Source organism: Tenrec ecaudatus, chromosome 16 (genome assembly GCF_050624435.1).
Source record: "Tenrec ecaudatus isolate mTenEca1 chromosome 16, mTenEca1.hap1, whole genome shotgun sequence".
NCBI classification, from domain to species: Eukaryota; Metazoa; Chordata; class Mammalia; order Afrosoricida; family Tenrecidae; genus Tenrec; species Tenrec ecaudatus.
Window position 1 is genome coordinate 100,751,501 of NC_134545.1, and position 144,179 is coordinate 100,895,679.

Genomic DNA, 144,179 nt, shown 5'->3' on the forward strand with positions numbered 1-144,179 from the left:
TCCAGGATCACTGGGCTACTGACCCATTTACTCATCCAATCATCTTCCCCCCACAAGCAAGGCAGCTGTGGACAGCTCCGGGTGCCACTAGAGGAAGTGGGAAGGGGGTGGTGAGAGTGGGGCCACCCTCACCAGCAGTAATAGAAGCAGCTCAGACTGCTCCGCTGTGGAGGCGCGATGACAAAATAGCCTTTATTCTTAGCAGTTGTGTTAGTCTGAATACTTTAGAGAAACAAATCCACAGAAATTCATGCATAAGAGAGAGTTTTATATAAAGGTTAAGTGCACATCAAGAATGCATCCCAACCCAGTGCTGTCTAAGTCCACAAGTCTAACATTAACCCATATGTCCAACACCAATCCACGAAGTCCTCCTCCATCTCTCAAAACAGATGCAATGATGTCGACTGCAGGAGGAAAGCCGAGTCAGTGAATGTGCAAGCATCTCAGCACTGGCAGGGGTCTCCACACGGCTGCTCTAGCACCCAGGACTGCATTGGGGTAGGTCCATGTGCCTTTTCCTAGGGTTGTCTTGCAGGAAGTGAGCCTTGTCAGCTGAAGCAGAGAACTGGCTAAGGCAGCTGCACCCTGGTCCAGCCATCAGAGAGCAACAGACCGGAGAACTAGAAAGGCGAGGCTCACTGAGCCATTTATTCCTCTGCTCTTCAATTAACCCCGCATGTGTTTATCGGCCAGGTTGGCACAATAAATGACCTCAGCAGTTTCCCAAGAAATCAGCTTCTGTTCCTTGTCCCCTCCAAACTGTCAAGGGCATTGATTTGTTTCTCTCGTGTTTGTAAACGTGGGATTCGTCCACTCTTGACCCCATGTGTGCCAGTGTCCAAGAAGAACTGGGCTCCGTGAGGTTTCAATGGTTGGTTTTCCCAAGTAGTTCCTCTGCCTCTTCCAGGGCACCCCTAGGGATATTTGAACCGCCAACTCTTGGCTGGTGCAATAGTTATAAAATGAAAACCAGAATTGAACTCACTGTCACTGAGGTGGTTCTGACTCATTGCGATCTGACAGGACAAGGTAGAACTGTCCCTGTGAGTTTCACAGGCTGCAATTGTTTACAGAGCAGTTGGTGGTTTTGAACTTTTGGCCTAGCAGTTAGCAAGCAGTCTGACTTAATCCATACTATACCAAATCAAAGGTGGGTGGACACTTGCCCTGGGTAATGAGGTTAACGAATCTGATCAACCACAGCACTGCGTTTTTTTAACCCCATCTCTTAAAAACCTTGGTTTAGCAGGGGGTGGCAGAGTAGGTTACAAAGCAAAGTCAGCACTTTCAAACAAGGAGCCACTGTTTGGGAGTAAAACAAGGCTTTCTGCTCCTGTAAAGAGTTACAGTCTCAGAAACCTACAGGGACAGTTCTATCATGTCCTATAGGGTCATAATGAGCCTGGCACTGAGTGAGGGAGTGAACGGGTGGCATACAGAAGATGGGGTGGGGGTGGAATGCGCCCTGAGCTCTTTCCCTCAGCCACCCTTAGTTTCCTGTGTCCCCAAGCCCGCTCCAGGTGCTCCTGGTGGCTCTAGAGTTCCAAGCCCATAGCTTCTGCTTTCTGAGCTGTGGATTCAGGGTACTCCTATCATGGGGTGATGCTGAGAAGTATCTACTTTTCCCATTTCCACACCAGTGTGCCCAAATATCACCTGTTTGAGACAGCAGAGGGGAGAGAGGCAGCTGGGTGTGTGAAGGGCCATCTCCCCAGGAAAGGGAGTGCTTCCCTAGGTCCTAACCTCCTCTCCCGGTGCCCTGGCCACAACTCATCCAGGGGTCTCATGTCCTGTCAGTCTCTCTCTCTCTCTCTCTCTCTCTCTCTCTCTCTCTCTCTCTCTCTCTCTCTCTCTCTCTCTCTCTCTCTCTCTCTCTCTCACACACACACACACACACACACACACACACACACAAACACGACTGGCTCCCAAACTCCTAGACCCTGAATCCTCACCCCAGGGACCATGACCAGTCCCCAGGCATCCTCGCATGGGGCCAGAGAGGGGGAGGAAGCAGGACCTCAGGCTAGGAGAGATCTGGGAACCGGGTGGTGCGTGGCGGCGACAGGGCGAGGACAGTAGGCAGGCGCCCTCGCACCACCACCCCTGCACCCCCTCCCCCGCCCTGCTCCGCGCCGGCCGTGACGTCAGGGACGGACCCCATAAACGGCCGCCAGGCGCTGGGGCGGAGACAGACCCAGAGCCACCCAGACGCGCGCGGAGGCGCGGGCGCCCAGCACTCCAGCAGCGGCGGCGGCAGGCGACCCCGAGGTAACCGCGAGCCCGCTCACCGCCAGCCGGGTGCAGCACGGGAGAAAGTGCGCAGAGCGGACGGAGCCAGGGGCTGGGAGGCCGGGGAGCAGGGAGGGTCCCCAAAGCTCCAGGCAAGGGGCTCCAGGGGTTCTCAAAGAGTTGGGGCGCGCAGCGGATACCTAGAGAGTGCAGCGGAGACGTGGGACCTCACGGGCCCCAGGTGGGTCCCCGACGGCGCTCGAGGGACCGGGCACGGGCAGGGGAGGAGAGGCTCCAGCGCCCGGGCCAGTGCCCCGGACTGCCCCTGGTGTAGCCAGCGAAGGTTGGTCTTGGGAGTCCGGCGCACGGGTGTCCCCTGGCCCGCCGCAGCCCCTCACCGTGCGCCACGTCCTCAGCGTCCCAGGAACCATGGCTCTGAGGGAGCTGGCCCCGATCCGCTGGCTGCTGGAGCGTCGCCACTCGAGAAAGTTCATCCTCTTCATCGTCTACCTGGCGCTGCTCCTGGACAACATGCTGCTCACCGTCGTGGGTATGTGCGGCGGCAGAGCGCCCCTGTCCGGGGCACCGCCCCTGGACACCCCGCCCCCCTACATCCCTGGGTCCAGGCGCCCCTAACCCTGGGAACCCAGCTCCCAGGCATCCCTGGCCACTGTCAGCCTCAGCCCCCAAACACGCCGCCCCCAGGGCATCCTGGTCCCCGGCGCCCCCTTCTTGGTGGGCCGAGTCCCCAAACTTCCAAAAGGGGAGCCCAGGCTCCTGAACCCAAAGACGGGGTGGCGGGGAGCTGGGCTTGTAGACGCTGCGTTCCTCCGCTTCGACTTTGTTTCCTGGTGGCCAGATCAAGCTGTGTCATCCGATAAGAGCCAAACGTATGTTTCCTCTTGATACGTCCCCGCTTCCCCTTGGCCGCCTTAGGGGGATGAGATGATTTCTGTCCAGAAGGAGCCAAGGGCCAAGTTTAAAACAGAGTTATCCTGATGAAGGTTCTGGCCCCAAGGAGCCAAGGGCCACTTCAGCGGCCCCCACCCCGGTACAAAGCAGAACAAAAAACCCGACAAGCATCATTAAATATATGCTGTAGTGAATGACTTCAGAGGGGGTGGGGGGGGACCGTTTAGGACCACAGTTAAAGAATTCCAAGCTTGTTCGCCAAATGGGTTTTTGACAAATGAGCTAATGACCGTCCAGGCTTCAATGAGCAACGGGTACAGAAGAGCATGCCCCGGCCAATCTTTTCCTTTAAAAATCCCTGCTTGTAACGCCCCAAGTAATTTCTCGTCTGGACATCTAGAGAACCCGTGTTCTTAGAAGGGCAGCATTCTTGCATGTGAGAGGGTGGGGACTGCCGAGGACACCGTTCTCACAGCCCATCTTAGGCTTTCAGTGAAAGGTGTGTGTCCAAGGCCAACTGAGTGGCTGACTGGCCCAGCTCAGTGACAAAGGTCTCATCACGCCCTTGTCCTGAATTCTCCCCTGTCACATGTCCATGAAGTACTGTCGCTTTTCCTTTTCCGAAGTCACTGGGATGCTTTAACCAGCCAGGCTGCATGAGAAGTGCAGGCGCCCGCTCAGGGGCCAGAGAGATGAAGGGTCGTGGCCTGCTGCAGAATCTCCGAATGATTAGATACTTCCGGTTGATGTTTTCTAGTAATTGTCTAATAAAATGTCGGGTTCTGCTTCCTTGACTCATCCATTTAGACGGGTTGGAGACTCCCTTTCGGAGACGCGCAGGTTGGCCTCAGTCAGGTCAGAACTAATTTGGCTTTCGAGAAGATTCCCGTGGAAGGAACCACGAGAAATTCCTCAAACGGAGAGGGAAGAAAAGATAATCTGGGGCTGAGGTCCTCAGCGAAGAAGATGAAACAGCCCCTCCCCTATTGGGCTCTCTCCTGTGTAATCCACAGCCCCTTGGGGCTGTGTTCCCTTTGGTGAACTAAGCAATTCAAGTTTATCCCTAGCTCAGGGCTACAGGCGGCCTGGGGTGGGAGGTAGGGTCCCCTTTCGTAGGGCATACCTCCTTACTGGACCTTGTTCAGAATTTGACCCGACTGGTCTTGGCAGCCTTGGTTCCTGGGTGTGGGGAGGGGTCAGGGTGAGGGGGTGCTGCATTTCAGAGTAATCACCTCTTCCTGTTTTGCTTTGTTCTCAGTACCCATCATCCCCAGTTACTTGTACAGCATCAGGCATGAGAAAAATTCGACAGAAATCCCGACTGGCAAGCCAGTGCTCACACCCATGACCACGGGTAGCTTTGAGAACATCTTCTCCTATTACGACAACTCCATCATGGTCACCAGGAACGCCACTGGAGGCTCTCAGCCGGGACAGCTGCATAAGACCACCACAGAGCAAATGGTGACCAACTCGACCACCACCCCTTCCGACTGCCCCAGGGAAGACAAAGACCTCCTGAATGAAAACGTGCAGGTGGGCCTGCTGTTTGCTTCTAAAGCCACGGTCCAGCTCCTCACCAACCCTTTCATAGGAATGCTGACCAACAGGTAAGGTATCTTTCTGCAGCCTGCCTTGTAAGCCCCCTCACCTCCTTCCCACTGCCCCCCACTGGTTTTCCTTGACTTCTCAGAGTCTGAGCTCCTTGGTGGGTGAGTTGAGGAAGACCAGCCTCCTTCCCCTGCTGTCTGTCTGTCCTTCATGGTCATGGTTTCCCACTTGGTACCACCTTTTCACTCCTGACTCGGTTACTGGAAAAGTAAGAAGAGAGAGTCAAGAAGGCCTTCCCAAATGAGAGAACTTGGTTTTATCTGGACGCAGAGTTCCAAAAGACCTTGGTCAAGCCACCCTTGGACAGCAAGAACTCTGCAAATTGCTGGCTATGGGTGGATTGCATGTGCCAGCTGGTTTTTCCTCTTAACTCTGCTGGTCCATGCTCTTTCTTATAGAGAGCCAGGTGGTTTTCTACAGCGCTTGCCTGCTAAAGGCCAGATGGGGCATATGGGGAAAGATGGGTGATATTGGTGCATAGATGAGCCTCAGACCTGATGCCGAGGTCACATGCAAGGTGATGGTCACTGAAGTGCAAGTCACTTCACTCTGTCCACTTGCACAAGAGATGGTGCCTGAGACCATTATCTGCAGCATGGAAACTGCCCAAACTGCCTCTATACAAATGTGGATCATCAGGGTTAAAAAAATAATTATTCACCTGCCTGTGCTCAGTGACTATGTGGCCAGTGTTTGTTCGTCTACAACTGAGCTGGCCCAGCTCTGCCTGGCACCTAGTGATTCAAAACAGAGGGCAGAATGGAAGTTTGTGTTCCTAGGGGCTGGCAGTTGAGGGGAGGAAACAGTCACCCCAAAATGTCAGCTGAAGAAAAGGGAGCTGAGGTAGGTGGTGATAGGCTGCCTTGTGCACAGGCCCACATGAATACATGCAAAGAACCAGACCAGACCCCATAGCAAGCCAGAGAAAGGAAGGCAAGGGTCTGGCCTGTGAGCTGCGTCCAAAAGCATGAACCCAGCCAAAGATGAGGAACAGACAAGAAAAGGGGAGGGAGGAAGGGAGAGGCGGCAGACAGGGAGGGCAGGACTGGCTGGCTGGGTCTGGGCTGGACTACACAAGGTTAATTTAGAGGAATGGGCTTGTGTGGGACTGTTAGGCACTGCCAGAGCTTTTGAAGCCAAGCAGAAGAATCAAATAAGCCATCTATAATTTTGAATGTGTCACTTCAGCATCGTGGGCAGGCTGGAGGCTAGGGGGAAAAAAACCAAACCACTGCCACTGAGTCCATTCTGATTCACGATGCCCCCATAGGATGGAGTGGCACTGCTGCTGTGGGTTTCTGAGGCTGCAAATCTTCCTGGGACCCAAAAACCTCAACTTTCTCCTTTGGAAGGCCGGGTGGGTTCTAACTGCTGACCTTGTGGTGACAGCCCAACTCAAAATCCAGTATGCTACCAGTGCTGGGAGCAGGGTGGGCTTCTTAATAATAACCCAGGCTTTGGTGTGGGGAGTAGGTAGTAGGATTGGCTATATCATTGGAAAATTGCATTATATTTTCCATGAACATTTTGAAGTCCCCTCAGACAGAAATTTGGGGGCCCAAAGCAGTCCCTTATTCAAATATTATTAGGAATTTAAAAATATTATTAAACATGCCAAGGGATCTGAAGTACAAGCTCACCAGCCTCATGAAGGGAGACACATGAGGCTGCCCGTTCCCATAAAGATTCACAGCCTTGGCAGCCAGATAGAGAGGGTCGCTGTGAGTCAAAATCCACTCCATGGCCTGGATCTGTCTTTTGTTTTGATGAAGAATTTCAGGATGGGGCACCGCAGAGCATTAGACCAAATGTGGGCACTGCTGAGTGGGGGCCCTGCGTGAGTGCATAGGTGGTGAACCCACAAAGTCAGTCCTAGGGGTTGGGGGTGGTGGCTGGGATCCGCAAGGTCCACCGGAGGCAGTGTCCTTAGACCGACGAGGCTCGCCGCAGGCCCATTCAATTTCCTTTTCTGAATGAAGCAGGACATGGAAATGGCCTTAACCATCCCAGACCATCCTGGCCCCCTTCCCAGTGTCCAACGCTGTCAGGAAGTCACAGCTGAGCAAATAGGCCCCGAGTTAACTAACTGGGAGCCCCCAAGCAGCCGCATCATCATGGTGACATTTGGAGGTTCTTCCAACCTCCGGAAGGACAACCAACCCAACCTGAGTAGTTGTGGGGTTGTTTTCTATTCCAAGACGAAGAGTCCTCTTTAAAGTGCATCTGGGATAATTACAGAAATCTGGCTCGCGGTTTTGTATTCCCAGAAAGCAAATAGCTCCAATACTACTGGGGAAAATTGAGTACATTATCATAATAACGCCTTGCCAATCACGGGGCGTGAATGTTCCCAGCGTTACAGTGTAATACTTAGAAACTCAACTGAACCGATGGGAGTATTCCAATCTTCCAGATGCAAACGGCAAATAAAACGCTGACCAAAAAATATCTCATTCTTGTTTTCCGTCCTCTGCGCCTCAGGAAAACAGCTAGTTTAAAAGCTTCCCTGCTCGACACTCCACAGGCTCGACAGGGCTCACCTTTGGGGCTCCATAACAGTGTTCTGTGAGGAAGCTCATTTCACTCTGTGACCTCAGGACGAGGGAGTGAAGCTCTTTGGCAATTATCTAGACCCCTGATTGAATCCCCAGCAAATTGCGAGAAGGCGCGCACCTCCTGTTGCTGCTTGGTAATGTGGGGATGCACACACGTTTTGATGCTGAGTCGGGGAAGCAGAGTGGTGAGCTCCACGGTCACTGCCACACTGGCCTGGCCCGCAATTTGACTATCTTCCAGGGCAGATAGAAATGCATTTGAGGCTTTTCAGCTCCATGGCTGCTTCCCTCCTCGGTTTGGGTAGAAAGCGCCGCAGAGAAGGGCCAAATGTGTCCCCTCATCCTCTCAGCGTCTTCGCATCAGCCGTTTGCATACGGCCTGTTGAGGTCATTTGGCAATGGCACCCTCAGCAAGGTGAAGTGGGGAAGAACATCATGCTTGGCTTCCCCGTTCAGTGTTGAAAACAAGCGAGTTGGCTTGCCATCCTGAAGTCGGTTACTAGGTGTTTTCGACAAAACGGATGCTTTGGGGCCAGTCTGAGTATCTATCTCCCAGGCTCAGGAGTGCCCAGCTCTGGGAGGCAGGAGGTTTGCCCACTAGTGACTGGGCCGGGCCAGTGTCCCGACTGTCTTGCTGGGTTTCAAACTTGGTTCTTCCTGTTTGCTGATTCTTATGTAGGGACCCTGGTGGTCCAGAGGGTTAAGTGCAAGACTTCTGACCATCAGGTGGGCAGGCGGTTGGAGCCCACCCTCTGAGTGAGGAAGACGAGGCCGTCTTCTCCCAGAAATAAGTCCAGTCTTGGTGACTCTCAGGGGGCAGTTCTCTGCTGCCCTGTGGGGTTGCTAAGAAACAGAACGTTGGCCGAGGTAGGTAGCGTAGTGGTTACTCGTTTGGCTGCAAAACCAAAGGTTGGAGGTTTGCACCTACCAGTTGCTGTGGGACAGAGATGTGGCAGTCTGCTTCTGCAAAGATTGACAGCGTGGACAATCCTCTGGGGGCAGTCCTGCTATTGGGGCTAGTGGGGATTTTGGACTGTGGCAAGGCCTAGCAACGGCTGTTGATTTCAGTGTGCTTCCGGATCACCCGTGTACTAACACAGTTTCCAAACGGACTTCGAGGCTCCTGTGCCTTTAACACAGTTTCCAAATGGACTTTGAGGCTCCTGTGCCTTTCCTGAAGACTCCAAAGTCACTCTTCATTTCACGGTGGCGTGTGCAGACGCAGGGTGGCAGAGGGGACTCCCGTTGCTGCACCTGTTATCATTGACCTCAGGAAGTGATTGTTGCACATACGTCCACGAAAGGGAGGCGCCTCGGTGGCATAGCTGGTTATGTGTTGGGCTGCTAACCACAAGGTCAGCAGTTCGAACCCACCAAGGACTCTGTGAGAGGAGGACGAGGCTTGCTCCATAAAGGTTTACAGGCTCTGAAGCCCACAAGGGCCAGTACCCTTCTGCCTTCTAGGGGTCGGAACAGACTCAAGGGCAGTGAGTTGGACTTGGTTGTTGGTACTTAGAAGGAATGACCGAGGTATACAACCCGTGGAACACCTTTAAATTCGTCCCCCCTCTCTTCTGTAGGTCAGGTGACCGTGGTGGCAGTGTGTTATTCTAGGGCTTAGCCCTGGGTGATCAGTAGTAGCTGCATCTTTAAAGCCTTAAGGTATATTTCACAGACCAACTGGCTTGGGAAAGAGTTAATTCCCTTCTCGGGAACCAGCCCCCCCTCTTCCTCTTAAGCTTGTCATTGTCTCAATGGTCTGCTTTTTATCTAGCCAGCGTCAGTGGCTTAATTTATTTCCATAGTTACCTTGTATATTTGAAAGCCAATGATTCCCCACCCACCCCCACAAATCTTAGCTGAGTGACAAGGGGAAGCCATGGGACATGCAGGCGCTGGGCAATCCGCCACCGTGGTAGTTTTTCCCTCTCTGCTGAGAGCCCGTTTGGGCTGCAGTGGGCTCTGCAGAAATAAGCAGTGACCTTTTCAGCTCCAGATGCTGTGGAGGGGGATTTTCCGTCCTCGACGTCCAGGATGGCAGGCGGGCCTGACAGCAGCTTTGCGTCTGAACAGACACTGGCTGTGGAAGGAGGGCTTTTCCCTCCCCACGAGCTGCCTGTCTGCCAGCGAGCAGGACTGACTTCCAGAGCCGCAGGAAATCCAAGGCTCTGTCCACTGTCCACGTTTGACGACTGTCAGACTCACGAGATAGGCAGACTCACGGGTTTTCTTTGTCGTATACTGCATGATGGACAGTCGCATTTCAATCGTGTCTTCTCCCATGTAAACCACCATCCAGTCACCTGATGACTGCCATGCCACCGTGCAGTAGCGTGTTAGGAAAGTGGGAAGGGTGAATGTCCCCTCTGGCCACGGTGACGTGTGCTGACTCATATCGACCCTCTAGATGAGCTGAGCAGGACTGTAGGGTACCCTAGGCCGAAACTGCAATGGGAGGCGGGTGCCAGCTCTTCTCCCTGCTGACCTGTGGGCTGGCACCCCAAGTCTGACTCTGCGGCACGCCTCACACCGACTCTTTGCTTCTCACATTTCTCATGGCAGAGGGGCTTGTGGCCTCAGTAAGCCAGAGAATGGCGCTGGGGTTCATCTCTGCGGCAGAGAAACTGGTGATGAGCATTGGAGGAAAAAGCATTGGTCGCCAGCAGAGGATTTAAGGACTGAGAGGCTTAACACCCCCCTTACCCCCCACTGGGTGACAGTGTGGGTGCAGGCTGGACCCTTGGTAGGGCAGGAGACCTGTCAGAGGAGGAAAACTGATTAGCCACCATCAGAGTGAGACTGATGAGCGGCGAAACTCTACCCTGCCAAGCAAGGTCGTCCCGTCGCGTTCTGGCCTTCACCGGTCTCCCTGTGTAATGCACCCAATTTATGTCTTACTCCTTTTGCTCGGGTTTCGATGTATCATGGTGAGTCTTACTAAAGTTGAATCAGCAGCTACCTGATGGTCGATTGATGATGCATGACTGTGGGCCGGGATGACTCATGAAACGATGGGAATATGGGCCATATGATTACAGGTTTGTCTCATGAGCTCGGATTGCCGTACTTCAAGTGCAGTGCCATTGAATCGAGATGAGCAGACCTACTCAGACGTTTATGACTAATGTCCAGTGTCTGTCACTTAGGAGGCATTAGTGGGCAGGAGAAAGGGCTTGGCATTCTGCCCATCCCTCCTCACACGGCCTGGGGCACTGGACATCCCTCCAGAGGTGGGCCAGGAAGGGGCCGGGAGAATCTGAGAGGGAAGACCTGGGAGCTTCTGGTGGTCTTTGCCTTGGGACTGCACTCTGTGGGCTTGGCAGTGGGGCAGATGTTGAGCGTGTAGGGTGCGTGCGTCTTCCAGAAGGAGGAGGAAGCAGTGCAGGCCTGTGGTCTCTGGAGCAAAGGGTCTCTGTCTTGGAACGGCATACTCTCATTTAAGATGTGGGTGTAGCTGTTATTTCCATAGTGGTTTCTGTCTGGCTTTTCCAGCTGATAATCCCATAGGTGCTTTGTTAAGATCCCAAAGGGACTCAGGAATAGCGGCTGCGGTGTCTCTCAATTAAGCACTGAATCTGAAAGCCAAACTTGCTGTCATCGAGTCAGTGCTGGCTCATAGTGACCTGCTGTGGGTTTCCCAAACTGAAGCTGTTCACGGGAGTAGAATGTCTAGTCTTTCTCTGGAGGAGCTGCTGCTGGTGGTCTCGAACTGCCAACCATGTGGATCACTGCACAAGGCATAACCATTGGGCAACCAGGACTCCTACAGAGCCTAGGGAAAAAGCAGCCTTCAGAAGCACACAGCCACGTGGGCATGGAACCATTTGCCTGGGAATAAATGGAATCTTCCGTTCCTCTCACTCACTGGGGGCATTTCCGGGACTTACCATGAGATTGTAGCCCCGCAGACCCTCCGACCTCAGACCCTCCAGATGTACCCGTGGGCCCGAATTTTGAGCAAGTTACACATCTGTCTAAGAATTCCGTGTAACCAGGTATGACAGTTCCTCTTAGGGCCGAGGGGAATTCTGGATTCTCCTGGTAAGAAAGAGCTTTGGCGGTTTCAGTCTGAGCGCTGCCAACCAGGGGCCAGCCTGTGGCTGGGCATAGCATTGCTGGCAGCTTGACCACAGGCAGGGGCTGGCGTAATCCCGTGAGTTTGGTCCAGAGACACCTCGGGGCTCTGACTGCAGCCTGTGAGGGACCATGGGAGAAGGGCTTTGCGGTAGAGCCTTAGTAAACAACCGGAAGGAAGAGTTGATGACAGAAGTGAGTCCTTAATGCCAACCACCTTGACACATATTCACCCTTCGGTGGTTGGGTTTTCCAAGTAGGGGGTTGACTTTGTCCTGCGTTCCAGGCAGAGCCCCAGCTCATTAAGCACTGTCTTCTGGTGAAAGGGGGGGCGGGGGCTTGCACAGCAGATTGTCTTTCTCCACTCGGGTTCATCAGCCGTTCAGTTGCCTCTCGCTGATGGCAGTCCCCTGAATATGACATCGTGGATCCCCCTTCCTCCCGTGTTTCCTGTTTCCATTCCTTATTTGCCCCTGACCCTCTGAGCCTCGTCTTTGCGTCCCCGCTCCCCTTCTGAGCGCAAACGGTTGATTGTTTGAAGGCGTGTGCACATCCTTAGCGTTCTTGTTCCTGTTATAAAACCCAAACCAAATTCACCGCCGTCGATTTGATGCCGACTCGCAGCGACCCCAGAGGACAGGGGAGAGCTACCCCTGTGGGATTCTGAGAAGGCCACTCATTACGGGGGTGAAAAGCCCGTCTTTCTCCCGAGGAGCAGCTAGTGCTTTCATACCGCTAGACATTCAGATCGCAGCTCAACGCATAACCACTACACCACCAGGACCCCAAATACAGGCCTGCCTATCTGGGGGCTGAAAATTAACCTGTCAGGTGAGTTAACCCATCAGGTGAGTTCAGTTCCAGACAGAATGGTGACTAAGAAATCAATCCATCTCTCTAGCTGACCAGAAGCTGGTGCTTTTGTGGTTCTGTGCATGTGGTTTAAAAGAAAAATCTCTATGAGTTCTGTTCCCCATTTTTCTTTCCCTTTTGTCTAGGGTCTTCCAGTGTGACCCTGTTCAGAGCAGCTGGTAGTCAGAGCAGGCTGCCATGTAATTCTCCTGGGCTCAGGGTCACGGAGGCTGAAGTGTGCTAAGTCCCCCAGTCCGCTGAATGCATTGTTTCCACGTGTCATCAAGTTTTGATACTATTCTTTCCTCTGGGTAAAGGGAGACCAGGAGCCGCCCCTCTGGATGTCTGCTCATGAGTCTCTAGGACCTGGTTGTGGCTCACCAATGGAGGATGGGAAGCATTGCCTTCGTGGTCGATGTTATACTAGTTGGGCTCGGTGTGGCCCCCAAAACTATGGTTCTGGGCCCCTCATTTCCTCATGGGGTTTGATTACATCTAAGTTTTCTTAACTTTACCCCCTCTAGGTTCAACCTCATCCATGGATATATTTGCAGCAAATATATGTACAGATATGCTCAGTCTATATATGTTTGTGGGTACGAGTAGATTACATGTCACACAGGCTGAATGGATGTGGGAGGGGGGTGGGATTGTATCTGATCTCTGCTTACACTTATTTCAGATAGACGGGGGTCTCTCTACAGGACTAAGAGGAGACTTGACTCTATGGAGCGGTGGGCTAGGTTCCTGCCAGGTGTGGGAGGGCGGAAGGCCAAGTCTTCCCACCACCCCTCAGAGGTCTGATGGCAACATCCGGCTAAGGTGACCAGATGCCCCACTTTTTCCCACATCCCGTGGCATTTTTAAAAAGTCCCGATTTTTGGGAAAAATGCACGACAAGCTAGGGTATAGGGTTTCCAGCTGCCATGTGGCTATTTTGCCAGAATGAGTTTTATCAGTGGCGTCCTGCTTTACCAATGTTAAAATCTGGTTACCTTACATCCGGCCTGGTTTTGGTCTTCGGAGCAACTTAGGGGTTTGAAGTCTTGGCACAGAAAAGAAGACCTCTCTTTCTAAGCCGGCCTGATGAGGGTCAGCCCAAAGGCGGATTTTAAAATCTCCTCACTTCCTAATCCCTCCAAGAGGCAGTGCGGTTGCCTCTGCTGCCAGTGGGGCCGCTGGACGCCTTCTGGGCCGAGTCGTTTGATGGCCAGGGTCCCTGTGGAAAAGCGCTCACCTCGACTGTGTCAGTCCTTGAGCAAGTGACTGCCGTAGAGACCACGGCCCTGGGGCGCCTTCTGGGTCACCTGGCAATATTGTGTCAACATTTATCCTGGAGAAATGTCTGCTCTGAGCGGCAGTCCAGAAATGTATTCATGCTCCAAGACAGTCAAACAAGGAAAAGGTCAGGCAGGATGGGCTGCGTATATGAAATTTTAGAAAAGTTGACCAAACACTTCTCCGCCTGATCCCAAAGGGTCCACGGGAGAGAATCCAGATCAATCCTTCGGAAAAACAGTAAATGACAAGCACCCAGCAGTGACCAGTCTTTCCGTGTGGTTCTGTTTTGCAGAATCGGCTACCCGATTCCGATGTTTTCGGGATTCTGCATCATGTTCATCTCAACCATTAGTAAGTGTCTGCTGTGTACCCCCCTGTGAGTGTGGGTCCCTAGGGGCTCAGACAGCAGAGACCCAGGGACCCAGAAGAGAGCCTGGGGTGTTTCTGTGTCCGTGAAGCCTGCGGAAAGGAGCTATGGGGGGAGTGGCCTGAACAGAGCTAAAGCCAACCTGGCTAAGAGCCACCGCGGCTGAGGGGCCCCCGTGGGAAGTGGCTCGTGAGCCCCCTCCCGGGATGGCCCCGAGGCAGTCCATCTGGCTCTCTGTGCCCGCAGTGTTCGCCTTCTCCAGCACCTACACCATGCTGCTCCTCGCCAGGTCCCTCCAGGGCATCGGCTCCTCCTGCTCCTCTGTGGCCGGTAGGTGTGGTACCTCCTGAGTAGGCTTGTGATGGGCAGCGGAGCAGGGGGCTTTGGTGTCCCTGAAGGCGCCCCCCCTCCCCCTGCATGACCCTGGAGAGCTGATCCCTGACAAAATTAACTGGAGGGATTCCGGCAGGGTGGGGAGCTTTGGGAGATGGTAGTAAGGCCTGCTTGCCATCTGCTTGGATTTGTATTTTAGTCAACTGGGCGGGTTTAGGAAGGAGTCTGGGTTGCTGCCTTCCATGTTCTCAGGGCTGGTCTGACAGGTTCTCTTCCTGTGTAGGGATGGGCATGCTTGCCAGCGTGTACACCGATGACCAGGAGAGAGGCAACGTCATGGGGCTTGCCCTGGGAGGCCTGGCCATGGGCGTCTTAGGTGAGTAAGATGAACACGTGGGGCCCTAGCTGGATTGGCTACAAACCAAGAGAGAGCCCGGGCTGGGTGACCTCCTGGAAACCTTCCATGGGATGGGCTGCCAAGGTTGTTGTCTCTGGCATCCTGATGGGCGAACTCCCGAGACCTGACACACTAGGGGACAAGTTAGCCACCCTGAGAGGAGATTCCTATCTTTTTACATTCTCAACCTTCCTTGTGGAACCTATCATGCCGATGTGTTCTCGTGTGTAAGGACCCTCATGTAAGGCACCAGAGGAACCCTGGTGGCACCGTCCATGGCTAAGTGTGGAGCTGGTAACCAAAGCATTAATGGTTGGACACCACCCCCCGCCCCCAGCAGTTCGGGCTCACTGGGAGAAAGATGTGGCAGTCTGCTCGCATAGAGAATTAACGCATTGGAAACTCCATGGGGCTGTTCTACCCGGCCCTGTGGGGTCAGTGTGAGTCAGAATGACGCAAAGCAGGGCCTTTTCACAGGCTGGTGAAGCACACAGCTGCTAACCCCAAAGCTGCACTTCCGACCCCCAGCTTCTCCACGGGACAGGAGGGCTGCTGCCTTGCCCCCATCAAGATTTCAGCCCAGGAAACCCCGTGGGGCAGTTCTGTACTGCCCAGTGGGGCCACTCGAAGTGAGAGCCCAGAACAGCACAAGACGTGAAGTTCTCGTTGACAGATAAGGCAGACTTGTCCGTTTCTCAGGGAGAATGTTTTTTGGGGAACTTCCTAGAACCTCAATGGACGTAAGGGGACTGCCTCAAAGTGCCTCTGGAAGGAGGTTGGGGTAGAATGCAAAGAAGGGGAGGCTGGTATTAGCACCAGTGGGAGGTGGACAGTTCTGGAGGCTGGCCCCAGGGTGGAGTATCCAGTCGGCAAGGTAAGCATGAGCTTACCCCTGCTTACTTAATTTACTCTCCTCTGGGGTGAGCAATTTCATGTGGGTTTTCACCGTATCCAAGATGTGAAACTCTTCGCTACAGAAGATTAAGTAAGCACCGGTAAGGCTGTGCTGACCATGCTTGCTAGGTGAGGATTTGTAGACGTGAAAAGAGGCTTGGATGCTGGAGGAAGGAGCCGTGGGGTTGGGAGAGAGAGATGCCAGCCTGACCTTTGCCGGTTGAGTCTTTGATGTCGGGAGACCCATGTGGAATTGTCCGCTGCAGAGTAACATGTAAGCACGGGGCGGGCAGTGTTTCCCTTGTTTTTCGGGTAACCTGCGTGGCTGGCTCAAGCTCTTTTCTCCTCCTCTCAGTGGGCCCCACCTTTGGGAGCGTGCTCTATGAATTCGTGGGGAAGACGGCGCCCTTCCTGGTGCTGGCTGCCTTTATTCTCTTGGATGGAGGTGAGTGGTCGCTGGGGCGCGCGGCCTTGGTGGGGCTCGGGTGGCGGGGGTGCCTGGGCCATGCCTGCTTTCTTTTCCCTCCCAGTTATTCAGATCTTGGTGCTTCAGCCGTCCCGGGTGCAGCCAGAGGTGAGCGATGGTGGTGAGGAAGGGGCATGAGGCCTCGTGGTGGCTGCTGGGCCCCAGTCACCTGTGAACCCTGTTTCTTGCTTTGCAGAGTCAGAAGGGGACCCCGATAACCACCCTCTTGAGGGACCCGTACATTCTCATCGCTGCAGGTATGGCCCTTGGCACTGGTCACGTGCAGGGGGAGGGAGGGAGGGAGGGCCCAGACTTCATTTTCTGCTGAAAATGTGAGGCTTCCAACTGCCTTCAAGTCAGTCCCAACTCAGTGACCCTGCTGCGTGAGGAGAACTGCTCCTTGGGGTTTCCGAAGCTGTCAATCTTTGCAGGGACACACAACCTCGATTTCCACCCCTGGTGGATTTGAACCGTTGACCTTAACTTACTACCCTGCCAGGGCTCCTATGTCAGGTTTAGTCACATCACATTCTAAAAAGGTAGAGCTCTGTCTTCTTCTATCATTATTTTCCGACCTCTGCCAGCCTCATTTCGCTTTTCCATTCGGGGTGAATCCAAAGGGCATGTGTGTGTTGAGCTTGATGTCCGGGGCCAGGGGCATGCCCTGCTGCAGAGGCTTGTTGGGGGCCAGGCTTCCTCACCTGGCTGGGCTTTTCAGAAGGAATCATTGTCCCTGGCAGACCTCTGCGGTGGGCAGTCTAATTCACCTTGGCGTGTTAGCATGGAGACCAACAGCAGAGGCCCACAGTGTCAAGAGGGCACCTCCCTTCCATGGGGACAGTGGGTCTCTTTGGAGCAGCAGAGAGGCCTGCCCACAAAACACCTTATGCTGAAGAAGGCTTTCTGGTTCTTGGCCCCGCCCCCCCAAAAATCACTGCCATCGAGCCAATTCTGACTCACGGGGACCCTGTAAGACAGAGTAGAGCTGTCTTTTGGGTCACTGAGGCAGCAAAACCTTTACAGAAGCAGAAAGCCTCATTTCTCTCTGGAGGAACTGGTGGATTGAACTGCTGATCTTGCTGTTAGCAGCTCAATGGAAGCCCTGAGGTTCAGTGGCCATGCCCATCCCATGGGCTGTCCTACCAACACCATCCCCATGGCATTGGCTACTCCACCTCACCCCCTCGTGTCCCCTGCCAGGCTTGCCGTTGTCCTACCAGGGCCTGTTGTCAGGCCAGGAGAAGGTAACTCTAAGCGTGGCAGCAGATTACCATGTTTCCACCCAGTGAGGTTGGATTGGTCTAAGCTGGCTCACAGCAGGCTGCTGGGGTCAGGCAAATGGGGTGCATGGCCCATGCGGGACATTCAAAGTAGCCCTTTCAGACCCCAGGCTGGTTTTGTTTCGCCCTCTTCTGCCTGGTTTGGTCAGGGCAGCATGTCCACATTCCTGCTTAGACCCTGTCTGTCTTACTGATGGCCCCAGGTTTGCAGACCTGGCATGCTGGTCTCTTCACACAGTGGGAATTTTCCCTGTGCCCCATCAAGCTACAGGGAGCATCCAGAGCCCAGATGCCTCTGGGGCCTGGGAGATTGACTGGCTGTTGAGGAATAAGGCAAGTGGGGTGGGAGAGCCCCCAAGATGTAACCCAGCCTCTGAAGCAGACAGATTGGAGGTGCCTAGCAACCTGAGCCTCATGGTGTCTGGCTTTCTTGGAACTGCAGCATCTGGCCCCTGGGAGTCTCTGGGGGAAGGATTAACTGCTAATCAAAGGTTGGAGGGTCACAACCGCCCAGAGGCTCCGCAGAAGAAAGGCCTGGTGATCCGCCTCTGAAAAATCAGGCCCTGAGACCCCTTTGGAGCATAGTTCCTCTCTGACACGGGGCGGGGTGGGGTGGGGAGCCATGGGCATCAACTCGACAGCAATCAAGTTTTTTCACTCACCCACTCCTGCTCATGGAAGAAATTAGAATCCATTGAGCACTAATGGTCAGCCCCTGCGTGCGTGCGTGCGTGCGTGCGTGTGTGTGTGTGTGTGTGTGTGTGGTGGGGTGGGGTGGTGGTGGTGGAATTGAGGGTCATGCGGGTGGGAGGAGCCCAGTCATCTCAGCATCACTTCTGTGCTCCAACTTGAAATGCCACAAAGCATGAACACGATTTCCTTCGTTCTGTGGGGTGCCATCATCCTGGTTGCACTCTCTTCTTCGAGTCCAGATTCTAGCATTTTAGAGGCTCCAATGGGCACAGCTCAGGAAGAAGCTTCCAGAACGTTCTCTCCCCAGAGGGTCCTGATTCTCAGGGGGGTGGGCATGAATAGCGTTAGCACAGATGCCCTCTAGATATCATTGAGATCTGAAAGAAAGCTCTATCATCTCCCACCCCACACCTGTGTGAAAGGAGAGTTACCGGTTCTTCCTAGAGTCTCTGGCACCTGAGGCATGCATCATTTTGAAAGACCAGTGTCCATTGTACATCACCAGATAGATGTAAGAACCTCGGGCTTTATGCGGTCTAGGTGTTGCCTGCACTCCTGGGTGGCCTCAAGCAAGTGACTGCACTAATCAATTAGCAGTCCTTTTCTTTAAAAAAAATCATTTTATTGGGGCTCATACAACTCTGATCGCAATCCATCCATCCATCCATTGTGTCAAGCACATTTGAACATTTGTTGCCATCATCATTCTCAAAGCATTTTCTTTCTACTTGAGCCCTTGGTATCAGCTCCTCAGTTTTCCCTCCTTCCTCCGCCACCCTCCCTCCCTCATGAACCCTTGATAATTTATAAATTATTATTATTTTTTCATGTCTTACTCTGTCCGATGTTTCCCTTCACCCACTTTTCTATTGTCTGTCCCCCATGGAAGGGATTATATGTAGGTCATTGTTATTGATTCCCTCTTTCTCCCCCACCTTGCCCTTACCCTCCTGGTGTGGCTACTTTCATTATTGGTCCTCAGGGGTTTATCTGTCCTGGATTCCCTGTGTTTCCAGCTCTTATCTGTGCCAGTGTACATACTCTGGCTAGCTGGATTTGTACGGCAGAATTGGGGTCATGATAGTGGGGGGGAGGAGGAAGCCTTAAAGAACTAGAGCAGCTTTCCTAATGTCGCAACCCTTTCATACAGTTCCTCATGTTGGGGTGACCCCAACCATAAAGTTATTTTTGTTGCTACTTCATCACTGTAATTTTGCTACTGTTATGAATTGGGAGACCCCTGTGAAAGGGTCATTTGACCCCCAAAGGGGTCGCGGCCCACAGGTCGACAACTGCTGAACTAGAGGAAAGTTGTATGTTTCATCGGTGCTATAATGGACCCTGACTGACTGTCTCCTCCCTACAACCCTTCTGTAAGGGGATGTCCAGTTGCCTACAGATGGGCTTTGGGTCTCCATGATGCTCACCTTCTTGACACGATCGCCCAAAGAAAAAGCGGGCGCATAAGCAAATGTGGCAAAGAAAGCTGATGGTGCCTGGCTATCAGAAGATATAGTGTCTGGGGTGTTAAAGCTTGAAGATAAATAAGCGGCCATCTATTTGAGAAACAAAAAAGCCCAGATGGAAGATCATATCATTGTGAATGAGGGGGAGTGTGGAATGGGGACCCAAAGCCCATCTGTAGGCAACTGGAAAGCAGTTCTTTTCCGCATGAAGAAATTAAAGCCACGATCTATAAGGCTCCCAACATTCTGACTCTGAGATTCCAGGTGTTTGGCATCCTCCTCCTCCATAACTCTCCTAGACTAGCCCCCTGGACTTGGTACTCGTGGCCTTGGCTTACAGTGGTAGGCACACGGGTATAACTGTGTTTTGAGAGGGAGGGGACCTTCAAGAACCAAAGCCAAGTGCACTCACCTTCTTCTTTCCTTCAAGGGTCCATCTGCTTTGCAAACATGGCAATCGCCATGCTGGAGCCAGCCCTGCCCATCTGGATGATGGAGACCATGTGTTCCCACAAATGGCAGCTGGGTAAGGACTGGATGGTGGGGGGTCCTGCTGATTCTGCAGCGTTTGTCCCCAGGAAGGGTCCCGTCAGGGTAACCTGGTTGAGTGGTGGTGTCAGAATGATAAAGTGATTGCTTCTGTTGCCCACTGTGTGGTCGGTGCTCAAGGCTGCAGAGAGCTTCGGGTCTGCGTGGCTCTGGCTTTGGTGTTATTCTTGATGGACGCAGAAGGACGGTGGAGGCATCAGACCTTGGCAGAAGTGAGGGCAAACACAGGTGGCATCTCCCCACATTGCTGACGTCGAATAGTTCTGCTCACTCTTCTTGGGCAGCAGAGAGGCTGACCACACATTTAGCGGGTGAAACCATTTTTCAGTGAGAAAAAGAACAGATGCTTAGTACCCAAAAAGTACACAAATTGAGGAAGTGAAAATTAAAAATAACTCCCCCCTCTATCTATCCCTTCTACTGCCCTCCCTTTAGTCTCTGTGATGGTCATTGTTAACAATCGTGTGGCTCTTTCTCCGATGGCTCTGCCATTTATCAGCATCTCTCTCTCACCGCCATCGAGTTGATGCCAATTCATAACAGAACCACAGGATAAACCCAACCCACGTTGAATCTTGCCACTTGAATCTTATGTGACCCGTTTTCCTCTCATGAAAAACGATGAACTTTTATCCATTCTCCACAACCAAATTCACTGCCATCGAGTTGATGCCGAGTTTCTGAGACTGTGACTATAGCAGTAGAGAGCCCCATCCTGCTCCCGAGGAACGGCTGGTGATGTGGGACTGCTGACCTTGCAGCTAACAGCCCAGGGTGCGACCACCACGCCACTACAGTTAACATTTTCATGAGAACAACTCTCTCTGCTCCCTGCCCCAAATCTCCTCCTCTGATTTGACCGTCATCAATTCTTTCAACTATTTCTTCCGGGTCTCTCAAGATCATGGGCACAGTCTTTGAACTGGTGCTTTTGCCGTTTCTGTCACTGACATCCTCTGAAAGTGGATGAGAATTTGCTGCGGGCGTTGCCCTCCCTGAGGAAAATCTACCGGCCAACCAATCCACTCCTGTTCTCCCTCTCTGACCCTGCTGACGGAGTTTTTGGTTAGCATGGTATTCAGTACTGACTTATTCTGAGTACGTAAATATTATTCGAAGTTGAGTTAAGTAAGGGCCTCTGATGAATTTCTTTTTTAACAGATTTTTGTTTTTCCTGGAGTTTGTAATCGCTCTGCCTTTTCACTTTCTCAGCTTCCTCTATAGCATGTTTGACGGCCGTGGCTGTTAGGTGTTGCTGAGTTAGTTACAACTCGGAGCAACTCGGCGTGCAGCAGGAGGAAACGCTGCCTGGTCCCGCATCACCTTCACACGCATTGTTGCGTCTCGGTTCCTTGTTGCCACTCGGTCAATTCATCTCATGGAGGGTCTTCCTCTTTAGCACTGACCCTCTGCTTCACCAAGCAGAATGCTCGCCTCCAGTGACCAGTTACTCCTAACGACTTGCCTAAAATATAATGAGAAAACTCCTTGCCTGCCTTTCTGCGTAGAAGCCTTCTGGCTGTACTTTTGGGGGAGGGGACATATTTTTTTCATTCTTCGCGAACATCATCATCCGAAGACATCATTCTTCCTGGGGCTTCCTCGCTCGCTGTGTGTCAGGGAATCATACTGAGGTGGTGTGAGTGCTGCTATGACACTAGCAGCTATGTCACTGGTCATTCAAAGACCAGAGAGTCACCCTGCCTGGGGAAGTTTCAGCAGAGATTCCAGACTAAGACAGATTAGGAAGAAGAAGCCGGACCGCCTTCTTAAGACATTGGCCAGTGGAAACCTAAGGAATGCACCATGTGCGAATGTATCCTCCAACACTGCAGGCAGAGGTGAAAGGTTCTCGACATTGGGTCGAGTACATCCGAAAATGGAACCATCCGCTTTGCTCACTTGGGGGCATGAATCCTAGCTCACTCTTTCTTCGGCTCTAGCCTCTACTCGGCCGCTCTGGGACTTTACTCCCCACAATCCTAGCATCTTCTCAGCCTCCCTTCTGTTCCCTGGAAGCTTCTTTGCTGAATTCCTCTTTCTTTGTTTGCTCCCTCATGGTGATGGGGCACGTCCTTCAGGAGCTTCTTAAAACAGGCTCCTGGAAGATCAGGCCCTCCCAGACCCTGCACATCTGTAAGCATCCTCAGCCCCAGGCAGTCATACACAGCTTGGGTATACAGTCCTTGGTTGGAAACTTTTCTTTTAGAAGTTTGAAAGACTGCTCTACTGTCTCGTAGCATCTGGGGTGGCTAAGGAGGTTGGTGTGGATCTCGCTCTCAACCATCCCTGGGAGCTCACCACACCTTCTCTTGTCTGACTGACGGACATTCAAAATGGATGGACAGTCGCGGTGGGGTGGTTTTCTTCCGCTGGGCTGATTGACCCTTTCACTGGGGAAACCCCTTTTGTTCACAGGTTTACTGGCAATCTGTATGCATTTCCTCTTTTGTGAATTTATTATGAATATACTTTGTCCTCCCCAGCTGCCACGGAGTTGCTTGCCCTTTACTTCTGGGTTTTGTGCTCTTTATTTGTTGCTCCTTGGCACACATTCTCCCACTTTGTTGGGCGCCTTTTGGATTTATTGAGAGGAGTGTCTGCCCACTCAGGACAGTGGCAATGCCAGGAGTACGATTCTTCAGTCTGACTTTAAAGGGACTGGGATCTCAGCCCAGACTCACAAGGGCCGCTCCATGCCGAGATGGCAGATTGTTTTGTACACCACTCATGTTGCCTTCCAATAAGTGTATGCCTTGGGCTTGCATGAAAAATTCGAGTCTGTATGGGGTTCCGTGTTCTTTTTGTCGTCTGTGCCCAACCCGTTGTTCTAAGACCATTCCCCCTGTAGATCTCAGCTCTTTCCCCCACTGCCTTCAGAGGCCACCTCCAGCACCCACTAAACCGCCCCAGGTTCTTGACCATATTTCTGGGGGTTTCTCTTTTGTTCCATGATCTGTTTGTCATTCTTGTGTCCAAATCCTCCTACCAAATGATTACAAATTTGGAATATTGCTTAATATCTGGAGGACTAGCCCCCCCTTGGGGCCCCGCACAGTTATTTATTATGTTTACACACACACACACACACCACACACACACATACACACATACATGCGGGCACTTCAAACAAGAGTCATTCAGTGGAGATGGGGGATTCCTGGGCCTGGACTCGGGAGAGTTTCTTAGGCAGAAAATTGAGCTCTGGCAGTCAAGACACAGGAGTAAACCCAGGGCTTTAAAAGTGCCACCAAGCAGGAGGTCCAGATTGTTTCTAACCCTGATTCCGTACATAGCTGTTTGCAGGCTCCACCAACACCACTGTTCACGCCGGTGGAAGCGGCTCTGTTCCTTCCCTATGTTCCTGGCACTGTGTTGGGTCTCCAGGCGTTGTCAGGAGGCGCCCGGGGACAGGTGGGGTCCGCTGTGCCCAGTTGGACATTTTGAGTGAACATGCTCTTGGGCAGACGTGCTTTTTGTTGTGTCTCACGTCTCCATCGAAACGGCGTCTGGTCCTAATTGGATGTGGCCTGGCCATGTGTGGCCGCTTTAACTCATTTGCCTCTTCCTCTCCAGATAGCGCCCTGGGGCTTACCTTCTGGAGCGTTTCTGCCGTCAGAGCCCTGGGCCCTCCAGGCGAGAGACAGCCGCCTAGATAGTATCTGCAGATGATCTGCAGGGACTTATCACTGGGGCCAGATGCTCGCCTGCCCCTTCCCACCACAGGGGTTTCCTTCCGCCTGTCTCCCAGTCGGCCTTTTCTTTAGTACCGAGAAGTTATGTGGGCGCCTGCTCAGGTCTCAGCTGCTGCGAGAGGGCACCGGCTGGCCTTGCTGGGGTCTTGGCAGCTTGTGGGCTGTTCTCCGGGAGCCCACCAGCTGCTCCGGACCTGGTCAGAAGGGGCATGCGTATAGGTGACCTGGTGTGGAAGAGACAGCCCCCTGGAGGCAGGCCTGCGCTGTGGCCTCTGCCTGAGGGAGCCTCCCACAGCTTGGGGGTGGCCAGCAGGCCAGGGTGACAAGCAGGTTGGGTAGGGTTTGCATGGACTGGCAGGGCAGAGGATTCTATGTGGAAGCGCATTTGCAGCGGGTGGCATCACAGAGCCTCTATTGGAGGGGTGTGTCCCGGGGGTGATTCTGTGTCAGGCTCTAAGAGGTTAAAGTGACTCACTCAAAGCACTGCCCCCCTTCCACCACCCCCCAACTCCAAAAAAGAATCATGCAGTGGAGAGAGGTTCTTAGGCAGAAAATTGAGCTCTGAACATCCTGGCAGCCAGATGACAAAGGAAACACAGAGACTTTCAAAGCTCGCCAAAAAAAAAGAATTAATAATAATAATTTTTTTAAGCCACACTGCTCGTGGCTCTGGAGCCAGAAGGAGCTGCCCCAGGCTCTGACTCTGCTTTCTGCAGAGGCTTGTGGGATTGGGCTGTGCTCCCCGAGAGAATCCCCATGCAGGGAGAATAAGGAGCAGCCAGCCCTGTGGGTCCTCCCCGCCCTACCTTGGGCGCTGGGCACCCTCCTCTCTAGGATGAGGCCATGAGCCGTCTGCCTGGAGTCTGAAGCCTTGGCTTCAGAGCAACCTCCCACCCACGTGCCTTGTCAGGACCAGGCAGGAAGCATGGCATCCAATCCGGTCCGGTGGACCCTTCCTTGAGACCTGAGCTCGTGCAGGCTGCCATGGGTGGGTGCAGCCCTCAGCTCGGCTTTGGTTAGCAGGTGGGTGTTGGCCTGCCTGAGGCTCCGTTGTCACCAGGTCAAATGCCAACAGGATTTCACGCCAGAATCCAGGCTTCCGGTTTTACTAGCAAAATCAGATCTCAGATCTTCCAGTCCGGGGCCCACAATCCCTTGCTCCCTGTTTTCCGTGGCCTCCCTGACCTAGAGGCCCTGCCAGTCCCGCTTCGCGGTAGCACTTGTCCTGCAGGGTTTTTGTACTTCATTGGCTTCATTCATTGATACACCTGCCTGGCTCCTGTGGGCAGTCCTTGACTCAGACCAGTGGTTCTCAACCTGTGGGTCGTGATCCCTTTGCGGGGGTCAAATAACCCTTTCACAGGGGTTGCCTAAGCCATCAGAAAACACATAAATTTTTCACAATATATAATTACATATTGTCTTGTGATTAATCACTATGTTTTAATTATGTTTCATTATGTTCAATCTGTAACAATGAAAATACATCCTGCATATCAGATCTTTACATGATGATTCATAACAGCAGCAAAATGACAGTGATGAAGTAGCAACGAAAATAATTTTATGATTGGGGGTCACCACCACATGAGGAACTGTATTAGAGGGTCGGGACATTAGGAAGGTTGAGGACCATTGGCTTAGACACTCATTCTGCGACAGAGGCCATGAATCAGGCAGATGCCGTTTGTGTGGGGAGTTTTGCTGGGTGCATACCCAGGGTCCCCAGGGCATCCTGTTGAACCTTTGTTAGGTCCTTAACTCTGACCATATCATGGTCCACACCTCACCAGTTGGTTCTGTCCTTTGAAAACAGCTCATGGGGTAACAGGTCATGTGTGGGCATTGTCTTGGCTGTGGCCGCAGCACTGCCTCAGGTGCCAGAGCACCACACATTGCTAACTCACTGCCATCGAGTTCATGCCTACTCAGTGACCTGGTATTGCAGGTCGGAGTTCTACTCTGCTCCTGTGGGTTTTCTATGGCTGCATATCTTCATGGGAGCGGGCAGCGTCTTCATTCTCCCTAGGAGTGGCTGCTGGTTTCCAACTGCTGACTTTGCAGTAACAGCCCAATGCAGAACCCACAATGCCACCAGGCCTCCTCGCACCTTGTGGTGGGAATGAGCTTGCTCTTGGTCAGGTCTAGGACGGGTTGGCTTTGCATTTGGCTTCTGATGCTCCTCTGGGGTGAGAAGTCGCCACCTTTCTCGACGTTGCTGTGGACATTTGAGGTGACAGTCACGCAATGAGAGGCTAGGATGCCCTTCCAGAGCCGATAGTACCTGTTGGCTTGTGTGCTGGGAGGCTGCCTAGACAGGAAAGCACCCAGGCTCTGTGCATTTGGTGTAGCGGCCCTCGCTGACTATTGGAAAGCCATACTTGTGGTACACACTGTCTAGCACAAAGTCGCCGCCCTCACCATTTTTAAGAGTACGCTTTGTTGTTGTTCTTGCTAGGCACTGTCAATGTCAAGTTGGTTCTGAGTGAGAGACACCCTTACGTACAGCAGGAGAAACACTGCTGGTCCGGTGGCATCCTTACAGTTGCTGTTATGGTTCTCGATCCACCTCTTCTAGAACCTTTCTCTTTTTCACTGTCATTCCATTTCACCAAGCACCTCATCCTTCTCCAGGAGCCGGTCTCTCCTGACAACTTATCCAAAAGTGTTGTTGTTGTGAGGTGCCATCAGCTCGGTTCTGACTCACGGCGACCCTACGTCTAACAAAAGGAACCATCTCCTGGCTCCCGCACCGTCCTCATAATTGTTGTCATGTCTGAGTCCATTGGTGCAGCCACAAGAGTATGACTGTGTGGCTGTAATCAACATTCACCATGCAGTGCATCCACGACCCTCATCCATTTCTGAGAGTTTTCAGTCACTCCAGATGGAGACCCGGTACCCGCTAAGCAGTAACACCCAGCCTTCCCTCCCCAAAGTCTCTAGCGTCCGCTAACAAACTTGGGCCTCTGCGCATTCGCCTATTCGAGATTTGTCTAAGTGAGATCATACAATGCATGTCCTTTTGTGTCTGACTTCTGTCCCTCAACATAAAGTTGCCAAGATTCAGCCATGTGGTAGCATGCATGAGAACCTGATTTCTCCTTGTGGCAGGGCACACCCAGTCATCCGTTGATGTATATTGGGTTGGTTCTACTTTGGGGCTCTTGTGAGAAACGCTGCAGTGAACTTGGGTGGATAGGGATCTGTTTGAGTTCCTGCTTTCAGGTTTTGGAGATGTATACTTCACTGCCATCAACTCAATGTCAACTCATAGCAACCCTGTAGGGCAGGCTAGAACTTCCTCTGTGGGTTTCCAAGCTTGTACCTCTCTATGGGAGTAGAAAGGCCTGGTTTTGACCTTGTGCTTAATCACCACGTCACTAGAGCTCCTACAGATGTATCCTTAGGGGTGGCAGTTCTGTCACAGGGTCCTTCTGTAACCGTTTGCTGGTTTTCCACAGCAGGATGTAGTTAATCTCATTGAGATGCATTAAGAACAATCATAGGATTGAAGAGAAAGCAAGTTTTACCATTCACAGGAAAGCTCAGGATCAAATCTGACATATCTAATTTGAAGAAAAACAACAACTGAATGTACTTAAGAGTTTGAGAAGCCGTCTTTTGTAAGCAATTGTCCTAGTGATGTTGTGGACAAGTTCACTTGCGGCCACACCTGGTCAGACTCAGGAAGTCTTTGTTTGATGAAGAAGCACCCATGGGCACTTCTGAGCTAGAAGTCAGCGCGGGCTCGTCAGAGGCCAGGCTATGCCAGTCCCCTCCCCCTGAGAGTGCATGGTCCCTCAGACTGTAAGGGTCACCCAAAGAGGACTTGGCCACCAGCAAGACCCTGCAGACGTGTGTTCATTTAAAACAAGGGAAGAGGTTCACAGGGTTCACTGATAGGAGCAGGCTGTAAACTTCCTTATGAGCCATTTAAATTTGTTCTCATTTTTAATATCATTAGATTGAGATTTTATCTGTTTTACCTTGTTATTCTTATTAGTCTTTTGTTTGTTTGTTTTTACATGTTTTTCTGTATATGAAATCCAGATTGGTGAACCTATGGAGACAGAAACAGGATTAATAGTTCCTTGGGGGTCTGGCAGGGGAGGTTTGGGGAAAATGGAGAACTAATATTGAGTACAAGAATGAAGAAAATACGATGTAAGATATGAAAATAATAATTTATGATACATCAAGGGTTCATGAGGGAGGGGAAAAAATGAGGAGCTGATACCAAGGGCTAAAATAGAAAGAAAATAATTTGAAAATGATGATGGCAACTTATGTACAAGAGTGTTTGACACATGGATGGATGGATGGTGATAAGAGCTGTAAGAGCCCCCAATAAAATGATTTAAAAAATGAAGAAAATATTCTAAAAACTGATTGTGGTGATTGTACAGTTCTTAACGGAATTGAACAATTGAACTGCACGGTATGTGACTGTCATGCCACTAAAACTGTTGGGGGAAAAAAGCAACCAGCAGGATGAAGACCAGCAGGTGTAGCGTACCCCCTCCCTTCACCTAGAAACTTCCCGGCCCAGACGAGATCTGGGCACGGAGCTCATTGTAATTGCTCTTTGTACATAATGCTTCTGTGCACAGCACTGCTACCCGCCAGCAGGAAAGGGAAGGATGGGCCCGGGAACAAAGGCCACCGCTTGTTGCCCCCGGCGCGTGTATCCTCAGTGGGAGCTGTTTGGGACCCTGGATAGAGCCCATGGCCTGGCGGAGGTGGCATCTGGATGAAGCAGCTGATAACAGACTCGGGTTTCATCTCTGGAGCGGCTCGGTGGCTCCTGGGCGGATGCGTCAGCCGAGAGGGGTCGAGGCTGCTCCCCAGCTGCCGGATATTAGCTGCTTTGGTGCAGGCCCCGGGCTGCTCCCGTCGGCATGGTGGTGTCTACAATTATTAGTTTTTCGAACGTTTGGCTGATATCAGCACTGATAAGGCGTCCCTTTCATCAATTCACAGGCGTTGCTTTCTTGCCAGCCAGTGTCTCTTATCTCATCGGGACCAATATTTTTGGGATACTCGCTCACAAAATGGGGAGGTAAGATCAAATGAAAAGCACACTCCTGCCCTCGTATTTGTCATCATGTAGTTGTTACTGATGGGTGCTGTTGAGTCCACGCTGGGCCACAGCTCCCTCCTGTGACGAGGCGGACGGGCCGCCCCTCCAAGGGGTTCTAGGCTTTGACCTTTAGGTCTTTCTCCCGTGGAGCCTCTGGGTTGCCTTTGACCCGCCAGCCTGCCCAGGTGAGCGCAGAGCGATTTAGCACCAAGTCAACAGAGGTCCTAATAATGGTGTACTTACTTAAGCGATGGGGGTGGGGTGGAGGGTAGAGATAAAAAAAACCCACCCTAAGCGTTTTCAGACTCAGCTATTACAAATAATCGTTTTGTTTTCCACTGATATTTTGGATTGGGGGGGGACGGAATCGAACGATGACTCTTGACGGTGTTCTTCTTTTGATAGGTGGCTCTGTGCTCTGCTAGGGATGGTCATTGTCGGAATCAGCATTTTATGCGTGAGTAAAAGATGGCAGCCGGACATGCACCCTTCTTCTCCTCCTTCTCCTTCTCCCCTTCTTCCTCCTCCTCCTCCCCCTCCCCCTGCTCTCCCTCCTCCTCCTCCTTCTTCCCATATCATTCCATAGTTCTATCGTGGCAAGCAGAATGGTACAATTGCTATATCACAATCAGTTTCCAAACTTTCTTTTTCTTCTTGGACTCCTTGACGTGGTCTCCCTTTCACCCCCACCCCCTGGACCATTATGCCCACGCCGAAACCTTATTCTATGTGCTGTCCCTGTAGATGAATCAATCCTGGGTTTCATATACCAAAGCCCCTTAGAAACGTGTAACACCACTTCATCAGGGTGACCTCCAAGGATGCACACCTCTGACACACACCCTAATACGAACAAACAAACCCCAAACACAGAGAACACTGAAAACCAGATCAGATCCAGCATGCAGCAGGGGGGATCAGCTGACCAAGTTTTAACTGTTCAAGTCAGCTTCTGCCACGTCTTTCCCATCCTTTGAATTATTTTCCATCTCAAGAATGCTGGAAATTTCTCTCCAAGGCATCAACGTCCACTGTGTGTCAGATAGAAACTCTTTAGAATGCTGTGGTACACTTTTCACACTTAGCTTCCTTAAGAAGGAATTGTTTCAAACAGCATAATGCCCTAGAGACTGTCAGATACCTAGCCTGTAACAATAACAGGGTGTTGTTCTAGAACAGTGCTTCTCAACCTTCCTAATGCCATGCCTCATGTTGTGGCAATCCCTCAACCATAAAATTATTCTCGTTGCTACTTCATCACTGTCATTTTGCTACTGTTATGACTCAGGCTACCCGGTCATTGGACCTCCAAAGGGGTTGCGACCCACAGGTTGAGAACCTCTGTTCTAGAACAAAGCAATGACCAGTATCTATCCGCAAGCGAGGCCTTCTTGGCCTTCTCTGAAGCAGGGCGTAGGCCAGCCTGATCTCAGATGAATGGGGCCAGCAGCTTTGGCTTGTAAAGATCTGGAAGCTCCAGCCTTCACTCAAGTCCATCTCTCCCCTTCCTCCTCATGTCTCCTTCACAAGGGAACAAGCATGCCAAGTGGAGAGAAGACACATTTTTAAGGCTCTCCATGATATTTCGTGTTTGCTGATCAGGGACTTATCTTGGCCTCACATTGATTTTTTTCCTCTCTCTTACAGATTCCTTTAGCAAAAAATATTTATGGACTCATAGCTCCCAACTTTGGAGTTGGTTTTGCAATTGGTAAGTCACAGGAGCCTTGTGCCCATGCTTGAAAACCCTGCTCCCCTAATGCTCGGGGAGATGGTCTCTTACTCTGGCAGAGCAGAGTCATTAGAAGGTTCTAGAAGCTTGAGAGGAGCCACTTTAGCTCAAGGACACCCTAGAAATAGACCAGCTTCCCTTCGGAGTACCCCCACCCACCCCTCCCAAAGCCCAGGGTTTTCAATTCCCTGATGTTGACAGAGCAAAGGGATGGAATGTGCCAAGCTTTGGCAAACATGAGAATCCCTCACTTGGCGTCCGCTTGCTTACACCCATCTCTGAACAGAAATTCTCCTGTGAAGCCGAGGGACAGAAACGGCACCCTTGATTTTTAGAGGGTCTGACACAACGTGCACCCTGACGTGTGTGGAGATGTCTGCTTGGGATTTTCACCAAGCAGAAGTCTTGGCAATGTGGAGAACGATAACCAATATATTAGGGAAACTCTTGTTCATATCTCAGATGAGTAGCCTTTCTCAGTTACAATGTACAGTTGGATCATGATAACAGCACCGGTCAGCTCTATCACAGGAAACGGGCGTGACATTCTCCTGTGAGCAGGGCAGTAGAAGGGATGGGACCTTCGCAGAGCCCTCAACACCGGGATACGACAGGTCCCCACCGTGTGTGCATGTGTGTATATGTATGTGTACATGCAGGCATGTGTAGTTATTACAGATCTATACACTCACATACACGTGTGTGCCCATATGTATTTTTGTATGTGTGTGCAAGAAGGTACATATCCTCTCACAGCAGTTTGATGACATTAGTAACAGTGGTTACCTTTCCATCTGTCTACTAAAAGTCCCTGAGGCTGACAGGAAGCGAGGGAGGGAGCTGGGTGGGAAGTGTGAGAGAGTGCACTCTTCCAGGGCGAGGGGCAAGTGGACCAGGCAATAGGTAAACAGCCAGGAATCTGGAAAGTGCAACGAGGAAGCAGGCCCAGGTTCCACCCAGCCAGGTAGCAGCAACCCCAGTGGAGCTGAAAAAAGGCAGCAGGAGTCACCAGAGGGCTGGATCTCCTCTGCCAAAGGATGGGCCAGTCACTGAGGAGGACTTGGTGAGGCAAAGCAGTGACCAGGCAAAGGGTGGCCCACCAGGGATTCAGTTTCAGCCCCAGCCAATGTCTGGAGACAGCCTGCAAGCCCAGCATGTTGGGATGACACAAGGGGAAGCGTTTCGGACACAGCTCCATGACCTTCAGCCCATGTGGGGTTTCTACCAGTTTGCTATAGGCTGTGCTTCCTTTCTACAGGGATGGTGGACTCATCCATGATGCCCATCATGGGCTACCTGGTGGACCTTCGGCACGTGTCCGTCTATGGGAGTGTGTATGCTATAGCAGATGTGGCCTTCTGTATGGGATACGCCATAGGTAAGGGCCCTGGATTCTCAAAAGAACCCTTTGCCTCAGTGCATGATGGCTAATACTGATTAAAAGCGATTTGCATCTTTCTGTCCATGAGCCATTTGGAGACTGCTTTCTTAATTCTCTGTTTCCTGTAAGGTCCTTCTGCTGGTGGGGCCATCGCCAAGACAATTGGATTTCCGTGGCTCATGACAATTATTGGAATTGTTAATATTCTTTTTGCTCCTCTCTGCTTTTTCCTTCGAAGTCCACCCGCCAAGGAAGAAAAAATGGTAAGGAAAATTGAGGATGTAATGAAGCATCTCTTCTTGTTCACTTTAGTACGCTCTTCCAGCTAGCTTCTTCATGGTTTAATTCTAACGTGCATTCCAGACATAAATGGTAAGAGCTCTGTTTCAGTTTGCATCATCTAGAGCAGTTACTTTTTTTAAAACGATATTGGGGACTGTATTTATGCATTTGAAGAGTGGATTTAGTTTTGTATCTAAATTAGCACATTCATAATAGTTTTGTTTTACCAATGAAATAAAAGCAAGGAATAGTTTAATTCTGTTTCCTATGTTCTTGAAAATCTTAGGCACAATATTCCTGCCTCCTGCTCTCAATCTCTCTCCCTCTCCCCATGGGCCTATTTTCTTCCTCCTAATACTTAGCAGTATTCCGGGATAGTTGGTGTCCTGGTCCTTTCGAATTTGTGAGAGTCAGGAGGTGGTCATGGTAGAATTGATGCTTCCAGGAGGGGAATTTGTGCATCCTTGGGAACACGCGTGAGCATGCGGCACCTTTTAAATCCATAACTTTGGAGTCAGAAGAATACTGATAGAAAAGCTATAGTCTAGGGTAGCCAAATGTCTTGCTTTTCAACAAGCTCCCATGTATTGATTCCAAAGAGGAATTTTGAAACGCAACATCCATCTGAACTTTCCTAAGGGACTCCGCTTGCCCAGCAAGAGAAGCGCAGTGTTTCTGAGTATAATCCTACCGTTTGGGGCTGGGATTGCTTACCTCCCACACAGCAGCCGGGGATAGATGTGGGTGAATCTGGAGGGAAGAGTGCCCTGGGCTGAGACTGTGTAGGAGGGACGGACTCAGCAAGAGGTGATGGTGTTTGTGAGGTTCATTGGTGAAGTGCTCGTGAAAGTCCATCAGAAGTTCTCTTGGATGCTTGAACTGAATGGCCCCCAATGGGCTGGCACTTCCTGACCTGCCCATCGCTGAGTCTGGCCGAAGAGTGACTGGGTTTAAAGATGGAGACCTTACAGTTAGGTTACGCGCACCCTACATTGTTTGTCTTGGGTCTTTGGGGCATTCGTTATTAATTCACTCAACACGTTCTTCAAGTATATGGACCCCTGATCACTGGCGTTTGTTTAAAATGACCTTGTAGGTTACAAAAGCATCCAAGTCTGTTTCAGTTGTACTTTCCTCCTTTTAGAAGCCACTCAGACCAATGTTTAATCGGAGGGGTAGCAATCAGAAGGGTTTCTTAAGGCGATGCCCCTTCTCTCGCTCGCTCGCTCTTAAAAATAACTTCATTTTAAATTTTTCACTTATTCACATATATTTTTCAACTTCTTGTTTGTGAAATACTTACAAAGGAAACCATTTTTATGTAGCTGGACTGGTCAGCTTATCAAATCAAGTCCGTAGCAACGTCCCACGCACCCCTCCCGTGTACGTGGTCACGGGCTGGTTTCCCTTCCTTTCTCCCTCCACGGTTTCCCAGCCTTTCTTCTCCACGCGCCCCCTAGGCCCCCTCCCCACCATGGCCCCGTCACAGCCTTAAAAGTTTTATCCTTTGGTGTGACACCATTTTTATTTTTCCTTCTTTTCCCTTATAATAATGGCGTCATAAAATACATATGTTTGTGAGGCTGACTGATTTGGCGAAGCCTAATGTTCTGTGATTTTGCCCATGTCTTGCAGTGTTTGACAGACTCGTGTTTGAAGGGTGCGTAATAACCCATTATTCGAGGGTCCGGTTTGCTCATCTGTTCCCCTGTAGGCACAGATGTTGATGGCTTCCATCTTTTTGCTCCTATAGACAATGCTGCAGTAATCACAGCTGTGCATGTGCCTGTTCATGTTGTGCTCGTTAGGGTCTAGACCAGCGGTTCTCAACGTGTGGGTCGCGACTCCTCTGGGGGTCGAACGACCCTTTCACAGGGGTCGCCTAAGACCATTGGAAAACAGATATTTCACCATAATAAATATTTCACAATGTATAATTACATATTGTTTTTGTGATTCATCGCTGTGCTTTAATTATCCTCAATTTGTAGCAATGAAAATACATCCTGCCTATCAGATTGTTACATGATGATTCATAACAGTAGCAAAATGACAGTGATGAAGTAGCAACAAAAATAATTGTATGGTTGGGGGGTCACCATAACATGAGGAACTGTATGAAGGGGTCGCAGCATGGGGACGGTGGAGAACCACCAGTCTATATGAAGGAGCGAGATTGCAAGATCATAAGGTATTTGCGTTCGTTAAGAAAGTGCCATCCTGATTTCCACACCATTCTACCCTCCCCCCAGCAGTGTATGAGTGCTCTGATCTCTCTCTACCTCCTCCCTAGCATTTTATTATTTTTTAATTTTTGAAAATTTTTCTAAGAGTGCTGGCGCGAGGTGGATTTTCTTTTTTCCCATTCATATTTTGTTCTTTATTTAGGATATATACAAAGTAAAGAGATTGCAGGATCATAACTTATTTGCATTTTTTAAAGAAGTACCATACTGTCTTCTTTTTTTTTTTGCTTGCACAATTCTTTATTAGGGGCTCATACAACTCTTATCACAATCCATACATATACATACATCAATTGTATAAAGCACATCTGCACATTGCCTGCCCCAATCATTCTCAAAGCATTTGCTCTCCACTTAAGCCCTTTGCATCAGGTCCTCTTTTTATCCCCCTCCCTCCTCACTCCCCACTCCCTCATGAGCCCTTGATAATTTATAGATTGTTATTTTGTCATATCTTGCCCTATGCGGAGTCTCCCACCCCCTCCCCCTTCTCTGCCGTCCATCTCCCAGGGAGGAGGTCACATGTGGATCCTTATAATCAGTTCCCCCTTTCCAAACCACCCACTCTCCACTCTCCCAGCATCGCCCCTCACACCCCAGGTCCTGAAGGTATCCTCCCTGGATTCCCTGTGCCTCCAGCCCCCATATGCACCAGTGTACAATCTCTGCTCTATCCAGTCCTGCAAGGTAGAATTCGGATCATGGTAGTTGGGGGGAGGAAGCATCCAGGATCTGGGGGAAAGCTGTGTTCTTTCTCGGTACTACATCACACCCTGACTGACCCATCTCCTCTCTTAAACCCCTCTATGAGGGGATCTCCAGTGGCCGACAAATGGGCCTCGGGTCTCCACTCTGCACTTCCCCCTTCAATCACTATGGTATATCTATCTATCTATCTATCTATCTATCTATCTATCTATCTATCTATCTATCTATCTATAGATAGATATACATATATATATTCTTTTTTTTTGCATGATGCCTTATACCTGGTCCCTTTGGAACCTTGTGATCGCACAGGCTGGTGTGCTTCTTCCATGTGGGCTTTGTTGCTTCTGAGCTAGATGGCCGCTTGTTCAGCGAGGTGGATTTTCATCGTTGTTTTAATTTGTACTTCTCTTGTGGCTCATGGACTCGAATGCGTCTTCATGTGATTTTTGGTCACCTGGATGTCATCTTTAATCACTTTAATCATTGTCTATTCATGTCCTGTGCCCATTTCTTGGTTGGGGTATGTGCATTCTTATTAAGGTGTCGTGGTTTTCTATAGATTTCTGAAATTAGCCTGTTTCCGGGGTGGTGCTTTTGATGTTGCACAGCCTCACGAGGTCATTTTGAAAGAGTTCCGGCCCCTCTGACCCAATGGAAAGCAGTGGGAGTCGGTGGGGAAACGGTCCGATTCCTGCCCTCACGTTCAGATTAGCCCTGTCTCTGACAGGCATGTGCACATGCACCCACAGGCCTGTATCTTGCCTTGAGGAGGGGACGGCCTGGTGTCCTAGTCTCCATGACAGACTGCAGGTTTCTGAGAGGCCCACACAACAACATCACCGAGAAGTGAACCAGAAGAAGGTCCAAAGTCCCAGACATCTGCCAAACGGAGCCCAGGGAACCAGACACCAATTGCCAGTGAAGACGACAACTACCACATGACCAGGGGGACAAGCTCGTGGAGCCCCAGACATCCCATAGACATTTCAAGGTGGAGTAGACTGCTTCAGCCTAGGAAGAAAGAGACAGGGTAGCCCTCCTGGAAAATGAATAAACCATCTAGAAGGTCTGAACAAATAAATCAAGATGTTTTTGATAGAGGGAAATCATAAGGATTTAAATAAATGTGAGAACAACAGCCACGAAGCAAATGATGAGCAAACTCAGAGGCGAGATGAGCTCGGTGGAGAAAGGGATATGACCCAGAGAAACAGTGTCGTGGCGGTGGACTGGGGTGACCCCAACACTGGTTGGCAGAGAAGTCAATCACCCGCAAGTGCTTCCAGGACCCAAGAATGGTGGAAGATTCTTGTAGTCAGCGAAGGTTGGGCATGGGCTTAGGACCAGCCAGTCCACTGACCCCCTGCTTATGGGGGCTGCGTACATCCCTTCTCCTCTGTCCCCTGTCATCTGCCTCATGGCATTCTCATAAAACAACAACAAAATACACATACAAAAACATACTCGCTGCCATCAGTCGATTCTGACTCATAGCAACCTTATAAACAGGGGTAGAACTGTCCATCTGGGCTTCCGAGACGGTAGCTCTATCGGATGTAGAAAGCCTTGTCTTTCCTGGCTGTGCAACCAGGATTCAATGCAGGAAGGCCAGATGGGCACGTGGTACATGTTCATGGACAACCATTTCCAGTGTCGCCCACTCTCCCTTGCCATCGTGTAGCACTCTGACTCACCTGTCGCTCTCTTGGGACCCCTGCCTCCGCTCTCCTCCCTCTGGGAAGTGAGAGTTTCCTGTAGCCTGACTGTCGCCAGCGCCTGAGCTGAGCGTGTTGTCTGTCTGTCGCTAGGTAGGGAGTGGTGGGAAGTCTTCGCTGAGGGGTTACAGGCGGTGAGTGAGGTCCAAGGATGAGCAGGTTGTTATTGACCCAACCAATGGACACTGCATTCCCCAAAGTGACTATCAGGAGGTACCCTCAGGGTCCCCTCTCTTGCCTTGTCTTCAACTCAAAACCAAACTCACTGCCGTCACAGGGACTCTATAGGTCAGAATAGAACACCCCCCCCCCGCCCGCCAGCTTTCCGAGACTGTAACTCTTGACAGGAGTAGAAAGCCCCAGCTTTCGCCCTGGGAGCAGCTGGTGGTTTGCAACTGTTGACCCTTCGTTCATTACAAACCCAAACCAAGCATGTTGCAGGAAGTGGAAGAGACACGAATGAAAGACCAAGCCACAAGAATTATAGGTTTCCCCGAGAGCCGCTCTCTGCAAAATGTCAACCTTCTTCACCAGCGTTTAGCAAGATGACTCACTGCAAACCTGAGAACACTGACATCTCGCTGCCCGTAATTGAAGGCAGCGAGGCAGGTGCTGTTTGAGCGGCGTGATGGTCACACTTGCTTGTGCCTGGCAAAAGTGCCAGCCTACTCCTGGTGCCAGCAGTGCTGGAGGGGACTGAGTGGAAGCTGATGGCCCTCAGGACCAGGGAGGGCAGGCTGGAGAAGAAATCCATCACTATTCATTGAGAAAATCCACTACAGAGGCAGCCCTGGTGCTGCCGGGGACCGGAGAGCAGGCTGCAGCGCTGGCCTTGAGCTGACAGATCTCTCCCTGGCACCGTTCTCCCAGTGGGGTGTTGGGCTGAGGCGATTCTGTACTGCTGTTTTCATGGACTACAAGAATTGGGTTATACACTCAAACGCACTGCTCTGGAGTTCCTTCTGACTCATGGCAACCCTATAGCACAGGTTAGAACTGCCCCTGTGGGTTTCTGAGACTGTAACTCTTTTACAGGAATAGAAAGCCCTGTCTTTCTCCTGAGGAGTGCCTGGTGGTTTCGAACTGCAGACCTGGCGATTGCAGCCCAACTGGTAATCACTACACCACCCAGGGCTTCTGAATTATAAACTTGTGGCTGAGTTTTTCTTCCCTTTGGTTTTTGTAGGTTCTGGTTGGTTTGCTTGTTTGTTAATTTTGTAAATAGCAATGACTTATCAGAGAGACCGAGAAAAAACAAACAGAATGATTATTCAAGTCGCTATGCAAGTACAGGTAACACCAATCATGTCATTTGAGCAAAGAATGGCTTCCAGTCTTTAGACAGTTGCCTATGGCCGCCCTTGAGACTCAGCACCTGCATCTGGGGATAGTGATGTGCTGCGATGAGCTCCCCTTGCCCTCCCTGGCTGAAGGATTAGTTTGAGAGATCGAGTATGTTTCTGACCCGCTGCTCGAGGTGGCCAAACATTGCCCACACTGGGGCTGCAGCTCTCTGTGCCTGGGTGGCTCTGAGAGTTGTCTGTTCTGTAAAGTCCCCCCAGGTCCTCTGACAGCTGGGTGTCAGGCAGCCAGGGCCTGACCTGCCCCACCCCTGACACGCGCGCAGCCTGAATGGGACTGAATAGGCTCTGCATGGTCTTTCCAGTATCTCAAATGCAGGTGAAAGTTGGACCCTGCATAAAGATTTGGATGCTGCTGCTGGAGAAGAATGCTGGAAACATTGTGGATTGCTGGAAGCACAGACTGATCTGTCTTGGGAGAAGTACCGCCAGAATGCTTCGAAGCAAGGATGGCGAAGCTCCATCTCCTCACACACTTTATACACGTTGTCAGGAGAGCCTGGAGAAGGACGTCATGCTTGGGGAAGTGGGAGGGCAGTGAATGAGAGGAAGACAGAACCCCAAGGAAGTGGGCAGACACATGGCTGTGACAACGGGCTCCAACCTAACAACAATTCCAAAGCTGGCACAGGCCCGAGCAGTGTCTCGTTCTGTTGTCTTCAGGTTCACTTTGAGAAAGAACAGCCTAGACAGCACTAAGCAGCAACAACCAGAGCCTACACAGATAGAGCCGCCGGTGTTGAACTGCCTGTTGCGACGATGTGTGAGAGGATGAGAGTCATCTGCCCACAGAGCTACCTTTGATTCTCTCCATGCTCTTGGCATCTTCCTGCCATCGTGTTTACTCTTCCCGTGGCCCGACTCGTTGGGATGATCCAGGGGATCCTGACCTTGCTCTGCAGCTGACATGAAAGTAGGCATTTGGCAGAGATGGGGGGCTGCTCATCAAAAGGTGCCCATAACCACCCAGCAGCTCCCGGAGAGACACACCTGGCCACCTGGCCCTGCTATGGTGATGGTCTAAAAATTACTGCAGGGCAGTTGCCCTCTGTCACACAGGGCTGCCATGAGTGGGGCCTTCATCCACAGTGCCCACAAGAGCAATCCCATCCCTGCACTTGAGAATGGGGTGTGCAGAGTGCTGACCAAGATGGTGCGGCAGTTTCCTGGCCATGTGACCCTTATGCCTCTCGTCTCGTGTCACCTGTGAAATAGTCCATGCCACTGGACTTACTGAATCCTGCTCAACTTAAAAAAAAACATATATGCTCCATAATCTCTCAAGATGTTCAGGAGCGTCACCTAGAAATTAAAAGATAGCATCTCATTGACATGAGATTCAAAGGGAGAAAGCAGTATTGCCAGGAAGAAATCCGCAAATCGGCTGTGCTGTCAGACAGTGCTTGACTGAATTGGTAAGCTCTGGTCAGTAGGTCTCTCTGATGCCTGCTCGTCAGTCTCATACTCATAGTGACCTTATGGGGCACTGCCCTCTGGGTTACATTCTTGATGGGAGTAGAAAGCCTCCTCTTTTTCCCATGGATGGGTTGTGGTTTCGAACTGCTGAATTTTGGTGAACGCCCAACATGTGACCACTTCACCACCTTTGCCTTGGCATCCATCGACTTGATGGCAGGGAGTTTGGTTTTGAGGTTTAATCGGTCTGGCTGGACTTCTTCCCTTACAACAGTTTTGACTGAGTTCACATGTATGCGCTCAATACTAGGGAGTCCTTGGGAAGTCTCCCTGCATGTGCCTTCAGGCCAAGAGATGATGAATCAGCGTTAGCAGCCACCATCCTTTCCAAGGCTACCTGACTGCCTGTGGGCCAAGTGAGGGTCACATCCTCTTACCTGGCATTCAAGGACCCGTACACTCTTTCCATCTGCACTTTGCAATCGACCGCTCAAAGTACCTCATCACCAGCTCTCTGCGGGAGCAAGGTTGGTGTATCCTATCACCTGTGTCCCTTTGTAAGATAATCCATGCTTCACTCACTCCCACTTCCATGTCATCCAAATCTGTCCCATCATTCAAGGCTTAGTACAAATCCTACCTCTTCCATCCAGCTTGTCCTGAGCACGAATCCACAATCAGGAGGGCACGTGTGGACACTGCGGAACCTCATCGACTCATGTGACATCTGTATGGTAAGGGGGGGGAGGGTTGCTGGAATCTTAACTATGAAGTTCCTAAGGGCACCGCTGTACAGTCCTTCGTGGTCAGAGTACAGCAGTCTTAGATAAGGACCTGCAGCATGTTGATACCACCGTAGGGTGAGGGTAGGTAGTGTAGCACAAGAATATCTGGCTCCACGCCTCATCCTCCTCCACCAGTGACTCTTGGTATATTTCTTGGAAAACCACTCATTCAAGAAGATGGGGCATTTGGCATTGAGGGGGAAGGCGTATGATTAAACACATTCACACAGGAAGATTAGTCATCGTGTCCAATGGCTATTGGCCCAATTATTTTTAGAAGTGGAACTCTATTAAACACAAGGGTTAATTCAGTTGGCAAGAAGCATGATAAAGAACAGAATTGAGTTTGCAGCTGCCAATCTGGTTGCAGCCTGAGAGGTTGGGGAGAGTCCTTATCTTATCATTCACACAGGCAGGTCATTTCAGAATTTCTTGGGAACTAATGAATGGATTAAAAACAGAGTGGAGTCCAGGAAGCTTATCACATCAGTGGGCAAGAACCGCTAATAAAACCCCAAAGACAGGGGGTAGGAAGCCAAACTAAGATAAATGTGAATATTGGTAAACATTTCCATTTATTTATTTTTAAAAATCATTTTATTGGGGGCTCATACAACTCATCACAATTCATCCATACATCCATTGTGTCAAGCACATTTGTACATTTGTTGCCATCATCATTCTCAAAACATTTGGTTTCTACTTGAGCCCTTGGTATCAGCTCCTCATTTTTCCCCTCCCTACCCGCTCCCCCCTCATGAACCCTTAATAATTTATAAGTTATTATTGTTTTGTCATGTCTTACACTGTCCAATGTCTCCCTTCACCCACTTTTCTATTGTCTGTACCCCCAGGAAGGGCGTTATATGTAGATCCTTGTAATCGGTTCCCCCTTTCTACCCCACGTTCCCTCCACCCTCCTGGTATCGCCATTCTCACCACTGGTCCTGAGAAGTCCATCTGTCCTGGATTCCCTGTGTTTCCAGTTCATATCTGTACCAGTGCACATCCTCTGGTCTTATTGGATTTGTAAGGTAGAATTGGGATCATGATAGTGGGGGGCGGGGGGGGGAAGCATTTAAGAACTAGAGAGGAAAGTGGTATGTTTCATCATTGCTACACTGTACCCTGACTGGCTCGTCTCCTCCCCGTGACCCTTCTGTAAGGGAATGTCCAGTTGCCTACAGATGGGCATTGGGTCCCCAAATCTCACTCCCCATTTCACAATGAGTTGATTTTTTCTTCTTTGATGACTGATACCTGATCCCCTTGACACCTCGTGATCACACAGGCTGGCATGCTTGTTCCATGTGGGCTTTGTTGCTTTTCAGCTAGATGGTCGCTTACTTTCCTTCAAGCCTTTAAGACCCCAGATGCTATATCTTTTGATAGCTGGGCACCATCAGCTTTCTTCACCACATTTGCTTATGCACCCGCTTTGTCTTCAGGGATCGTGTGGGAAAGGTGAGCATCATGGAATGCCAGTTTAATAGAACAAAGTGTTCTTGCTTTGAGGGAGTACTTGACTACAAGAGTACAAGGTGGCCCAATAGCCATCTGCTACCTTAATACTAAACCTATAAATATATGCACATAAATCGATTGTCCCATTGTCATTATATAAATATATTTACAAGTGTACATGACTGTATTTAGACCTCTATAAATGCCCTTTGCCTCCTAGTTCTTTCTTCTCTTTCCTTTTACTTTCTTCTTGTCCCACTATCATGCTCAGCCTTCATTTTGGTCTCAGTAATTGCTCTCAGTTACATTATCCTTGATTAAGCCCTGCTAGACTTCCTACACTCTCATCACCACTGATTTTGGATCACTTGCTGTTCCCTTGTCCCTGGGTTTATTAACATCACTTCCTTTCCCCACCTCCTCCTCTCCCAAGTCTCCCAGGAACCATAGGTCCATTGTTTCTCCTCCAGATTGTTTATCCCGCCTATCTTATCTAGACAGACATGCAGAGATAATAATATGCACAAAAATAAGACAGGTTAAAACAAAGCAACAAAAGAAAACAAAATAACAACAACAACAACAAAAAAAATACCAATGCTTCCCATTTGATATTTTTTGGGCTCTTAGCAAAGATCAGTTGTCTGTATGCTGATGATTTTACTTCTGGGGTTTCAGTTCTTTTCCATGGGTCTGAGTATCTGTCATTACACCAGTACCATGCAGTTTTGACCACTGTGGCTGTATAATGTGTTCTAAGTCAGGTAAAGCAAGCTGTCACACTGTGTCCTTCTTGAGTTCTCTGCTAATTCTGGGCTTCTTCCCTCTATATGAAGTTGGTATTCAGTTTTTCCACTTCTTTGAAGAAAGATGAGGGTAATTGTTTCAGGATTGCATTAAACTGTATAGTGCCTTGGGCAGAACTGACTATATTGCGTCTTCCAATCTACGAACATTGGATATTCTTCCATTTGTTGAGGTCACTCTTGGTTTCTTGTAATAGTGCTCTAAGGTTTCCCCCATATAGCTCTTTTGTTCTTTCAGTCAGGTATATCACTAGATATTTCAATTTGTGTTTGGCTATTGTGAAGGGTACCACCTTTTGATCTCCACTTCTGTGGTCTTATCCGATGTGTATAGCAGTCTGATAGACTTCTGTCTGTTGATCTTGTATCCTGCTACTCTGCCACATTCCTCTATTGCTCCCAGTACTCCCCTTGTGGAGCTTTTCGGATTTTCCATATATAAAATCTTATCATCTGAAAATAATGATAGTTTCACCTCTTCCTTCCCCAGGTAAATGCTTTTGATGTCTTTTCTTTGCCTTATGCTGTTAACTAAAACCTCCAGTATAATGTTAAATAAGAGGAGTGGGGACAAGGGGTGTCCTTGTCTGGTTCCCTTTTTCAGTGGGATTGTTAGTCTTTTCTCCATTGACTACCAGGTTGACGGTTGGCTTTTCATATGTAGCTTGTATTGTCTTGAGGAACTTTCCTTCCATTCCTATCTTCTCAAGTGTCTTAAACAGGAATTGGTGTTGGATGCTGTCGAATGCCTTTTCTGCATCTTTCAATATTATTATGTGGTTCTTACAGTTTTTCATGCCAATGTGATGAATAATACTAATGGTCTTTCATATGTTGAACCACCCCTGCATTCCTGGTATGTGTCCCACTTGGTCATGGTGAATTATTTGTTTTATATACATTTGTAATCTACTGACCAGTATTTTGTTAAGGGTTCTTGCATCAGTGTTCATTAAGAATATTGGTCTGTGCTTCTTGATTCTTGTGGGATCCCTGCCCAGTTTTGGTATCAGAGTTATACTAGCTTCATAGAAGGAGTTCAGGAGTTTGCTATCTTTTTCTATGTTCTGGACAAGTTTGTGTAGGATTGGCGTTAGTTCTTCCCTAAATGCTTGGTAGAATTCTCCAGTGAAGCCATCTAGTCCAGGGGAGTTTTTTTTTGTTGGCAATCCCTTGATAACCTTGTCTATTTCTTCTATAGCTATGGGTCTGTTGAGATTCTTGACGTCCATTGGGGATAGTCTAGGGAGGGATTGTTTTTCCAAGAATTTGTTCACGTCTTTCAAGTTGTTGAATTCATTGGAGTACAGGCCTTTCATCCCTCACCCTTACTATTGAAATTCATTCCCTCCTTTCTTTGGTTAGGTTTGCCAGTGGTCTGTCAATTCTGTTTATCCTTTCAAAGAACCAGCTTTTAGCAGCATTTTCCCCATAGTTTTCTTATTTTCCCTCTCCTGTCTCAGCGCTGATTTTTATTATTTATTTTCTTTTGCTATTAGTAGGATTGTCCTGTTGACTCTACTCTAGTTGCTATAAATTTTGTGCCAGCATATCAATCATAAGTCTCTCTTCCTTTTTCATGTGTGCATGTATTGCTATGAAACGTCCTCTGGTAACTGACTTTGCTGTATCCCATAAATTTTGGTCGGTTGTGTTCTTATTTTTGTTGCTTTCTAGAAATTTCCTAATTTCATCTCTGAGCTGAGCCAGTACACACTCCCTGTGCAACAGAGTTATTTATCCTCCAATTGTTTGCTCTTGTTTTCTTCATCTTCCATTTGTTGATTTCTAGCCTTATGGCACCGTGGTCAGAGAAAGAGGTCTGTATGCTATCAATGTGCTGAAATTTATGCAGATTCACCTTAAGCCGCAGCATGTGGTCTATCTTTGAATATGTACCACATGGGCTTGAAAAGAATGTGACTTTTAAAAATTTGGATGAGAAGCTCTATAAATATCTATCAGGTCAAATTGTCTGATTATAGTGTTTAGATCTCTAGCCTCCTTGTTGAGTTTCTTTCCCTGTGATCTATCTTTCTCAGAATGTGGTGTATTGAAGTCACCCACTATAATTGTTGAGGCTGTGATTTCTTTTTTCATCTTTTGGAGCATTTGGTTGACGTATTCAGAAGGTCTCTCATTCGGCGAATATATGTTTAAAATGCTTAGAGGTTCTTTGTCTACAGTTCCCTTGAGCATTATATTGTGTCCCTCCTTATCTCTTTTTATGGTTTGTACTTTGAGGTCAATTTTATCTGATATTAGGATTTCAAGCCCTGCTTTATTTGAATAGCTGCTTGCTTGGTATCTTTTTCTTCAGCCTTTGATTCTCACTCTAATTTGTCTGTAGTCTTGAGATGTGTCTCCTGTTGGCAGCAGATTGAAGGGTTGTGTATTCTAAGACAGTCTGATATTCTCTGTCTTTTAATTCCTGAGTTCAAGCCATTGATTTCAGTATTATTATCTGCATCTATGGACTCTGTGACATCATCTTTCACCTTTTGTGTTAGGTTTTCCTACCTCCCTCTCTTATCAGTTGCGTGTGCGTGCACATGCGGTGTGTTTCATTCTTTACTTCTTTCCACCCTTGAGCCAATGCTATCTTGGGGGCTGTTTTCTCTTTGTTGCCCTCTGGGTGGGGTTGTTCTATGTGGTGGTCTCTTATTTATGCTTGGTGAGTGCTGTTCTTCTGACCATATTGGGCCGGCAAGGATCTTTTGTAAGGCTGGGTTTCTTCTAATGCATTCTTTGAGTTTTTCCTCATTGGGGAAGACTTTTACTTCTCCATTTATCTTGATAGATAGTTTGGCTGGGTACAATATTCTTGGGTTTGCATTGTTTTCCTTCAGTTTTTGGAATATGTTACTCCACTCTCTCCTCTTCTTCATAGTTTCTGCTGATAAGTCTGAGCACATTCTTATTTTGGAACCTTTATATGTGATTGCTTGTTTTTCCCTAGCTGCTCTCATGATTTTTCCTTTTCTTCAAAGTTGGATAGTTTAACTATTATGTGCCTTGGTGACTTCTTCTTGGGATTCAGTCTAGCTGGTGTTCTTTCAGCCTCCTGAACGGTTGCCTGGCTTTCATTCATTAAGCTGGGGAGGTTTCCCTCCAAGAATTCTCTCACTGTTGTTACAGATGACCCTTCTTTCTTGTGCCTTCCTCCAGTAATCCAGTTATTTTGATGTTGTTCCTCTTAATAGCATCAGACATAGCTCTTAGGTTTTCTTCAGCTTCTTTGATGATCTTATTAGATTTTTGTTCGCATTTGTTAAAGTCTGCTTGGCTGTTCTCTAGGTCACTGGTGCAGTTAGTCTGTTACTGGTTTTGGTTATCTTGTCCCTAAGCTCTTGTATTTCCCTTTGGTGCATGGGCCTTATCTCCTCCATCATTTCAACCTTTTTCTGTATTGTTTCCCTCATACCATGTATGAATCCAAGTAGCATTTTGAAAATTTCTTTCCGTGGCAGATCAATATCTGCTTCTATGGATGTTGTTAGGTTCGGGACATCTTCTGCCGTTGCCTTTTGTTTCTCCTGCTTTTCATTGAGGTCATTGGTCTGATGGCTGTTGGAGTTGCATTGTTTTAGAGGAGCCAGGTGCCATTTTCCAGGGAGATGAAGAGCAATGGCTCTCTGGGAGACTCGTAGGAATGTTTCTTCAAACTGCCTGCTGCTAATTTCACTATGGAATTGGCCTACCACTTTATCCTCCTGTGGCTTCACTTTTTCCCTAGTCAACCAGTATTCTGTTATTTGGGGGAAAAGTTGGATGGTCCTCTTAAGGGCTGCAGGTTGGGTTGTAGTGGACCCACGTGGATCGTGCTGTACTGGGTGATCTCACAAGAAGTCGTGATGGTGTGGCCCCTGGCAGCTTGGGGTGCCACAGAGGGCATGTGGAGGTGCCTGCTGCAATAGGAGTCCCACAGAAGGCTGGTGGGTTGCCTGCTTTGGTGTAGTGTAAGAGAATGATGGGGCAGAATTTCCCTGGTCAGGTAGATCACTGCGTAGGTTGGGCAGAGATTCCTGCAACACTGTGGAATGTTCGCGTGTTGGCCAAGCTGCCTTGCCATGTGAGGCACTGGTGGCAGGTGGGAGGAAGTTCCCTATCACCTGGGACCACAGAGGATGGATAGCTCTCCCAGCCACACAGGCAGGATTTCCCCCGAAGAAGGTGGGCAGGATTTTCCTAGCCATGTGTTAAGCACTGAAAAAGATTGGCAGGAGGAATTTCCCCAGGAAGGAGTTGGCTGGGATATTCCCTGATGGAGGGTGGACTGGCTTTCCCTAGCCTTGGGTTACGCTGCAGAGGGTGGAGCTCTCCCAGCTGAGTGGAGGACAAGCGTACAGGCCCTAGGCTATGTGGAGTGGTCTGGAGGTTGGCAGTGGTGTGTGACAGAAAAGGGTAGAGAAAAAGAAAAAAAAGGAGACAGGAAACAAACCCAAAAACTAAGTCCACTGAGATTGTGAGGGGTTAGAGAGAAGAGAAACAAAAGAAACAATAAAGCTGAGGCCCCATCCCTGACCGTGGGGCAAGAAGGGTTTAATCCCTACCCCAAGGCAGTGACAGACTGTGGCTATGTTGAGATAAAGCCCCTGTACCAGCTCCATACACCTGCAGTAGGAACGCCAATTGGGCGCACATAGCAACTGAGGATGCAGTTGGAAAACAAAGCGTTGCTTTGCCAGCCATCAGTTATTCATTTTTCAATGAAGATATAGAATGGGGCTTTTATGTTCTTCAGAAAGGGGATGGCTTAAAATGTACATCATACATATGAGCTAGAGGCCAGCCAGCAACAATTTTATGGAATGATAAAGTCCCTGGATGTTTGGCTCAGAGAAATCTAATGGGCCAGGGGGTCTTAAAAGATGGCGAGGGCAGTCTGTTAGCAGCTCATATCCCAAATGGTTCCATGAATCTGGAGACAGGTTTCAGTGCAGCCTCAGGGGCATGTCTAACACTGAGTCTTACTAAATTGGTTGCTACAATGGTGGGGTGGGTGACTTTCAGGATCCTCCCACCCCAGTTCCAAGTTCCTAAATCCAACTTCCTAAACCTAGCTTGTTCCCCTTCTTAGGGCATAGGTTCCCAGGAACTGACTTATGGCCTTTGACAGGCACGGTGCAACAACCCCATCGAGACCACTTCTTCCGTCCCTTGTTGCCTAGAACTTTCACTGATTATAGAGCTCCAAATCCAGCCAGCCTCCTGGCAGTGGCTCCAATGCCAGCTGCTCTATCTGGCTTCCAACCGAGTCATCCTAAGAAAGAGTCGGTTCAAGCCACTCCACCTTCATGAAACAAGACGGTGACATGCCTCTAATTTGCTCTCTTCTAGGCTATTCTCATGGACCACAGCTGCCCCATTAAAACAAAAATGTACACCCAGAACAACATCCAGTCGCATCCAATAGGTGATGACGAAGAATCTGAAAGTGACTGAGAACCTCCAAAGTCATCAAAGTATTGTGTCCACGTGTTTCCAATGAAGTGACTTGCTCAACCTGTTGTAGTCATGTCATGCCGCCCATCCCTTGTCAGAGTACAGAAACCAAAGGTCACGATTTTTTTCCCCATGCTTACATAGATTGCCAACAGCCTTATAAAGAAAAAGCTTTTTCTATGGGTTTGTACAAAGTGTTGAAAACTTTATTTTATGGATTTGGCTTTATGAAATATTAAACATTTTAATGAAACAGGTATAGTGTAAATCTAAGTATTTGAAACTAAATCAAATATAATTTTAAACTTATATTCATAAGTGCTTGGCAAAAAAAAAATTCCTATTCCCCCCAGATTAATGGTAGCGAGTGTTTCAAACTATACACTCTGAGACTTTTCCAACACTCAGAAGCTATGAGGATGGCTGGCAAACAGAATCATGTTAAGATAGGAGGTTATATGGTAGCTTTGCCTGAGTGCTGTGACTGAACTTGTAATTATGATCAGTATACTTGCGTTAAACGCCAGCGATCTCAAGGGCAGGAGACATGGAGTTGAATTGGTCTTCTGTTGGTCAGCATTAGTTTTCTGTGTAGCCACTTACCTGTAAACAGATGGCTATAAATTATGTTTACATGTCATGTGGTTGGCAGCAAATGTTGAAATAAGGGAAAAATATTTAAAGATCTGAAAGCAGAGAACAGCATCCAAGCATGTAGTTATGAATAACTAGCAGCTTTCCCTTTAAGATGTCAACTAGATTGTCAGATAAAGGAAAATTGAGGGTCCGGGAACCCTCCACGGTTAAGGTGGTTTAAGCACAGTAAAATAAGTCAACATGAGAAATCAGACTCTAATACCTTTGACCCCCTTGGAGGTCATGTTTTATAGAGATTAATTTGGGGTTGTCTGAAACTTACTGTTTTCTAGAGCTAGCTTATCACATCCATGTCAAGACATCTTAAAAGGAAGAATGAAGTTGTTAAATTGCATATTATGAATATAAGTAAAAGTAATGGGGTGGGTAGGGCACACCCCTTCACAGGCAGGAAAGGAAACCCAAATATCTGAAAATGTCTTGCTAAAGGCCATCTTCTGTTGCGTAATGTAGCTTATCCAAGCGTGACCATGTTGATGTGCCACTTTAACGTAAAAGCAAATATTGTTAGTGAATTATTGTCAGTTCCATCGAGTCCTGTGTGATCTACGTTTGGAGCGTGGTGACTATGTCGACTGTCTAAATAATACTTGCTAATTCTGCAGCTCTGTCATCAACAGTGACCTAATTCGTGAAGCTACAGTTGTGTTCCTGTTTACGTGGACACAAGGAGAAAACACTTTAGAACAAAGACTCCTCAGCTTATGACTATTCCTTATTCTTTAGGAAGGCAGCAAATATTTAAGTCTCCATTTGCTTGATGAAGCCCCTGAGGTGATGCCAAGCCTGCTTCCCACATCCAGCGCATTGAATGCAAGTGGGACAGACTCCTATTTAATTATTTGCACTGGGCAACTTCCACAAGTCTGCTGTTTTTGGAAGATGGCTCTGAAGGTATTTATATGGTTAAGATGAAAAGGCAGAATCATTCTTGACTTCTACAGAATAGCTTTAAAAAGGAACAGGTTAATCACGGGGGCAGGGGGCGAGAAAGAAAATGTTCTGAAATCAGTTGTACAGTTTTTCTTGATATGATTGAACTATTGTGTGATATGTGGATTAAGTGCCAATAAAATTGTGGTGGGCTTCAAATAGAAAAATGAGCGAACAGGTTATATATAAATCCATTCTCTTAAGAGTTCCCCTGCCACTTCCGGTAACTTAACTTGTTTCTGTCTTTAAGACTTTAGTTCCTTCCAGGGCAGGCCTACTGTTGACCCTTAGGGGTTAACACACCCCTCCAGGACCATTTTGAGAAGAAACAGATGAGTAGTCTCTTAAGAGTGAGATGGTAAGGTCTTTGTACGAGTGTTTTGGGGTTAGCAAGAATATGGAAAGAAAAGCATTTTTTAAATTCTTATGTATCAGAACCAAGACTATATAGTCTTTTGAGTGTTTATGGTTGAGCAAGTGGGCTTTGTCTCTATCCAGTAAAACAAACACAGGTAGTCCCCAACTTACACTGGGTTCCATTGCAATGACGCTTCAGTTTTCATTATTACCTCTATAAACTTAACCCTTAAACATCTGAAAATGATATTGGGAAATCACCTGATGCAACAATGCAGCACGTGGCCCATCTTACTAAGAAAATGTCCAATAAACAAAACTTAGTCTGAAGCGTGGTCATTAACCCCATACTTTGTAAGTCAGGGACTCCTTGTAACAAAAATCTTAATGAGGTACAATCGATCACTACTTGTTTTGACTGCAAAGTCTACCTGCCCGTCATGTTTTAGCTAGTCTACGTAATAAATATTCTGAACATTTCACTGTGCCTTTCTGTATTCTTTATAAACCAGACATCGTCGTTCTAACACACAACGCATCATCTAGTCTGTGAATTTCTAAATATAAATGACTCTTTTTGCTTTAGGCATCAGGTCTAATCTACTCCAGGTTCCATTGAACCATACTTTTTTTGGTGCAAGTTATTTTAAACTAAAAATATATACCTAGTCATGCTGTGCCCTAAGCCCAGCAAGCTTGCTGTTGTAACTCTGGAGTCGGAGTTGTGTTGTTGTTCCTGAATTGTGCGAATAGCTGTTTCTGACGGAAAGAAGGGCAGTGCTGGCTTGGCCACTGCTTGGAACGTAGGGACATCTGCGCTGGGGTTGTCTTCTCAGGAGAATGTCCGCAGCTTTAGTCAGATTTCAGAGGATTAATGACTCAAAGGGGATCCCTCCATTGCTTAAAGAGATAAAAAATATATTTAGAAATAAAGATGGTTTTACATATATAAGGTTGAAGGGACTTAGGGTTTTTGCCTTCGTTTTACTGTAGAGGTAAATGTAGTGGGATCGGTGAGCTGGGCCTTGACAAACTGTCTTGTTTTCCTGGGTCTTGCACGTTTCCTGCCTTTGATGGTGTTCAATCGGACCATTTATCTATCCCTATTAGTAGGATTTGTTTTCCTTCTCTGACAGGTTTCTGCCTCACACAGGTTTGTTTTCAAATGGCCTTTTTGAAAACTCATATTCTCTTAAACTTGAAAACTGATTCACTCTGTCACCAAGGCGATGCTCACAGTGACACTACAGGGCAGGGTAGACAAAATCTTCATGGGAGGAGAAAGCCTCACTTCTCCTGCAGAGCAGCTAATGGTTTTAAACTGCTGAGCTGAAGGTTAATGGCCCAACGTGTACACCATGAGGGCCCAACCAAGTAAACTCACTGCCCATTTTGCTGATGTCTACTCACAGCCACCCTTTAGGGCTGTAGAGTTGCCCCTAGCGTTCCTGATGCTGTCTATCTTTATAATGTGGACAGCCTCCTTTTTCTCAGTGAGTGACTGATGGATCCTAAGTGTGAAGCTTTCCATTAGCAGCCCAACGCTTACTCCACTGTGTTACTTGGGTGCGTACAGAAAGCAAAATATTAGAAAGATGGGAAAGACCAAAATGGATGTCAGAAAAGACTAACACTTGCTCTTGATGTAGACTAAAGCGAAAGGAATTACTGAAGTAAAAGAACGGAATAGATTTCAAAGGGGGAACGAGAAAACATTACAATGGAAAGGATGAGTTAGAAAACCCAAAGGGAGGAACACACCTCACAAACTGAAAGAACTAAGAAAAATACCCAAGCCCCCAGCTGCCACAGAGGAGGATTCTATGGGCAAAATATTGAACAACTGAAGAAACGTCAAAAGAAGTCACCATATCAGAAGAGTTGGTGGTCTACCTTCAATCATTTCAGAAAGCAGCGTGTTGCTAAGAACTGAAGGTACAGAAGTCCAAGTGGCACAATAGGCACTATTGAAAAACAAAGTTCCCAAATTGACAGACTACCAATGGAAGGCTTTCAACTAATGAATGCAATGCAGGAAGCACAAACTCATCTAATCCAAGAAATCTGGAAGACATCTACCTGGCCAGCTGCAAGAATACATAAATGTGCTTTATTCCAAAGAAGGGTGATCCAACAGAATGCAGAAACTATCCAACAATGTTACCACAACAAAACTTGCTAACTGAATGGACTATTTCAGCTGTATATTGATAACTTCCCAAAACTTGTCCCATTCAGAACATGTGAAACAAGGGATAGCCTTGCTGATGTCTAGAAGTATCATGGCTGAAAGCAGATACTTGTTTTATTGACCACATAAAGGCATTCAACTGTGTGGACGAATGATAGGCAACATTCTGAAAAAATAGGAACCACAGAATACATTATGTTCATATGGAACCTACAGACCGAGACAGTTGTTTAAACAGAGCACAGGGATACTGTATGTTATAAATCAAAAAAGGTTTCATCATGGTCGCATCCTTTCACCATACTTATTCAATGTCTATGCTGAACTAATAATCCAGAAGCTGAATTATTTAAGAATGGGGCAATGAGTTTGGAGGAAAGTTTACTGACATGTGATATGAAGGTGATAAACATACTTGAATACAAGAGTTGAAGCAGCTATTGAAGATCTGACTCAAGATGGATCACACCTCAACGTTTTCAGACCAATAAACATCATGTTATACGGAGAAAATAGTGAAGTTGTCTGGGATTTTGTTTTACTTTAATTAACAACACTCATGGAAGCAGTGAGGAAACCCAACGAAGTATTATAAGACCTCTTCGGAGTATTCAAAAGCAAGATGTCACCATGAAGACTAAAGTGTGCCTGATCCAAGTCATGTGTTTTCTAATTGCTTCAGATTCATGTAAACCCTGGACCAATGACTATCTGAATCATGGTGCTGGCCAAGGATGCTATATACACCATGGACTGCTCCAAAACGAACAATCTTGTCCTAGAAGTACAGCCAGACTGTGCCTTAGAAGTTAGGATGGGGAGACTTCGTCTCCTGTACTTGGGACATGGATCAGGTGCGACTAGCCCCAGGAAATAGACATCATGGTTGATGGAGGGCCCGAGAAAAAGAAGAAGATGAACCTCCATTAGACAGAATGACACAGTGGGTGCAACAATGATGGACTTACACACAGCAGTGACTATGAGGGTGGCAGAGGGGTGGCATTTCATTCTGTTGTGCGCAGGGTGGCTAAGAGTCAGACTCCAGCTCGATGGACCTTTATAACTACAATCACTAAATAGGATGCTGAGGACAAACCATAAATCTGGACATTTCACAGGTTAAGGAACTAACAGTGGAAAAAATTTAATATACTTTGGAAGTTAGCAAAATAGCAATTTTGTTTAGTGAGAGTGAAGACTACTCGCCCCGTTTGCACGGCCAGATCACACCAGGTGAGATATCCAGAGAGGCATCGGCCACCACCCTTTTCTAGATGTCACCAAAATGAAGATATTCTTGTTTTCTGTGATAGTCTTTATTGTTTTGAAAGCTATTGATAACATAGCATGGCAGCGAGATTACATCAGGAATGTAATAAAGTACAAGTTTTTGTTGAAGCCTTGTATCTTACTCTACACTTAGGCCATTTGTGGGTTCTCCCCTGGCACTAACATACAACCACCTCTTCCCGGCAATACAAAAATATTGCACTACATCACACGTGTATTCTACAAGCATCATTAGAAGCTTACTGAGTTTACCATATACTCGTGGGCCAGAGAGCTAAATACTTCGAAAACGAGTAGATTTTTATGAAACCAAAGTTTGCGTTATTTCTACAGCTTTCAAATGCATCCATTTCAGCACTATTCTGGGCTGTCATTAAAACTTCCACTGTTTAATCCACCCACACGTCACTTAGAGACAAGCCACCTTCCAAAGTACCAGCGGTTGTTACTTTTTATGTTAACATAAAACTTGGTATTATGTTGGGCAGATTGTTTCAAGCATGTATTACGGAACATTTCAGCTTTCAGAAAATTTGGTGTAAAGTCTTTTATAACAATGTTCTTTTAAACTGCAAAGCATGCCAACCAACCAACCAAAAAGGAGGCACACACACAAAGATGTTAGAACGTTGGTCAAGAAAGGTACTTGGCGCACTTACGTGGGTTATTAATATAAATGACAATAATGAATTGGCTATTGCCTTTAGAGTGAAATAAGCGTTCTAGCTTCACATGAAAATCATGGCCCATCTAAATAATAACTTTCATTTAGCATTTTACATCTCAGAGCACTTTCTGCCATTTTGCTGCCTTCCTCATAACAATCCTGTGAGGTAGCGAGAGTAATTATTATTATTCCCATTTTAGACTCTGGGGAGCTAGAACACATAGCTCCTTCCTGATTCATCTCTGGTTACAGAGTTAATTCATGAAAGGGCTTCTACCTAAATCCTTGCATGGTGTCTTAAACTATCCAACTCGGCACGAATCCTTAATATTAGACGATGCCTTCTCTTGCAAGTAGTAAAAGCCATCCCACCTAGCTTTAAATCCTTGCTAGTTCCACTCTATTACCAACGATCATAGTAGTATCTGCAAAAGGGAAAAAAGAGAAATCTTATCTATTTTATGGGTATTTCAAAGGTCAAAACTTTTACGGTATACCAAGAGGTCAAGGGCTACCTGGATCCAGAGTAGGCTCACTAGCACAGGATGAAGGCAAGTCAAAAAGTATTGCTACAAGGGTCCCATCTCTCTCTCTCTCTCACACACACACACACACACACGTTTATTCCAAACAAAATGTGTTTAAGCATCAAACGTCTTCATGACTGGTGAGTGCATGGTCGCGGACAAGTACTCCAGTAAGACACCTCTCAGTTTGTAGGGTGTCTTAAAAAAACAAAGTATGTAGTGTCCCACGGGGAAAAAGGATTTCGGGGTCTCCGCTAATCTCGAACACCTCACAAAATTCAAGTGGACATTTCTCCAAATTATTGAAGCTGTACAAGGTTGCTTTTTTTAAAGATATAAAAGTCTTGCTGTCTTGATAGACATTCCTGACAGACATGACCATGGGAGCTCATTAGGAAGAGAGTTGAGACTACGGGACGCTGCATCGGTGAGGAAAGTCCAGGGACGCTGCACCAAGGAATTCTTCTTTGCCCGTGCAACGCACCTGGCTCCGTATGTAGGCTAGCCAGGTCTGCCTTTGTGGCCAAACTTTATGCCATCTACCCAACAGCCTTGGTTTCACGTCAGACTTCTTTTTGTTCCTAAAACATTGAAAAGGAACACAAAAAGATCAAGGTCCTCAAGGGCACCGACGACCTGGTGATGTGGTTAAAGGCAGAGGACACAGAAGTCCTTGGGGGAGGGCTAGAGAGAGGGAGATGCCTCCTTCCGAAGCCTCTAGACCTACGTGACATGACGACTATGTTGGGAGACAACAGCTTCCTATTTGATAGGTTTAATGAAGGTTTCTATGATTTTGTAGAAACACTTTTAGACTTGCCCTCACAGATGTTCATTTTCAGAGCAACAGTCCCAATTCCTGCCTATCTACCCTATTTTTATTCTTTTTCTTTTTTAATGGATGAGCCTAACTTGAACTACAGAAGTTCTTGAGGGTGAATATCATTCCTCTCAGCCCCAATGTAAGACATCAGACTAAGCAATAAATACATTTTGTAAGATTCCTCTCCTTCACATATATTCCTATATGAAAATGTATCTAACACAAAATCAGCTAAACCTAGTTATCAAAGCAGCCATTTTAAGAAAAGTCCTCTGAAGCTTTAAGTATCTGTGTACATGCTTTACTTCCTATGGAAGAGCTAAAGATGAAAAGTAATGAAATGTTTAAAACTTCCATTTAAAAGGAAAGGATCAACACGTGGAAAATTGTATCTCAAAAATTCCTTCTGGTTAGTTTTCCAGCAATTAAATCTTGGTATCTTTGTTATAAAATTCTTGACCAACTGAATTCTACATTTTTTGCCCATTACATTTTATTTTTCAATGTAAGCTCTTTAGAGCAATCAGTTTATTCTTTCTAAACTTCAACTGCATAATAACTTCAGGTAAAAAAATTTTCACCTTAGCATAGAAAGCAAGCGACGTATTTCAAATATGTATTTTGCTAAATCAATATACCAGACTAAATAAAGCTGCAGGATCAGCTTTCATATTATATTTGGCAGAAATAAAACAAAAAAGTACCCCAAGCCCCTCAAAAAAAAAAATCTCAAGCAAGTGAAGATCACAATTTTGTAACACAAAAGAAAAAAAAAATCAATCCTGTTCCCTCATTGATTGCCACTGGGCATGCAGCAAATATGCTGTGTAACGGTGACAAATGAAAATACCAAGAACCTGGACAGCACCCTATTTAACACTAATTCAAAACCCCACAGGAAGGAAATGAACTGGTTGAGAGAGCACAAGTAGATAGACATGAGAAGTGAGCTTACATAATTAGAAAAAGTTAAAAATAAATTAGTAAAAATAAATTCCCTGTATAAACCCAAAAAGCATAGCTATAAATGCATTCTGAAAACCACCAATTTAGTGAGCTGGTCATGTTTTTGCTGGAAAGAACCCCCACCTCTTTCATCCTTGTTCTTACACAAGCAAATAACCGTGGAGAAGCAAGTCAAAGTACACAGAAGAAGGTTCCAATGTGGCGTTTCAGATGCGACTTTCCCCCAGTCACTTCGAAGCGTAAACAGACCGCGTGTTACACAGACTCGGAGGGGCCAAACAAATCGTCTGACATGCTGCTGAACGGCTGAGCGTCTATTAGTTGGTTTATTTCATTGGCAAGGTCTTCTTCTGTATCATCTGTGTACTTGTTTAGTTTTTTGGAGGGCTGGTCTAAGGACAGACTTTCTAAAGACTCTACGTCTTCGATGCCTGCTCTGTAGTGGATCATCAGAAGTGTTAGGGCTTGCAGTCTTTCACTTGACTTAGTCAAAGCAGCAGAAAGAAGGGATTTCTTCCGTGCATCAGTTGTCTCTTTTTCTTCTCCAGCCAGGGAGTTGTTATGTTCTAATTCCTGGTCAATTTCACTCTGCAGTTTGTCCAACATGAACTCCAGTTTCTGGATCCTTTCCTCGGTCGGCAAGCCCCTGTACAGATCACGCCCGATTTCCTTCACGGCAATGAAGACGCTGTCATCCAGACCGCCCTCCTTTCTCACTAGCTTGATCCCGGCATTTCCTCGTTTAGAAGGACTATGGGGACCGCACACCTCTGTGTCACTGCCTTCGTTGTCTGACGTGTTGGGTGTGTGCTTGGGTGAAGGTTCTACTAAGTCAGTTCCTGGTTCTGCAAGGCGAGTTTTGGAGACTTGACGCAAATTTAACAAACGAGAGCTAGTGTTGATAATGTGTCTCGTCAAACCTGTCGTTTTATTGACAGACTTGCCAGCGTCGGCTTCGACTCGAGGCAAGCCTAAGACGGTATCCTGTCCTTCCAGCCGGAGGGTTTTCAGGGTCCGCTCCATTTGCCTGTCCATTGCCCCACAGAGAGGCGTCTCCGTTAGACACTTTTCTTGACATTTTTTATGGCAAACATAAGCACAAAACATACACTGGGAAGCAGCTTTAGTCCATACTTTTTTCTTACAGTAATCACACCACGTTGGGTTCTGGAACTGGGTGTCCTGGAAGCTATGTTTATTTTCTGCTAAACTCATCTGTCCAACCAAGGGTTCCTCTTTGGGCAGAGCAGAAACCTCTTCGATCAAATGAAGTTCCTTTTCTTTCTCTAAGCTAGTAACTAGGTGGTCCGGTTCACCTTCTTTCAAATATTTAAAGTGGATAGTGATGTCACCAAAGCAGAATTTGTCACTAAATCCCTTTTGGATACTCAGACTGCGTAGCGCAGTTCTAGTGGCCATTGCCTTGGGGGATGGGGCTTCCAATCTGAATTTCGAAAGGTATTCCATGTTTGATGTAGCTAAGCATCCTAAAGCCACCTCTTCAAGTTTCAAACTAATATGCCCCAAGCAAATGAGGCCCCCCAACTTGAAAGGATCCCGGCACCACAGTGCAATGTTTAAGTAACGGTGGCAGGCTTCTATGTCAAAGAAACAGGTTGCTCTGGCTCGTGTCCATTTTCCTAGCTTATTACGATAAGGAATTTCTGACGACTCCCAAGTCTGAGGGTCATCTGAACTGTCCTTAGTAGGGCAGGAACTTTCTGAAGGCAAGTCTTTAGCCACTTCTGGCTTCACTACAAACTGCTTCGGTGCAGCTGCCTCTTCTGGATGATCTGAGCTTTTTGCTTGCTTCTCGGCAGCTTTATCTGCAGCAGGCGGTGGCAGCACTTTCTCTGGCTTCTCAACAAGAACGTCGGGGTCCACCTGACTTGGAGGGTCAGCAGAAGGCAAAGGGACTTTCAGCTGTGGTCGTGGTGGCACAGGTGGTTTGAAAGAAGGTCCTGGGGTCGGTTTTGACACTGGTGCTGGGTCTGCTGTCTCAGAAGGTCTGGGGGCCAAGGGTTTATTTCCTTCTTTGGATGGAAGTTTTGGGGGTGGCAGGTGACTTCCTACAACTAATTTACGGCTTAGAACTGGTGATACCGTCCCCACAGGTTTAATGGCAAGTGAGGTTGGAGTACGTTTGGGACTGTGACTCACGGACTGGGTCTCATCTTTGAGCTCACTCTGTGTTCTGACATCACTTGCTAGGTCTTCAAATTCCAAATCTAGGTCTCTGTTTTCAGCATCCAGTGACAAGCCCGCTGCTTCTTCTTCATAAGTTGGTTGGCCTGCGCTGGGGAGGAAGCTTTCATCCAGCTGGCCAAACTGATCTTGTAGCACTGCCCCTTGGCTATTCTGGCCAATGGGTCTTTCATAGTACACAAGGACGCGGTCACCAGCCTGCTTGATCAGCTTCAGCACCTGCAGTGTGGAGGTGATTTTCACACCTGCAATAAGATTTTTAAAAGGAAAATTATGTAAATTCCTATAGCAAAAATATCCCAAATTTGTGAAATACAATTGCCACAGCCTCATAATTATCTAACTAATGAGAAAGTAATAGGAAAGTCTTAGGCTATTTTACTTGGTTGGAGGGGAAGTGGGACTATATCCCACATACATGCAAGTTTGACAGGATATTTGTACATGGTTATTTACCTTAGCTGCCAACACACACGAATGTAATGTGGCAGAGCATACAAGGGGCAAAGTTATGAAAACTAATTATAAAGAAACAAACACACCTTGAAGGGATGAGTCCCTGGACCATAGTGTCCAGGGAAACCAAGGCCAATAAGTATAACCTTGACTACAAAGCCAATGTCTGCATGCCACTTTGGTGAGTAGTGACTGGGGTTGTAAAAACTTAAGAGCAGCCATCTAAGAAGTACCTATTGGGGCTCTCTTTGTCCAAAGGAAATCAAAGACAGGGAAATAATTAATCCAGTGGACGAATGGACCCATGAACATTAGTCTTCATAACCTTAATAAGAACTAAACGGTGTCCAGCTACTATTACTGCTCTGAAAGGAGTGATTTTAGAAGGTCCTTAGTAGAGCGGGAGAAGAATGTGGCATAAAACTAAAACCCAGAGAAAACATCAGGCTTACTGGTCAGATAAAACAAACCCTTTGTCACCCTTCAGGTTTGAAACGAAACTCATCTTTATGACTCAGTTTTCAACCAAATGACAGACTGGGCTCTAAGGGGAACAAGAACACTAGTGAGGTACACACCTCTGAAAATAGTCAACCAGTAGAGGTCACAGAGGCAGCATTTCTCAGGGACAGAGTTCAGAAGGGTTAGATAAGGAAAAATGGAAACAGGGAGGAAGGGGGATAAATGTTGTTTACGTTGTGGGGGCTGCAATTAATGACTTGAAGCTAGATGTGTATGAATGTTGAATTTAAAACTGATGATCTGCTCTGTAACTCCACTCAATCAGAATTTTATAAAAAGCAAAACACAGTTTGACGTGGCATTAAGACACATCAGTGTATTGATTCTCAAACTCTGAGAGGACTGATATCCTAGAGATGCTTACCTTTTCAAGCCAAAAGATGACAGCAAAAGCCCTAGGATGCCAATCGGCTAACAGATAGCTTTCCATGGTTTCCTGAGCTTCACGGCATTATTTGCTACCCAAACGATTGTAGACTTATATATAAATACTTATTAAACTCTAAGGAGGGGCATTAGTAGTCGGAATTGACTTGATGACAGTGGGTTTGACTTAATTTTCTGTAGAAAAAAAGGCAGGGAGACAAAGTTTTTTTTTCTGTTCTAATTTTTCTATCATTAATCTACATTATAGTTGCAACCAAATACAGTCCAACCGTCACCTCAATATTTTAAAATGTGAGGTGTGAAGGGTGACCTTTTGCTTACTCACTCTGCAAAGGATATTTTTTGGGCTATCTAGCTACCTATCTATCCAATAAGGAGTATTTCTTATCTGCCATTTAAAACAAAAATCCAAAATGGACATAAAAAAGTAAAACTGCATTTTATCTTGTAGTTACCATCAGAACAAGGTACGTGTGGATATAAAAATGCTACACTGGACTGCATTTTTAGCTGAGGGAGGGTAACTGTGTTCATGTTAAGCAACAACATAAAGGATGACATCTATTATATGCCCCTTGTAGACCAGCAGCATTTATTTTCGTCTGAAAGCTTGTTGGAAATGGAGATTCATGAGCCCCACCCCTGGGTGACTGAATCGGAATCTATACTCATCAAGTCCAAGTGACTGGAATCCACATAAATGTGAAAAGAGCTGCTTATCCATGTGAGGGCAGATTGCCATGTGGAAACATGGACACAATAGGCTCCCAGGTTTACAACAGAATGATTTTCATTATGTTATAGTAATTAAAAATTTGAAGTAAGGGCAGAGGTTCTGTGACCTACCCTGAAGGAGAAATGCTTTTTGATGTGGGAATTGATCTACTCTGTTTTGTACATTACTTGTTGTCTTCGTTATGTGAACATATACCATTGTACTTCAAAGACCAACTGTGACCTACCACGTGTTCAATACATCTTTGGATGTGTTTAGAATAGGTAGACTGGACTTTCTTCCCATTGGCATGCCCAGTGAAGACCTGCTCCTTACTCATACACAGCCACACAAATCATCTGCCTACCAACGGGGCATTGTTTTGCTGCCTTTGTTAACAGTCCAACTGTCAGGAAGGCATGTAGCTGAAACAGCTTTTCACTGGTGGTAGTGATCTAGAGTGAATCAGGACTAAAAGCATACTAACTCAAGGTTGACCATTCAGGGATAATAGGGGCCAGAGAACAGCTCAGGTTCACATGCTTTTGGACAAGCAATGTCAGTTCTCTTGTTCATGGTTAAGTCCCAAGTGATGGAGGAGTAGTGGTAATACTACCCATTTTAAGCTCAGAGTAGAAGGGGTGGGTCAAACAGGACTTCCAGGGTGCTGCTACTTTCACATTCAATAAACACCGACGAGGAGAAGGTGGGAAGAGGCGCAAGATTAAAGTTATATAGCAGTGATCTACAGAAATAAATTTCTCTTGGAGAACTTACAGTCAGAGTGCTCCTTAGAGCAAGGAGGGAACACTTCGATCTCACATAAGCTGACAAACCTGTCCCCAGCAATAGATAGCATGTTTGGTACAGTAGAGGGTCGTTAAAAAAAGAGGATGGGAGTGGGGAGGGAGGGGAAAAAATGAGCTGACACCAGGGACTCAAGTGGAGGTGGAGAGCAAATGTTTTGAGAATGATGATGACAACAGAGGTATAAATGTGCTTGACACAGGGCGGTCTGTATGGATTGTGGTAAGAGTTGTATGAGCCCCAATAAAGTGATTAAAAAAAAAATAAGGATGACCCTCTAAGAGACGGACACAGGACTGCATCAAGAGGCTCAAACAAACAAGTATGAGGCTGGCATAGGGCTGGGTAGGGTTTCATTTCATTGTCCATAGGAGATTGCTCAAAGGTATCTAACAACAATAACAAAAATCACACACTCGGGCTAAAATGACAGCTGCTTTAAATGTATCTTATCTTTAAGTTCTCTTTCAGATTTTAATTTATATTAACATTTCTTTCTATCATGAAAATAGTATGTACTTATTATAGAAGCAATGAGATTTAAAAACCTCACATCTACTTTGTCATTTTTTATGAATGTAAGGTGTATTTCATATGAGCATAATTACCTCCAATAGCAATGAGTCGATCACCCCGTTGCAGATCTGCAATCGCAGCAGGTGAGTTTGGGGCCACCGTTTCAATGATGACGTGCCCAGCATACCCATCGGTAGACTGGACAAGACGGAGGTTAAGTCCAACACTCTGTAAATTCCCCTTTATTAATTCAACCTGTGGTAGAGAAAAATGCGAGAACCAATTCAATAGACTCACAGTGTGGGCTGAGAAAGCCACACCACCGAGGGCTCTGCGTTTCAGGCTGTGTGTGCACCACTGTGGCTACGATCACAGTCAAACCAATGCCTTCACACAGCCTCGCGCTGACTAACCCAGCGTTCCAGCTGCTGTGGTTTCAGAGGCTCTACATCTTGAGAGAGCATGAAGCCTCATCTTTCTCCTGTGGCATGGTTTGTGGGTTCAAACTGCTGACCTGACAGCAGCCCAATCCATATGCCACCAGGACCCCTCACTCAAACACAGGAGGGAGGGCATCTTTATTGTAGCACTATAATACATTTTCAGGTCGTACAAGCAGGCCATCAAAAACACTAAAACACTTTCTTAGCATGAAATAAAGTATGCTTTACACTTAAGGTTCATGTTCTCTGGAGAATAACTTGGAAATAAACAAAAATTTAAGAAAGATGAAAAGAAAACCACCTCTTATATAACTAGAAGTATCACTAATATTTTATAAAATATATATTAAAATACAATTGATATTCCATTGTAATGTAATTCTTAATCTAGTACTTCAAATATAATGTGAATGATTGTCTATGTCATTAGATATGCTTCAGAAACCCCATTTTAAAATACACTTTGTTAAAATTTTCATTTTTGCAGGAACAAGAGTTTACATTTATGCTTTCATTAAGAGTGATCTTGGTAATAAGATCCTCTGCATTAATCCATCAAGATAATTTTGTTTTCTAACTTGTCATCCAATTTATTAGGATTTATGCCAACTATAAATGAAAACAAAAACCCAGGCTATCAGTCCGCACACATTCCAATCAATGATTAAACATGTGGACCCGGCTGGAATGCCACATCCCTCTAGGTGACAAGAATGAGTTCAATTACAAGCCTGTCTTACTGTGTTATCATCCCACTCACAGTTCAGTCCTATTCTTCAAGGATATTGCATAGGGACTTTGCCTTGTTACCATCCAAATATGCCACTATCTGTGATGCTTTCACATACAAACCACACTTAAAATCAATAGGTTCCCTTTTCCCACCTAATAATGTTGGCCAAAGAACCCTTCCTAGAAGTTGTTTTTTAATTTGAATGTTAATAGGTTTTCCAAAATTGTTTTTAGATTAAAAAAGGAGAGAAAGAAACATTGGAATATGTTTAAGGAACTGGAAATGTGGTCAATTTTTTAATTTCCTATAAGCTTACAAAAATAAAAACCCTCCAAAAAAGCATTTGTTTTTGTTGCTTGTTGTCAAGAGTTGGACGTAGACTCATGGTGGTTCACTGCTTCACAGGGTTTCCAAGGTCCAAATGCTTGTGACATTTCAGAAGCAGATCACCTCAGACCTATCTTCTGAGGTGTCTGTGTGGGGTTCACACCACCCACCTTTTGGCTGGTAGTGAAGCGTTTCACCATGTGCACACCAAGACCTTCCCATTTATGTTGAAATTTCCAGAAATATCCATTCTAACCCTACCTTATAACAGGTACAAGTAAATGATTACCTTAGAATGTTAGTGTTTTCAGGTTACAAACCCCTTAAAAACATATCTTATACCCAAGAACACATACACAGTTTATTAGAAAACATAAAAGCCAAAATCCCAAATGTAAAATTTTTTTTCTAATTACAGAAAGCCAAAAAGTAAGTAAATAGATAAATAGCAAAACTGTATGAAGTCTTGAGTACTATAAATTATAACAACAGCACTTGGACTGTGTTTTCCTGTGATTTACCCTTTACTCTGAAAAATTAGTGGAGACTGAAGCTACAAGGTTGAGCAGTGAACTGAGGCTAGAGTAGGTTTTACTGTAATTAACTTAAAAACATTTTTGTGTATGTGCCTTTAAATCATGTTTCTATATTTTGCTCATTATTTCAAAATGTTAAAAATGTATAGGTGTACTCTAACTTGGGTTCCAATGCAAATGTATATGATCAAATATGAATTCTATTTAATTATTATTATCAAATGTGAACGCCTTGTATCTTTATGAAAAACACAAAGATGGTGACTGAATGCCAAGACTTGGTAAGGGAACCACCACCAGTATGCAACCCACTAAGATAAGGGGCTCAGCAGCTGAAATTTCACTGCCAGGAATAGAGATCTATTTCTCCACAAAGTTGCATGTTTCTGTCTTTTCACATTAGTTTCCTCTATGCAGGAGACTAAAGACGCACCCTCCGTCATCATTTGACTTTCAACGTTCCCACTCCCCCCTTTTCCCCATTTTTGTGTTGGACCAACATGTACCTCCTTGGGTACAATCTCCTCCCGATTCCCTGTATCTCAGCCCAAATGTTATGATATAGGTGACTTCTCTTCTATATGTACCGTGCTGATTACACTTACCTCAGGCGACTCATGCTGTACTTCTTTTGTGATTGACTGGCTTCACTTAGCATAATTTCCTCCAACTCTTCCCATGAAAAGACGTGTTTCATGTACTCATCATTGCTTTTTAGTGATGCACAGTACTCCATTGTGACCCATGTACACGTATCTATACGGCAATACACTGAGGTAGGGGATGGACTTTGGGTCTCTGCTCATACCCTCCCTCAATACAAGGACACTGTTCTAACCAATCAGCAGTCTGATGTGTTCACTCGCCTGACACAATCACTGAAGACAAAATGGGCTCATAAGCAAATGTGAAGAAGGCGGGTGGTACCTGGCTATTTATTAAAATATATAGCTTCTGGGATCTTAAAGGTTTGAAGTTACACAAGGCACCATTCAGCAGTGAAGCAATAAGTCCACATGGAAGAAGCACACTGAGAACGATCATGAGGAGTCATAGGGACCGGGTAATAGACATCAGCAGACACATAACAAACCAAAACATATTATTGAGAATGAGGGGAGCTGGAGCAGAGATCCAAAGCCCATCTGTAGACAGTGGAACAATCTCCAAAGAGGGGCCACAGGGAAGGGATGAGTCACCAGGATCCAGTAAAGCATCGATGAAACATACTATATTCTTCTGGTTCCGTGATGCTTCCTCACCCCCAACTACCATGACCTCAGTGCTGCTTCTCAACTCAGACTAGACGGGAACATGAAAGGGATGGGAGCTCACGACACACAGAATCCAGGAACAGGAGTGGGAATAGTGATACCAGAAGGGTAGGGGGAAGAGGAAGGGAGAAAGGGGGAACCGATTGCAATGATCGACACATAACCATACACCCCTCTCCAGGGGGAGGAACAACAGAAAACATAGGGGAAGGGAGACAGCGGTCGATGTGAGAGGGGAAAATAACAATGTGCAATCTATCAGGGGGTTATGAGGGAGGGGGAGGAAGGGGGAAAATAAAAGAGCTGATATCAAGGGCTCAATAGAAAATAAATGTCTAGAAAAGAATGAAGGCAATATATGTACAAACATGCTTGAGTCAGTTGATGTATAGATGGTGATAAGTTATATGAGTCTTCAATAAAATGATTGAAAAAACAAACAAACAGGCAGAGTGCCAGGAGTAGTATATGTGCCTCCCAAGCACCTTTCCCAGGAACTATGTGCAACATCTCAGCATCAAATGGTGAGAGCTGTGTGTGTGTGTGTGTGTGTGTGTGTGAAAACTGTGTGTTCATGTCATTTTAGGTTTTTTGTGTTATATGGTATGATTTAGTAGGCTGCTTGTTTGTGTGTGTGTGTGTGTAATGAGAGTTCTATTTTATTTTTTAAATCATTTTATTGGAGGCTCGCACAATAGTTGTTTAAAAAATTTTTTGTAACAATTAAAATATTTCCCCAAATAATGGTAATTGTTTCTTCACTTTATTATCATTTTGACTTCCAAAAGCACATTATTATGAATGTGCTTCTTCTAACCCACCCAAGGGGAGAGTACTGTTTACATCTCCACAGGAGAGAGACAGGGGGACCAGACTTCAACTCAGTGTGCCATGACACGACTGCAACAAACCAGTATGAAGCAGCAAACCAACAGAGAGGTCTGCGTGGACACCCCCTACCCCTACCCCTGGAAGAATGCATTTCAGAGGACAGCACTGAAGCTACAGCTCAGAGAGAGGGGCGAGTCTGATCAGAGCACACGAGAGCAAACAAAGAGGGAAGGAGAGAGTGCAACACATCCTGGCCCAGTAAGCCCTGAAGATGATACTCCTGCTCAGAGAAGCCAATGCACAGAGAGGACCATAGGGCCTTGACACGATGTCCTTCACTGACCCATAATGCTACAGAGGACAACAGTGGAGACACAGTGTGGGAATTGTGCCCTATCTGACCCCACCACACCGGGGAGAAACACTAAGGGTGTGCAACAGAACAAGGGGAGCAGAGCAATGAAGTCCCCAAGGAATACCAAAAATAGACTTTGGGGCCAGATATGGCACCCCATCAGACTCGACTGGAAAACACTCATAAAGGTCAACAAACAGACCTGGAATTATTTAAAAGCTTTTCTTTGTTGTTTTATTTGCTTTGTCTTGTTTTTGTGCTTATTACTGTCTCTGAAGGTCAATCTAGATAAACAATCCAGAGGAGAAAACAAAGGGACCGATGTTTCCGGGAGGAGTTGGGAAAGGGGGTGGGGGTGGGGGTAAAAGGTAGGGGGTGCCAACAAACCCGGGAATAAGTGACCTAAACTCAATGGCGAGGAAGGCATAGGATGCCTGGTGGGGCTTGATCAAGGACAATGTAGAGGAGAGGAATTACCAAAACCTGATTGAAGGCCCAACATGATAGTGGGACAAGAGGAAAGTAAAAGGAAATAGAAGAAAGAACTAGGAGGCAAAGGACATTTATAGAGGTCTAAATACAGGCATGTACATATATAAGCATATTTATATATAACACTAGGGAAATAGGTCTATGTACATAAATTTATTTGTAAAGTATTAAGGCAGCAGACGGACCTTGGGCATCCACTCAAATACTCCCTCAACACAAGAACACTTGGTTCTAATAACCCAGTATTTTGTGACGCTCACCTTCCCTGACATAATCACTGAAGACAAAATGGGTGTATAAAAAAAGTGCCCGGCTATCAAAAGATATAGCATCTGGGGTCTTAGAAGCTTGAAGATAAGCGGCCATCTAGCTGAGAAGCAACAAAACCCACATGGAAGTAGCACACCAGCCTGTGTGATCATGAGGTGTTCATAGGATCAGGTATCAGGCATCAAAGACCCCCCAAAAAACAAACAAGCATATCAATGGGAATAAGGGGGAGGGCAGAGTGGAGACAGAAAGCCCATCAGTAGTCAATTGGACACCTCCTGTCAGAAGGGCCACAAGAAGAGAAGAGCCAGTCAGGGTGCAGTATAGCATCAACAAAACACACAACTTTCCTCCAGTTCTTTAATGCTTCCTCCCCACCCCACTAGCATGACCCCAATACTATCTTACAAATCTGGCTAGATCAGAACATGTATACTGGGACAGATAGGAGCTTGCAACACAGGGAACACAGCGGAGATAAACCCTTCAGGACCAATAAGGGGAGCAGTGATACTAGGAGGGTGAGGGGTGTAGAGAGTAAGGGGGAACTGATCACAATGATCGACATATGGCCAACCTCCCAGGGGGATGGAAAGCAGAAAAGTAGGTGAAATGAGGCAGAAGTCAGTATAAAACATGAAAAAAAATTATAAAGTATCAAGGGGACAAAGGGGAGTGGGGGAGGGAAGGAAGGGAGTAAAATGAGGAGCTGATGCCAGGGGCTCAAGTAGAAAGAAAATGTCTTGATAAAGATGATGGTAACATATGTACAGATGTGTTTGACACAATGGATATATGTATGGATTGTGATGAGAGCTGTAAGAGTCTCCTATTTAAAATTTTAAAATAAATTATCAAAGGTACATTAAGGACGAAGGGTGGGGGAAGGGGAAAATGAGCTGCTACCAAGGGCTCAAGTAGAAGGAAAATGTTTTGAAAATGATGATGGCAACATATATACAAATGTGCTTGACACAATGGATGATTGTATGGATTGTGATAAGAGTTATAAAAGCCCCAATAAAATGATTTTTTAAAATGTGCTTCTTTTGAACAGTGTGGGGGGGGGGAGGAGGCTATAGCTAGCCTACATTCAAGACTGAAGCACCATGTGCCACAGACAAAAGACGTGTATAGATAAGACATGACGGGAATTTAGAAAATGATTCCCGCCTCCAGGTGTGTGGTCTGGCGTAAAGTGTCATGTAAGAGGATGGCATCTATGTCTTGGTCTATCAGGTAGCGCAAGAAGAATCTGAACAGACAGCCTGGGTGAAGGGGTGGTAGGATGGGTGAGGTAGAAAACACTGTCATTGTGGGCCTGGTGAAAGCAAAAAGATGCATTCAGAGGAAAGAAAGGCACACCAGGAAATTAAAACCATTAGAGCATCAGTTGAGATTTGATAAGAGAAAACTGCGAACAAGACACATTTTCCTAGGAAAAAGCAGCAACATTTCACAGAGCATGTCAGGGAACAAATCACAGAATCCACATATTCTGATTATCTAATTAATAAAAGGCCTTATTGCCATTTAATGTTATAGTAAATACATATAAGAGTTACAAAACATCCATTACCTATTTTCTGTAAACATGCTCCATGTAGCACGGAATTGTATAGTAGGAAGAAAAAAGAAAACAAACCCTCACTGCCATCGAATCAGTTCTGACTCCGAGTGACGCTATAGGACAGAGGATGTACATCTACTCTTTTGTGTTTCTAAGGCTGTAAATTTTTATGGGAGCAGAAAGCCTCATCTTTCTCCCTTACAGCGGCTGGTGGGTTCAAACTGCTGATCTTGGGGTTAGCAGACCAACATATAACCCAGTACACTACCAGGTAATAGAAAGGACCAAAATTCACAGTACCTCATAAGCATTTCATGTATGCTTAATAAAGGAGCCCTGGTAGTACAGTGGTTAGGTGCCTGCCAGCTAACTGAAGAAAGATTGATGATCTGAACCCGTCAGCCTTGCTGAAAGAGGAAGATGTGACAGCTGGCTTTCATAAAGATCACAGTCTTGGAAACTTGGGACAGTTCTATTCTGCTCTAGAGGTTGGTTTATAAAGTAGACACCAAGGTTTGCCAAATCCTCCCCTACTGTGCTTTGGGGTTATCTCTAGCAACTCTCTGACTCCCTTTATGGTTCTAGAATCTAGAGGTTAGAGACATGTTAATTTAACCAACTGCTGCCATATTTGTCCAAGCCTTTCTCGATGTTTGGGAATTCACATCAGGAGATTCCTTGAATGGAATAAAGAGATGTAGCTGTGGGTATCTGCAAGACTTCTTATGGATCAGGAATCAGAGGAAGCCAGTCTGCAGAGGGAAGAGGAACAAAGTGGAAAGGCCCAGCAGTGCTTTGTCAGGTCTAGCCTAAAGCTATGCAGCACCTCAACCTCATGATTGCCAACAAAAACTCCAATACCTAAGCGTGGGGTCCAGCAGACGCCAGGGTGTCCTCAGAATACATTTACATTTTGGTTTAAGATAGCCTTGGTGGATACCCAGTTTCTTTCAAACAAACAGGCCCTCATACACAATCTCTCCTGTAAACCCAAAGCATTGTCCTTAGTAAACAATGTCTACAAAGAGAAGTATACAGCAAAGGTACACAGTGCTTTCTCTGAGGCTCAGCCTTTATCAAGGGGCCTGACTTGTTGAAATCCAAAAGTAGATTTCTACTGGAGTAAAAACACACAGTTTCCGTGACATTAAAGAATTTCTGACAGCTGCTAACTAAATAGCAATTATGGGAGCGGAATCGCAGGGTTCAATATGTAACGATTGTGGACAGCCGGCATTTAACTTGGCCAATAATGTCAAAGCACAGGTTGAAAAACTTGAGTTGTATGTCCATCTCTCATGTGGGGAGCAATTTCAGTAAAACCTCTGAGAGCCCTTCAGGGCTCTCAACACGGACACCCTTCCAGCCTTTCTCAGATGCAGAGGGGCCACCTCATTTAAACCTAGGGGGGAAAAACAACATATTGATTTCTAAATCTCCTCCTAAAACAGCCATAATTTTCTAGAACAGATAGGAATATGATGTAGTTTAATAACACCAATAGAGCGCTCTTCTCTTACAGCATGCTCTTTTGTATATGAGTTCATGACACCAAGTTGAAAACAAAAACAGCAGAAACAGTCATGAGAGGAAAGGGTCTTTGGAATCATGGGAGGGAGGGGCTGCAGAAGCATATACTCACATTTATCCTGGATTATGAGAATATAGGGCAAACCTTTTTAATTGCCAAGGGGTGCTGTGTCAATTCTTTTCCCCTGAAAAATCAGTTTGGAAGCCTACGTGCTGATCAATGTTATGTGCTGATCAATAAGGTGAATGGAAAGTGGAATGGGTGGCTGCTAGTCACCACCCTGGCTCTGGCTCCTGGAGGCCATGTGGACGACAGAACGAAATACTGCCAGGTCCTGAGCTAGTGTCACGGTTCATAGTGTGTTTGAGCCCATTTTTGAGGCTATGGTGCTTGAACGGACACACGTAATATTTGACTCAATTTTGAAGGAAACTAATTTAGTTATCAAGTACTACTACTCAATTTGCTTATAAAATATATTCCCCAAAATAATGGTTTTGCAATAATAACTTCTCAAATTTTAGAATTCAAAGGGAAACAAATAAACAGAATAAAAATACCTTGTCTTTGCAGGGTCACCCTATGGTTTCAATCTACCTCTAAGCACAGCAACTTGAGCAGAACAGAAGATCAAAGTTGTAATATTTCTTAGGCTCTTCAACTACTTGGCAAGAATACCTATGTCTTTTCATAAAGTTTTATTTAGCTTCCAGTTGAGTAACCAGGACCCAGCTAAACTCTTATTATCTTCTATTCAGTTCCATCATTCTACTAGAAAGGAGATACTATATTTATTAGACACAATCCATAAAACTATCTCGTAACAGAAAAGAGGATTCTCAATCTGGACATGCAGGATTGAATACCTTTTTCACAGAACATATAAATCTTTGATAGACACACATATTTCTATTTCAAATGTCAGAATGAAGGGGTCCTGCATTGTTTAAATCAGGAAAGATGTGCTCCGGGGTTGCTGGATCTTTTCACTACACTTTCTCAATTTCTACGCTGCCAGCAACTAATCTGACCAACTGGACTAAATGAAGAAATAATTTGGCAGCAGTAATGAAGGAAGACTCATTAATAATCTTCGATAAAAATATGACACAACTTGTACGACAGCTAAGAAGACATGAAGGACTTGCTGATTAAGGAAAGTCAAAAGCTATATACAGCCTTCAGTATGTGTTACAAATCAATGTAAAGAAAACAAAAACTCTCACAACTGGACCAATAGACAACATTATGATACTCAGAAAAAAGGCTGAAGTTGTCAAGGATTTCACTTTTCTTGGATCCATAAGCAATGATCATGGAAGCAGCAGTCAAGAAATCAAATGTTTTGCATTGGACAAATTTGCTATCAAGATCTCCATAAGGTATTAAGAGCTAAGATGTCACGGAAAGACTAAAGTTTGCCTGTCCCAAGCTGTGGTAACTTCAATCGACTCACGTGACTATGAAAACTGGACAATGAGTAAGGAAGCCTAGAGAAGAATGGATGCATTTTGAATGATGGAGCCGGTGCAGAACATTGAGCACTGAGCACTGCCAGAAGTACATATCTGACTGGGAGGAAACAGAGCCATAGTGCTCTTTAGAAGTGAGGACGGTGAGACTTATCTCAAGTACTTGGGGCACGGTATCCGGATAAATCAGTCCCCAGAGAAGGATGTGTGCTCAGTGAAAAAGAGGAAGACCCGGAAGAAGATGGACTGATGGCTAGAGAATAGCTGTGACGGCCTCATTCAAATATGAACAATTTTAAGGATGGTGTAAAACGGGGAAATGTTTCACTCTGTTGTACACAGGACTGCATGCATAGGAGCCACCTCAATGACACCTAACAGTAACATTTCAAATGTCATTATTTTTTCTTTCCTGGAATAAAAATTACCATAAACTCATAAAGAGCTTTTCAAGATCTGTCATTATAGTTTACACAATTCATAAATGTACAAATCAGGATAGTTCTTAAACTTTGAAGTCAGACAAATGAAAAACAACCTGTCCATTAAAAAGAAATGTTATCCCAAGTGCAAATTCCCATGCCCCGACCCCCAATGATGACAAAGTCATTTTGTTAAGTAGGTGGGGTATAGTCTTAAAGGGGTAAATTTGAATAATTTGGCAATGAACCCTAAATTATATGGCTGAAAAAGAACATTAAGCAAGAGGCCAGGTGCAAACATTTTCCTTCTCAATATCATGCCTATATTTACAGTAACAACTCAGAGTGGATAGCTGAAATGCCACTGAAATCAATCCCTCCCAACTCTTGGGGCAGATTCAAAGTTCTTTTTTGGAGAAAAACTGTAATGGGGCTAGGGACTTTGTACGTGGAGCTGTGTCTGAATTCTGTCTCTACCATTTCCCAGTTTTGTAGCTTTTAGTACGTGATTTAACCACTGTTGAGGCTCATCTGTAAAATGAGTAAAACATCTGCCAAGATGCAGTGAGCCTATGAGCATAAATGTCCAGCACTGTCCTGGCTCTTTCATTATCCTCAGGTGGGTGAGGAAGCCTTATTTCTGGGTGAAAATACAAGTGAGGCTCCTCAAGCTTCAAACAGGAATGACAGAGTGGCCACCTGATATGCTGGTCTCTAAAGATAATTCTAATTGCATCCTTTGGTTGCCTCATCTATATTTTTAAAACATATTGAAAAATTAAAATCTATTTTACAAATGAAATTTACTCAAAAGACCTCTGGGATAAAAATGATCATCTGCCTCACTTCAAAGGCTGTTAGAAAGTAACCCCAGCTGAATGAGTAGCCTGCAAAATACTCAGATTTCTTTTCCTCTTGCCTCTCTCTTAATCTTGAGGTCTCTGTTAATGTTTAGATTTTCAGCTTGTTTAAATTTTATAAACGGTTCCCGTGAAATAAAAAGAAAAAAAAATGAAAAGCATGCCAAGGGTGAGGTTGTTATGGAAACATTAGAGTAGGACTCTGCCCTTTCCAATTCCTGTGTCAAACAGAAACAGCGTTTGTTCTGTCTCACCAAGCCAACCTCCGGCTTCATTTACTACCAGTAGACTTCTGTGGGGTGAATGACACCTCACCCGGGAAGTGTAAAGGAGCCCTGGTGGTATAGTGGGCTCAGTATCAGGCTGCTAATCACAAGGCGAGAAGTTCAAACCCACCAGCCACATAGAGGAGAAAGATGAGCCAGTCTGTTCTTGTAAAGATGCAGTCTCCAGAACCCTAAAGAGTAGTTATGCTCTTTCCTAAAAGGGCCTCCATCAGTCAGAATCAACTCAATGGGCTTTATGGGTTTTTTGGTAAGTGTAAGGGAATCTGGTGGTAGAGTGGGCTAGGTGTTGGCCTGCTAACTGCAAGGTCAGTGGTTCAAACCCACTAGCCACTTGGAGGAGGAAAGATGAGGCTGGCTGCTCCCGTTAAAGACGGATACGTTTTACCAGCCTTGTAACTGAGGCATTGTAAGTGGGGATGGACTAGAAGGCAGTGGGTTAAGGAAGGCTGAGAGCTTCAGACACAAATACTTTCTCAATAACGTTTTATCTTGACATAATTTCAAACTTACAGAGAAGTTGCAAGACTAGTTAGCACTAAGAATTTTTACTTTCCTTGCACCTTTAATTGCTAGTCATTAGTATTTTGCCACATTGGCTTGTCTGTTACTCCGCAAGTTTTTTTCCTGAGCCCTCTGAAAATAAGCCAGTCAGATGCCTCTTCACCCCTATTTAGGTGTGTATTTCCTAACTAGGACATGCTTTAACAGAGCCATAGTAAAATTTTCAAAGTCAGAAAGTTAACACGAATACAGCATTTTATTACCTAACCTACACAAAAACATATTCAAACTTTACCTGTCTGCTCTCTCCTGACTCTCAAGTCCCTGCTTTCACACAATGACCCCACTACCTACCGGAGGCAAGCCTATAGTGCCAGTGATGCTATAGCTCCACAGTCCAGCAATAGCCTGCCCATTCCCAGACCCAGAGCAGCTTCAGTCTTACTCATCATTTTGTCTGGCTAGTCTATTTCTCAGCTACAGAGATATTTATAATGTTGCTAGGGTGAACACATATTTTCAATTTCTCTATTTGTATTTATCTTTCTCACTGCCTATGTGCTTAACAAGAAAGGTAGATGTCAGGGGAAATCAACCTCAAAGCAAAAATTTTAATGACATCTTGATTAGAAATGTTGTCTATTCCTTTCTATGCTGTTTGAGCCTGTGTACTATTCATACAATAAGCTGATGTTTTTTAAAAGATAAAAATTAGGTATAAAATTGAGTTAGTGTTAGAAAGGGTTCTCTAGAGACAAAACCAGATTGCTAATAATTATATATATATTTATACAGATAGATATACAACATAAAAAAATAAACAGTTAATTAAATTATAAGCAGTACAAATGGCTCAGTGCAACTAACTTCCAAGAGACAGTTGTGAGACACTGGCAGTCCTTCAAGTCTTGAGGGTGGCCAGGTAGTTCTCTGTAGAGCAATTTAGGCTATCTGGGCACAGGCAGCAAACAGCAAGGCAGGTCACCAACAGTTAGCCAAGTGACAGGGTCTGACAGTCCCCAGCTCAAGAGATGTAAATTCCAATTGTGTGGAGAAGCACATCTTGAAGGAACCTCAAATTACAGTGACATCGTGCACGGGTTAGGTGTCCCACAGGTAGTGTAGCTTGCAAACTGAGGAATAGACCAAGCTAGGCAGCCACACACTGGTCCAATGATCACAGAGCAAGAGATAAGAAAGGCGAGACTCCCCGAGCCATATATATCTCTGCTCTTCAATTAATCCCACATGTGTTTATCGGCCAGGTTGGCACAATAAAATAACTACCTCAGTTAAAGTTTACTGTGCCAACCTGGCCAATAAACACATGTGGGGTTAAATGAAAGGTGGAGCGATAAATGGCTCTGTGAGCCTTGCCTTTCTAGTTCTCGGGTCTCTTGCTTTGTGATGGTCGGACCAGGGTGCAGCTGCCGTAGCCAGTTTCCTGCTTCAGCTGGCAAGGCTGACTTCCTGCAAGACATCCCTGAGGAGAAGCCACATGGACCTACCCCGATGCAGCCCTGGGTGCTAGAGCACCCGTGTGGAGACCCCTGCCAGTGCTGAGATGCTGATATGTTCACTGACTTGGCTTTCCTCCTGCAGTTGGCGTCATTGTGTCTGTTTTGTGAGATGGAGGAGAACTTTGTGGATTGGTGTTGGACATATGGGTTAATGTTGGACTTGTGGGCTTGGGAAGCACTGGGTTGGGATGTTTTCTTGGTGTGCACTTACCCTTTATATAAAACTCTCTCTTATACATATGAGTTTCTGTGGATTTATTTCTCTAATGTACCCAGGCTAACACAAAAATATTTCCAGAAGAGTACATTAGAAACCTGAAAATGTGCTTGGGAATTGGGAAACCAGGATGTCCCATGAATAGGAGTTCGAGAAAACCTGACTTTTTAAAAATAATGGGGCTACCAAAAGTTTGTGGAAAATTCCATTATCTTTTCATTCCATTTTTCCATGAAGTTTTTGATTGTCCTTGACAAATTTTCTCAAATTTCACAAATACATGAATAAAAAAATAAATAAATACCTGCTTCATAACACTTACTTCCTCATATGCAATAGTTTCCTAGACTTCTGACCACATTCTGGGGAATGCATGCTAATCATTTTACAAAAGATGATTCACACATTATTCATTTAGAAAACAAACCATCTGTCCATGCTCTAAGAATCACTAAGTAACCTTTAAGAAATATAATTAATTGCCCTGAAGTCTTCTTGTTTACATAGATTAATAAAACATTGCTATCTCTTCTAGAATAGAACATACTATTTATATATAAACAGCCTTCAAATATAGCACCGCATTTGTCTAGTATGATCCACTATCAATGTAAAATCAGTATACTTAGAAATGGAAAACACAGCGGTCCCCAAGCCCACTTTAAATTCTATTCCTGTTCAATATTTATGTGGAGAAATACACAATACCTTACAGAAGTACCCAGAAGACTGATACAACAGAGCATATGAATTCAGTGTTGCCGTTGCTACCTCTCCTTTTCACCTGCCCTAAAGGCACAATAAATACAGCCCAAATGAAAAAATTCAACTTGGTCTACTTTTAGCCTATTGGTTTTAAGCTGTGTACTTTAAATTAGTAAGTGGTGCTTGCTGCTGGTTGCCATGGAGTCATCTCTAACAAATGGTGACCTCACTGTACAACAGAAAGAAACAAGGTGTGGTCCTGGGCCATCTGAATGATTGTTGGTAGGGCTGAGTCCTTTGTTTTGGCTACTGTGATAATACAGCTCATTAGGTTTCCCACATTTCATCAGACCTTCTATGTCCCATATTTCACCAGCCCCTCACACAATGTGTGCATGCCAGAGAACTAGGTTATTACCATGAACTGCTGTCTAACAACAACAACAACAAAAAAAACCCCAAACAAGCCAAACCAGTTGCTGTGGGATAGATTCTTACTCATAGTGATCCTGTGTGTTACAGAGTAGAACTCTGGTCAGAGCGATAACTTTTCAGAAGGTGAAGGCCAGGCCTTTCTTCCACAGTGCCTCTGAGTAGATTGGAACCACCAGCCTATCCTTTTCCCTGCCATGTCACAATCATACCATCTTTTCCCTGGCATTTCACAATCATATTAAACACAGAAAACTCAAACCAAGCCTACAACAGAAAACTGAATGCCTCTGTCTTAAACAAGATGAACTTTAAGACTGGAACTGCTGTGTAGGATTTACAACTAAAGTTCAAAGTCATGTTGTTTATTTAAGAAAGCAAGTTATAGAACATTATACACGGTTAAAATTTCATTGAATCCCCACTCTATTTGCAAATATTATCAAAGTGAACTAAACCAGAGTTTTCATAAAAACTGACATTTTAAGGAAAGCTTTATTTACTTTAATCTTTCTCTCCCTTTGGATGAGATTAAGCTTGTAAATGGCACACGGTTAAACAGGGGTGCCAAAATGCTATCTGCAAGGCACCTGGCCTTAAACAAACACACCAAATGCCAGCTCTCAGGCCTCTGGTCTAAAGTATCTATACTCCTACAGCATTATGGGAAATCATGTGAGTTCTTTACGGGGCTCTTTTAGACTCTCTATGTACATTCACCAGTATGTGGCCAGAGCTCGACTTGGAAGAACAGGTTCATTCAGGATCATTCAGCAACGATTGATCCTATATCATACATAATTATTTTGTTCAGGCTTCATTGAACTGCACAGAGCAAGAAGTCCTTTCATTTTAAGTAACGTCAGAAAAAAAATATTATTGTTATGTGACACAGTTGTAAACTACAATGTTCGCTCTAAAATCCAGGTATTTCATAGAGGATTATTAAACAGTGAATCTTATTTTGTGGACTTCTTTAACCTAAACTTCATTTTTAAACCTCAACATTTTCATTAAGTTGAACATGAGCAGAAGCCCTGAAAGGAAAAGGAGACTTCAGTGTGACTAAAGGCCATGCTGAAGTCAGGCACAGGGAAAAAGGCCAAGGGTGAAAGGAGACTGATAGTAGCTACGGTCTTCCCAAATCATTTACTGAATACTTACAAAATGCTGCGGTATGAGCCCAAAGCAACATGGTACTCACTTCAGGGAGAGGCACTGGTGGAGATAATAATAATCGAATGTAAAACTGTAACTGTGGTAAAAGATTATCAAGGTGTTTTGTGCTAGTTAGGGATGATTTCCAAGAGGAAATGATAACTTGGCCTAACAGCTTCTGATGAGGAAGCAGTCAAGTATTTAAAACAAAGTGACTTGAAGACACAGGAATGGCTACTTGATGATGAAAGGGCTGAGAACCAAATTGGGGACTGTTAACAACAGCAAGAAGCATTACCACCCCCAGGCTGGAAAGACAGAGGGGGGAGGTGGTGGAGCCCAAAGGCTAGGGCATCAGGCTGAAGCTGGAATCACAGTGGCCCTGTCTTGTAAGCACGAGCCAGGGAGGAGAACTAGCCCCTGGAAGACATGCCATCAAGGCAGGGAAGGAGCAGTTTCCTTTCATCTCCAGGGCTTCACATGCATGCAATGCAGCGGGAAGCCTGCTGGCACAGGAGCTCTAGGAACAGATCCTGGAGCAGTCAATCCGCTTGCCACCTACGTCCATGAATACACCAAAGGGCAAACAGGCTGTGTGTTCATGTGAGATGTGCTGGGTCTGGGGTGTCCATGTGCAAAGGCCATGCAATAGACAGGAGAGTGGCAAGTACAAGGCCCAAACTCACTTCCACTGGTCAATTCTGTGGCACAGTAACCCTCAAGGACACGGTGGAACTGTTCCCTTTTGAGTTTCCAAGAGGCTGTAAATCTTCATTGGAGTAGAAAGCCTCAGCTGGTGGTTTCATACTGCTGATCTTGCAGTTAACAGGCCAACTCATAACCCACTCATAGCCCAACTCATAACCAGTGCTCCTTAGTACAAGGTCAACTTGTAGAGAAAAGGAGGGGAGTGAAAGAGGCTGCAGAACTAAACAAAAATCAGGCATGGAAGATTCTGTTGGCCACATCAAGGACTAGGTCTGTACCTTAGGAGCAAAATCAATAAATATAGATAGACAGATAAACAAACAAACAAATAAATAAATATTTTAAAGACGGGATTTCAGTAGGCAATTGGTAAGGCCAAATTTGTATTCCAAGAAGATTGCTTATTTTCCCTTGAACCTCTAGGATATTCACTGAAGAACTGCAGCATATCCACCCAAAACACAAAATCTACTGCCTCTGAGTCATGGCAAACCCATGTGTTACAACACAGAACGACCGCACCAGGTTTTTCTGGCTACAATCTTTAAGTATGCAGCCACCAGGCCGTTCAGTTAGCAGGTGAGCCGTTTCTGTCACCCAGAGACCCTAGTGCAGGTAGCATCACGACTAGCTGTGCCTGCTCCTGTGAGGTCTACCAGTAAGCGTGCTACAGACAGTATCACCACAGATCTCTTTTAGCATGACTTGACCACGGACATCGGATTTCTCTTCAGAGTCCCGCAGACTTAGTTCCTAGCTTAATGTATTTGTTAATCATTCTGAATGCGTGTGCTCAACCACCTGTCTTTTCAACTGAAGAACGTTCGTGTCTTATCCATTTATCTGTGTGGTTACCTCGTCTCCATGCTAAGTTTAGTTCTCTCTCCCCACCTGATCCAGCTGTTTAGAAATTTAGAAATGCAAGAAGAATACATTCCTCTGTGCGCAGTTCATGGTTTAAAAATAAGGTCTAACAAAATCCCTGCTGTGATATTTATCCTCATGCACAGCTGAATTTCTCGTTGTTGAGGCACAGTGCTGCGCTGTCCATGTCTTCAGAAGCCTGGACCCCTTTCCTAGATCTCACTGGATATGGTAAGTATACTGCACTTTGTTTTCAACCTTGTGAGAACTCTTCCTTTACACCTCTCAATTGGACACCTCTTAATGTAACCCAGTACATTACATGTATAAATCTGAAGATGATACTGTATGAAGGGGTTTCAGAAAGTTCTTGCAAAAATGGAATTAAAAGACAGTGGAATTTTTTCCCCCATGAACTTTGTGAAGCGCCTTCATAAATTCCCCTTTCTTGATCTGTGCAGTTTAATGGGGCAGCCATTCGTTACATGAGGCTATTGAACACCTGAAATGTGGCTGAGCGGATTTGTGCTCTAATTGTAAAATATATACTCTATGTCAAAGAATGCCAATTATCTCGTTAATTCTATACTGGTTCTGTACCTCTAAATATCCACCTAATAATTAGGTGTTTGGGGAAACTTTATATGGATCTTCATCAAAAGGTTTATCAAAGTCCAAAATGCACCGACTTTTTCCATTGATTCTAGATGTTTATTTCACATCCTCATACGAGACATGGATGATTTCCTCATATTTCCCACTTTGTGATTACCTTCCCTTTACTGCGTCTGTTCTGCTTTCAATTGTCCTAACATTTCTGTAGGATGTCAAGGAGACTTTCTGAACTCTCTACTGAGAGTGTCCTGAATTGGGCTCAGTCTTGGGCAAGGGAGCATGGATAATTGTTACTTTGAATCTTGTTCCATTCCATGTCACCTCCCTACCCTTACAGTTTCAGATCTTTCCTTGTTTCTGCTCTAACTGCATCAGTCACTACCCTGGAGCTGTTTCTGCATAAGTACAATGCCATCTACAGTCCAGATATTGTTAGAGAAAGAGGGATTAAGTATATGAGAAAAGAATTTCACAGATGTTTGTACATGTTAGAGATTTGGTTTGCATATCTCTTCTCCTATTCTGACAGAAGCGCTTAGAAAGTAGGCAGCATCTCTAAAATGTCTCTGTTAAGGGTGTATAAGTGGTGTGTTTAAGAAAAAAAGTGAGGGGAGTCTGATGTCAAATTACTTTTCAAAACAGATCCTTTTAAAAATGAGACGGTGACAAGGAAACAGCAATGGACAGAAAGAAAAGTACCACTAACGTCCAGAATCTAAGAGGTTTCATCTCCCAACTAAACTCTTCTTGCAGAGGTTGCCAATCACAAACTGACAGCTCTGTTTCTAGGTCACCTTCTGAAAGGCATGTGTTTGTGTTCTGCTTTGGAGATCCACAATACCCTTTATGGATTCTCACTAACAATTACCTGAATGCTCGTCAGAGATTCACCACTTGTTTTACAGGTAAATCCATGTCTTCCAAAATCATCAATCACAGTCCCCCTGGTATCTGCATATTGCGCAACGTAAGACATGAAATACTTTTATTACTTATATTTATGCTAGAGTAAGAAAACCAAAAGAACAAGCTCAGCATAGCTCAAGCAGAAAGAACTAAAGAAAAAAGTCAAGCCTCAGTTGCAAAATTGAAAGATTTTATGGACAAAATATTGAACAATGCAGAAAGCATCAAAAGAAGATGGAAAGAATACAGAGTCGCCGTACCAAAAAGAACTACCGGTGGTTGACTTTCAATCATTTCAAGAGGTAGCATGTGATCAAGAATCAATGTATTCAGGGAGGAAGTCCAAGTTACACTGAAGGCATTAGCCAAAACAAGGTTACAGGAATGGATGAAATACCAATAGAAATGTTTCCATAAGCTGAAAAAATACTGGAAGCACTTACTCATCTATTCATGTATGCCAAGAAATTTGGAAGACAGTTGAAAAAAAAGCTTTTAAGATAAGGGTCAGATTTTGCTCCCAACTTTCACTGGATTTCTAAGGTACTTCTAAAGTAGGCTTTATGCATACTACTTGTCAAATTATTTTTTTCCCCAAACTCCCCTTGATACTTTTTCTGCCCCGACCCCCCAAGCCCTTGAAAACCCAAACCAAATGTCATGAAATAGACTTAATAAGAGTTTTATTGTGGTTTTTGTTTTGTGTTGTTTTTTTCTTTCCCTGTGGCAAGATTTTGATAAACTGGTCATGCAAAAGTCGTTCACATTTACTGTCTCCCATGCCTTCTATTTCTACATAAGTTTAAAAGTTAAGATGGTTTCCCATGGCCCCTTGCTGCTAGGGAAGACCATGTGACCTAGTTCTGGCCCGACATCTATGAGGGAAAATCCCTTTGAGGAGCTTTCAGGAAAGTATTTTAAAAAGAACAAATCTGACGAACATGTAGCTTTGTCCCTAACCTTAAACCTCCTACTTGTTCTCGATAAGGGGATGCCTCAGGCTGTATGAGATCTCTTGCAACCATGAGAACCAAAGCCCATGCATGCTAACGCTGATGGAGGAGGAAGCTAGTAAGAGACAGGGTCCGTGGTTATGGTGTTGTTAAACAACTTTCTAAAACTGGATTTACAGCATAAGACAAGGCATCATGAATTGTATTTTGCTAACGCCTACAACTGACTGATGTAGTCTAACTGATCCACTTCTCATCTCCCACATAGCATTTCAAATCTACAGCTTTCCATTGATTATAGATCTTCTACTACTACTAGCATGGTAAGATACATAGTGCTTTAAAATTCAAAGGCACATTTAAAATATGGAAATCATTAGATTTTAATTCTACAGACGCTTTCAAACTAGTAGTTTACTTCACTGAACAAATTTTAACACTTGAAAGGCTGATTCGAACCTAAAGGCTCTATATAAAAGAACTGCTAAACTTATCAAATGCTTTAGCACAGTTACCATTTAATAACACTACATTTTTACACCAATGTGTAATGTACCCAAAATAACCAACCTATTCTCCAAAGTTCTATGCTTTCTTAAAGAAGACCCTAATTCTGGTTCCAAGATTTATTAAATTCAGGCAGAGGCGATTTAATCCTGGGAGAGACTAACTGCTGCTGACATTTTCAACACCTGATGCAATTAGTAACCCTGAACTGAATTCCTTCTTCAAAACTCACCATGGCATATGCTAATATCTAAAATAAGGACTCAGGATTCAAATCTCACTAACCTCTTCTGTAAAATATTAAAGCTGTCTAATCTTTGTGAATATAATACAATCAATATAATAAAGACAAATGAAAATGACAATAGCAATGATAATTTGTGACCATTTACCTGGACAAAATAATGTGTTTTCATGCAGTAATATTTAAGTTCTAAAACTTTCCATTTCGCTTCTCTGAAAAACTACTTAAGATGTAAGTGTAAAGGAAGCTGAATCATGAACTCACTCATTCACTGTTTTCTAAAAACACTATTCTGACTTACCATTTCTGTGCTCAAAATCTAACAACTGCATACATCTCTCAAAATTTCAAAACCCTAGATTAGCCCAATCTCTCTTTCTAATTATACTTCTGACCAAAATTACTCTATTTCTCCCCAAAGAATTTCATATTGTAATTTCAATGAAGGATGGTCCTAAGAGCTATTAAAAACTAGAAGTCAACTTAAAGGAACATTCACAAAACACCACATGGCTATTAATACTCATGCTGTTCAAGCAGATGTGGGGATATGCTCAGAGGCCTATTTAAAAATCTGAGAACTGAATCTATTTTTTAAAGTGCTATCATGAGTACCATATATATTATATAAATATGAAAGCACTTTACTAGTCCATTATAGTTCTGAAATATCTACTCGTCAGTATAATGAAGATACAATAGAGGAACTGGTTAGTTAATGTTCACTATGAATGATATTGATAGGCTTGGGAATACTGCCACCAAGAGTTAAAGGTGACATAAACAGACATCTAAGTTTTAACTATATCTTTAATATTCTAAATACAAAATGTTACTTCAGATATCTTTAATATTCTTTTTTTTTCTTTAAACAATTTATTAGGGGCACATACCACTCTTATCACAGTCCATACATATACATACATCAATTGTATAAAGCATATCTGTACATTCTTTGCCCTAATCATTTTCTTTTTTCTCTTTTTTTTTTAACATTTTATTAGGGACTCATAAAACTCTTATCACAATCCATACATATACATACATCAATTGTATAAAGCACATCCATACATTCCCTGCCCCAATCATTCTCAAAGCATTTGCTCTCCACTTAAGCCCTTTGCATCAGGTCCTCTTTTTTTTCCCCTCCCTCCCCGCTCCCCCCTCCCTCATGTGCCCTAGGTAATTTATACATCGTTATTTTGTCATATCTTGCCCTATCCGGAGTCTCCCTTCCTCCCCTTCTCTGCCGTCCCTCTCCCAGGGAGGAGGTCACATGTGGATCCTTGTAATCAGTTTCCCCTTTCCAACCCACTCACCCTCCACTCTCCTAGCATCGCCCCTCACACCCCTGGTTCTGAAGGTATCATCTACCCTGGATTCCCTGTGCCTCCAGCCCACATATGCACCAGTGTACAGCCTCTGCCCTATCCAGCCCTGCAAGGTAGAATTCGGATCATGGTAGTTGGGGGGAGGAAGCATCCAGGATCTGGGGGAAAGCTGTGTTCTTCATCGGTACTACCTCGCACCCTGACTGACCCATCTCCTCTCCTAAACCCCTCTGTGAGGGGATCTCCATTGGCCGACACTTGGGCCTTGGGTCTCCACTCTGCACTTCCCCCTTCATTCAATATGGTGTATATATATATATAAAATATTCTTAATACACACTGTTACTTCAGAAATGTTTTAAGGTGTCATTAAAGAATAGAACTATTAATTTATTGCTACTCAAAAACACTGACTTAAAAACTAGATCTAATTTTTAAAAAGAGTACATACATGTAAGTGCACAGGTCTGAATTTTAAAGATGTACTCTTGAAATTTTATCATTACCAAAACAGTAATATTTCAAAGCATATACTTAGTAAATGGAATAAACGTAAACAACAGCAACGATATAGATGTCAGGAAGAGACATTGCTCCAAAGCACAGACAACTTTCCGAGTTCAACTGTAACATTCTGGAATCCTATTTCTTTGCGAAACTGCATGGGCTTATTAAAGAAATTCTGTAGACAATGTTTTGACAAATGGCACTGAAGTCTTTAAGACCATTATACTTATGTAAATCTTAAGAAGCATGTCATAATTTCTATTAAAACTGTTATATAGCATATTCAGAATACCAATTTCTCTTTGGAAATGACTAATAATGGTGATCATTTTTATTCATTTAAGAATTCACAGAACCTAACTAATCCAAGTAGAATTTGCTGGAGCACAATTTCCTTTTTCTTTTTAATGAAAGCACTTAAAATATTGGAAAATGCCTTTACCTTTTACTTCTCCCACATTAGGTGGCAGTAGGTCAATAATAGAGCTATCAAAGGGGCGACCAGAATGCTTAACTCATTACCCAGTAAAGAGTTCATCCCAAACCCGTCCTCTTTCCATTTCCTTGGTTACCAGCCTAATCCAAGTATCCACCGTCTTCCTTGACAGATACCTCACTGATGTTTTTCAGATTTACTCTTTTCCTGCTAAATCTTTTCTCTAAAGACAGAAAATTCTTTACAATGGGCACACGAGACAGTGTCACACTTCAGCTAAGTCTCCCTTCACAAACAACAAAATCCAAACTTGTTCTCATGGCCTACCAGATTAAGCACAACTCTTTATTCTTCCCTTCCTCTGGCTTGCAAACACATCAAAGCATTTCCCCAACTCCTCTGTCTTCACACAGTTGCTGTTCCTTGTGCCTGAAATGTCTCCCACACGCCTAGCTCCTCCAAACCTTCCACAGCTTTCTTCATCTCCAACGTAGGTTCCCAGATTTAGCAAAAAGAAATATAGCATATGTATTATAATTTGAATTTTAGGTAAACAAAAAAAGTATTGTTATACTAAAATATGATGATCTGAAATTCAAATTTAACTGTATTTTCTCTGGCAAGCCTGTCCTAATGGCATCTCTTTGATTACCAGATCTAAAGAGTTTCCTTTGTCATAAAGCATCTTATTTTCTTCACAGAACTTGTCAATCTCTGAAAATAACTTTACTTGTTTCTCTAGTTTACTCACTGCTGTCGTCTACATGTAGCTGTACCTTTTCTTCCAGCCCCCACACTTATCTCTGCTGTTGTTAGGTACCACCGGGCCGGGTCGGACTCACAGCAATCCTTTGTACAACAGAACAAAACACTGCCTGGTTCTGCACGATCCTCAAATTGCTTTGATGCTTTACAGCCCAATGCTGCAGCCACCGGGTGGATTCATCTGCTTGAACACCATCTCTCTACCCCATGTTAATTCCACAATTGGGTCTTTTCTTCTTTTGAAATATTTCTCTACTTTCTAATGCAATGCTTTGTACAAAGTAAATGTTCAGAAGTCATTTGCTGAATGAATGAATGTCCTGAATTTACATGCCTTAGAATGTGCTTAGTAGAGTAATTCCCTTCCATAAATCATGAAACAGTTTTATAGTCTTGGAACAAAAACTAATGAGATTATACTGATCCTAAAGCAATATGAACACTTGGTTTTATGCGACTCATTTTATTATTGTGTTGTATTGCAACAAGACAAATATATATGAACTGTCCATAACTACTTTTACAGGACTTCAAATAACAAAGAATATAAAATAAGAATAAAAACAAGCTTAAAGAATGATGTTTATAGAAATATAAATCTACATAATTCTATTTTACCGTCTTAATAGAACTCCTTTGTTTTTCTTCCCAAACACCACTGCTCAACTCAAGTGTGCAATGAATATTGGCTTCTCTGTCATAGGATCCAAAAATGAGCAACCTGCAAGAGGAAAACAAAGCAGGAGCCTGTTAATTACACGAGCTATATGCAATAAAATATTTCCCGATGTACTGAGAAGTAATACTGCACTTCATTACTATTACAGTTTGGGAGAAAAGAAAGGAAAAAACAGTCAAACTTTGGTGCACCCTCTAGTGGAAAAGTGATACAATGCTAAAATTAGGTGAAATTCTAGGGCAGCTAAGTCAAATAAACAGAAAGTATAGCCAGAATCAATGCTATGGCAACTATGACAGAGGTAAAAAAAACCCAACAACTGACCACATATTTATATACAGTAAGTACTATAGATCTTTAAATCAGACTTTAAAAAAACATTTAAGCTAGAATAATGCACATGGTATGAATGGGGAGGGAGGGGGGAAAAAAAAAAGAGGACCTGATGCAGAGGGCTTAAGTGGAGAGCAAATGCTTTGAGAGTGATTAGGGCAAAGAATGTATGGATGTGCTTTATACAATTGATGTATGTATATGTATGGATTGTGATAAGAGTTGTAGGAGTCCCTAATAAAATGTTAAAAAAAAAATTAAACACACACACCAAACAGTACAAAACAAATGCTTATATATACATGGTACATGATGCTAGATACTAAAAAAGAAAAACACTATGTAAAACATCATCCCCTCATCTGGTCAAGTATTTGTGGTAAAAGCACATCATTTATCCAGTGACTGTGTCAGCTCATACTCAGGTGTTCAAATATGAGTAAAAGGGAATGAATTCTGAATTGGCAGAAGAGCATTGTGGGTAAGAGGACACAGCTTCTGGTTACTTGAGTTTGAATCCAAACTCCGCACTTATTAGTGTGACCTAAAGCAAATTACTTAACTTCTCTAAATTCAGCTCTTTCTCTGAAAAAATTCAGGGTAAAAACAGCACTCATCTGTTAGGAATGTGAACAAAGACAATGTGTGCAAGACAGTTAGCGTACTGCCAAGCAAACAGTAAGGGTTCGGACATACTACTTTCTATGTCTTCACAGAAACTGTCAAGGAACTATGGCATAACTCAGTTTTATTAATAGTAAGATCTAAAGAGGAAATCTTGGGTTCAATTCTAGTATGACATAAAGCAGTTTTTATTACTAAAGGGAAAAACATCATGGTTGACCATGCATCCATTTCTATATAATCCTTCAAATCAGAAAATAAAGTGGCCTGTTTGTTCAGGTGTAAACTTGAGACTAGTTTTGAGAATACATATTGACAGTAATGCTAAACTTTATCTCTACATGACGATCACGGGGTAGCAGTGAGATGATGAAAGAAAAATGGATAATACACAGTAGAGAAATAAGAGAAAACTACATCCTAAAGTTAGAATTGCCACCTGGAATCATCTTGTCCATATACCTCAACAATAGGTTTCACAAACACCTGAACAAACAAAACAGCCAGGGGTGGGGTGGGGAGAAGCAACCTCAAATTACTATTAATAATCTTAATATCTATTAAAGATTGTTAAAAGCAACTTTAAACTTAATGCTTTCACAGCCTATGACCCAAAAGATGGCAGGCCAAATACTTAAAATTCCAAACTACGAAATACCAGTTTTCAGTCACCAAATCACTGCTGCCACCATGTGTTCAAAAGAATAAACTACCTCAGAGCCTTTCCTATGCTGCACCAGCTAGTGTTTCCAAGTTCTTGACAAATAGAAAATTTGGAGATTCGGGAACAAGGAAGAAAACCTTAGAACGTCTTTCCTGAAATCATGTTATTCTACATTTCTCAAATTTTCAAATTTAATTAAAAAAATAGATGGAGCCATTCACAGAAACGAATTCAAAATAAACCACAGATTTAATTTTAAGTACTAAAGATATCTTTAGTATATATATTTATTTATGTATATATAAAAGTCCTAGTGGCATAGTGAATTATGCTTTGGGCTGTTAACTGCAAGGTCACCAGTTTGAATTCACCAGCTGCTCTGGGAAAAAGATGAGACTTTCCACTCCTATATAGATGTAGAGTCTCAGAAGCCCACAGAGGCAGAATTGACTCGATAGCAAGGGGTGAGTAACAAAGCTATACAACTCTTAGAAAACATAGCTGGTAACTCTTTACTACCTTGACACAAACAATGGTTTCTTAGGTAAGAAACCAAAGCCATAAGCACCCCATCCCAAGAGATAAATTAATTCTCATCAAAATTAAAATTTTGTTCTTCAAATGACACAAAAAGACAACCCACAGAAAGGGAAAAATATTTGGAAATTCTATGTCTGATTAAGGCTTATATCTAGAATATATGCAAAACTCTTGGAGCTCACTCATAAAAAGACAAATAAGCATAAGAAATTGACAGTGGTTCTAAAATAGAAATGTCTCCAAAGATAAGCAGCTGGTCTATATGCATATAAAGAGATGTTCAATATTATTCGTCACTAAGGAAATGAAAACAAAAACCACAGAGCTAACACCTCCCACCAACCAGCCTGGCTGAAAGACAGTAACAAAAGCATCGCCAAAGGTGTGGAGCACCGAAGCCTCCTACACTGTGGAGTGAAATGAAAGTGGTGCGCAGCCACTTGGTAGAAGAGTCAGGTTAAGTACCATGTAACCAGCAATTCCATTCCTCAGAATATAGGTAAGAGAAATGGAAATAAACAGCCAAGTTTTATATGAATGTTCACAGCAGTATTATTGACAATGGCTGAACTGTGGCAACAGTACAAGTGTCCATCGGTTGATGAATGGATAAAAAAATGTGGAAGAGTATTTGGACTAGGGAAGAAATGAAGCCCTGAGACAGGTTAAAACATGGACAGATCTAGAAAAATTATGTCAAATCAAAGAAGCCAGGCATAAAAAGCCACAGATTTCATAATTCTATGTACATGAATTATCCAGAATAAGTAAATCCACAGAGGCAGCGAGGAGAGAGGACTTGTCAGAGGCTGGGAGGAGAGGAAATGGGGAATGACTGCTCAACTGTCCAGGCTTTCTTTCAAGGGGATGGACGACAGGTTCTGAAATCAGATTGTGGTGATGGTTGCAAACTCTGAAAACACAAACCACCCAAACAGTTTAACATGGTGAATTTTATCACACAATAATTAATGGAACATTTTCTTCTGCTGTGAAGAAAATCTGACCAAATGGTCAAATTGAGCAAACCAACAGCGTCTGACTGAAGACAAATCAAATTAGATAGTCTTTGCCGTTTTCTTAAAGTTGCTTAGTGAAGTTTCTCATTCTTAGAAATACATACTGAAGTATTTGTGGGTAACAAAATATTAACAGTAGGTTAATCTGAGTAATATTGTAAATAAACAATAGATCGGAAAGATAGGAAACAAGAGAAGATACACCATAGTGCTTACACACACACTAAGGCAGTGACATGTAAACAAAGTCAGGACAGGAGTCACAAGGGCAGGAGGGTATTTGGGATAGGGCAGGAGGAAGGTACCGAGGTTTTATCTTTTGACACAGGTAGGAGCTGTAAGGGGGCTTGTCTTGAAAATAAAGAATTAAGTTGCTCATCTGTTTAATATGGTTTTCTGTACTTGGGTTACATTTAACCTTTAAAAATTAATGATGTAATTTTGGAACCTGGCAAACCAAAACAACACCCTAGAAGCTCTTGAGAAAAATAAGTTTTAGAGCAGTGTGTGACTCAGTGAATAAGTGACCTTAACATTTCTTTTATCCATAATGAGCAACAGCTATCATCCTACTTCTATGGCTTTATACAGAATACAGAACTCCCACAAAGTAAACTTTTATAAGGCTTACTTTTTTTTAAAGGCTTACATTTTTGTTTAGTTTTGTTTTTATTTTAAAATGGTATAGTTCAAAAGAAAATGGATCCAATATAACATTTAAGGTCTTTTACATAAAGAGCTATAGAACAAACCTCTCTTTAGGATTTAGTGCTAGAACTTTTTTCTCCTGAAAAACAAGCATAGTTTATCAAAAAATAAGTGCTAGGTAATCCATAAAGTTTCCTTTGATGCCCTGGCTACTAAAAATTCATTTTGCTTTTCTACAAAGTTGATTTTAATCTATTTTATCCTTATCTTTATGTGCCTATTTTCCTTATAATATATCTCAAATTCTTTTTTTTCTTTTTAAGATAGAGGATGGGCTATGAATAGGTTTCTAGAAAACATTAACAATATGATTAGAACACTACTGTAAAATAATTTAGCCTCCCAGTAGCAGTACTACAAATACAATTGAGTTTAAAGACATGTTTAGCATGATTACATTTTTAGCACTTGACAAATGGAAAGTGCCAAGAAGCAACTTTTACAAACAAAATCTCTTCACCCTTCCCATTGATTGCTTAGGGAATCAAAACTTTATTTCAGAAAATTAGAACCTAACTTTATAGTAAGAGATTTTTAAAATTCAAATTCTTATGATTCTAATATGCCAAAATGAACATTTCTATATAGTAATGAAGCTACATTTAAGGAAAGTCCAGTGCTTTCAGTACCTCTGGTTAGTCATAATTACCAGCAAGGTAGCATCTTTGTCCCATATTACAGATGTATAAAACTTCCCTAAGGACACGCAACTATCAAGGCATGTGGCTAAGTGTGAACTCAGAGCTTTCTAACTCAAACACTTACCTTAGTTCTTCTTCATGCTGCCTTCCCAGGAATAAACTTTAGCTGTATAGCTCTTAGCATTTTCACTAAAGTCGCTTTTCTATTAATGCTCATTTGTTTCCTCATTTAGAAAATTCATTCGTTCTCAAAGCCTTATCAACAGTGAAGTTTAATAACAGTCCTGAGACTTCTCTGTAGGCCTAAAATTATGAACCATTTTATTATCTAAAAACAAGCAGTTGAAAAAATGAAAAAGTAAATGCTCACATAAAACCCAGATTGCCTGAAGACTATGATGTTCCATTTCATGGGAGGGAAATAAAGTTACATTCTTTTTAAGGTCAATTTCTCAAATTTACAAATAAACATGTATGGAAATATTAAGCATAAATTAATCTAAACAGCAGAACAAATTTGGAAATGATTAAACAGGTAATAAGGGAAAATGTGGCTGTGCATCCACATCCATGGAAGCAGGTCAAGAAATCAAGTGAAAACCTGCACTGGGCAAATCTGACGCAAACATCTCTGTACAGTGTTCAAAAGCAAAGATCGCACCTTGAAAAGTAAGGTGCATTTGACCCAAACCACAGTCTTTCTAATTGCCTTCTGTGCATGAGGAAGAGAGATAATGAAAGAGGAAGACAAAAGAATTGATGCATTTAAACTGGTATTGGCGAAGAATACTGACTACACAACAGAGTGCCGGAGGAAAAAACAAATCAGTCTTAACAGAAATTCAACCAGAATGTTCTTAAGGATGGGGAGACTTCAGCTTGCCGCCTCTGGATATATGATTGTTGGGAAACGACATGATGGTTGGGGATGCCCAGTGAAGTGAAGTCTGACAACAGCTGCAACAAGGGGCTCCTCCGTCCCAGGACCGGCAAGGTCTCCTGCAGATACAATCTTCCCAGGAGTTGGCGCCAACTCACAGCAACTCCTAAGAACTCTTTCTCAAAGCCTTTATTAAGGCTTTTGTTCCTTAAAGTGTGTTGTACCTCAGATAAAGCCTGGTACTGGTGAACAAAGGGACTCAATAGTTAATGAAATGATTAAATAGCTATAAGCTAAGAGAAATACAATCAATCCATAATCACAAAAGCAACACTAAAGCAAGACTAGTTTTTAAAATATTCGGTACAGAACCTAGCACACACTATACAACAAATATCTGTTGAATGAGGGAATCAATGCCAAACTTATCAAGCAGTTATTTGTAGGTTTGGGGACAGGTGGGTGAGTAGGCAGCTAGGGATTACAACAGGATAGTCAATACATTTTATCCAAGGCTGCTCTTCAAATACGTAGAAGGTGCTATAATTGATTTTTAATAAGGGCAATCCAATGGTATTACTCTGATGTTTATGCATCAAGAAAATTCACTGAGGGAGCAGATGAAGGGGCAGGAGGAGAGAGTGGAGCACAGCCTGGCCCACCAGGCCGTGACGATGATGTTCCTGAGTAGAGCAGCCAGTCCACAGAGAGAACAACATGGCTGGCCCTACTATGAGACATGATGCCCCTCAGTGACTAAGGGCGATACAGGGGACAGCACCGGAGACACAGTGTGGGAATTGCACCTGACCTGATCCCACCACACCGAGGCAAATCACTGGGGGAGTGTAGCGGAACAGCAAGGGAATGGAGTGGCAAGGTCCCCAGGGAATGCTGAAAGTGGACTTTGGGGCCAGGGCGTGGTGCCCCAACAGACTGGACTGGAAAACGCTCCTAAGGGCCAGCAAACGATCCCTGAACTAACTACAAGCTTTTCTCTTGTGAACTGTTTTGTTCTGTTCTTTGTCAGTGGTTTGTTTTTGTTGTTTTGTTGTCTGGTTGTATACTGTTGCTTTGTTTTCCTCTGTCTTGTTTTCGTGCATGTTAGTGACTCCACAGGTCTGTCTGAATAGGACAGGCTGGATGAACTATCTGGAGGAAAAACAACGGGACCAACAGTTCCGGGGGGACTTGGGGTGGGGGGGTAGGGGGGGGTAAGGAAGTGGTGTTAACAAACTCAGGGACAAGGGAAAAACATGGGACCCCAAAGGGTAGAGAAGGGGGAGTGGCAGGCCTGGTGGGAAATGATCAAGGGTAAGGTTGCTTAGAGAAGAGGTATACTCTAGCCCAGGTGGCAATGAAGCATGGTAGTAGGGCAGGAGGAAAGTCAAGGGAGATGGAGGAAAGAGCTAGGAGTCAAAGGGCATTCATGGAGGTCTAGACAAAGACATGTACATGCAAATATATATAGGAAGATGGGGAAATAGATCTATGTGTCTATATTTATAGGTCAAGTATTAAGGTGGCGGAAGGACCTTGGGCCTCTACTCAAACACTCCCTCAATGCATGAATACCTTCTTTTATTAAATTGGAACTCTATGATGCTCACTCTCCCGACACAACGGCTGGAGCCAAAGTGGGTGAACAAGTAAATGTGGTGAAGAAAGCTGATGGTGCCCGGCTATCAAAAGAGATAGTGACTGGGGTCTTAAAGGCTTGAAGATAAACAAGCGGCCATCTAGCTCAGAAGCAACAAAGTCCACATGGAAGAACACACCAGCCTGTGTGATCAAGTGGTCCCAAAGGGATCAGTTACCAGGCATCAAAGAACAAAAAATCATATCATTGACTGCACACCTCCATGATAGGATCGCTGAAGACAAATGGGTGCATAAGCAAATGTGGTGAAGAAAGCTGATGGTGCCCGGCTATCAAAAGAGATAGTGTCTGGGGTCTTAAAGGCTTGAAGGTGAACAAGCGGCCATCTAGCTCAGAAGCAAAAAAGCCCACATGGAAGAAGCACACCGGCCAGTGCGATCACGAGGTGCCAAGGGACCAGGTATAAGGCATCATGCAAAAAAAACAACGATATAAGTGTGTGTATATATGTGTATATGTATATGTATATATATACCATATTAAATGAAGGGGGAAGTGCAGAGTGGAGACCCAAGGCCCAAGTGTCGGCCAATGGAGATCCCCTCATAGAGGGGTTTAAGAGAGGAGATGGGTTAATTAGAGTGCGAGGTAGTACCGATGAAGAACACAGCTTTCCCCCAGATCCTGGATGCTTCCTCCCCCCGACTACCATGATCCGAATTCTATCTTGCAGGACTGGATAGGGCAGAGGCTGTACACTGGTACATATGAGGGCTGGAGGTACAGGGAATCCAGGGTGGATGATACCTTCAGGACCAAGGGTGTGAGGGGCGATGCTGGGAGAGTGGAGGGTGAGTGGGTTAGAAGGGGGGAACTGATTACAAGGATCCACATGTGACCTCTTCCCTGGGAGAGGGACAGCATAGAAGGGGGGAAGGGAGACTCCGGATAGGGCAAGATATGACAAAATAACGAGGTATAAATTACCAAGGGCACATGAGGGAGGGGGGAAAGGGGAGGGAGGGGAAAAAAAAAAAGAGGACCTGATGCAAGGGGCTTAAGTGGAGAGTAAATGCTTTGAGAATGATTGGGGCAGGGAATGTATGGATGTGCTTTATACAATTGATGTATGTATATGTATGGATGGTGATAAGAGATGTATGGGTCCCTAATAAAATGTAAAAAAAGAGGAGAAAAAAATGGTTAGGGCAGGGACTGTACAGATGTGCTTTATACAATTGATGTATGTATATGTATGAACTGTGATAAGAATTGTATGAGCCCTTAATAAATTGTTAAAATTAAAAAAAATTTTTTAAAAAAAGATTTAAAAAAAAGAGAAAATGATTAGGGCAAAAAATGTACAGATGTGTTTTATACAATTGATGTATGTATATGTATGGATTGTGATAAGAGTTGTATGAGCCCCTAATAAAATGTTTTTTAATAAAAAAAAAAAAAAGAAAATTCACTGAAAGAAAAAGCAGAAAATGGGTAGGACCTTCATTCTGGAAAAGTTAACACAATACTTAGTTTTCCCCCCATATATCTAAGGCCTCTCTGCCTTATTTTAATCCTAGGGCCAACTCCTATTTGCAGTCTTGTTTTTATAAGGCCTGAGATCTAGCAATGGTTTTAACCTGTTTTAAAAGACTGAAAAATGTTAAACTATTGAATGCCTCATGAATGTTATGTGAAATTCATATATACTTTTAATTGGCAAACAGGCCCATTCATTTTCAAATAATGTATGGTTGCTTTTGTCCTACAAGACAGAGTTAAGTAGCTACCAAAGGAAGACCAATAAGCTAAAGCACTCTGAGTGAAGGAATGGGCAAAGGAAGGGGAGAAAACACGTAGAGGTAAGAACGTCTTGGCAGGCCCTGCTAAGAGAGGATTTCAATCTACAGCTAAGAGTACTTGAAGCCATTCAGGGCATTTAAGTAGAAGAGTGACAATTAGATTTTCATTTTGAAAAGATAATTTCTGTTGGTAATATTGAGGAAACCAGAGTTTTAGGATGTAATTAAGTAGGTTAGGGGTTTAAGTATTTAAGTGAGAGACGATAAGTTTGGGCTGTGGCACCAGCTAAGTCAGGAGGCTGGGTAAGATTGCAAGGGGACCTGGGGGGTGTGCTTCAAAAAACTCATGGAAAAATGTAACTAAAAGATAATTAAAACTTTCCATAAACTTTTACAAGCCCCATATTTGAAGCCCCTAAATCCTTATGCTTTAAATTGTTACAGACCAAAGAGGTTGTTTCCAAGTCTAGTTCTGACTTCCCAGAGTGTTTCTCATCATAGCAAACAATTCCTAAATCAATTATACAGCTCTTCAACAAGGAGAGCTGGCAATTGAGAATCACCCATCTAAGAGTTGGAGAACAATTACAGGATAAATTAATTTTCTCCCATATTAGAATAACTTTTAAAAAATATGGCCAGGTTAAAAAGTTCTCCTTTTATAAACTCAAACTTATGATTACACAATGAACAGATAATATAATATATATGAACACAAAAGGTAAATAAATACAAATACTGCTTAGGTACATTGTACAAGGTACTTTCTCAGAACACAATAATCACAAAACACAGAATATACCTGCTGCATTCTATCAATGTAACTTTCAAGCGGCCTTCAGTCAGTGCCCATTGTTGTATATGGATGTGTTCGTCTTCATCCTCTTCGAATCCTTGCAAGGTTTGGAATGGAAAAAATGGCTTGAACCTGACAAAAGTAAAAATAAGTCTAAATTTCTGCAGTATAAACACCAGTTTAAAGCTTAATAAGAGAAACAGCACAAAATAAAGTAAATCCCTAATACTAAATGTACTCTACAAAAGCAAAGCTTACCGTGCCAACAACAAATGGGGCCTTTCCTGGTCTTTTGCCAGCTCTAGTTGACAAGGCAAGACACTAGAACAAGGTGAGGGTGGATTTAGCGTTATTCAGAAGGTCCTGAAGCTTGGTCAGAGAAGGAGAGGTTCTTTCCTGGACCAGACAGGAAAACTGTTTCTGGAGTGTAAGATCAAAGCTCAGCATGCACTTTCCATGGACACAACGTAGAAGACTGTGACTGAATAAGGGTGGTGATAATAGATAACAGCATCAACAATCAACAGTGACAAAGTATTCACTGGGCATTTGTTATCTATTTGCCAAGAAGTGTGCTAACAGCCTTACATGAATTATCCTATGTAATGTTCACAATGCAGAGAAAGAGTGATTATACTGCCTACCCACTCCAGATGTGGAGTGGGGCTTAGAAAGGTTAAAAAATTTGCACAATTTTACCTAGTGAGTGGTAAAACCAGAATCGAAGCTAGTTAATTTGGCTTCACCCAAGCCCAAACTACTGAACACTTACTTCTGGTACCTGTAAATTATCCAAGCATTTATATGCTAATGATTACTGCCGCTGTTTTACAGGCAAGCTTATTTGGAGTTATTAATGTTCCCTTTAAAAATCTCTAGTTTGAAACATAGTCCTTTGTGAAAATAATCAAAAGCCAAACCAAACTTACTCCCATTGAGTTGATCCCGACTCATAAGTAGGCCCTGTAAGGTGAGTTTCCAAGCCTGTAATTCTTCAGAGGAGTACAAAGTCTCATCTTTTGCCTATGGAGTGACTGGTAGTTTTGAACTTCTGACTTTGCACACCACCAGGGCTCTTTTCATGAAAGTAAAGTACAATTACAATGAGAAAAAAATTCTGCTCGGATTCTACAGTTTCCAACTCACTCTCCACACACTGGCACTAAAGTTTCCTTCTAAATGTTTACAACATTTGCTTTCTCAGTAGTTTTACTGGTTTCCCACTGACCACAAAAAAATAGTCAAAAGTTCTTGATTGCAAAAGTGTCAAAACTCAAGAAACATTGAACTGATACTGGAAGTGGAGGTACAATTTGGAAAAAGACAGAAGGTTTGTATGGGAAACTGAGACCCAGAAGAGAATTTATGCAAAGTCTCTGCGTTCATGTTTAAGGAGTCTGGGAGGCCTTCCCACTCATAAGTTGGAGATGAACCTCAGTCACATTCTCCTAAGTCCAAGTTATTCCCTAAAATGTACCCCGTAACAAAGCCATTTTTAAAGGTGCTTCCTGCAAAGCACATGGTTACTACTATAAAGGCTTGAAGGTGAATTGCTTGAATGCCATCTGCCAACAGAAGTAGTCACACCACAGAACCCTACGTACAGCCCACCCCTTCTGAAATGAATCCCAGATTGTTCCCCTGGAGAAGAGCTCAGGGACACTTTAAGGTCAAACCGGCTGAGATGACCAAGGTTAGGCCGCAGCTTAACTCTAGAAACTGCCCATCTTGTTACATATGTACCTTTCTGTCACATGTATGCCTGTAGTACCTCCCTTTCCTAGTGCGTGTATACCCCTTGCTGGTTCCCTTCCTATTACATGTATGCCCCTAATACAATCCTTTCCTGTTCTGTATGTGTGTGACTTGGCTTACATGCTCGAGACTATATAGACCTGTGAGAGAATACATTCCTTCACCCCTCACTCTGGTTCTGGCTGACATGGGAGAGGTGAGCACTTGCGTGCCTCATCGGATGTCTCTTTATTTACCCCTCAATCACACAGCTGCGCTTTAGGACCCATTCGGTTGTGGAGGCTGGTTCCCCCCTACATGTTTGCACAACTTGAAGAATGTAATCAGTGTCAGTGAGCTGTATATGTAGAAACTGTTGAACTGGTGTGTTCTGCTGTGTGTACCAATGTCAACAACAAAATAATTTTTTTTAAAGTTCTTGATTTTACATTCAAGTACCAACACAATATTAATCTTTCTAATTGTATTTTCCCTTATCATTAAGCTTTACAAATCTAGGAATTCTAATTTTCTCTAGGCTCCAACACTTGGTTGGGGCAGGAGAAAGTCTCTACATAGTGAGTGTGTCTCCCTTCAGACCTTGTATACCTACTGAAGGCTCTTCCCTCATGTGCAAAACCTAACCAACCCTACCCTCTTCTCATATTTGGATCCTGTTTCTAGAACATACCAGATCTCATACTGGTATTATTCCTCTAAATCTTGCAACCACTTAATTGCTGTGCATTTATGTCTTGAAATCTTAGCTAAAATGTTACTTTTTCTCACATATACATAAATTTCATGAAAAATTATTTAAAATTTAAATACTAAATTAGGAAATATTCACTTAATGCAAAAGAAAGCAGCAAAGGAAGAACAAAGTAGCAAAGAGACAAGAGACATGCAGAAGACAGGGTAAGCAGACGGTGCAGACCAACAGTAATGTGAAAGTTAAAGCAGTCCGACCAAAAGAGAGTATCACGCTGGGTTATAAAAGAGATACAACTATATGCTGCCTATTGGAAATTTTATATATATATATATATCCACCACAACAAAGCTGAGTGGCTACACTATTATCAGATAAAATAGACTTTAAAACCAAAATAAAGTTACTAGAGATAAAGAGGAACAGATAATGATAAGGTAAATCCATCAGGAAAAAACAAGTATGAACATATACGTACACAAGAACGAAGATCCCTAAGTGGCACAGCGAGTTACATGCTGGGCCGCTGACTGGTTGCAAGGTCAGCAGTTCAAAACCACCAGCTGCTCCACAGGACAAAGATGAGACTCTGTCCCTGTAGAGTGAGTCTCAGAAACCCGCAGGGGCAGTTCTACCCTGTCCTATAGGGTCACTATGAGTAAGAATTGACTTGATGGCAGTGAGTGTGGTTTCTCATTACTGAAAATGAGGTACAACATTTCCCAACTATTGTTGAATTGTCTTTTTCTCCCTTCATTTCTATCAGTTTTGCTTCATATATTATGGTATGGTGTTATTAGATACCAAACCAAATTGACTGCCACTTTCTATTGGAGTAGAGCAACTGGTGGAGCAACTATGGAGCAACTGGAGGTTTTGAACTCCTGACTTTGCAGTTAACAGCCCAAGGCGTAACCACTATGCCACCAAGGCTCTTCTCAGTAGTAATAAAACTGGGGAAATAAACCTTGAAACAGACTTGCATAACACCACAACCCTAACAGATGACGATAGAACAGAACATCGTCAACAACGGGCTATACAGGGCAAGTAAAAAAGTACTGCTACTTGGGTTCCAGTTCAAATCCACGTGGATTTATTACAAAGGAAGTGTTTAAATGTGTCTCTGCAATCAATGGATGGCTCCAGACAAGTTCTCTAAGTAATTTATTTATATTCTCCTCAGCAATACAGTAATAGTCTCATTAGAGTGCTTTTCAAAAACAAAGCACAATCAAAACGTGGATACTGAGAGGATCTACTGGGTCAGTTAAATTCAAGACCAAGAGGTCAGGCACAGAAGGTTCAACTGACTATTTTGGGGGATGCCAATAGGGTAATCTTGATAGATTTTCTCAAAGCATATATGACGATCATGGGGGATTATCAGGAGAGGTTTTAAGAAAATTGAAAACTGTGATTGGTGAGAGAAAAAGTCTAGGAAAGTGAGGCAAAGAACATTTTTTCCCATCATGACAATGTACATGCTCTCTGTTCAAGGGGAGCAAGGACTGGCTATGAGAATTTCCTTGGAAAATCTTATCCCATCATCATACAGCCTTGATCCCTTCAGACTTCTTTTTGTTTCTAAAATATTTAAGAGGAACACAATTTGAGGCCCTCAAATTTTGACTTGGTAGCAATGGAAGACTGCAGAATTATTTGGGGAGGGGTTAAAGAGATGGAGACATTGTCATCAGAAGTGTATAGACTAAGGTGACCAGATTTTCACATTGGTAAGACGGGACACCAGCAGGACATCACTGATATATCCTGGCAAAATAGCCACATGGCAGCCGAAAATCGTATACCCTAGCTTGTCGGGAGTTTTTTAAAACGCCGCAGGATGCGGTAAAAATTGTTAAAAATCGGGACTGTCCCACCAAACGTGGGACGTCTGATCACCTTAGTATAGACCTATTAAGATATGCTGAGCATGGCTTCATGTTTTGAGATTTGTTTAATAAAAGTTTCTATCATTTTACAGTATTTTTGACTCATCCTTGTACATTTTTCTGACGTATGCATGAAACATTCCCTGAGAGGCAATGATGTACTAGGTCTTAAAAACAAACTTCAATAAATGTAAAAGGGCAGAAACAATACAAAGTATGCTGTCTGGCCACACGTCTGCTTCTAAGAAGATGTTAAAAGCAGACAGAGTTACAAATGTTGGTTCTGAAGACTGACTTAGGGGAGGCGCACAAGGTTGAAGGAGACACTACTGCTGCTTTTCGTTACAAGTCCTTCTGTTCTTTAAGTTGCAAAAATTATATGGAGACCAAATGTTGGAGAAGATGCTAAATTAAATTGCTTTGAAAACTGGGAGAATCCACTACTGTATTTTTCACATACAATACTCCCATGAAAACATCATGAACACACATTTAACACACGGAATTATTGTGCAAAGGAGCTGCACTGCTTACAAAAACCTTTAAGACGCACATGCTATCTGTATACAAATTTGGTAAACCTAAACACATGCATACCTTAGAGCCCAGCAATCCTGCCCATAGGCAAAGTAAATAGAAAAGCACATGAGCAATCAGCAAAAGATCTGTGTAAGGATATTCACAGTACTATTCAATTTCTCAACAGCAGCATGGAGAAACTGAAGTAGATTCACAAAGAATACCATTCCATAACAAACTGCCAATAATATTGATTATCCCTCAAAAATATTGTTGAGGTAAAGAAGCAAGGCAAAAAGTGCGTGCCTTCTGTATGATTCAATTTATATAGCGAGTTCAAAAACAAGAGGAAGAAAACTCAATGGTGTTGAAGTCAGGCTGGTAGTTACTCTAAGGCAGAGTGGGAGAAGGCAGAGGCTCTAATGTGGCATGTTGTTAGTGTTAGCCGCTTTCATGCTGGCCCTTCATTCATAATGGCCCTGTGTCACAGTGGAACAAAACGCTGGTTGTAAGATTGTGGTGATCTAAAAGGGAGGAAATTGCCAGGTCTTTCTTCTTCATCTGTCTTTGTCTGGAAACGCCACGGAAAACTGTTCGGCATTACAGTAAAACCCTGCCTCTAATGACAGACAAGTGAGCTACACACCAGATTAAAAAAATCAAACCCAAGGCTCCGGAATGGCAAGAGCTACTTCTACCACTGAACCACCCATGCCCTCTGGAAAGTGCCATAGGGGTGCTACTGGTTGCTGGAAACATTTCACTGCTTGTTCTAAATGCTGCTGGTTACATGAGCGCGTTCACTTTGTAAACAATTACACGAGTTCAACTTTTACTAATAGTGTACTTTTCTGGTAATGGAAAGTGAGAGGGGAAGGGGGGAGGGGGGAGGGAGGGAGGGAGGGAGGGAGAGAGAGAGAGAGAGAGAGAGAGAGAGAGAGAGAGAGAGAGAGAGAGAGAGAGAGAGAGAGAGAATGAATGAACGAACACGAACAAGTCAATCCTGATTACTCATAGTGACACTACAGACCAGAGTAGAAGTGCCCCGTGGGTTTCTGAGACTGTAACTCTTATTTACATTGGACAAAAGAGGGAAGCAGGTAGTTCATAAAAGAACTCCAGTAGCCAGGGGCTAAAAGAGGCAATGTTAACTGAGAACTTACGCACCCAAGAGGTAAAGTATCACATGAGGGGAGTTGTTCAAGGAACCAAACAAAGTATTGCCATTTGCCATCTCCCCACAACACACACTTTTGAATAAGGGAAAATAAAACTGAATCCAATCTACCACTTTTCTAGTTTTATGGGGTCACCGTAAGTCAAAATGAACTCGGTGGTAGTGGGTTTGGTTAAGCTTTTATAAGTACTTCATAAACATTCTTGATTCTCATAGGGATGTATGGCATTATAAGCTTTGTTTTCATATGAGGAAGGACAAGGAAGCTCAAGTGGTTAGTTTGTGACCACAAAGGAAGTGGGATAGTCAAAACTGCAACAAACCACTCAATTTTGTGCTCCTTAAAACACCAAAGTATGCAAGTAATATTGCTCTCGACTGAAAATAATGTTACGTGTTTAATATTCATTTGGCTGACTCAGAAGGTGAGACGATGATAGTGCTTTTCAGTATGGTTAAAAAAGATAAACTTCATGGCGGACCAAACCCAAACCAAACCTATTGCCATGTATTTAATTCCAACTCACTGCAACCGTATGTGGGGTTTTTGAAGCTGTAGGTAGATTGCCTCATCTTTCTGCCTTGGATTGGCTGGTGAGTTTGATCTCTCAGCCTTAGGATTAGCAATCATTAGTTTACCAACAGTGTCACCAGGACAGCTTGGTAGGTCATTGACTCAAACATTTTGACTCAGGGCTCCTTTACACTTTTAAAAATTATGTGTGTTATATTTATTGCCATTGATCTTGTTAGAAATTAGAAACGATAAAAGCTTTAAGCATAGGAATGACAAGCTCACGCTCCATTAGCCATCACAGGATGATGATGTCATGGAATGGCACCGCTGGAAAGCTTCTGAGCGAATGAGACGCAAATAACACCTCTGTATTATTCTGAAAATAGACTGCCTATAAGTGTCTTGGAGACACAGGTGTCTCCCAAAGCCGTTAGACAGTAACAGTTATTAGTCTTGGCATGTGTTTGTAAATTCTATGTTGTTGGTCTCATTACACAAAAGTATGTTATTTCTCATTGCTATATTTAAAAATAAAACAAACTATCCTGAAGGAAGGATTGCTCCCCTTTCCTCCACCTCTTTGTCAAGAATTCCCTTTGCGATGCATATGGCCAGGGCAGAAATGTCAAACATTTACTGAGTAAGTTGATGTTTTTCTAAAAGTCCAGTAGATGAAGTGAGGGAAATAGAAAATAAATTAAGGCCTAATTATCACCCCAATGGGTAGCAAAAAAGCGGAAAATTCTCAATGAAATAGATTGACATAATGGGTGCAACAATGAGCATACGAAAGGTTGTGAGGACGGAGCAGGACTAAGCAGCGTTTCATTCTGCTGTACAGTCACTGAGCTGGAATCAGCTCCATGGGACCTAGCACAAGACAGGAATGATGAAATCAAACACATAAGAGCCAGGCAGAAGTATCACACAAATATGAAGTACCAAAGTACCTGAACAGAATTAATGAGGGCACAGTTGTTAAATACTTTAAAGTTTGTAATGGTCCAGTTTTCTCACTTTTCTCTTTCCAATTGTGAGTAGCAAAAACATCTTTAGTGAAATATAGATGATTTTAATATTATCAGTATTTCTGCTTCTCTTAGTTCATATTTCACCTAGCTAAATTTGGAGCTTACAATTAATTACATGAAAAGATCTTTAAAATAACTTTACCTGCATGCCAACTACCCACTGCCACTGAGGGAATTACAACTTGGAGCAGAATGATCCAAACAGAGTTCCAAGGCCATAATTCTTCGTGGCAGTAGAACAACTAACTTTCCTTCCTTGGAGCAGCTGGAGGACCTGAGCCAGTTTTAATGTTGTTGTTTAGCAGCCAGAGTGTTGTAACCATCATCCCACCAGGGCTCCTTTGCACCTGCATATTTGAGAGAAACCCCTACCATCCAAGCTGTTTATTACCCATAGTCCATCAACGTAAGATACAGCCTGCAGAAATAACAGGAAAGTGATCTATGACTAATGCTACTTTAAATTCACATTATTCTGTTCTCTAAGAACTTAATTAAAAAAAATTCTCTCACATTCAGTGTCAACATTAACAAGCTGCACAACTTGCCCAAGTTTATACATTAGCAAATCAATAGCAATTCCAGAAGTAAAACAGAAATCCCTCATCTTCTAATCCTACCTTTTCAGGAAGAAGGCCCAGTTATTTTTCAGAGAAACCTTAATAGCAAAAAGTACCCCCAAGTCTCCAACAATTCTTCCCAAAGAGCTATGCTCAGTTAACATCTATTGACTGGCATGAATATCAGAATTACTGAGTCCAGATGAAATCCTAATTCTGTAGTACTAAAGAGTCAAAAATTTTGAGTAAGCAATTTACGCAACTACTGTAAGTAATTTAACACACAAAAGGGGGGGGGTCAGGTATAATTTAGGTAGGCTTAACTCAGGATTTATTTCTGGCTTACACTGACAAAATTTTGCATTTTATGTTACTAATCTCAAAATATCTGTGCTAAATTCAAAGTATCTGTACTACCTTCCACTTCTTTAGTAAACAAAAGGACCTAGACTTTACTACAAACATTTAATTAAATTCTTTCTATGTCAGCAGTCAATCTGGACCTAATTAAGATCCAAATAGTTAAATACTGTTGAACTTACAGCCATTCAAAATAGTGATATAGACCACCACCTGTTCTAAATTTTACTGACAATATTAGACTAATAGTGAAAAGAAGATTTTTAAAGCATTATAGAAATAATTATTGTGTAAATGAAATTAGCTTAATTGAATGGCTCATATTATGGCCACAGAAAGTCTCACAGAACTAAAAGCTTTGAATTATTTACTTGCTTACCAAACGACTAAGGTAGCCAGACTGTCACGGAGTCAGCAACCATAACTATCCATGGTAGTGAATGCTAATATCATCTAATATGTATGAAAGACCATCGTGTGAAAAAGAACAGAAGTCAGCATACAACACAAATACCAGAGAGCACTATTTAAGGAGATATTGATGAAATGCTAGCATTTAAGAAGAGAACACCAGTTTTCAAAATATAGATTCCTATTCCAGCTACAAAACAATCATTAGGTGTCACTGAGGGTGTTCTAACTCCCCGTACAACATGTTGTCCCCCATGTACAACAGAACAAAACACCTGCTGGTCTTACGCAATCTTCACAATTGTTCTTATGTGTGGACCCGTTGTTGCATCCACTGTGTCCGTCCATCTCATCGAGGGTCTTCCTCCTTTTCCCTGCCCCTCCACTTGACCAAGCATGATGTCCTTCTCCAGGGACTGGTCTCTCTTGTTAACATACTCAAAGTACACGAGCTGGAGCTCTCCATCCTTGCCTCTAAGGAGCATTCTTAGTCTATTTCTTCCAAGACAGATCTGTTTGTTCTTTTGGCAGTGCATGGTACTTTGAATATTCTTTGCTGGCACCACAGCTGAAGCCTCAATTATTCTTCAGGTTTCCTTACTCAATGCCCAACTTTCACATGCATATGAGGCAAATGAGAATACCATGGCCTGAGTTAGGTATATCTTGGTCTTCAAAGTACCATCCTTGCTATTCAATACTCTAAAGTGGTCTTGTACAGAAGATTTACCTAAATGCACATGTCATTTGATATCTTGACTGATGCTTCCAATGTGAACTGACTGTCTATCCAAGCAACATGAAATCCTTCAAAAGTTTAATCTTTTCTCCACTTATCATGATGTGATCTACTGGATTTTGATCTTCTTTACATTGAGTTGTAATCCATGTGGAATGCTGCAATCCCTGATCTTCATCAGCATATTATTGCTACTTGGTGGTGCTGTGGGTCAGGCACTGGATTGCTGATCACAAAGTTGGTGATTCAAACCCACCAGTAGCTCCTCCAGAAAAGACAAGGCAGCCTATTCCCATACAGAACCAGTCTTGGAAACCTTATATAGGGGTCTCTATGAGTTGGCATTAACCCGATGAACTTTTATTTGGAAAATTATTTTATTTATTACTTAAAGGGCAGTCGTGTGTCAGTGGTAGAATTTTCTACTTCCATTCAAGAGATCTGGGTTCAATTCCCAGTTGGTGTACTTCAAACACCAAAAAAAAGAAAACACAAAAAAAAAACCCCACAAATTCACTACCACTGAGTCAATTCTGACTCAGAACAACTCTGTAGGAGAGAGTAGAGCTCCTCCTGTGGGTTTCTGAGACTGCAACTTCATGAGAGTGGAAAACTTCATCTTTTTCCCAGGGAGCAACTAGTAGTTCCAAATGACTCCTCACAATTAGCAGACTAACCCTTAAACCACTATGCCACCAAGGTTCAAGTCTAGTCACTACGTATTTGCCAGTGGAAGCTGAGTGTTCCTGTGATGCTGAACAAGTTTCAGTGGAGCTTCCAGGTCACAGACTAGGAAAAGAGGCCTTGGTGACTCACTTCTGAAACTCAGCCAATAAAAATCCTTTGTGTGCACAACAGTTCAGGCCGGGGGTCAACTCAACGGCAGCTAAGAATAACAACATTATTGCTACTTGACATTTTACAGGAAAAATCAAGTCACTATAAGTAGAGTTATATAGGCAGGATAGTGAGCTGATCCTAGGAGAAACACCATTTTGAAATATCCTTAGGTGACAAATACCTGCTTTATTGCCACATACCTTGCCAATTGCTCAACTACACTGCAGGATTCTTACTACAAAGAATAGACTCAATTAAAACATTCCCACTAAGCTAATCACAGCGTCTGTAAGTATATATCAACAAGATCTGATGATGCTAGGGGGAAAGGAATTTTTAGAAAATTATGCAAATTAAAATCCTGACATTTCAGTGCTCCACCTACCACACTGTCATTTCTATTGTCCTTGCCACATTCGAAGAATTCACAAGCATGAATTCATGCACAGTGTGTGGTTAGAAAAAAATATGCTATAAGGCCTTCTGCCAGTTAGATGAAAATTGCTAATTATGCACCAGATCAGTGAAAATAAGCTGTTATTCTTTTTATCAATGTAAGGAAAATCTAATCTACAGTTTATCAATATTGAGCTTTCCTAAGATTGTACGATTAAAAAATAAAAGTTTTTAGAGTGTCCAGTAGAGCTGCAAACACATTTATGTTTAAGTTATGTTGTGGTTGCGTGTAGGAGGAAGAGGATGTCAGTACCTAAAGGTTGTCGATGGAAGTTAGAGACAGGGTGGCAAACTGGTAGAGACCTAAGTTAGCACTGTTCCCCACTGTATCACAGCATGTCCACTTATCAAGGAGGCTTTTCTTATTTATATTGATTTTAAAACAGTACTGCTTAAATGTCATCAATTAAGCGGTTTATGACAACTAGCAAATACAGGCATTAGGCAAATCCTAGTCAGAAAAAAATATGTATAATTGTAGCACTTTAAATGGCTTAGCTACCTGTTTAAAAATTCACCAAGCTGTACACTTACAATTAAGTCAGTTTTACAAACACTGAAAAAAATTTCTTTCCTCCCCATTTATAGTTTAAAAATATATAACCCAAACCAAAACAAACCTTTCCCCCACCCCTCACGCCCAAGTTCAGAGCCATCAATTTGTTGCTGATGCATGGAGACCCTGTAGGACAGGGTATTATTGCCCCTGTTGAGTTTCCAAGACTGGAACTCTTTACAGGAGCAGAAAGTCCCAATTTTCTCTCTCAGAGCAACTAGTGGTTTCAAACTGCTGACCTTTTTGGTTTGTTTTTTTAATCATTTTATTAGGGGCTCCAAACTGCTGACCTTATCGTCAGCAGCCCAATGTGTAACCACTGTATCACCAGGACTCCTTTAATTACAAAAGATATCCAAAAGGTGCTATTTATCAAAGGCCTGAAGAAGCGATGAGTTAGCTCTTATAGAGCTGTAGGCAAAACTTTCACGAAGAAGGAATAGGAAGGGTGCTGTGATGGGAACATGATTGGACAACGAGACCAGCATGATTCAAACAGAACCAAACTCACTGCCAGGGAGTCACTTCCGACTCACAGTGACCCTGTGGGTTTCTGAGGCTGTAAATCGTTATGGGAGCAAAATGCCATCTTTTTGTGGCTGGTAGGTTCAAGCTGCCGCCCTTACTCCTCATAACCCATTCTGCCCCCAGGATTCCTAACATTTTGTCTGGCTCAAAGGCAGCTATCAAAACAGTTTTAACATTTACAAAGAAAATGAGGGAAAAAAAAAACAAAAATTGGCCAACAACCAAAAAGACCTAGCTAACAAATCACAGGAAAAATAACAAAAGAGAAAAAAGTCTAACATATACAAGATAAAGGTAAAACGAAGCATTGGTCTTAATGAGAAAACCAAAACGAATTTCCAAGGAACTGGTTACTTTATTGTATTTCCATCCAATATACATTGTAAACAAAGGAAGTAGATCTAGAAAACCCAAATAAAGTGGTGATGGTAGGGTACCGAGTGTCATCTCTTTTTATAATAAATTATAATACATTGAGGGGAAAAACGAAAGACTATCCCCAAAAGACAACAGCAGTTTTCTTTCAGGATAATATTATAGGAGATTTTTGCTCTTTATGTTACATATTTTCATATCACTTAAATTTCTGCAATAAGGTCATTCATTGAAAGGGAAAAATGATCTATCATCTAGCAAATGTCTGACATATCTCTAGCAAAACTCATGACAATGTGTCTATTTGTTTAGTTATAAATGGAAGATACATTTATTCAGCAGTCATCAGATATGTGGCATTTATGATTGCCACTTAGATACGTGTTATCTCTATTTGCATTTTACAGAAATGGAAACCAAGACTAAAGGCAGTAGGGCATTTGTCCAAGTTTCTTGCTACATGATAGTGCTGATAACCCGAAGTAAGGTCCACCTTATTCCAAAGTTCTACTGACTGAAATCACCCATAGGCACTCCTACTGGACAGAGGAGACCTGCCCCATAGGTTTTCCAAGACAACCTGTGCTAAGTACTGAAGGATCACTGCTGCCAAAGGAATTAAGTAATCCCTCAGTTAGGCAATTTCTATGTATCACCTGCAGTTTTCGCATCTGAGGTCAATAATTAGCACTCAAACCTCATTTTACCCTAGGATAAATGCAGTAAGTATGCAGTTTTATGCCTGTCTGAGCAATTTTGCAAGAAAGATTCTGAAACTACTCTGTAAAACTGCTAATGTGATGTGCTCTGACGTCATGCCCAAACAATGTCAAGATGGCCCAAGAGTCTGAGAAGGAACAAAGTGAAGGAATAGTTTGCACTAGTTTCCTGGTGACACTGACCTGAGGAAATGGCAAACATGACAGGAATTGGTGCGGGGTAGGTATTTAACCTTCAAACAAGGTATCCGGTGGCAGAGCTTTAACTGGCAATGTCAGATTTCTTACTAACTATGGATTCAGAATGCCTCTATCTGCTATGAAAGAAACCTTACCAAGAGGAAAAAGAAAAGGAGGCACAGTACACTTTCCCAGGTAGAGCCGTCATCCCACCCCGCCCCCAAGCTTTTTTGCAAACACCTGCGCCAAACATTTAAGGAAGCAAGCGAAATTATGAAGTGCTTACTATTTATTCTAGCATGTTAGTCTGAGCCATATATATGACAACAAGGTTGTATCCTTCTGTCTCGTTTTAATTTTCAACCTGAAGTTCAAGGACAACTACACAGGCTTCAGGGGGACTATAAAGTTTATAAAATTCAATTTAAAACGGTTTATGAATTTGTCTGCAAAGTGTAACCACAGCTTTCATTTATCAAATGATCTCAAAAGACTCAGGCCATTGCCATGAAGTCAATTCCGAATCACAGAGACCCTATGGAACAGAACGGCTCAGAGGGTTTCCAAGGCTATAAATCTCTATGAGAGCAACTGCCACATATTTCTCCTGCCAAGTGCTTAACCACTGTGCCCTTGGAGCCCCTTTAGCAAAGCATGTTGCTATTGTTTTGTGCTGTCGAGTTAATTCCAACTCACAGGGATCCTAAGCCAAGGTTAAGGCCCTTTTAAAAAGGTTTAAAAGTAACTGTCAATGTATGTACATATGTCCATGGTTTTTAAAAGTATGTATTGTTTTAGTATTTTTAAAGGTTTTGTTTGCATGTGTTCATTGTTGTTATTTAAAGTTTAAAGCAGGAGTTGGCAAACTTTTCTTGTAAAGAAACTGATAGTAATTTGGGAACTTGTATGTACAAATAATCGACTGTAAATATTTTCTTTTCTTCTTCCTTAAAAGTGTTCTATTTAGCTTGCAACTCTTTAAAAATATTAACAATAATTTTTAATTTGTGGGTTGTCCTCCAACATTCTGACAACCCCAAATGTAGAGTAATAATTGGTTTATCTAAATAGAAATAAGACAGTGTAAGCCTGGGGAATCCAGGAACTTTTTAAAAACCGAAAGAAAGTCACTAAAGCCACTACCTTCTCTAAGTCTCAACTGTCCTCACCTGTGACAATTCTCCCACAATGCAGTTCTAACTATTAGGTGAGGGTACATGTGCAGGGAAGTACACACCCCACTGTTTGGCACAGACTAAGCAAAGTTATTTTCATATCCCATCCCTGCCTCGTATGATAGAATCGTCACTAAAACTTGCAATTCAGTATTAAGTGCTTGATCAGGCATGCTTTTTCAATACAATCTCCTTTATGATGATCTGCTCTGGCTATTTCCAGGAACAAATTGAGGCTTTCCAGGATAGCCAATACCTGTATATTACTGATTAGAATCTGATGGCCTCCTCATTATTAATCTTCTCCCTGCAAAACTGTACATCAATTTAGAGAGCAAAGATTTATCAATACATTTATTTTCTATCTAAAAGGTTTTATGTACCTAAATCAAAATCATTCAAAGCAGCTTAGGAAAATCCAACTTGCAAGAAACACCAGTTCAGTATACTCGCTCAGGTTTTAAGGAATTATGATCACAGTAAATCATACACTTCCATAGTAATTAAGTATTTGCCTTTTGCAGAATATTAGTCCCTCTTCTTTATGTTCTCACAACACAGAAGGCCTTAAAATATCAAAATGTCATTTGAATTCACTGCCATTGAGTCGATTACAATTCAGAGAGACCCTAGCAGAGAGAAGAAACTTCTTATGGTTTCCAGACTGTAAGCCTTTACAGGAACAGAGAGCCTCGTCTTTCTCCTGTGGAGTGGCTGGTGGGTTTGACCTGCTGACCTTTAGGTTAGATGTCCAAACTTAACAACTAAACCACTAAAACCAAAATCTAATTCAAACTCACTGCATCAAGTCAATAGTGACACTTTGGTCAGGGTAGAACTGCCCCTGTGGATTTCTGAGACTCTTTATGGGAGTAGAAAGCCTTGTCTTAATCCTGTGGAGCAGCTGGTGGTTTTGAACTGCTGAATTTGCATTTAGCAGCCCAACCAGTAACCACTATGCCACCAGGGCACCTACAGGTAACCAAAGTACCATAAATTTAGTATAACAGCTTTATTGTTCTTTGTATCTAACCCCGCCACCCCCCCACACACAAAGACTTTAACTTCAAGAGAGCATGAACTGTGTTATAACCATTTTTATCCCCTTCACCACATACCCACCACACTAGGTATGATAGTCTTCAATAAGTACTTTCTGAAATAAAATGACTACTTCTAACATGACTTTTAACTGTCCATCATCTCTAAGATGTGAACACAGACCCCATCTGAGCAGTACAAAAAAAACACAATAGACGAAACAAAAAAATCCTACAACATTAAATTATTTCATGACTCTCAACTGCAAGAATAAAACACTAAGAAAATGTTGGCTCTCTGGAAGTATCAAGGCCTGCACTTCCAAGAAAAGGCACCTTTTAAAGCTATCTGTGTACTGAAAGCAAAACAATCATATAGCAAGTTAAAATACATTAAACCTAAGTTTACAAATGATTTTGTTGGTTTTCAGTGACTTGACTTTGAAAGTTTTTAAGACATGAATCATCAAGGACATTTGTAACCTTGAAGAGTTAAATAGTAAAAAAATTTTTAAAGTACAATTAACATTGAGATGCTTTTCTTCATCTCCAAAGACCAAGGGAGTAATAACTCAGTGGACAAACCCCATTATGAAGTATGATGCTATGCAGTCCAACTCTAACTTAGTTCTCTGAAATTAGGGAGCGAGCCAGTGAAGACATAGATAAAAATAAAGATGCTCAAAGGCTCCACCTAACTAAATATAGCCTTGACCCGCCATAAACGGGGACAATGGTTTTCCTCATTCTCCAGTCACTAAGAATACTTGAAAACTTTCCACTAACACATCTTAGAATGCCTTTCAAAATAAAAGAACAAAACAATTAGTTATGACACAAATAGTTCAGCAAATACCCCATGGACTTGCAAAGTGAAGTTTTCCCCAAATGTCTGTTCCCTAACTATTGATTAAACTCAAATGATAAGTTGCTGTAAAGTGACATTGAGCCAGTCACAACTTAAGACACTCAGATGCTCCCTTCCTCATAAATCAATCAGAGAAATATTTACATACTAATTATTAACAACTCAGTTCATACCAAAACATAATTGTCAAGATTTGCTTACTATCACTACATAGCTGAGAATTGGAAAATACAGCAAGGGATCTTTCAAAAAAAATTCCAGCAAGATTGTTTTTTTTCAATTTGACATTGCACTGAGAATATCCTAAATAGAATAAATAAGTTGCTCGGTGAAAAGTCCCTTACAGAGATGTAAAAATGACCATGAGAAAGGTCTGGTGATCTACTGCTGAAGCACCGGTAACTCCAAACCCCCAGCACAGTTCTAGCCTGACACACACATGGGTGGTCTCCACATGTTGGAGGCAACAAAACAGGAACTTCTTTCTAACGCGGGTTTCAACATGTAAACGTACAAATACACTTTACATTATAATTCAAGTTTCCAAAACAGTATAATGTTTTACAGACTGTTCGTTGGGTAAAATGAGGTGTCAGTCAGCTGAATCTTCAGCAAACTCCCGCTGTGCAATTAGCATCATCGCTAAGTGAAAGGTCAGGGATGGGCAGTCTTGCTAGACGACCTCACTTTAGCAACCCGAAAAAGGAAAAGTAAATAAAGGAGAAATGTTGACAGGGTTAATTGGCCAAATAAATATTTGTTACATAATAATTAAAGGTGCCAAAGGCTCCTAAAACAAACTACAATTGTCTTTGCTGTGTTAGCCTTCCTAAGTAGATTAGATGGCTAACCAGGCTAAATGAGCAAGATATTCTATTTAGAAACAAATCTTTTGGACTGAAAAAATAAATGCTACATGGGGCAGCACTCAAAGACTTAAAAGGGATCTCAAATTTCCCAATCTAAGAAAACAACAACAATGCATTCACTTTTTCTCTGAACCCTTGGTTAATATGGAGAGATATTCCATGTATGCATTATACTGATGCTTTACTTGGGGGAAAAAAGAAAAGAATCATGGTAGTTTAAACACACACACACACACACACACACACACACACACACACTCCCCTCCCCCCTAGAATCTATGTTTCATGAGGGTTGAGATGGTATAGCTCTGTTCAGCCAGCCCTTGAAAGCTCAGCATCACGAACAATAATGTGAAACTCAAACCCCCATAGTTTCCTAAACTACTAATCTTTATAGGAACTGATAGCCTCATCTGTCTTCCTCAAGGCTGTTGGTGGGTTTGAATGGCCAGGTTGCTACTCAGCAGCCAAATGCACCAGATAGGCACATGCATAGGTGTCCACCGAATATTTGCAGACTGAGTGATATGTTCTATGTGGTACTTACTGATCGATCACTGGGATTCTCTAATGTAACAAACACAGATGGGAACATTTCTAAGTACAGATCAAATGTTTAAGGGTAGAAGCGGAAGTATAACCAAACTTATTCTATACTTAAAAAAACACACAAAAAACTCAAGATACCGTAAACTGAATTTTGCCATATGTTAAATGGCAATGGTCTTCAATGACAAAGGAGATGGATAAAGTTCCTCAAAATATGGAATCTCCAATGATCCCATAAATTTTAGTCCTAATTTATTTCAGATTTAAATAAATAGAAAAATATTTTTAAAACTCTCAAACAAAAAATCTCAAAATGACATGCAAACTTGTTTGCCATGGAGTTGGTTCCTACCCATAGCGACTTTACAACACAACAAAACGAGACACTGCCTGGTCCCTGCACCAGCGTCACAATTGTTCCTATGCTGCAGCCACGGTGTCAGGACATCCTGTGGAGGGCCTTCCTCTCGTGCCTGCCCTTCCACTTTACCAAGCATGAGGCCCTTCTCCAGAGCCTGGTGTCTCCTGACACCCTTGTTGCCACTGACTAATGCGCAATGAACATCAGAAAGAATAATGGAGTCAAATGTTATTACTTGAAAGCTCCCCAGAAAACATCAGACTAAATGTTGGGATAGAATATCAAAACTGATAGCAACTTTACACCAACACTTCACTACTCCAACACTAAGTCATTTACAATTGAGTCACATATTGTAGAGTTTACAGGAGAGGTTTTGTAAAAGTATGCTCTGCTCCGCAGGACAAAAGTCAAACAAAGTTAACAGGCAGCTCCACCAACCTCGTACATGGAAATATTTCCATTTACAGTAAAAATTTCAGGCCACTCCATAGTCTGAGGCTGTCACTCTGTGCTCTTAGCCTGGGCAAAAACATAATTAGTAATGCAAGCGTGCCACACAATCCAATCATAAAATAATCCAGTCCAAACCCAGACTCATCAAACAGCTCAGGCTATCTGGGTCACTGATGCTTGTGACTGAGGTAGAAAATTAGGGATCTAGAAATGAGCAGCTGGCATTCAAAAGGCAAATACAACAAATCTCATCATTTTATAATTGCTACGAAATTTACAGGGAGTAGAAAGTCAAACTCCAGTTGTTTTAGGGGAAGCAGCCGTGGATAGCCACACATGACCACAGTCCACTCCCACGCCCCCTGCCGAGTGGGGGCAAGCCTCCAGCTCTACAAACTGCCTTTCCCGCCACTTCCTCATCTAGGACCTTCAAGTAAACGGGGTCACTAAGCAGAACTGGCAAATGATCCCAACGCTACAGAAGAACATCAGATGCAGGAGTGCTTTACAAAGTTCAAACCCCTAACCTTCTTTCTATATAGACCCACAGGCTCATGGGAAACTTGCCAGGGGGTGGGATGCCAAGCGGGCTGCGGGTTATTGACTTAAACTTGTGTCTCCAGGGTGGCTTCGAACCCTGGGTACGAAACCCACAGCCCGGTTCCGGGCCTGAGTGGTTCTGTGCATGGGGACCTCTCCACACTGGGCGGCCACCAGGGTGGGAGGACAAACCAGCTGCAAGCAGCCCCGCCTAACAGGAAGAGTCTGCAGGGCCGGTGGTCGGCGGTGGGCGGTGTGTGTTCCCAAACCAGCGGGCCCAGGGGCTGGCAGCTCCCAAAACTGCCCTGGGCCCTGAGCACACGCTTCCGGCCTGGGCTTGGTGTCCAGGGGCTGTGTCTCAACGTGGCCCCAGAGACGCTGCACACCCAGGGACAAGCTGCCCTGATGCGACACTGCCACCCCCATCCAGACACGGAGCCTCCCAGCAGTCCTGGCGAAAGCTGGCCTTCCCATCCCTTTTCAGGGGGACACTGGCAAGGGCTGGGTCCACTACTTGTTTTCCGCGCTAGCCAGGTCAAGCCCACCCAGAGGTGCCTCGGAAGTAAAGGCTGGCGATCTGCTTCGGAAAGCTCAGGGCCTGGATGGGAGTCCCAGCAGCGTGCCTCGGCTGGGAGCAGTGCACATGGGGGGTCTCCCTGGGTGGGTGGGCGCGCACTCCGGGCCAACTCTCCCCTAACCTCCCCCCCAGCCCCCGCCGCCCGCACCTGATCTTGTAACTGGGGAGGGTGTGCTTGCGCTTGATGATCTTCTTGAGCTGGTTGACGATGATGGAGGTCAGCTGGGGCATGGGCCGCCCCTCGAACTGGGAGCGCACCTCGAAGTCGATGAGCGGGTCCTCGACGAAGGAGAAGAACCAGTGGGTGAAGGGCACGCGCGTGAGCACGAAGCGCAGCCGGCCCACCACGCGCGACAGCTTGACGAACAGGTAGGCCGACTTGCCGAAGACCAGGTCCACGTCGATGGCCAGGTGGAAGCCGCCGTGGTACTCCAGCTCGGCCTCGAAGGCCAGCTCCTCGGGCGGGGCGGCGGGCAGCTCGCCGCCGTCGGCGCCGTCGGGCGGGGCGCCGGCGGCGGGCGCCACGGGCCGCAGCAGCCGCACGGTCTTGATGAAGGGCACCGCCTCGCCCAGGAACACGTCGCGCAGGCTCAGCCCCTCCAGCAGCCGCCCGGCCGTCTTGGTCTGCAGCAGCTCCTCGAACTCCACCTTGATCTTCTTGGTGACCCAGCGGCGCGCCAGCGCCGTGTCCCGCAGCTCCCGGAATAGGAACAGGATGGTGGCGTTGAGGAAGTAGCAGGTCTCCCGCGTCGGCGGGCCGGGGGTCTCGGGGCCCGGGGTCGCGCCGCCCTCGGGGGCCCCGGCGGAGGGCTCCTCGGCCCCGCCGCCTCCGCCATCGCCGCCATAGAGGTACTCCCTCAGGGGCAGGCCCGGCACGGGCTTGAGGTAGCGGAAGCCGTCGCCCGCGCGGGCGGCCTCGTCCGGCGGCGGCTCGGGGGGCCTGCGGTAGAGCAGCAGGAACTGGGCGAGCAGCGTGAGGAAGGAGCCCAGCACGGCCGCCGCCAGGATCATGAGCGGCAACCCCATGCCGCCGCCCGAGGCCCGGCGCCCGCAGCACCGCTTGCTTCACGCCGCCGCCCCCGCTGCCTCCATCTTGACGACATGGGGCGGTGGGGTCGGGCGAGCGGCTCCCTGGGCCTCATCCGGCTGCTCCGGCCGGCGCGCTGCGGCGCTTCAGCCTGCGGGGGCCCGCGCCTCCAGAGACGCTCCCGGAGGCGGCTGGTGTGGTGGCGGCGGCGGGGGCGGGAGGGGGCGGGACCGCCAGCGCTCGCCGGCCGCCATTCATTGGACAGGCTGCGCGTGACGTCAGGAACGGGCTCGCGCCCAGCGGCGTCACCTGGCTGCCGGCGCCCGGGCGCGCGCACGCGAAGCTCCCGCTTCACCTCCCAGGCGCCCTTCCAGCCCCGCCCCCGCCCCCACGTCAACATTCGCCCCCCCCTCCTCCCCGCGGCGCGCGCCGCGCTCCACGTGGCTGTCACTTTCTGAGCCGCGGCGCGGAAGATGAGGCGTGGAGCAGTCGGCTCGTGGCACCCCTCATCGCGGTCCTCCGGTGCTTTTCCGATGCGCGATCGCCCATCCTTGGCCATGGTCCGTTGCCTGTGGTGCAGTGTGGCGCTGCCCATGGCGCGCCGCAGAGGATCTGGAGAGGTCCCAAGCCGAGGGCGAGAGCGGACTGGCTGCTTTGGAGACAGCCGCCGCTGGCCACCGGTCCGACCAGCTGACACTGCGTTCTAGAGGGTGGGCAGGGGGGAGGAGGAAGAGCAGCGAGGGAAATAAAACAAACTGACTTGAGCATCTAGGTGGATGTATCCAAATTTTAATGCGGTCAGAAGTAAAAGAGCCTGGATAAGAAGTGGCCAGTGAGATCAGTTTGGCGGTTGATTGGAAGATGGAGCCACAGAGAAACTGCAGTGGTGTGCTGAGCCCTTCTGCGAGGCAGTTCTTGTGAGCCCCTACCCATCTGACAGGAGCAGCGCTGGCAGCACCGTGGTGATGTGATGGACTGCTGACTGAAAGGTCAGCCCTTCCAAACCACAAGAGGCTCTTCAGGAAAAAAGACCTGAGAATCTGCCCTGGTGAAGATTCCAAAACCCCAAACCGAACTCTCAGCCACCGAATCAATGCTGACTCAGCGACCCCGGAAGGATGACTGCCATGGAAATGCTTTCTGGAGATTCTGCGCTGCCCTGTAGGGTTTGACGAGTTGGCATTGACTAGACTTTCACCCACTGTAGGGATGCAAACTGACGCAGAGAGGCTAAGGACCTTGACTGAGGTCCTGCTCTAACCATAAACCCTCACTTCTGAGTCACTGCTTTGTGCCATTGTGCAGGGATCACTGGGGTTGAAATGGGACAACACTGATTCTCCAGGGCACAGGAATGGGAGAGACTGGGGGTGGGGAGAAGGATAGGTTTAAGTAAGACTGCAGGGGATTTTGCACAGAATCACTGCTTGGTCAAAGTCATGGTGTTAACAAAGCCAGGTTGCCCTGAGCAACACTGTTACCCACCTCACACCTTCTGGCTACTTGGTTGTTACATCATAAATAATTAAGTTCTCCCAATCTTACCCAAAAGTTTTGGCCACTTCTTGTCCAGGCTCTTTTAATTCTGACGGCATTAAAATTTGGATCCATCCACCTACGTGTTCAAGTAAGCTTGATATCACAGATACTTCTTGTTCTGACCTACACATCAGATAGATTCTTTCTGATTCTGAAAGCCAGAGCAGGGCTTCTCCGTAGTCCTGGACGGTTTCTAAGTCCACAGTGATTTGCTTGACTCTTGGTGATTCCAGAACAAAAACAGAGTTCTACCCCACTGGGGTAGGTGCAGGACTTTGGCTCCTCATGTTGAGTGGTGAGGCCAAAATGTCTCCGGTGCCGAAACAGAAGCCAGCCTTCTGCTGAGGAACCAAGCTCAAACCCCACAGTCCAAAGCCAGGCTAGGATTTCCGAGAATTCCACAGGGTTTCTAGTCACCTCTAAAGAGTCTTGGTGGTGTCCTGGATTATGCATTGGGCTGCTGACTACAACGTCAGCAGTTCTCACCCACCATCTCCATGGGAGAATGATAAAGTTTGCTGCTCCCATAAGGATGTTAACTACCACATTAAATCCACCTGCCAGGCAGTTCTTGTCAGCCCCTACCCATTTGACAGCAGGAGCCTGTGGAATCATGAGAGAACAGTTACATTCTGTTCTGTAGGGTCATGAAGAGCCAACATCAACTTGATAGTGGTGAGTTTTGTTTGGTTTTGAGCCGCCTTTGCCTCCTGGCCTCTGCTTCTGGACTAATATCTCAGTTTTACACTGTGTGGACCCAAATGGGACAATTCTCCTTTCCCCTCTGGTCACTAAGAAAAAAATATCCATAACATTCATGCATCATTGTAACAAGCCCTGGTAGCTCAGTGGGTTAAGCACTGGGCTGCTAACCATAATGTCAGCGGTTCAAACCCATCAGCCAGAAGAAAATTTGACTCTGTCTGCAGTCGCTGAAACTCTGGAGCAGTGCTGCTCTGCCCTGTGGGGTCAAGAGGAGTCGGAATCAACTCAAGGGCAGTGGGAAGGAAGAATGCACCATCGCGTGTCGCTGTGGTGGAAGCTGGGACTGGGTGGGGCCGAAAACGAAGAAGGAGGTGTTCACATCACTGAGCTACAAAAGCATCCAACTGCACATGACCCATCCTGGATCTTAAGATATTTCCCAACCACCTCCAGCTCCACAAAAGACGTCATGGTCTTCATGGGAATGGCTCTTCACCTTTCCACGCTATCCTCTTCCCCCCACCAGCCCCTCCTATTAGCTCTGCTTCCCACTGTCATCAAGCCGAGTCTGACTCAGGCTTGCTGAGACAGTACATATTTACGGGAGCAGACAGCTAACCTCAGTTGGTTAGCAACCTCACCCACTGGGAACCCCAAATCTGTTCAAACCACTATACAAAGCCATTGGCTGCTACCCGATCCCCAGAAAAATTTGTCCTGTGAGCAGCCCGCTCCCAAGCCATAATGTTCGGCAAATGTTCTGCACAAACATGAAAAAGTTACTTTTCCTTGTGCTGAAATGGCTAATACTTACTGAATACACGTGTAATAATATAGAGAATACACCATGGGTCAGGTGCCATATCCCATTTAAACAAAACTGTCACGCGTTTTTCATGAGTGTAATGTATTCAATATCCAAATGAGAAGCCAGTGCTCTTGATAACTGCTGGTGTTAACACGCGCTTGGTTTTATGGAATGATGTTTGCTGTGTTACTGGAAGCATGATGTTGTTTTTAATGGCCTACCCAGTGGGGGAATATAAATCTGGCAACCCTGTGAGTACATTTTAAAATATAAAGTGTTGATAGAAACTCGAAAGTTGAAGAACCACTGTCCCTGCCTCTGAGAAACCTATTTCTGAAGGAAGACGTTGCTCTTTGCTTGCCAGCTGATATTCTTCAATGTGTTTTAAGTGACATCATCAGAATTAAGCTGCCCCAACAGACTTCAGGGGAAGTGTCTATTTCAAGGGTAAACGTAGCTGGAGGCTGGAAGTAGGCTACAGGTAACACTGCATTCCCACCAACCAGAGCCAAGTACAGACCACTTGAAGCCTTCCTGGTGACCCCCAAGAAGAATGAGAAAGCATATCAATGCGCCGAGTATGTGAGTAGAATGAAAACCAATTTTATACAAACGATACAAATGGAGAAAGGCATCGGCAGTCCAGAGTGTGTGCATACCACATGATATTTCGTCTTTCATGTGAATTGTCAGCATTTGATTTCAACAACTTTTGTCAACATCTAAGCCTGTGCCAGAAGCCCCTGTGACAAGATTCACAGTCTGGAAAACCCACAAGGGCAGTTCTACCCTGTGCTATGAGTCGGCATCGACTTGAGGGCAGAGAGGGTAGTTGGCTTTGAAAGCATGTGCCAGGCTCTGGGGTTGCTTGCTGAATGAATAGGAGAGTTCCTGCCCTGGGCGGTGCCCAGCCCAGGCTGATTCAGGCACCCACCTTAAAGAACCTGGATGGGAAACATAAGTGCCTCCATAAGAGGCGCATGTGATGTTCTGTGGGGACAGAGTCTCCCTGTTTAGAGGCAGGGCCATTTGGTTGCAAGGAAAAGAAATCGCCTGGGGCTAATTTAAGTGCAATTGGATTCACATTAAGGATATTGGGGCCTCTCCAGGAGCGGCTCAGCTAAAAAATGTTCAGTTGGGGCTCTCACAGACACTGGGGAGAGAGAGGGCAGTTTCTCTCGATACCCCCTTCTTATCTCTGCTGGTCTCCACTAGGCATTGCCCTCTATGCCCCCCACTCCTCAGCACACAGCATGCGGGCAGCTTTGGAAGGAGCCAGTGCCGCACACGAATCTAGATGGTCCTGTGATGTCTGGTCCCAATGAGGTGGCCTTGATTGCTCAGTTTCAAGTGCTGGGATAGAAATGCTAGTTGGCTCCAGGCCCAAGAGAGTGGGTAACAGGTGAGCTAAATTCTCCAAGGAGGCGGGGAGAGAACTGGGGAGGCATGGTGATTGATTCTAGACCATAGGGATTAGAGATTAATTCTAGCTGGGGAAGGTAGGAGATTTTTGGGGGCAAATTCAACTTGGCCTTTGATGATTAGAAGGATATTATTATTTTTAAAATCATTTTATTGGGTGCTCTTACAGCTCTTATCACAATCTATCCATCCATTGATCGTGTCAAGCACATTTGTACATATGCTGCCATCATCATTTTCAAAACATTTTCTTTCTACTTGAGTCCTTGATAGCAGGTAAGCATCACAGAATGCCAGGTTATTAGAAAACAGTGCCCTTGTGTTGAGGGAGGACTCGAGTAGAGATCCAATGTCCGTCTGCTACTTTAATACTTAACATATAAATATATGTACATAGGTCTATTTCCCTATCATTAGATATCAAACCAAAACCCAAATCAAGTCCCTTGTTGTCATTTGCTTCTGACTCATAGGGATCCCATAAGACAGAGTTGAACTTCCCAGTAATGTTTCCAGGGCTGTAAATCTTCATGGAAGCAAATGACCACAACTTTTGCCCATCAACACAAACAAACAAAACGAAGCCCGCTGCTGCAGGTTGCTTCTCATTCATAACAAAAACTCCCTACCATTGAGTCAGTTCTGACTCCTAATGAGTTTCCAATATAGTAAATATCTGTGGGAGAAGAAAGCCTTGTCATTTTCCCTTGGAGTGTCTGGGCTCACACTGCTGACCTTGTGCTTAGCATCCCAACTCAAAACCCACTGACATGTCTATTGGAAGCTGAGTGTTGAGCCCTTCTGCTACAGGGATTCCTGTTGCAATCAAGAGGAAACATCCCACACGTACAGGTTGGAAATTGGAGCTTGAACAGGTGAAAGGGAGAAGGTCAGGAGGGCTGGAGGGTATGTGAATGGGGTTAATGCAGGGAAGAGGGAAGGAAGAGAGATGGCGGTAAAAGAGGAAAGTGCAAGGTTTCAACGTTATGGGAAGTCTAGGTTCTATTTTAAGTTGTTGAAAAGTCTCTAGTTTTAAACAAGAGGGTGGCATTAACAACCCTTGAACCCCCAGCCTCACCGCCTTTTTAAAAATCAGTTCATTTGCAAAACTACAATTCTAAATAAATCCAACTGCATCCCTGCTTCCTGCATTTGGGAATGTATGGCTTTCCTTGTCATTTGGGCCCTCAAGTGATGCTGAATGGTTTCTCCATCACCTTAGCAAGCATCTTCCATCACCCATAACAATGCTGTCACACCTGATCAGCCTTGAGTCTCCCACCCTCACTCACTCCCACCAGGCTCAGCTGAGGATGCAGCTTCTACTTCCAGTCCTTGGACTAGCCTTTCTTTGGTTTCTTGCTCCTCTGCCTCAAGTTCACCTGTATGGCATGTTCATCTTTCCCCGTTTATCGTTGGTTATGAAACAAGAACAAGACTTATTTTTTGTCCAACAGTGATCCCGCCTCCCCCTTCTGGCCTTAGATCCCACTCTGTTCCAGGGTCTAGCGCCTTTCCGTTGTTATAGAGACGAATTCCAGTCTTGCTGTTGCACAACGTGAAAATAAACAAACCCCAAAGAAAGTCCTACTTTACCCTTGAACTTCTACCATCTCTCTCTTACCCAGTGAGTAGCCAGTCCCCCCTGTTCCTTGCTTCACTCTTCGACCCCTGAATCTGACTTCTACCACACCCCCCACCCGCCACTCCACCACCACAAGTCAGCCCTCGCCAAAGGGCCCAGTAACCTTGCTGCCACAGCCAACCCGACTTCTGTGGGTTCTTATCTGATTAGAGGTCTGAGAGGCCCCGTGGATCATTCCCTCATTCTTGAAAATCTTCTTGGTTTCCTTGACAACTATGCGAAGGTTACAAGAAAGTCAAAACTTTAAATCCTTTGTTGTTGTTGTTGTTCTTCCTAGCAAGAACACCTATCTTTTTAAAGTTGCCCGGCACTGCTATGTCTAGAGATGGTGGCATGATGGTACTTTGGAGAATTTTTCTATGAAGGAATGCCTGGTGGAAGGTACCTAAACTGCCCTGGTTTTCTGGGGAATGAGGGGGAGATCTGGGAGTGAGACATTCAGTGCTAACATGGAAAACGTCCTTTGCACACTGGGCTAATTTGGTTACCCAACCTGGGTGGTCGTTTTAATGGCAAAGATAATATGAATATGGTTTCCATCTTTCTGAGAAAGAGCTCAAGAACCTGACACACACTCTCTGCTTTGTAAATAACAGCTTTCTTAAGACAAGATTCCCATACCATCGGATTCACCCCTTTAGAGAGGTTTTTGGTATACTCATTGTATCATGTAACCATCACAGTAATCAATTTAAAATGCTTTCATCACCCCAAAGAAAGCCCGCATCTGTTAGCAGTCGCTCCCCAGTCTATCCCCTACCCCAACTGCTGCAGCTGTAGACAATCACTAATCTACATCCTGTCTCTCTGGATTGATCTACTCTAATACAATATGTAGGACCCCAGGTGTTATAGTGGATTAGCAGGACTGCTAACTGCAAAGTTAGCAGTTTGAGACCACCAGCCGTTCCAAGGGAGAAAGAAGAGCCTTTCTACTCCCATGAAGAGGTACAGTCTTGGAAACCCACAGGGGCAGCTCTACCCTGTCAGATAGGGCTGCGATGAGTTGGAATTGATTTGGTGGCAATGGGTTGGGATTTTGGGTTTGATTATCACCATATGTAGGAGGACTGGCTCTGCAGTGATGAAAGCGCTCAGCTGGCAGTCATGAGATCAGTGGTTTGAACCCACAGGCCACTCAGGGGCAGCCCTCACCTACTCTGCCCTGTCCTATCCAGTTACTAGGAGCTGCAGCTGATTTGCCAGCAGCGGGTTTCATTCAGACAATGTGTGGTTTTTGTGGCAAGCTTCTTTCATGTTTTCAAGCTTTGCATGTGTTTTGCATGGATCAGTGTTTTATTTTTCCATTCTTTGCCGAATAATATCCCCTTGTATGGATGCATCACAGTTGATTTTCCATTTGTCCATTGGGGGACATGTGGGTTGTTTCTACTTTTTAGTCCTGGTGAAGAAGGCTGCTGCAAGCATTCATGTACAAGTTTTTGGATGGACGTCCATTTGTATTCTTCTAGGATATCGATGGAGGAGCAGAACTCGTGGACCTGTGGCAGTGAGATTGTAGGTTCACTTCCACTTTTGGAGGGCTGTAGTCCACCTCCTTTCCATCCAGTCACAGCTTGATGATGTGTCCTGAGAGGTGTGGCTTGTATACTGGAGACACTGGGAACTTCCTTCCTCTCTTGTCCTGTGCCTTCAACCTTGATGAGACTCTGTGTCTGCCTCCAGGGGAGGCCATGGGTGGGCTGCCTGCCCCTGAGAGCTGTCGGTGCCTGCCATGTTTCTACTGACCTTGTATCCAAGGGACTGTGTACTCACTGGCCTGTAGCCCCCCTGCTTCCAGCTCCACCTTTGTATATCACAGGCCCACGGCTATGTGAGTCTGAAGAAGGCCCCTGCTAGCACTGGACCCATGGACTTAAATTAGATGGGGCTCGGGCATCTTCTTGCTGTAAGCTGCTTCTTGATCTAACGTCCCTTCTCGTACATAAATGACTGTCCCTGGTTTGTTTCTCTGGACCACCCAATGCAACACAGAACCATATGGTAACAGGATGGTTAGCTTTTTGACAAACTGCTCGATTGTTATGAGAAACAGCCACAACTACTTCATGATCCAACCAAAAGAAAACAACTCACTGCCATCCAATCAATGCCAACTCATAGTGACCCTAAAGGACAGGGTAGAGCTGTCCTTGTGAGTTGTCAGAGACTGTAACTCTTTATGTGTCTAGAAGAACCCATCATTCTCCCAAGGAGCTGGCTGGTAGTTTGAACTGCTGACCTTGCAGTTACAGTCCAAAGGGTAACCACTAGGCCACCAGGACTCCTCACAATCTTACCAGCAGTATTTACAAGTTCTCCTGCTTCCACATTTTCGCCAATACTGTTATTATATGTCTTTTTCATTTTAGCAGTTTCAACTCATGTGGCAGCCTGCTTCTGTAAAGATTACAACCTCGGTCCTAGTCTGTCTAATAGGATCGCTATGAATTGCAATTGACTTACAGGACAATGGTTTGCTTTGGATAGCTAATGATATACAACATCTTTTCACATGTGTGTGTTCTTTTGGTTTTTAGTAATTTGTCTATCTTTTCAGGGCTGTGTATAGTCAATTTATTTGCCTGTTTATTTTTGTCAAGATCACTTTTATTATAATTAATTTATGATTCTCAATCGCCATTATAAGCAGAGCTAAAAATCCAAACCAAATTCGCTATGATTAAATCAATTGTCTCTAGAAACCCTATAAGACAGGATACAGCTGTCCCTGTAGGGTTCTGAGACTATAATTCTTTTAAAAAATTATTGTTAAAACGATTTTCCTGACGTTCAATCCATCTATCATACAATTCAGCAGTTTAAGCATATTAAAAGGTCTCTGCCATCTTCACCACCATGAAATTCAGAACATTTCCTTCTCTCTTGCACTCGTTATTAGCTCTCCATTCCCACTCAACTGCCCCTGCCATAACCCCAGGAAACTATTAATCCATTAATCTAGTAAATGGATTAGCTATTAATCCATTTACTGCTTCTATAGACTTACCTGTCCTGGGTTTCAGATACAGAAAAACATACAAAAGCAGAAACAAAAATTTAAAACTCTAACAACAATAACAAAGTAAAACAGAGAAAACCCTCAGTAGAAAAGAAAGCACAGCCTATCAAAAGACTTCATCGAAAGAGTCAAAAGAGAGCCCACAGATAGGAATACGTATTTACCAATGATAGATCGGATAAAGGACAATTTTTTTAAACAGAAAAGAATGAACTCTGGGGAAGATGTGGAGAGATTGGAACATGCATAGATTGCTGGCAGGATTGTAGAATTGTACAACCATTGTGGAAATCAGTATGGTACTTCCTTAAGCAAAAGCGAATGCAAATACCTTATAACGCTACAATCTCTCTACTTGGTAAATACCTTAAAGAAATAAAAGAAAAAAACACAAACTGACATGCACACACCTATGTTTGCACGTACATTCATACAGTGGACTAGTCTGCATTCTTAAATATAAAAAACAATGAGAGTGTCAAACACCTTAAGACATGGACAAAATTAGAGAACATTATGTTCAGCCAAGTTAGTTAATCTCAAAGATAAATATTTTATGACACCATTATCATAAAGGGATAAAAAAGGCTTTCCTCCCAAAGAGTAAGACGGGAAAGACTGTGATCAGGCCAGGCTTGAGGGTGAGGGGCGAGGGAAGGGAGGGGGAGGGAAGCCAGGGAGGAGGGAGAGTTGGAAAAGAAAACAAGGAGCCACCTGTATGGGGGAGGGGGTCAACGGCACACTGTTACAGCCTGGGTGAGATGGGCTGTGGAGATTGCATGGAATGTTTTCCTTTGTCTGTACTGTATTCCACAAGCGAAAGAGAAAAACACATATAGATGCATGTCAACAAAAAAACACATAAAGTTAAAATAAAAGAGAGATATCACAGCCCTAAAAACTCTCCAGGTTCCTTTCCCATCACAGTGTTCTGAGTAGCTATCAAAAGAGGACAAGTCAAACTGAAATGGACTTGATTCTTTGGTGACATAGACTGGTTTCGGAAAGAAAAGAAAGCAGAACATAATAAAAACTAGAGGAAATTTAAGATGGGTTCAGAGGAAGAACAAATGATTAGGTGTTAATATTCTATCCTAACTACGTTAGTCCGCCCTCCAGAGCACTCTGCCTGATAAGTAAGGTCATTCACATCCCTGGTCCATGATCAGGGAATTGGAGGCTTAATTCACATGGGAACCCTGCAAATAAATGGATTTTGAGTTCTCACAGCCATCCATAGCCTTCTGCAAACCAGGTGATCAGAATCTCTAGGTCCTCGGGTCTTAATGTTATTATTTATAATCCTAGAATGGGTCGCACGGGGTGGCATGCTTCTTCTGAGACTGTAACTCTTTATGGGCATAGAAAGCCTCATCCTTCTCTCCCAGAGAGAAAGGTGGCAGTTTGCTTCCATAAAGATTTATCAGCTGGGAAGCCCTATGGGGCTCTTCTGCTCTGTCTGATAGGGTCGATAGAAGTCGGAATTGACTCCATAGCAATCAAATCTCAACTCCAGGACTTAATGATTATATGACCTTGAATTTGAGCAAGTCACATAACCTCTCCAAGCCTTCCATTTTTCTATGTAAAGTGGGAGAGAGAAACTATGCAGATAAAGGGTTCATATGAAGACTTAATTAAATAATATGTAAAAGTACTTAACAGATTTAGTGTCAATAGTTGGTCATTATTAGATAAATCTTAGCAAAAGAACAATTTGGTTATCTGGTTAAAATAACTGGGCTTATCTCTACTATTAGTGGGGTTAAGAATAGAAGATATACAGTCTATTTAAAAGTATAAACCAAGCTTCTAAATGATATTGTCTTTACCACCTTGAAGTAGTTACATAACTCCCTGTCAACTTGATAAGTAAGTGTAGGGATGGAGTCTAGCCTGGCCATCAGGTCAAAGCCCGATGATGCCTCCTTGTGGGCATGACCTTCTCATGAGGATTCTGGGAACTTCCTATCGCTCTGCCTTCATCTTCCTATTGACAAGCCACATGGAGACTTGCTGAGATCTGCCAGAGACCCCTCTTTCTGCTTCACCTTCCTGTTGATGAGCCACTTCAAGACACGCTGATAGCAGCCATCCCTGGAGATTCATCCACCACCTCATGTGTCGCTGTTTGTCTAAAGAGGGATTTATGGACTAATATCAGACATGGGCAAATATCGGACTTATGGCTAATATTGGACTTATGGACTTGATCTGGACTGGGCTGGGAAATTTTCTAGTATACAATTACTCTTTGATATAAAGCTCTTTCTTGAACATATATGAGTATCCTAGAATTTGCTTCTCTAGTTAACCCGGCCTAAAACAAGCCTATTTCACAAATAATGACAAATTTTAAAAATGGAAAAACCAGTTTTCATATGACTGAAAGTTGGCAAGATATTAAAGACAATTGAATTTAATTATTGTTATACATGCTTTTATTGATGGCCAGAGTATTTGGATGAGGGATAAAATAAAGCCATACTTGATGAATGATTATATATTCTAGAAAACAGTTCTGTTTTCATGTTAGAAAAAAACACTAATTATGTAATCACAATGAAGTTTATACAAAATATATGTGCCTCTGACAATAGTGGCCTATAGGATTAAAAATAATATGTAATTATACTCCAAGTATCAAATCTGAATAGATTTCTATCAAAAGCATAAATGAAAGTAAAAAGCCAAACATAAAATAGCATGTTTCAGAAGAAAATATTTGAACCATAGAAAACTATTAAAACTATGAACATGAAAAGACAAAGTAGAAGTCAGTGGACATAAAACCTTAAAACTAGTTGCAATTTCTATTTAAAATTTTTAAAAAGGAATTTACTCTTCATGAAAATTTTTACAAAGTTCTAGCTTTCATTATCTGGCCCATTACTGACATAAAACATCACTCATGACTAGCACCTATAAGCATACATACTTGAGAGTAATGACAATTATTTAATAATGGTAGAGGATGTTTCTCAAATGCCCTTGCAGATGTTTTGTGGGTGGCGATGACAGTCACACCTTAGGAACTGCAGGTTGGGACACAAATAAAGGGGAAGTAGAAGATACTCGGCATTACGGGAAACGATACTGGGCTGTACAAAAGCCTAGCGCATTCATGCTTTCTGAGAGGAAGAATTTAGCAAGTGAGTTAATTGCCTTTTCTCTTACTAAGGGGTTCCATAATTTACGGTAAATCTCTGCACCCCAGAGCTGTGTCCCACGTCTGGTTTGGCAGCAGCATGAACAAACTTTCATAGCACTGGGCACCTTTGTTTAAAGGAACCGTGGTGGTGCAGTGCTTAAAGCACTTGACTCCTAACTGAAAAGTCAGTGGTTAGAACTGCTGTCCTAATTCCCAGGCTAGTGAGAACTCTATCATCATCTCTCTTTCTCTCTCACACACGCCCATCCACTTACCTACCTCCTCACACCATAGCAGGAGAACATCATTACCCCTAAACTGAACATCTTTTCTTATTACCAACATTGTCCAGCCCCCTAGGGAACACTTTTCTTGCCCTTTTCCATTAAAACAAAGGTTGTTGTTGATATATGTGCTACTGAGTCAAGTCTGAGTCACAGTGACCCTGTGGGACAGAATTGAACTGCCTCATAGCGTTTCCGATGCTGAAATCTTTGCAAGAGGAGACAGCCAGGCCTCTTCTCCTTCTTAGCAGCTAGTGGCTTTGAACTGCTGACCTTTCAGTCCTACAGGGTGGCTATGTGTCAGAAACAACTCAACAGCACACAGCAACGTCTTCAGCGGGTGCTAGGGGCTAAGCCCTTGCAGCACAATTGAAGTACGCACAGATTTGCCATTTTACAGAGAAGGAAACAAAGGCTCTGAGAGGCTGTGTGGCTTACACAAGGTCACTCATTTAGTGACAGTTACTTTGGGGCAGAAACAGTACTCTAAGGCAGGTGTGTGTGTGTGTGTGTGTGTGTGTGTGTGTGTGTGTGTGTGTGTAGATTCATACCTCCCAACCATCACAGCCAAGTCTGCCCTTCCACCTACATCCATCAGCTCTAAGGAATGAATATTTGAAAACTCTAATCTCATTGAATGGATCCCAACTTACAGGAACCTTAGAGACTCCGTGGCACTGTGGTTACGCATTGGGCTACTCACTGCAAGGTCAGCAGTTCGAAGGCACCAGCTGCTCCTCAGGAGAAAAACAAGGAACTTGGGACTCCTTTCAAGGGTTAGAGTCTTGGAAATTCACAGGGGCAGTTTTACCCTGCCCTCCAGGGTCACTATGAATTGATATCAACGTGATGGCAGGAAATTGAGTAGGACAGAATGGAATTGTCCCATCATGTTTCCCAGGCTGTCACCTCCACAGAAACAGTGTCAGGTTTCCCACGAAGCACAGTAACCACAAGCTTTCTCGTGTTCATTTACCAATCTGCAGGGAACAGTGCCCCATGGTTTTTTCCCCACATCAACAATTCCAGAATTCCAAAAAGAGAACCGGATGTCAGTAGGACCTCTGTCTGCACATCTTTCTTCTGCTTGTTCTCAGGCTCCCCAAGGAGACAAATCATTCTTCTTCACACCGTGGTAACACTTAGAAAGCAAGTGTTAACTGTGTTAGGTGATAAGATGTTGAAAGCAATGATTCCTGACCTACCTTTCCTGTTGGGCAAAAACCTGATTGCTGAAATGTGCAGTGCCTCTTCCCTCTGATTACAAAATGTGCAATTGCTGTTTCTTCACTTTGAAAGAACAGCGGGGTTCACAATGTTACTGCAAACGGAGAACATGTCACAAGGACCTCGAGGTGGGGGGTGGAGAAGCAATATAGAGTGAAGGGCAATATCTCTTATCTTTTTTCAATCTCTATGGTCAGTGCACGTTTACCTCTTTATTAAGGTATGTCTCCTGTGCCAGTAAATTCATCCGTTTTAAAATGATGAATTAGCTCATTAGCTTTCTGTGTGTCCACAAAAGTATGATACTATCACCGTCACCTAATTTTAGAACATTTTCAACACTGCCAAAAGAAACCCTATGCCTGTTACCAATCACTTTCCATTTCCTCCCACCCTAGGTAGTTTCCTACTCGGTCTCTAGGTGCCCTAGTGATGTAGTGCTTATGCGTTGGGCTACTAACCGTGAAAGGTCAGCAGTTCAAAACCATGAGTTGTTCCACGGGAGAAAGGTAGGATTTTCTACTCCAGTAAAAAGGTGCAGTCTCAGAAACCCACAGGGACAGTTCTACCCTGTCCTCTGAGTCAGCATAATGTTGATGGCAGTGAGTTTTTGTTTTTACTTTTGACTCTCCAGGTATTTCCCTACTCTCAACATTTACCAAAAAAGGAGGTCCTGTAACTCGCTGTCTTATATGCCCAGGCCCTCGCATAAGGCGTCCAGGCTCATCCAAGTTGCAGCAGGCATCAGCCTGCCTTTCGCTTCTGTGATGGAAGACGACTAGACATACATGGTACTTTATTGAGCCACTCAGCAGTTGATGGACATTTAGGCTGTACACCGTGGGGACATGATAAATACTGCTGGGCAAGCAGTCATGTACACGTTTCCGTGTGGGCTCATGTTTTCACTTCTCTTGAGTACACACTGAAGAGTGGGATTTCTGGGCCATTCGGTAATTCTGTGTTTAACCTTCCGGCAGCTACCAGACTGCTTTCCAAAGACGCTGCAACATTGTATGTTCTCATCAGCTGTGTGCGACAGTCCAGATTCTTCAGACCCTTGCCAATATTGTTATGTCTGTCTTTTTATTTAGCCATCCTAATGGTACCATAGGAGTCCTGATGGCATAGTGGTTATGCGTTGGGCTGCGATAGGCAAGGTCAGCTGTTCGAAACCACCAGGGTGTTCTATGGGAGAAAGATGGGGCATTCTACTCCCGTAAGCTGTTACAGTCTTGGAAACTCACACGGACAGTTCTACCCTGCCCTATAGGGTCACTGTGAGTCAGAATTGACTTGATGGCAGTGGATTTGGATTTGGATTTGGAATAGTAGCATGGAAAAGCCCCAGTTCTACTCTGCCCTATAAGGTCTCTATGAGATGAAATCAACTTGATGGCCGTGAGTTTTTTGTTTTTTAAATGATGGCACTGTTTGTTAATCATTGGGTTGCTAAATACAAGGTTGCTGGTTCAAACTTGCTGGTGGCACCTTAGGAGAAAAGTGAAGCTGTCTGATTCTATGAAGATTATAGCCACAGAAACACTGTATAGAGTTACTATGAGTCAGGATCCATTCAAAGGCAGTGGATTGGGTTATTAGGTATGAAGGGACCCTAGTGGTTTAGTGGTTAAAGTGCTTGGCTGCAAGGCAAAAGGTTGGCAGTTCTAATCCCCCAGTTTCATTTTTTTGTTTGTTTTAAATCCCAGAAGGCACATTTATGGGCATGTTGGTTTTATTCAAATCCAAGAGGAGCTTTGGCGATGCTTGGACTTATTATTCCTAGAGCCATGCCTGGACGCATACAGACAGCAAAGCTATCCAGTTGAGGACGTGAATTTTCTCAACTGCTAGATTGCACTGATCAGAGAAACCCATGCTTACCCAAACTCCTCTTTTCCCTGCAGCTCCATAGAAATCAGCCCGGCTGTCAGTCACCCCCCAGGAAATCCTGATCTCATTTTCACAAGAGCTCCTTTCCTTAACCACTCCTCGGGCTCCTTACAGCCTCTGCTGAGCCATGGGTCGATGAGCGGAAGGTGCTCCTGTGTTTCAGACATTCTCTTCCTCACCCTCTCGCTTCCTGACAGAGACCAAAATATCTCTGGCCTGCAGACAGCCCAAGAGCTGGTACAGGGACATGAATCCTGCCCATTTGAGGCCATGTGCCTTTTCATAGTCATTACCATCCAAGTGAGAGTAATTATGGTCTTCCCCTAATTGCTTAGCAAGGGCGAGTCTTTCTTTTTTAAAAAACTTATTTATTTATTTATCTTATTTATTTTAAAATGTTTTATTAGGGGCTCATACAACTCTTATCTTAATCCATGCATACATCAGTTGTGCACAGCACATCAGTACATTCATTGAAGGGCAAGTCTTTCTTTGACCATGTTCTTCAGTTACCTCAAAAGTCTATGGGGGAGGGGCTAGATCCCCGTCTTAAAGAAGAGGAGCCAAATTATCCTTGACCGAGAACAATTTCCTACCACAAAATTTAACACCTGAGGTATTTATTTAACGAACAAATTTGGCACACATTCCCAATGTAGCATGGGCTCAGGAGCCTTCTACTTTGAAAGCATTCCACGCACATGCACTTTGCGAAGGATCCTTTCAAGGAAATCACGGGCTTTCAATGGCTGCAAATGGCCCTGCACATCCCCCTGCCCCCACACCAGCCCTCCTCCTCTTGTTCCAGAGGCCACGCACAAAGCTTGGACAAACTGCGTTCAGTTTGTGAAATCAAGAATTCCCTTTCCTCCCACCTTAGTCATAGCTTTTTTATTCTAGCACCCAATCGTTCGTTCAACTCTCAGAACAGACCTCCACTCACTGCTGTTCTGTCCATTCGGACTCATGGTCCCCCTACAGGACAGAGTCGAACTACCTGTAGGGTTTCTGAGATTGTAAATATTTCTGTAAGAAGACAGCCTCATTGGTCTCTGGTGGGCGTGAACCACTGACCAGTCAGTTGTGTGTGTGTGTGTGTGTGTGTGTGTGTGTGTGTGTGTGTGTGTGTATGAGAGAGAGAGAAAAGCAGAACAAATGAGTGCTCTATTTGGGAGACATTTGGCTGAAGAAAAGAGGAAGGGCTGAGCCCGGGCTTCTGTGGCTTCAGCAGGTGTGTCATGGGGAACCCTAGCTAGTGGGATCTGCCTTCCATTAATTTATGTCCTGCCTCCATCACAGAGTACCTGTAGAGCACAGTGCCTGGCGTACAGTAGGTACTGTCCACCTGAGGGCCCCTCCTTCTCTCTCACATCCACAGCTCACCTTGTCGCAGAGCCACGTGGGCGTGCCTCTTGGGGATACGTGTTCTCTTCTCACAAGCTGGCACAGAAGACTCAGTGTGCTACGTGACAAAGACAACATCTGGCACACAGCAAGCGCTCCAAATATCACAGAACCAGTTAATTATCATTACGATTCACTCACCCTCACCGCAAAGGACTGAAGAGGACAGTGACTTGGTTAGACTAGGCCCCAGACATTCACAAACATCATGCCTTGAGATGCTTTACCCGTGCAGAACGCAGGGCGATTCTTCCACTTTTTTGTCCTTCGGAATCGGTAAACAGGTTGCGTTGCAGCCTGCGCGTTCACTGATCGCTCGCACGCAACAAAGCCGTTCTGAAGTCTGTGGTAAGCCTGTGCCACGGCTCCGTGGATCGCGAGGAAAAGAGACACACGCACCCTAATTTGGCAACAGAACTGGGAGGAGGTAAATCTCTCGGAGGACGGGAGCTGATGCCATAGATTCTAAGGATAGGAAGTCCAGGCTGGCTTCTCAAGGGGCCGGAGACAGGACTGGGAAGTGGGGACTAGGACGACGCTCTCATTTCATGACCACCTGTCCCCTCCCCTCCCTTCATTCTTCTCTGTTTGCAGACCTGTCCCCTCCCCTCCCTTCATTCTTCTCTGTTTGCAGACTGGGTTTCTCTGCACGTGCAGCCAAACCAGGCACCTTCTACCTGAGCCGTTGTCACTTTCCATGTCAAGAATCAAACCCATCAACTAATGGCCCGATTCCAAACCCCAGGAAGAGAGGATCTCTCAGTCTTGGTTCAATCAACTCCTGCCAGGAGCGAGTTATTTTGGGAGGGGGTCTTCCTTGGCAATGGCTGGTAGACATTCTTGACGGCTTCTCTGTGAGGGCCAAGGACAGTTGCTAAGGGTAGGCAATCAGTCAGTCACGCTCCACCTGCCTCCTGAATTGGCAGGTCAGAGAGACTCCCACCTTCTTTTCAAATCTCCCTGTCAGCATTTGATAATGTTCTCAGCCTCCTAACCTTCTGTGTCCTCGACCCCTCTTCCCGGGTGCAACCAAGTCATGTTACCAAAGGGGGAAAAATAGCCAAAGAAAAGCCGTCCATTTAGAGTCTCTTCCTGTTCTAAACATGAAGTTAATCTACTGGAACAAAAACGGTATTGATTTTTATCTATTCTAGCCTTCTCCCTGAAGCAACAAATGTACGCTCTTATTGGTAAAACATTTGGCTTGTTTTGGACTTAGGTTTTAATTAAAACTATCCTGCTTTTTAATTTTTTTTATGCTGACTTCGCAGGGCTCTGTGAAGCCAAGTGGCACAATAGATTTTCCGAGGTTGGACTTTGCTTTTGATTGTAATGCTTTGATCGGCGAAGCAAGCCTCTAACCAAACAGAAATGCTAGCTGGGGGTAGAATGTGGCTGACCAGGGAGAATGAGTTTGGGAAGTGTGCCATTCCTTGCTATGTACGTCTTCCGTAACTGATGGGTTGAGTGCCTGCCAAGCACTGCGCACTGAGCTGGAGTCTGGATCACAGGGGCTTGGGTGGTGGAGGTAAGGCATACCATGTACCTATGAATCAGGGGAGGGCGCTGATGGGGCAGTGGTTACTTGTTGGGCTGCAGTGTGCAGCATTAGCAGTTCGAAACCACCAGGTGCTTCTGGAGAGAAAGACAGGGCTTTCTATTGCCGTCAATACCATAGTTCCAGTCTTGGAAATTCACCAGGACAGCTCCACCCGGTCCTATAGGCTTGCTCTGAGTCCTTGCACTCGATGGCGGTGAGTTTGGTTTGCCTGGTTCTGTGGTCGAATGCTCACCTTCCGTGCAGGGGATCGGAGTTTGATTTCTAATCAAGGAACCGAGGGTGCAACCCAGACTTCAGTCAGTTTTGCTCTGATGTTGAATAGGTTTCAGAGCAGACAGGACAGACGCGGAAGAAAGGCCTGGTGACCTGGTTCAGAAAGTCAGGTCCAATTCACAACCTGCTGTGCGGAACTGGGCAGCCTTTCCCTCTGCGCTACACGGGCTGCCATGCATTGGAGGGCAACTCTGGGGGCAGCTAACAACCACCCGTGCTGCCCTCTGGGAGCTGACTGGAATGGAAGAGGCAGGCAGAGATCAGAGAAATCAATGTGCACCTTCAGAGGCTCCCAGCGGAGGTAAGGTGAGCCTCTGGCTCCTGGGAATGGCCACAGCTCAGACAACCTGCCTGAGGGCTGAGCGAAGGAGGCGAGCTTCCTTGAGATCTAAAGAAAGAGTAGGTGTGTGGCTAGGAAACTTGATGGGGCGGGAGGGGAACGCTCCAGGCCATGGGAACACGACCTACAGATAGTCATGCCGTCCAGCTGGAAACCCATAACATTCGATTGAGACACACAGCGAGGCCTGACGCACTAGAGCAGCGATTCCCAACCTTCCTCATGCTGCGACCCTTTCTTACAGTTCCTCATGTGGTGGGGACGCCCAACCATAACATTATTTTTGTTGCTACTTGATCACTGTCATTTTGCTACTGTTATGAATCAGGCGACCCCTGTGAAAGGGTTCTTTGACCCCCAAAGGGGTTGAGACCCACAGGTTGAGAACCGCTGCACTAGAGGGTGGGGCAATGTTACTAAAAAACAAAACAAAACAAAAACTCAAACACACTGCCCTCGAGTGGACTCCGACTCATCCCTCGATACGGTAGAATTGCTCCTGTGTGTTCCCAAGACTGTGAGCTCTTTATAACAGCAGAGAGCCTAATCTTTCTCCGCAGAGCTGCTGGTGGTTTTGAACTGCTGACCTGTGGCTAACAGCCCAAAGGATAACCATTACACCACTAAGGGATCCTGGGTCAAACTTATGCTCTACCTTTTGGGCATTTTCAGGTGGAAGAAGCTTCATTTTTCCAACAAGCCTCTGGTCCTACCTAAGGGCGGCCCAAGAGGCCCCAAATCCTGTAGAGTCAGTGTCCCAGGGCCTTCTCTGGGCCAGCACCATCTACAGCCCATCATGTGTTCCCCATCGGAGGCTTTCCTACTGAGTGCGCTCATCCAAGGCTGCCCATTGGAAGCTGTCTATTACAGACTGCCCATCCAAGGCTGCTCAAGTGAAGTCTGCCAGTCTTCCTGGGAGTGGGGGAAAAGCCCAGGACACACCAAGCCTCTCCCCGGGATGTGCTCTTGGCCACAGGTGAGGCCTACTCCTGCCTGGCTGTTGCGGTGCTTCACCCCATCAAGACCTGCTTGGCCACACTTGCTCACCTACCTGTCTCCATCACTAGTCACTAGGCTTTTTGAGGCACTCAGCCTTTTCAATTGTTGCTCTCTGCCTAGCAGAACACATCTGTTTGCTCAGCCCAAACCAGCAAAGTACTTCTTAGAGGGATGACTAGGAGCAGACTTCATTAATCAACACTCTGTTTTACTATCAAACATTGTCAGGCGGACCCACAAATGTTCCTTAGAAATAGGTGGGCGGGCCTAAGGGGAGGTGATGGCCCTCACTGCCTGTACATGCGGCGTCCCTGCCGTACAAGCAAATAGTTAAGTGCTTGACACTTAACTGAAAAGCTGGTAGTTCACCCCTCCCCACCCCCCACAGAGGCACCTCAGAAGAAAGGTCTGAGATTCTGCTTGTAAAGAAAGGTCCCAAACTTGAAAACTATATAAGGCATGCATGGGATTGACTAGGTGGCTTGTTTGGATGAGTCTCTTACTGAGCAGGTACTAGCTTGTGGTTATCAATAGAGTGGCCCTAGAAGTCTCCATGTTAAGGCTTTCCGGTGTCCTTAGATATCAACATTTATTTCTTAATGACATGCCATTGTATCGGAGCAGCACTTTGAGGGAGCAATCACAACCCAAGGCAGCACTCCCATGAAGCAGACCTCCTCCAATGACCACACTTTCAGTAGGTCCGATGAAACGCTCCTGCCCTGTCCTTGATTAGAGAGGAGAGGGGGTAGGTTCTTTTGTAATCAGAAAACAAAGGCTGAGAGTCCTTCAGCAAAGGCAGCCGAGGTTCCTGTATCTCCTCCTTGCAGAAAGAGCCCCACCGGTTACGACCACACAAGGTGGGAGCAGCATGGCTGCCTGCCAGGACAGTCTGTGGGATTTTGATAAACAAACATCAATATTTATCAGAACTGCTCTGGTCTGCTTCCTTGGCTGCAGGACTAGGGAGCTCTCCCTGGACTTGGCTACAGTGTTCTCTGTGTGATAGAAACCTTGGGGGCCAGGAGGGGACAAGACTGTTTGCATTCTGCTCCCTGTTGCCTAGACTAACTCTCTGCAGTAGGAGGTCTTATAGGGCGGGGATAATATATAAATACAAACCAAGGGGCAAAATTGCCTTGTTTGTTGATGTTACTGATGCTAAACTGAGACTTACTGGCTTAATGCATTACCCGACAGCCCAGGCTGTATCACCTGGGAGCAACCAACCTTGGGGAATGCAGAAAGCCACTCGGAGCAAGGTTTGCCATTGTTGCTTTATTCCATGTTCCATGAACAAATGCCCGTCTCTGGGGCTAGAGGACTCAAGAAAAGAGACAAAAACCTAGGGGCAGATGGAGGACACTCCTAGAGGACAACCCAGACTTGCTACAAGTGGGGACAGGCTAGGCAGGCTCTATTGTGCAGGGCTGTGTGGGGCTGTATAGTGTTGTGTGGTCTTTGGGGGCTGTGTGGGGTTATATAGGGCTACATAGGGTTGTGGGTCTGTGTGTTCAGTGCAGGGCTGTGCAGGGTGGTCCCTGTTCCTAGTGCCCTGTCATCTTACTTGGCCTATGGGTGCTGGCCAGGCTGCAGAGCTGGGCTGTCCCTGCTGGTGTTACTCGGTTCTCTGCCCCACCCCAGGTGGCTACAGAGATCTATTAGAACCATCCTTAGGCTCAGTCAGCCGTTCCTACGAGGAGCACAGTTCACTCGTCTTGAGAAGCCAAGTCTCCCCCGTGTCAGCCCACCACCAACCTCCAGGCACTGCTGTGTGGTGCTGGCAGGCAGTGGGGGCTCTGTGAAGAAGAGACAGAATGTTTGCCCTGTTCCTAATGAATTGGGGGTGTGGGGGGCAAGCACCGTTCAGTGACTTGGCCATCCAATGGAACTGGATTTTTGAGTCCTGCCCAATCCCTCTTCCCTCTGCAGCTGCCAACCCTCCAACACGGCAAACCTGGGGCCTGACGTTTCAAGGCCATGAGTATGACCCACAGCTCCCTCTGGGTCTGCTGGGCCCACCCAGATGACAAACATAGCTCTTCCTGGCAGGGGCCACTCCTCCATCGCAGGAGGAGCCTTGTACATGGTCCTGAAAGGTCCGTACAGAAGGCTGGCCAGCCCTTAGTTTGCCTGCCCCGCAGCACCCAGCCTCCAGCCTCTGGTTCCTCGTTTCCATTCTCCCCTACTTCTTCCTGGATTGCTTTGCCCCGGGGCCTTTCTCATCTCAGACTGCTCGTAACTGCCCTGTAACTCCTTGGTGGTGCAAACAGTTAAGCGCTTCGCTACTAACCAAAAGGTTGGTGGTTCAAGCCGCTGTGAGGCACCTTGAAAGAAAGGCCTGGCTGAGTGCTTCTGAAAGGTTCTTGTCTGACACCACCTAGGGGTCTCCAGGGGCTGGCATAGATTCAAGGGCTGCTGGTTGAATGCTGCTCATTCTCGTCGGCTCTGGAGTGCAAAGCTGGAGGCGGCTGTTTTGTTGTTGTTGTTCTGTGTGAGATGATAGACATTCCTGTCTTCCAAGATGAGAGAGAGCGTGACTCAAGGCACTGCTGGCAGGTTGGCACCAGCGTTGGTGGTTGTGGCTGTTCGTTTAGAATGACGTCGGAACAGAAAGCAGAGAACAGCAGGATGTGTCCCCCGTGGTCCACACCAGCTTGGCTCTGCGGGCCTCTTCTTTCCACTGTGTGTGGGACTCTGGCCATGGGAAGATGGGTGGTGGGGCCCTGCTCTGAAAGGCACTCAGGCATGTGGGAGTCGCCCCTAGGCTGGCTTCACTTTGGAGGCCGTGATCAGGGGACTTAGCAAGTCATTGAATTAGACTTTGGAAAAGATCAGCGTGCTTGACCCAGCCCCCAGTCAGGAAGGGAGTAATAATGCCCCAACCACAATCTGGCAGCCAGAAGACCTAATCTGTCAGCAAGCATTTTTGTCCAGTTTATATGCCTTGGGCTGCTAACTGCAAGGTCAGCAGTTTGAAACAACCAGTCGCTCCAAGGGAGAAAGATGAGGCATTCTATTCCCATTAAGATTTACAGTCACAAAAAGAGAGAGTTACAGTTTTGCAAACCAACAGAGGCAATTCTACCCGATCCTATAGGGTCACTATGAGTCGGCATCAAGTCAATGACAGTGAGAGTATTATATCGCATAAAAATCGATGCTATCAAGTTGATATATATATAAACATATATACATATTGCCCTATATCCTTATGTGTGTGTGTATATAATCTATTCCTACCATTTGAAAATCAGAAGTTTAGAAATGGAAATCTAGATTTCCAATTCCTCTTGAAAATTCGGGTGACTTGGCCCCTCCAAACTTCTTTGCCACAGTCCCTGGACTGCTGGTGTCCTCCTTTCTCTCCAGGCAGAGCTCTGGAAGCCCAGAAGGTTCCAGATGAGGTCGACTCCATGGGGCAGAGTAGCTGGTGACTCCTTGACCTGGAGCTCTTCTCCGTCCGTGGCTGTTTGATATTTTTGGAATCCTTTGGCCCACGCTCCCGTTTGTCAGTAGAGGAGAGCAACCCAGGGGAGAGTAGGTGACTTGCTCAAGGTCAGGAGGAAGTCAGTGGCGCCTGCTCTGCCATTGGGAACAAGTGGCCGTCATCCTGTTCATAAAAACGGAGACCTTCCTGGGAGATGTGTCTGATTCACCTCAAAGCTCACCCGCCCTCACGGTTTCCTCTCTTCTCAGCCAAGGCAAATGTTGACCTTGCAAAGTGAAATTCGATCCACAGTGGTTCCTGCTGAGCTTAAGTTGTGTTTAAACATCTTTCTTTCCCCTCCTGGCTTTTTCTCATGATCTTGCTGTGACTGGCCAGAGGGCAGCTTCTGCAGGAGAAAGCCACTCAGGACCTCACAAAGAAGTGCTCCCCCACGTGGCTAGCTGTTGGTTTCACCTGTCTAGTTCAAGGTCAGGGAAAGCTGCTTAAAGTGCACGTTTTTGTCAAGCCTACGTCAGCAACTGTCATGTGCTTCGTTCCCTGCACACCCAGAGAGAGGGCACAGACTGCCTGGCAGGAGTGCCTTTTCAGAGAGGGAGCTGTCCTGTGCCCAGCACAGAGCCAGGAGCCTGATAGGTATTTTGGGTTGTTTTTCATTTTTAAATTTAATTTTGCATGGTCAAGGTTGCCACACATACCCCAAAGTAGGAAGGATAATATAATGAACATACGTACTTATTCTGATTCAACATTTATCATATGCTTTCTCCTCCCTCCTTTTAAAAAAATATGTATACTTTTTTCTTTGAGGTCTGATATACAAATCCCTCAGTGCCATCCAATCAATGCTGATTCATAGTGACTCCCTGTGGGTTTCTGAGACGGCAACTGTGGGCGAGAGTAGTGAGCCCAGTCTTTCTCCCTTGGAGCTGCTGGTGGTTGATAATGTGGAACATGGCCCCATCAATACACAACTACTACCCCACCAGGGCTCCTGCTCATACACTAGGAAGCTTAAAAAAGCCCATGGAACATTTTCATAATCTTCTAATACCGTTTTTGCATGAACTCTTTGAAGCCCTTCTCATTTACATGGTCCCTTGGATGGCTGAGGAAATGGCATGAGGGCCGCATCTGACTTCCTCCAGCTACATGAGGGGGAGAGACTCCACCGCCACACCCACCAAGGCTGATTCCTTAGGGGCAGAGGTCAGTTCAACCTCCACCTTCCAACCTGACATACCCTGTTCTGACACCAAATGTTTCTCCTATAGCACTCGGCAGCCCTGCTGGGTCCAAGAATTCATTGAAATCGTCACCGGAACTCACAGACAGTACGTATGATGATAGGGTTGACTGGGGAAGTTAACAGGCTATAACAAATCAGGATCAGAAAAGATTAAGGATACAGCTCTTTTGTCCACAGTCCTTCTCAGTTATGCTGATAGTCATGTCTCTCTGGTTCTCGGCCTTTCAGATGCTGGGTCTCTTGGACTCTTCCCTGTTACAAAGCTTCTGTTCAGTAGTGGTAAATGCCTGAAGGAGACCCCATTCTGCAAGTGAGATAGTTAAGGTTTATTGTGCTAACCTGGCCAAGAGGCACATGTGGGTTTAATTGAAGAGCAGAGAGATAAATGGCTCGGTGAGCCTTGCCTTTGTAGTTCTCAGGTCTCTTGTTTTCTGATGGTTGGGCCAGGGTGCAGCTGCCTTAGTCAGTTGCTTCCCTGTTTTAGCTGGCAAGGCTCACTTCCTGCAAGACATCCCTGAGGAGAAGCCACATGGACCTGCCTCGATGCAGCCCTGAGTGCTGGAGAAGCCATGCGGAGACCCCTGCCAACGCTGAGATGATTACACGCTCACTGATTCGGCTTTCCTGCTGCAGTCGGTCGGCATCATTGCGCGTGTTTTGTGAGATGGAGGAGGACTTTGTGGATTGGTGTCCGACATATAGGCTAATGTTGGACCTGTGGGATTGGGCAGCACTGGGTTGGGATGTTTTCTTGATGTGCACTTACGCTTTATAAAGAACTCTCTCTTATACATATGAGTTTCTGTGGATTTGTTTCTCTAAAGTACCCAGACTAACACAGCATGCCAGACTCCTGCTCAAAGGAATAGGTTTTACCTGCTCAGTGAGGTGGGAAGCCCACTGCTCTGCTTCACACTTCCATTTCTCCATGTAGGGATGTGGACGTGTTTCGCTCCTGGCCCTTCTCTCTTGGTAGTCCTGGGATGGTCTCTTTTCCTGCTGCTGAAATCGTTCACTTTATAGCCATCAGAATGGCAAAATTAACCACAGTCCCTGAGTTTAAGTTTTCTACACCTCATTTGCATGCTCCCACCTACTCATTTGGTGAGCATTACAAAGACCATGGACGGGAGAGCCATGCTATGTAATTTCACTTCACTGCCATTTGAGTCACCCAAAGGCGCCCTGAAAGAAAGGTCCAATGAGCTGACTTCCAAAAGGCCTGCTGTCAACAGTCCTAGGGAGAGTTCAATTCTGAAACACACCGCGTCACCAGGAGGTGGAATCGGCTCAATGGTAACTTTTGGTTTCTTTGGTTCATATTTGCATGTAGGAAAATGCACAAATGGTAAGTGCGCAGATGGATGAGATTTTAAACTTTTGCCTTTGATGTTCATATTTGAGTAATTTTATACTCAATTCAGGGTTGCACAAACAGTACAGAGAATTTCCATGTGTATTCTTCACTGCGGTTCATTAACCACAGTTGCTTTATCATTTTCTTTCTCTAGACACACACGCATCCACAAATACGTATTCCCACACATATGTTCACACGGTCACATATTCACACTTATACACATTCATCTGCATGCATGCATTCACAAATATATACTCATTCACATATCTACTCACACACACAGACCTTCACATACCCGCACACCTGCATACACATTCACACATACACACATACATACTCACATACATACACGCATTCACACACATGATTTGCAGACATACATGCCTTCAGACACACATGCATATGCACATATATACACATGAATTGATACTTATACATTCACCCACATACTCACACCAGGGTAAGTACCCCACTAGTGCAGTGATTGCTGGAGCAGGCGCACTGTGTGCCATCCCTGCCTCCACCTGCCACTCTGGAAAGGCAGCCATTAGATTTTGCTCAGCCCCAGTGGCTATTGAGACAGAGGAATTCCTGAGAGTTCCCCACACATCAGAAGCCAGGCCTCGGCAAGGTGTGGAGATGGTCAAATAATTGAGAAGCAGAAAATGCACAGTCCTTTAATACTTTAGAGTTGCGAAGAAGTTATGATAATATGAAAATTCACACTTACACACACACACAAAAGAAAAACTCCCAAACAACCTGTTCTTCCAGAGATCCCTTTGGTTGGAACAAAGTTAGAGGAACTTTTCCCCCTGGAAGGAAACTGGGTGGCACAGTGAGTTCGGCATTGGACTGCTAAACGCAAGGTGGGTGGTTCAAACCCACCAGCCATTCTATGGGAGGCAGAT

The 144,179-nt window shown here is 44.8% G+C and overlaps 2 protein-coding genes across 2 annotated transcripts; one reads left to right on the forward strand and one right to left on the reverse strand.

The window, feature by feature from the left end:
• Nucleotides 1-2,664: 2,664 nt before the first annotated feature.
• SLC18A2 (solute carrier family 18 member A2) lies at nt 2,665-48,087 on the forward strand. Its single transcript, XM_075533873.1, has 15 exons — nt 2,665-2,785; nt 4,406-4,757; nt 13,813-13,871; nt 14,134-14,217; nt 14,504-14,596; nt 15,867-15,956; nt 16,042-16,085; nt 16,174-16,234; nt 19,847-19,942; nt 28,644-28,722; nt 29,149-29,200; nt 30,391-30,454; nt 31,734-31,853; nt 31,986-32,119; nt 47,983-48,087. Exons 1-15 carry the CDS (start codon nt 2,665-2,667, stop codon nt 48,085-48,087), a joined length of 1,554 nt encoding a protein of 517 aa, XP_075389988.1.
• PDZD8 (PDZ domain containing 8) lies at nt 41,151-117,149 on the reverse strand. Its single transcript, XM_075533872.1, has 5 exons — nt 116,060-117,149; nt 96,174-96,299; nt 86,500-86,602; nt 62,202-62,364; nt 41,151-58,951 (listed from the first exon to the last, which is right to left on the reverse strand). Exons 1-5 carry the CDS (start codon nt 116,935-116,937, stop codon nt 56,757-56,759), a joined length of 3,465 nt encoding a protein of 1,154 aa, XP_075389987.1. The 5' UTR covers nt 116,938-117,149; the 3' UTR covers nt 41,151-56,756.
• Between the last annotated feature and the right edge of the window lie 27,030 nt (nt 117,150-144,179).

Excerpts from the sequence above, each read along its gene's own strand:
- SLC18A2 (XM_075533873.1), top strand. The coding sequence starts at position 2,665 with ATGGCTCTGAGGGAGCTGGCCCCGATCCGCTGGCTGCTGGAGCGTCGC. Across the intron at positions 28,723-29,148 it reads CTCGCTCACAAAATGGGGAG|GTGGCTCTGTGCTCTGCTAG; the intron begins GTAAGATCAAAT and ends TTCTTTTGATAG. Across the intron at positions 30,455-31,733 it reads TGGAGTTGGTTTTGCAATTG|GGATGGTGGACTCATCCATG; the intron begins GTAAGTCACAGG and ends TCCTTTCTACAG.
- PDZD8 (XM_075533872.1), bottom strand. The coding sequence starts at position 116,937 with ATGGGGTTGCCGCTCATGATCCTGGCGGCGGCCGTGCTGGGCTCCTTC. Across the intron at positions 62,365-86,499 it reads AAAGGAGTTCTATTAAGACG|GTTGAATTAATAAAGGGGAA; the intron begins GTAAAATAGAAT and ends TCTCTACCACAG. Across the intron at positions 58,952-62,201 it reads TCGACTCATTGCTATTGGAG|GTGTGAAAATCACCTCCACA; the intron begins GTAATTATGCTC and ends ATCTTATTGCAG.